We start from the raw sequence: 133,879 nt of genomic DNA on the forward strand, positions 1-133,879 counted from the left end.
TGGTGACTTTTCTTGCATTCGGTATGTAAACACACCAAAAAAATTGAGGGCATGATTCGAGCATGCTAAGGGGTCGTAAAAAAAATACTCCCACTTGTGCTCTTCGGTCAAAAATGACACCGCATGGAAATCTGCAAAAACACAAATTCACAGAAAAAAATCTATATTTCTAACAACAAAAAAAAATAATCTAAAACTTTATAATAAATAGTCTTTGAGATTTTTTAAATATATATTCAAATCCATTAACAAAAAATCATTAAATGTGTTCAAAACAGAACTAGGGATTTCTCCATAGAGACCTCTAGTGATTATACCCATGGTTGCATGATTTCTTAAATAATTCCAAAAGAGAGCGCTAATCTGCCTTCAAAAAAATATATTTTGAAGGCCTAGTCTCTATTTTAACCTGAAATACTGCAATAATTAAAAATGTTTTTAAAAAAAAGTAAAAAAAATAAAATGTATAATTTTCAATGGCAAAAATAGACCATAATTATTGCATAAATATAAAAAAAAATACCATCAAATAATCTCAAAATACAAAATTAAAAAGAAAAAATATTATTGAAGAAAAATAAATTGCATTGGTTTTACTGAGGTGGAGGAAGTTTAATTTTTAGGTGTCCGTTCACTTATGACCGGGAAGACAACCAATGCAACCCCTAAACGAAGAGCACCAGAGGGTTAATGTGCTTTGATACAGCACTTTGAGAACATCCAACTTCTTTTGCAATTACCTGTTTAGTCTTTCCCTCCTTGTGGAGGGTGTCAATGATGGTTTTCTGCACAAATGTCAGGTCAGCAGTCTTCCCCATGATTGTGAATTCTACTGAACCAGACTGAGAGACAAATGAAAGGCTCAGGAACCCTTTGCAGATGTTTTGGATTAATTGGCTGATTAGAGTGTGACACTTTGAGCCTACAATACTGAACCTTTTCTGAGATCTTGATTTTGGGGGTTTCATAAGTTGAAAGCCATAATCATCAAAATTACAACAAATAAAGGCTTGAAATATATCACTTTGCATGCAATGAGTCTATATAATATATTAGTTTCACCTTTTAAGTTGAATTACTGAAATAAATGAACTTTTTCACAACATTCTAATTGATTGAGATGCACCATATCGTCTTACCGCCCAGCCCAAGTAACAGCAGTAGGCTACTGAAGTTGCAAGAACTCCACAAGTTTGTGTAAAACCTGATGATAATGTTCTCCAGGATGATTTGAGATCATTCAAAGAGCATCTTGAGATTCAGCTGAAGCAAGAACCGTCTATGCAAAGGTTTTTACATGATCAGAGTCACAAATTTGCTTAGTGACTTAGAAAAAACTGCAGTCTTACATATTTCTTATTCACTTTATCCCATAATGTTTCTGTTGCATTTTTAAAAAATCATTTATAAAAAATAAATACAATTCTTTATATTTTTAATTCCAGATTTTCAATGTGGTCTTAGACTTTTGAACCCCATTGTATGTTTCAATCGTGTGAACAGGATGCATAAATATATGCATTTATGGAATAACAAGGTTGATAGCAGTTGTATACAAATATTTGTGGCATATTTGCAAAAATTGTAGTGGAATAACAGCATAAGAGCAGAAAAAAAAGGCAATTTGAAAAATGCTTGCTAATGCTCAAAGGAAAACAGAGACGGGTATAAAATAGAAAAATTAAAATAGAAGTCTGAAGATGTACTTGAAAGCGTTGCATTTTTAAGTTGAATGATTTCTGAAGGAAGAGGAAAATAGAGTGACGAAGAGAGGTGAGAACAACACAGGTCATGAGGTGGTTTTAGCGCTGAGTAAATATGTGCGAGGAAGAATATTTGCCTCCACTACAATGACTTATTTACTGTTTAAGATTCATCTGTGATAAGATAAATGAATAGACTTTATCTTCACTGATCTGTTCAAAAAACATGAACATGACTTACCTCCCTCTGTATTAATAATACACACACAAACACACACAGGGACGCACTCACTCACTCACTTATACCCACACCTAGACACATGCGTACACCCAAGCACACACACACGTACACTGGCAGCAGCAGAATTGAATGCGATAGGGAAGTGAAAAATGATTAACCCGGGGTCAGCTCTCAGCCTCAATCTCACCAGCGCTCAAAGAGCAGCGCAGACTGATTTAAACTCGTCATGTTCCGCCGCACACATTTGCATATATTTATTAAATTCAGCTTGCACCCAGGAATAAAATAAAGCAGACCAGGGAGAGAGAGGGAGTTGGGGGGGACAGGCAGAAGGGAGAATATTTAAACGAGCAGTATTACAGACAGATCTGCCTTTTCATTCATTGTGGAGCTCGTCTGAAGGAAATAGAAAGGGGGAAGACATGATTTTGGACTTCTGCAAGTGTTCTTATAGAGAGAGGGGCGGCACAGTGCTGGCTAAATCTGATCCTGATTGAGAGAGGGGTTAAGTGGATTTTTTTGGCCTGTGGCTTTTAACAAATCATTTGTGATCGGTCTGAAATATTATCATGTTTATACAAAAATCATTGCATATAAAAATTGTATGTACAGTAATTTTATGTAAAATTGTACATAGTTAATGCAACATTTTTGTACATGTATATGCAAAAATGTTGTAGTTACATGCAAAAAGTGCACAATTGTACACAGAAATTGTATCTAAAATTGCATGCAGAAAAATTTACAAACAATTGTTCTCAAATATAGTATCTATCAAAATTGTATGCAAAATTGTGAGCAACAACAAAAAAAAGTTATTTTGCGTGCATTTGCTAATAGTATGAAAAAATATGTTGTGGTAATTGTGAACGATCTGATGTTTCTTGGCATGGATGTTGGATATCAACTGATTTTGTGGGCCGTCAGTATTGCTGCAGTAAAGTTGAACAAAATTGCCATCTGCACTCTATGCAGGTTTTGTTTTTAAGAGTGAATAAACTGGAATTATGGCCAGTTTTACACAGTAACGTTTCAGTGGCCTGCAGTGTATGGTCTATATAAGTCTGTCGTATAGGGTTTGCTGGCAGCGTGGGTCGACAGAATGTTTACACTGTTTTAATTTTCATTTTAAAGAGGGATTTTATATGGCATCTGTCCACTGGGATTAAGACGAGGGCTTTAGGTGAACACATTCAGTTCAAACAATTACATCTGTCGAGTTGGCATTTACCCCTTTAGCTCCAAACATTGGGTGTAGTAGTCGACTGTGGTGGTGCGAAATGCCTCAGAGACTCTCTATACCTAGTCTGTGCTTAATGTATATGATATAAACGCATATTATGTTCATATGTTGTAACATATGTTGTCGCCGGAGCTGTTAGGGTGTAAATTTCATCGTGATAGTGTTTTTCAGTACATGCATGTGATCGTGGGTGTGAGAGCATCATAACGCCGCTCTCTCAAGGTGGTCGCGTTACCCCAGAGGCGTGTGACCCCTGTGTGCCTCCGGAATAATCCTTTTCTCCACCTCCACATCCACAGCCTTAAATATACAAGCGTCGGGAGACAGAGGACAAACAAAAACAACAAACAAACAGCAAATCGGAGGGAGAGAGGGAGAGAATGAGAGAAGGAGACCAAGAAAGGAGAGAGAGACAAGTCTAAGCTTATTCAAACGCTGCCAATGCCATACTCCAGTGCTCTCCTGGGCGCCGTGCCAAACTCTGGTCTCTGTGGAAACCGTCGCCGTCAGCGATAGGTGGCAGGATGGATGCCAGTATGGCAGAGATGGTGTTAGGGCTGTTGGCAGCTACCAGACTGGGCGGATCGTATGTGTGTGTGTGTATTTTAGTTAGGCTTGAAGACCCGTTATGTCTGCCAGGGCACGTGGATGGTGCCAGGGCTGGCTGTGGTGCAGCTGTGCCCAGTGTAGGCTTACCAGACCTGGGCATCCCCACTCAGCCTTCCCCTGCCGCTCCACTCACAAGCACTCCAGCCATACTGGGCTACAGCGCCCCCTGTGTCTAACAACTCTGTCTTTCTACATTAACTGTAGAGTCATTCCAGCTATTCCTTCTGTCTCGCTTTCTTTCCATCTTGAGGTTATTGCCTTTTCTCTTCCTCTCTCCACTCTTACGGCCTTTTGAACCCTATGAAGGGAAGTTTATTGTTACACGTCTCTCAAAGTTCAAATCATTTCAACTTTGACCCTATTTGCTGCTGACCTTTTGAAATGTAGCCAAAGATTAGCAAACAATTTGCACAGGTTATTGTGACAACTTTGCACCCACCTTTGTGGTTTTCACAGTTCACACATGATTTTGCCTCATGTTTAGATCAGTGGTTCTCAACAGTGGCCAGATTTAAACATTAAATATGGTCTAAAAAAAAAAAATCAGATTTGCCGTTACAGGAATACATAACATTTTTAAATATATTAAAATATTTCACAATATTACGGTTTTGACTGTATTTTTGATCAAATAAATGCAGCTTTGGTGGGAGCACCACAAGAAACTTCTTTCAAAACATTACAAAATCGTCCCGACCTGAACCCCAAACTTTAGAATTTTAGTGTATCTTTGTTGAAACTTGCAATTGTCCCCATATTTAATGTAGTCTGGATCGTATTGTTATTATCTGCCTAATGTGTCTAGTTCCAGATTAATTTGCATTAATATACACATTTCCGTTGGACACATGGCCTTTGATGTCAGCAACGAGAGATATACAGTTATATGGGTCATAATAATTTGATAAATTCATGACATATATCACTTTATTCTATAAAATCTATTTAGTTTAACTGTATTTTTAGTACATTTAAATAATGCATATTATGTTATGTTTTGTTATCTTAAACCCCCAAAATGTCAGGTGGTGCAACTGTCCGATCAAATAAACAGACTCTTAAAGAAAACTCTTTAAAATGGTGTTTTAATGGTACAAGAAATTAAAAACTATTTTAGGTTTGAAACCTTTCATATAATTTTTTTTATATATATAAATATCAGTAGTAGCTGTTGAGATAATTGAAAAAACTTTTGTCCAGCAATGTGTACATTCTCAAATGTCAGGGTGGTACAACTGCAAACATGGCTCTTTTATTATGAATTGACAAGGTAATAACAGTAAACATGATAATGCATCATCCAGAGAAGCCCAACTGATCCTTGTGGCAGTGAAGAGTTGTGGGAGTGAAAAGGTTTGTTAATCTCTCTCAAATACTGGTAAAACGGCTCATTTCAATTATGGGTAGGTTGGTACACTTTCCATGTCAGGTGGTACAACTACAGTATATACATTGGTTAAAGCTACCGCCTGACATAAAACAAATTATTTATTCCTTTGAAATGTTATTTAACAACTGAAACTTGTTTAAACATTGTTCATGACTCAAATATGCAATGAAAAGATGACTATGTTTTGAAAAGATTTTTAAAAAACAAATTTTTTGATGATTTATTTGTCAATGACCCATATACATTATACATTAGATAAGCATTTTCTCCTCCCTTTCAAAAGTTTATAATAGGGATGCACCAATATGAAAATTTTGGCAAATACCGGTAACCGATAATTTGTTATATTTGAAAGCCGATAACCAATATATTGGACGATAAATCTAAATCCAGATTTTTATATAATTTTTGAGAGCCTGATTACAAAAACAAAAGTCTCACTATTAAACATCATGTCCCAAGCACACAATTATAATGTTAAAGAAGCCATATGACAGACTTGCGCTGCACATGTTGCACTTAACACTTAAAAATTGATTTCAATCATATTTCAAGCAACCATCATGGCAAACAGTGTCTTGAAGTGATTATTTATCGGCTTTAATATATCGGCCACATTTTCTTATCAGGCAGATAACGATAACATTAAAAATTAACATGTATCGGCCGATACCGATATGGTGGCCAATATATCATGCATCCCCAATCGGAACAATTTTGCGAACCCACCAGTTGAGACCACTGATTTAGAATGCAAAGAAACAAGAACTGTATAACAACTGCTCCCTTCTTGTCATCTATGTTCATCAAGACGGTAAAGTCACATTCGACAGCTTGTTTTTGCTTTCTGCAATGTATCAAAGGCATAGGCAGGACTTTCTTTTGCTCTAATCTCAAATGCATGTTTTTTTCCAATTTGCTATGCACCGAGCCTGCTTTCTTGCTATCTACCGACCTCGTAAAATCACCTTGCTGTGACACTATCTGCCCCGCTTTTCATGTGGAGGTCAAAGCGGAGCGTGGCGTTTGCTTTAAGAGGTGCGTTGAAGCTCTGACGTGAGTCATGTGAAAGTGCTCCTCTGGCTCCATGCCTTTCCTCTTCTGCGTCTGTACCTTCTCTCTATATCATGCTCTAGTACAAGAACGGCTCACTCCTCTACCCTACATCATCCTCTCATTTTCTCCCCTCCTTCTCTCCCTCAGCCTCTCTTTCTCCCTCTTTCTCCACCTCCACCCTTTTCACCCATGTCTCTGGTACCCAGCCATATGTGTCAGCTGTGCCAGCACCCCTCCCATCCCATTCTTCCTCCTCCTCTCAGCCTCCGGGCCCCGGACCCCCCGCGTGCGCCACCCCCTCCTCTCCTCCCCCTGCGAGGCGCCGGCTTTGTAGGCTAATTAGCAGTGAAATTGGTGAATTGCAGGCTCGGGCACACATGCACAGACACTTCAGCTGCAGCAAGCGCCACTTTAGGCACTGAAAGGACCCTGGAATACAGAACACAAAGAGAGGGAGAGGGAGAGGGTGGAGGGTGAGGAGAAAGAGAGAGAAAGACAAGAGAGATGTGAGAAGAGTGAGAGAGTTTCTCCGTATGGGTGGACCGGTTTGGACTCTTTCTCTTTTACACTATCCAAAGCTGCTTTAAATTTTATCTCTCACACCACATGCATTTCAGGTTCATTTGTCAAATCCTGTCTGACAACCTGTTGTTAGTTTTTTAGGTCTTTGTGACAATTTTGTCAGTACATTATGTAGCTCTGGGAATGATTGCATACCTTGCAACAGTAGAAATGTGTCGTCCGATAGAGTATCGATATACCATGTAGATATATTTGTTTTTGTGTGCTTATCAGTGGGAAGATCTACTTTTTATTTACATGTCAGAGGAAACATGATGTCGGACGTGTCCCAAACAAGGCAAGGATGAACTTGATATGAAAGGGTGTTTGTTAGGCACTATGTGAGTTTAGTTGTTTACAGTTGGCAAAAAAATAGCATCACAACTGTCCCATTTATAATTTTTATAACTTGTTTTTATAATTATAGGTACATAATGTGAAGCACTCAGAGCAGATTTATCAGTTGTCATAAATAATCTTATCTTTTTGCATCCATCAAATTCCAAATTAAAGGAGATAATAAAATGTTTATAGATAACCATTGCATATCAAGTTTGATTATCCAAAAATAGGAATTCATATGAAATGGTTATTGTTACCGTAATATAAGATTTGGTCATGTTGCTTGCCGGCTGATAACATGTTAGTGTTAAAAAAATCTGGTTTAAGTTGGAGCAGTGGCCTATGAATATTGTTTTATTTTGGTTTGTAAAATTCTGCTCAAATTTGAAATAATTTCAAATAATCTGGCCTTTCGAAGCACAGCCAATAGTTTTATGTATTTTTATTTAATTCATTTTATTTATTTTAAATATATATATATATATTTTATTATTATTTATTTATTTAATGTTTTATTTAATTTTTATTTAATTTATTTAATTTATTTTATTTATTTTATTTATTTTATTTATTTTATTTATTTTATTTATTTTATTTATTTTATTTATTTTATTTATTTTATTTATTTTATTTAATTTATTATTTTATTTTATTTTATTTTTCATTTTATTTATTTTTATTTTATTTTATTTATTATTTTAGGGCAGTTGCACAGGAGACAGGAAGTGATAGGAAGTGGTAGCAGGATTGGGATGACCGAGTCGTATTTAAACTGTCACTTTATAGCATGTCCATGTCTTTAACTCTCCTGACCATTTCTTGTCTTCTTTCTATGCTTCTCTCAGTAAAAGGGGCAAAAGACCAAAATGGCATTTGAGGAAAGATAGAAATGTTTAATTCTGAAAAAAAGCTCTCGATGATCGTTCTCATCTACAGCATGTGAGTGAGTGAGTGAGTGAGTGGAGTAATGATAGACTGATGGACTGACGCCGTCCCTCTCTAATGATGGCAGAGAGAAGACACCCATTCCATCATTCCCCCTCTCATCTCCTCTTCCCCCAATCTCATCTGATCTGATATTAACAGGCAGCATTAAAATCATGCAACACCTTAACAGACTCATTTAAAATTAATAACTGGTAATTATAGAGGAAGCTGGTTCAGAGTAGCTTGGGAGGGGGAAGGGGCTAAAAGATGGAAACAAGGAATGGAGGACAGTGAATCTGGTCATAGCTCTAGTGTCAGTATTCAATCTGACTTCTCAAATCTGACTGAAGGAAAATCCATCCTAATTTATTTGTTTACTTGTTTTGAAGATTTTGGGGGCTTGTATTTGATGATGTTGTGTGTTTGGAAATGCATTCTATCTAAAATAGTACAAGTATGCAATGATATTATGCAGTAATGCATTTTAAATAGTAGTATGCACATGTCAATCCGTCACATGAGCTTACCATGTTGCATGTTTAGTGTAAAAAATGAGCAGAGAAAGTTGTTTAAATCAAGGTTATTAGTATTTCTGGTTCTTTGTTCACACTGAAAATGGAAGGTCAAGTTGAGCACAATGCATTGTGGGATATTCATGTACCAAATATAGTAGGTCATCTATGCATAGAGAATGCACAGTATACATTTTTCAAGTACAAGTCATATGTCAGTATGTCATTCTTAACATAGCTAAAGGGTCTCTGTCTTCTTCAATCCCACAATTCCTCTGGGACTCTGTGTACATAAATGCTCTGTCATTATCACAGAGGTTAATAAACCCTGGCTGGAGAATAACCCTGTGTGATCAATACTCTCTCTCACACACACACACACTTTGCTACTGAGGTATAGTGGCTACTGCTTTCTATAATGGAAAATATTCTGAATCCATTCTAACCAGTTCCATTATCCAGGTATTATCATAAAAGTAAGAGGAAAGTGCTGGTGTTGTCTTTTATAAACAGATCAGATGTTTATTGTGAGGTGACAACGTATGTGCATTTTTATTGATAGAAACAAAATTTACCTCAGATATCACAGTGTTTTCCTCTTCTCCAGAAATGCAGTCAGAAATTACCATCTCTTTTTTGGACTCGGGACTGGATTGAAAAACAGTTCTCTCTCTTTTTCTCCACATTACAGAAGAGAGGGGCTAAGAGAGAAGAAAGAGGGGGGTGAAATGACAGTGTGCTGAGGTCTGAGCATGCCGGTCTATGTAAAAGTCCTGATCAAGTGAAATCGAAGAACTATCGGTATGATGTCATTTCGAGCAAAATCTGGCCAAAACGAAGTTCGTTTTGTGTTCATTTTGGGAGTTTGAAACAGCTTGCCAAAGCAAACTTTCCAGAACAATTAGCTCTGGCTGGCAAACACCTTCAAACTGCCATTGGTCCATGGCAATTACGTAATAGGCGGGTGTGCTTTGAGGCTCTGCCTTCTTTGTCATGTAAATCTTCTCAGTTTCATTTCTTCTGTTCAGTCCATCGATGTCAGACGTCTATGAGTAAAAACATAACTGGAGAGCTGCTTTATAGTAGAAAATTAAGTTGTAATTGAAAGAGACAATAACACTGTTTTTTCCATGTTTAATAATGTAATGCTGCCTGCATTAAAACAATCTATTATCAATTGGTATATAGATAAATAAACGTGACATGACTTTATGTAACAGACTTCCAATGGAGGCAAGTTTAAGTGATGAATCCAAGTGCAGTTTATTTACACGAGGTGCGTGAACAGATACAAAACAGACAATCACTTGAACAGACTTGACTTGTCAACAAACTTGACAGAGAACTCACCAACAGTGGTTACAGGTAACAATACTCGACCAGGACACATGGCAAACATGAGGGTTTAAATACACAAAGACTAATGACTAAACAAGACCCACCTGTGTACAATAAAGATAATGAACCAATGACTGAACTGAACTAAGAACACACGTGACTAAATTAACAAATAACAACGTGACACAAGAGACTAAGGAAGCACATGACATGATCGCATGAGGGCAAGGGAAATCACATGACAATGAACATGACAACCAGGAAGCATGAACATGAACAAAACCAAAAAAAACCCGTGACAGATGCCCCCTCTATGGGCGGCTCCCGACGCCCGTAAAACCAAAACTATCCACAACCGTCCAGGAGGGTGTTGGAGCGGAGGTGGTCTTGGTGGGGGAGGGATGGTGGGCCAATGGGGGACAATGGACCCTCGCAATGCAGAGACGGGCCTGGGAGCGTGGGTGGACCTGGGCCGTGGACGGACCTGGGCCGTGGAGTTCAAGAAGCCATGGCGATGCAGGAGGTTCAAGGGACCATGGTGGTGCAGGATGTTCAACGGACCATGGCGGTGCAGGAAGTTCAAGGGACCATGGTGGTGCAGGAATTTCAGGAGACCATGGCAGTTCAGGGGACCATGGCGGTGCAGGCAGTTCAGGGGACCATGGCGGTACAAGCAGTTCAGGGGACCATGGTGGTGCAGGAAGTTCAGGGGACCATGGCGTTACAGGCAGTTCAGGGGACCATGGTGGTGCAGGAAGTTCAGGGGACCATGGCGATACAGGCAGTTCAGGGGGCCAGAGAGGCACCCCCCCCCCAAACCCCCCAAAAAAGTATTGGGCGGAGCTATGGGGTCATGGCCTGGAGCCTTCTCTGGACACTGGTCAGTGGCTGGAGCCATCTCTGGACGCTGGTCAGTGGCTGGAGCCATCTCTGGACGCTGGTCAGTGGCTAGAGCCATCTCTGGATGCTGGTCAGTGGCTGGAGCCATCTCTGGTTGCTGGTCAGTGGCTGGAGCCATCTCTGGATGCTGGTCAGTTGCTGGAGCCATCTCTGGACGCTGGTCAGTGGCTGGAGCCATTTCTGGACTCTGGTCGCGGGCTGGAGCCCTCTTGTTGACAAGAGATGCCGCAGGACTCTGGACGCGGACCGTTGACGTCGCTTGGCTCTGGACGTGGACAGGAGACGTCGCTTGGCTCTGGACGTGGACAGGAGACATTGCTTGGCTCTGGACGTGGACATGAGATGTCTCTTGGCTCTGGACGTGGACATGAGACGTCTCTTGGCTCTGGACGTGGACAGGAGACGTCGCTTGGCTCTGGACGTGGACAGGAGACGTCGCTTGGCTCTAGATGTGGACAGGAGACGTCGCTTGGCTCTGGACGTGGACAGGAGACGTTGCTTGGCTCTGGACGTGGACAGGAGACGTCGCTTGGCTCTGGACGTGGACAGGAGACGTCGCTTGGCTCTGGACGTGGACAGGTGGCGCCGCTTGGCTCTGGACGTGTACAGGCTCTGGCAGTGCAGGCATGACATGAACGAAATCAGGCATAGCAGGCATGATGTGAACGAAATCAGGCGTGGCAGGCATGACGTGAACAAATCCAGACATGACAGTGGGGGCATGAAGGCACTCTTGGTGTGGTGGGTACTGTGGAATGGCAAGGCTCCTCCACCGTTCCCACAGTAAATGCAGAGCCACTCAGCAATAGTGCATAGTCTATGTATTTAGCCAGAGACCAATGAATTTTCCCCCCTGGCATCCGTGAACGAACGGGTTCCTTTAACCCAAACCAAAACATTTCCTTAAACGCCACATAATTAAAATCCACCATGTTTGAAAGTTCACAAAAGTCCACCACATAATCCTCTATAAGATCCACTTGCCGGAGACAAAGCAAAGAAACTGCTGGATCCATATTGTTCCTGGGTCGAGCATTCTGTAACGGACTTCCACTGGAGGCAAGTTGAAGTGATAAACCCAAGTGCAGTTTATTTACATGAGGTGCGTGAACAAATACAAAACAGACGATGACTTGAACAGACTTGACTTGAAAACAGACTTGACAGAGAACTCATCAACAGTGGTAACTGGTAACAATACTCGACCAGGACACATGGCAAACATGAAGGTTTAAAGGTCCCATGGCATGGCATTTTTCTATTATTTTATAATGTTTCCTGAGGTGTACTTATATTGTTAGTATGATTTTGACATCATAAAATGTCATAATTTAGAAATAAAAGGCATTTTTTTCAATACTGATGTTTGCCCTGTGGCTGAATGCCCTGTTTCAAGAGGCGTGTCTGCTGTGAGACTTCAGTAAAAATGCCCACTGTTGTGATTGGCTGACATCTTTGCATTTGAAATGAACGGAGGGGGCGTGGTTTAACGAGGTCTACCAGGCACGAGCAGGCACGAGCCTGCTGCCAGAGAGACGGATGGACCTGAGTTCACTTCTCATCAGTTCTCAGCACATCTCAGTTCAGTGAACTGTTGTAGTTACTAGTAACATAATACTTCAGGTTATTAGTTTATTTCTAGTCAGAGGGGCTGTCACTCATGTCAGAAAGTTAGTAACTTTAGAAAATCAGCGCTGACTGGAGACGCAAACCGTTTAGAACGATTCAGTCCGTTTTGGTGAACTGATTCGGTTCACTAAAAAGAACCAGTTCAAAAGAATGATTAGTTCGCGAACCGGACATCACTAATGTACCAGAGACGGAGGGATTGCTAACAAAGTTATTTATAGTAACTACTAAGTTATGAGAGAGCTGTCAGCGCAAGTTTATTGTGTTTGTATCTGAGAGTTCTGAATTAACACGAGTCCCAGTCACACCGAGTCCGTCTTCATCCTTATTACCAACTTTGTAACACATGCAATGTACCATTACAGCTGTCAAGATGAACGAGTTACGTGTTGTGTTAAGTGTTGATTATAGCATTATTTTTAGATATGTTCCTATCATATGAAAAGCGTCTGTGACACGCATTGAGTACTCAGCGCAAACAAAGATACAACAGCAGTAATCGAATGTAATCCAGTTTATTGTGGGGCTAGGCTGGCTAGCCCGGATATGCTCACGCTTACCCCCCTTCTGCTTAATCTCGCGCCGCGTTTGGTGCCTCCGCTGTGGGCCAAATGCAGTACTGGGGGTCGGTGATGTTGAAGGCCGACCGGTCAGTGCAGCCCGAGCTTCGGCGTGTGTGAGGTTTATCTCTAAAGATGTTACTCTGCTGATGTTGAGCAGAAACGACTGTATGCACTAGGGATGCGCGGTATACCGGTACTGGAAAAATACCGGTATATATTTTATTTCAAACGGTACGATATCATGATTATGCTCATTTCGGTATATGCTGCTGTTCCGAAGTACACCGCTAGGTGGCAGCGCGCTACCCAAACTGACGTGAAACCGGCAAATGTGGCAACAGAACAAGATGAATACAGCAGTTGAATCTCACGCCCGTTTCACACATACTCCGTCTGCAGTGCGTATGCGGTGCGTGTTGCGGTGCGTATGCGGTGCAGGAGCAGCACGCGCTGTTGTGCTTTCATATATGCTGCGTTTGCAGCGCGCAACTGATCCGCGGTTGTATACCACAAACACAGCATTTATTCATTATTATTTTCATTTCAAATCCAAAAGTTGTTACTGAACATGGCTTGTCAGAATTGCAATTCTCTTTGTTTACACTTTCATAGATGTCAAGTTTTAACGTAGTACATTTAAACAACGTTTTATTCAATTCATTACTTTATATTTATATAGCCTATATAACTTTATATAGCCTATACTTTGGCTCACACAAGTGGCAAAACATTGAAATATAACTTATAGCCTATAAACATTTTAAATTAGAAACTTACAATAGAAACAGTCGACTCTCGTCGTTCTTTCGTTTTTAAACCCTTTTAAAAGAAGGTCATAAAGACCTTTGTTTTTCCACCTCCAGGAACGTACGTGCTCTTCATTATTTCAATTTTTTTAACCTAAATGCCAGGTAAGGTGTCGTTTCCTTGCTTTACCCGAGAAAAAAAAAGCCATGTGTTGACTTTGAAACAGAGTATATTTTAAATTACATACATCTGTGGTAAAATTACTAGATTTTCGTGTCAGTACATGTTTATTTTAAAGCGAACAATGTGCTGTCACTTTAATTCCGCAGTGCAGCACAGCAAAAAATAGACTCGGTACGGAAACGATCGCCGGACTGCTGCAGACGCACCGCACCTGGAACGGACTGACGGACAGCATCCGCGCGCAGTGTGAAAGCTGTAATCCGTTAACATGGGTACGGAAAAAAATAGGCACCGCATACGCACTGCAAACGGAGTATGTGTGAAACGGGCGTCACTCAACACGCACAAAACTCATTAAAAAAAGAGAGGAGTAGACGTGAAACTTGGAATTACTTTGCTTATAAAACTGCTGAAGAACCATCAAACCTTGCCAAGCATCGGTCACTTAATTCCTGACTTGTAAGACATTATGAGATCGACAGGTGAGTGCATAATTCTAACGATCTAATTTAGACATTTTTCTTTTAACACTGATTAACGCACATACATAAGATCGTATCGTTTAAATATAATGAAATCTCCAGCGTTCGTTTCAACCAGTGACCTAATATTTGCACGCATACTATTGCACTATTTACATCCGCGAAAGACATACCCAACTCTGTTTATGTGACTACTCACTAAAGATTGACATTTTTGACATAATTTTGTGTGTATTTGACTGAGGAAAAACAATTTAATTTGGAATGCGCGAGCTCTTTAGGCTTGAGCTCTTTAGGCCTGTGTGTGTGTGTGTGTGTGTATGTGTGTGTGTGTGTTTGTTGTTGGCATGAGCGCAAAGAAAGCTCTCTCTCAAAGAGCTCTCATCCCATATGTATTACGAAATGCTATAAAATCGCTTGCATGTTAAAATTGGCGAGGTTTAAAAAGACGTGGGCAGTGATTTCCGTCAGCTGTCCGGCAACGGAAGCGAACGTGTTGAATCTGAGCGTGCAGACTGCTTTTATAGTCCATGCATGATGTCTTTTGAATCCAGAAGCAATTTGCTCATTTTGAGAGAATGGAGACGCGCAGTAATGCTGAAATTACTTACAAAAAAGTTTCCAAATGAATGATTAATGTGATAATCTTTGTTGATTAATTTAATAATAAACATTTGCGGTAATTTCCCACTTCATAAACCCAAAACTTGCGAGAGTGAGTAAAATTATGCGCAATGCAGCATCAAAATTCAGACCCTGTATGGTATCGATTTAATATCGGTACTTCGGTATTAGATTGTGGTACCGTACCAAAGCCAAAATTGTGGTATCGAGCCATCCCTAGTATGCACATTTTAGAACAGATAGACGCGACGAGGACGTACAAAAACACTGACTCACAAGATAATAAACACCGTTCTGTCGGGAGAGAGAGAAGCCGCTGAGTGTGCACGAATAATAAATAATTAACTACACATCAGAAATCACTGATCACAGATCAGAAGGAACTGAAAAAAGACTTCTGTTTTCATTTGTACATCCAAACACTGAGCAACTGGCATGCCTCGCTCGTTTAAAAGCCATGATCTCTCGAGGACAAACAAATATAGCGCTCGCTTGGGCGTGCCAAATTCTCTGGGCGGAGGAAAGGGAGGTAACCTTTCCTGTTTTGACTTCATAACAGGAGACTTCAAAATTGGCTAGTCTGGCCTGTCATTTTCTCAAGGGCAGAGAAAGACAGCCAGAACTCTGTTTACACCGATCAACATTTCTATCCACTTGGGGACAATATTCAGGCTAGGGGAACTTGTTGAAAAACCTCATAAAATTTAAATTTCATGCCATGGGACCTTTAAATACACAAAGACTAAACAAAATACACAAAACACACTGTGACACTTTACTGGAGTGCCGAATTTCAGAGCTTGTGCAAACATCCACATCGCTATGATCAGATGCTTTCTTTACTGTATTCTCACTGCTGTTATTTTTGTGTTTATTTTATTGAAAGGAAAGTGCGCAGCACATATTTACATATTCATCTAAATGCCGCCCTCAGTAGCATGAGTGGCATCAGGATGTTCGCTAATGCCGTGTTCACACTGCATGATTTTAGCACCGAATTTGACTCGTCTAGCAGGTTTTGCGAAATCGTCGATAAATGCCCGAACTCATTTGCAAATATGTGCTTGTTCAGAGAATTGCAGACCCCTGTGAGATATTTGGCATGCTAAATATCTGTACCTGTCGGTGATTCAAAATCCTGCAGTGTGAAATGTGTAGTCTATATTAAAACTACTGTTTTGATTAATACATTTTAAGATTTATATCAACTAATTTAGAGATGAAATAAGCTGTTCCTGAAAATATGCATTATTGATAAAACAAATAAATGTTTAGTTTGACCGTTTTACAATCCATGCATTGTGTTTTCAAACTTTTAAATAATACAGTGATAAGACAGCAATTATGTGATGAACATGTTTCAAACATTATTAATTTTATACACTTGAAACCTGCATTTCGTTCCTCTGAACAAATGACACGCATTATCAGCTCATCGGTTCTCAGTATCGAACGTATCCGAGAGAAACGGTTCTCGATTCTGTACTGGTGATCCGGAAGTACACACATGCTCGGATCATCGGTTCTCAGTATCGAACGTGTCCAAAAGAAATGGTTTGTTCAGATTCGAGAACTGTTAACTCGAGAACCGCTGTACGTTTGGTAGTACGCACGCATGCTCAGTATCAGCTGCTCGTGAGTTCTCATCAGTTCTCTCAGCACAACATGTCTCAGTTCAGTGAACGGTTGTAGTTACTAGTAACATATACTTCAGGATATTAGTTTATTTCTAGTCGGATGGACTGTCACTCATGTAAGAAAGTTATAACTTGTGAATCAGCGCTGACTCGAGATGCGAACCGCTTAGAACAATTCAGTCTGATTTGGTGATCTGGTTCGACCGGTTCACTAAAAAGAACCGGTTCAAAAGAATGATTCGTTCGCGAACCGGACATCACTACTCTTTATCCTACTTTATCTAGAAGGAATGAAAATTTGTTTTTAGTAGTCTTGACTAAATTAATTTAAGTTCATACAACAAGATTACAACAAATCATTTCAAACCAATTAGGTTTAGTTGGAAAAACGTAATTCAATTTAATGGAAAAGTTTTCCTTAATTTAATTGAGTTTGTTTAACAGCTTGTTTTTTTGAGTGAGATATATTTACAATTATATCAAACAAACCACAAACATTTGCTTGACCAGCCACAACAGCAGCACATTGCAAAATTATTTATTTACCTCCAACTCTCTTTGCAGAACACACAATCCTTACCCTGGGGTCTCCCCAACCATTTCCTCCTCCATAATCTTTTTTTCTTTTTCTACTTTTTGTAAATATAATTGCAATTAAACAACCAGAACCTGGTATAGACAAATGTTAGCCTATGTCATGAGCTCAAATATTATCAACAGAAAATTTTAAGAAAACGGCAGATTTTACATCAACATGAATAGCTGTTCACATCCTGTTAACAGTTCACCAAGGCTGCATTTATTTGATCAAAAATACAGTAATTTTGTGGTATACAAATACAATTTAAAATAACTTTTGGGCACACTTTAGATTAAGGTCCAATTCTTACTATTAACTACGACTTTTGCCTCAATAAACTCCAAAATTACTGCTTATTAATAGTTAGTAAGGTAGTTTTTAAGTTTAGGTATTGGGTAGGATTAAGGGATGTAGAATGGTCATGCAGAATAAGTCATTAATATGAGCTTTATAAATACTAATAAACAGCCAATATCCTAGTAATATGGATGCTAATAAGCAATTAGTTAATAGTGAGAATTGGACCCTAAACTAAAGTGTTACCTAACTTTTTTTTCTTTTTAAATATATATTTAAAATGTAATGTATTCCTGAGATGCAAAAGCTGAATTTTCAGCATCATACTCCTGTTTTCAATGTCTCATGTCTTAATTTAGTGCTAAAAAAATTTCATATTATTGTTAGTGTTGAAAATGGTTCTGCTGCTTAATATTTTTGTTTAAACCATGATACATTGTTCGGGACTCTTTGATTAATAGAAAGGATTTAAGAACAGCATTTATTTGGAAAATAAATCTTATGTAACATTTTAAATGTCACTTCTGATCAATTGAATGCATCCTTGCTGAATAAAAATATTTAGTCATTTGTTTAAAAAAAAGATTTAACCTTTTTAAGTGAATTAGCATATGCAACAACAAAATCTAGGCTGACTTTTCACTTCTATAATTTGACATATCTCTGAGTGAAACAACATAAAATGAGACAAAATGTAGGATGAGACTTGATTTTTATCCTTTGGTATTGGCCAGTGGGAATGTTTAGGAAACCTTTTTTTGTCATCAATCTAGGCAAGGCCTTATTGTCTTTACTGTTTATGTGTAATAAATTCTTTCTCTTTATTAATGAGTTTTCCACGTGTGCGTGTGACTGCGCCTTGTTAGCACATCTCTTAGCAGGTGTTTCAGGTCTAGACATTAAAGTCATTTGACCATCTTTTGAGTAAACAGGTGTAAGAAAACACTGAACCACAAGGTAGAACGCAAATGACTCCTAAGAATGCATCTTTAGATTTCTCCTTCCTTCACACACACACGTGACGGCATACCTCCTGACACATATACCACACTGCGCCACACACAAATTACCAAACAGATACACACATTAAATAAAACATAAAAACAGGTCACAGAACAGATATTCAGCCAGCTCAAACACGCAAGCAGTCAGGCATTAATGAGCACTAACAAGGCCAAGAGCAGAGCAGCAGTCTCTTTAACAGCCAAACAAACCCCTTGCTCTCTTTTATACTCTCTCTCTCTCTCTCTCTCTCTCTCTCTCTCTCTCTCTCTCTCTCGCTCTATCGTGATTTTACATGGTGTTGGTGAGGCCCAGTCTAGCACCTCTGTCTTATCAAAGGCCAGAGAAGGAAGAGGAGAAGAGAAGAGGAAAGTGTGTGTGTGTGTGTGTGTGTGTGTGATGACACCTTTTTCGACGATCCTCCCAGCCCCCTAGCTTTGCCTGTAGGCTTTCTTTAATTAGCTTGGCACTTTTTTCCTCTCTCTTCAATTTTCTCTCTCCATCTCTGAGTTCTACTTCTTTCCCCCTGCTATTTATATGTGGTGTTTCTCTCTGCTATTACCTCAAATACTGTATGTTCATTTTAAAGGGGCGGTGTGTAATTTTTGCACTACCAGTGCTTTCACAATAATGATTGTTTCCAAACATTTTTCCCCAGATCGGACACAGATTCTGCCCCAAACACACACCATTGGTTGTGCCAGAAGTTGGTGTTGGCATTTCAGACTGCTCAAATAGAGCTCTTCAGGTTGTGTTTAGAAAACCTGGAAGGAGCATGTTGACACAGCAATGACTCTCATATAGATTTTTAGAGTTAGCTAGCAAGTTTAGCAATCTAGAAGCAAGTTTCATTCAATTTATGGACACATGATCTATCATGCATGTTTGATAAAAGCGCCAACTGGTTAACAAAATAAGGATGTGAGTTTATGTGCTTGACTAATAACATGCATTTAAAGGGATAGCTCACCCAAAAATGAAAACTACCCCATGACTTACTCACTCTCAAGCCATCCTATATGATTATCTTCTTTAAGACGAATACAATCCTGGCTAATCCAAGCTTTATAATGGCAGTGTGTCACAATCGCTGGTGCAGATCCCACTGTCGGCCACCAGAGGTCGCACTCACCAGAGTACTAACTCTCACCCTGCGTATTTAAACCCTGAACTTTCACACACTCACCACAAAGTCTTGTTTTGCCCCGGCGACATTTCTGGGCGTTTACCCACTGTTATCCTGATCTGCCTGTGTTTACGACCCTCCCTGTTATATCGACTCTGATCCCTTTCTGCCTGTCCTTTTGATCTGTGTTTTCCTGGATTCTGTTCATTCGACTGTTCACTGCCTGCCCTGACCCTTGCCTGTTATGACCACGTTTTATGCCTTGCCTTTGATACTGCTGTTGTTCCTGGATTACCGATCTACGCCTGTTTACACTGTGGGTTTGTCTAATCTTAATAAAATGTGAATGGATCCCAATCCACCTGATTCTGTGTTACAGAAGACTTCGCCAAACACAGATCCAGTAGTTTTCTCTAGCTTCATGCAAGAACTCTCAGCACAAGCCAGCCAGCTGATGCATCACCATCAGCTTACGCGGTTGATCAGCATGACGGAGGAACTGGTTAAAGAGGTTCAGAACCTTCATCCTCCACCGTCATCTGCAGAAGCGTCATCGCCATCACCACGCCAAGAATCACAAGCCACACCTGTCACCACCCTAACGAGCAGCCCGCGCTTGGCGTTCCCCGAAAAGTTAGATGGCACCCCGGCCAAATGCAAGGGATTTCTCATGCAGTGTTCCATCTTCCTGGCTCAACAACAAACCCTGTACGCCACGGACTCATGGTAAAATCTCCCTGATCTGCTCGCTTCTTACTGGTAAAGCACTTGACTGGGCAACAGCAGTCTGGGATGAGCGAGCTCGTGAGAGAACCACATATGCCAATTTTATTCAATGACTACGCACTGTATTTGACCATGCTGTAGGAGGACGAAGTGCCGGTGAACAACTGCTCGCCCTTCGGCAAGGGAAAGCGCTCTCGCGTTCCGTACCCTAGCAGCACAAACGGTGTGGGTGGATGACACATTAAAGACTCTTTTTCACCAAGCTCTCAATGATGAACTACAGTCGGAACTCGCTTGCCGCGATGAAGATAAGAATTTAGATCAATTAATTGAACTGGCAATTCACAGTGACAACCTCATCCGCTCTCATAGAGGACAACGAAGTGGTGGCAACCCTGTTCTCTCTCATCCCTTCGTCAGCAGCGATGAACCCATGCAAATCGGCCGCACACACATTTCCTCAGAGGAACGGGAGCGCCATGTAAGAAACCACCTGTGCCTCTATTGTGGACTCTCTGGACATCTTAGAGCTGAGTGTCCGACCCGACCTTCGCAAACACAGCCACGCAGGGTGAGTTTACTCATTTCCACTGTTTCTCACAACAACTGCCTAGATCTTCCAGTCACGTTAACTTACCAGTCCAAAGTAATCTCAACCCAGGCATTGATAGATTTGGGAGCTGCAGGCAACTTCATTGATGAAGGTCTGGTCCATCAGTATGAAATACCTCTAACCCCACCTGACAAGTACAATTCACCACCACCGAACTTCACCTACAAGTGGGCATCCTACACACAGAATCTATCCGGTTGTACGTCATCCACTCTCCACATAATCCGATCATCCTGGGTTTCCCCTGGCTACAAGACCACAACCCGCAAATTTCCTGGCAGGACAAGCAGATCGTTCAATGGGGCTCTTCATGTCACTCCCACTGCATCCGCTCAGTCAAGCTGCTACCCATTAGATCTACTGTCATGCACAGCACCCAAAACCACACACCAGGGATTCTTCCGGAGTATGCAGATCTCATGGAAGCGATCAGCAAAGCCAAGGCATCACAATTACCTCCCAATCGCAACATTGACGGTGCCATTGAGCTTCTACCAGGTACCACGCCACCTAGGGGTGGCATCTTTCCTCTGTCAGAACCCGAAGATAAAGCGATGAAGACATACATCCAAGAGGAACTGTCCAAGGGGTTCATCCGACCCTCTACATCGCCTGCTGCTGCGGGTTTCTTCTTCGTGGGAAAGAAAGATGCAGGCCTTCGTCCTTGCATTGACTACCGTGGTCTATACGACATTACCATCAAGTTCAGATATCTTCTTCCGCTGGTGCCAGCGGCCCTAGAACAGCTCCAAACTACCAAGATATTTACCAAGCTCGACCTTCGATCTGCCTATAATCTCATCCGAATTCGAGAGGGTGATGAATGGAAGACGGCGTTCTCCACTAACAACGGGCACTATGAATACCTCGTCATGCCCTTCGGCCTGTCTAAGAGTCCATCATTGTTTCAATCGTTCGTCAACGACATCTTCCGAGACCTGCTGAACCAAGGTCTGGTAGTATACATCGATGACATACTCATCTATTCAGACACCATGGAGGAACACATCCAACACGTACGCACGGTCCTGGAACGGCTCATTGACCATCAATTATACGCCAAGGCAGAGAAATGTTCCTTGAGTTCCATCAATCTTCAGTTGCATTTCTTGGATATGTCATTAATCCAGAGGGAGTGGCAATGGATGAGAAGAAGGTCCGGGCAGTCGTGGAGTGGCCTCAACCTTCCACGTTAAAATAACTACAAATATTTCTGGGGTTTGCCAACTTCTACAGGCGGTTTATCAGGAATTTCAGCTCGGTCACTGCACCACTTACCACTATGACAAGGGGAGGAGGCAACGAGCTACAGTGGTCCGCCGAAGCCTTGCAGGCATTCAAGGACCTAAAGAACAGGTTCACTTCGGCACCTATCCTGCATCACCCTGATCCTCAGTTACCCTTCGTGGTAGAAGTGGATGCCTTTAACACCGGGATTGGCGCCATTCTTTCAAAATGGCAAGGTAACCCGCCTAAATTATTCCCCTGTGCCTTTTTCTCCAGAAAACTTTCGACCACGGAATAAAACTACGATGTGGGCAATCGAGAACTTCTGGCAATGAAAGCAGTGTTAGAGGAGTGGCGACATTGGCTCGAGCGAGACATCCATTCCTGGTTCTGACTGACCATCACAACCTCGAGTATTTACGCTCAGCCAAAAGACTGAACCCCAGGCAAGCTAGATGGGCACTGTTTTTTACTCGATTTGATTTCTCTATCACCTGCATTCCAGGCTCTAAGAACACTAAGGCAGATGCATTGTCACGTCAATTTGACAACACACCACCGAATTCCCATCAAGACCCCATTATCTCACCTACTCTCATCGTGGCTCCAGTTCAATGGGACATCATGGCGGAAATTACACAAGCGCACCACCAAAACCCACCTCCTGCAGCATGTCCAGAGGATAGAACATTTGTTCCTCCAGAGTTCAGGGAGAAAGTAATTCCTTGGGTACACTCTGCCACAAGCTCCGGTCACCCGGGGATCACCACCACAACCAGGCTGATAAGGAACCGATTCTGGTGGGACATTTTACAAACTGACGTCACCAACTTCGTGAACTCTTGCCATACATGTGCTGCAGCAAAGACACCTAAACAGCTCCCAACAGGCCTGTTGCAGCCACTACCCATCCCACAACGACCGTGGTCTCACATAGCCATCGATTTCGTCACAGACCTACCGGCATCTCAAGGTAACACCACCATATTAACTGTGATAGATCAATTTTCTAAGGGATGTTGACTAATTCCTCTGCCTAAGCTCCCCACAGTGTTTGAAACCGCTGAACACCTGTTCCAATACGTATTCACTCACCAGAGTACTAACTCTCTCCCGGACATCATTTCCCATGCTCCCACTTGCCGGGACTGATTACTGCACACCTGATCCTTGTCACCCTGCCTATTTAAACCCTGAACTTTCAAACACTCACCGCAAAGTCTTGTTTTGCCCTGGCGACATTTCTGGGCGTTTACCCACTGTTATCCTGTTCTGCCTGTGTTTACGACCCTGCCTGTTATATCGACTCTGATCCCTTTCTGCCTGTCCTTTTGATCTGTGTTTGCCTGGACTCTGTTCATTCGACTGTTCACTGCCTGCCCTGACCCTTGCCTGTTATGACCACGTTTTATGCCTTGCCTTTGATACTGCTGTTGTTCCTGGATTACCGATCTACGCCTGTTTACACTGTGAGTTTGTCTAATCTTAATTAACTGCGAATGGATCCCAATCCACCTGAGTCTGTGTTACACAGTGAATGTCAGCCCAAAAAAGTGCATCCATCCATTATAAAAAAAATCCACACGGCTCCGGGGGTTAATAAAGACCTTCTGAAGTGAAGGGATGCGTTTGAGTAAGAAAAATATCCATATTTAACCCGTTCTAAGTAAAATATCCACCAGACCGCCTTCCATATTCAATTTACGGAAAAAGCATAACTAACGCAATGATGACGTTGGATGTAGCACAAGAATTTTGAACTGCGAGGGCGTTACACTTTCTTTGTAAATTGAATACGGAAGGCGGTATATATATTGAGAATCAATATATATTTGCTAAGTTGCAAAAATATATACACACAAAAATATAAATGCCTGTGAATGTATTCAAGACCCCATAACATGCATCACAACATTCTATAATATATCACTCTCCTCTGATGTATTAAATGACAGTGCATGTTAGAGATAGAGAACAGATAATTTGGCCATTAAGGCACAACACAGGAACCCAGGCTGTCATTCTGTCATGCACAAGTGGCAAGTGTGTACAGTATATGTGTTAGTAGCACATTTGTGCTTTGCGGCTAACTCATTTTGGTCATTGTGCGAGCGTGTGTGTATGAATAGGTCTGTGGGGAGGCAGACAGATTGAGCATTAGCAGCCATCGCTGTCATCTCAAACAGCTGTCCTCTTCCCATCGAGCTATTCACACAGACATGTTTGCATTGTGCCGCACGACCTTTCCCAGAGGACCCACACTGAGTGAGAGAGAACTAGAAACGCCCCCTTGTGTCATTCATTTTTTTCCAATCTCTCCCTCCATCCGTTTTCCCCCTCCTCCCTCCATTTTGCCGTGTTGTTACGTGCTGATGTGTCTTATCATACAGCTCAGAGATATGTCTCAGGCACACACACACATGAAAACAAATACACACACTTATCATAACTCTCAGAGATATGTCCACTTTATCTCCCTTTTCCAGAGGCCAGTGGGAAAGCTTTCATGCATATTAAACGAACACTTTTTTTCCTTCTTTAAAAAAAAAAATTAATACAGGCAAATGAGGAATTTCTGTTAAGCAATCACACGATAAGCACAAATGCAGAAATGCACACATGCTGAGGTCAAAATAAACGGCTGCATAATTTTTCTGGTATAGTGATCTTTTTTTACTTTTAATTTTTATGCAGGTAAAATAATGGGTGTTACATGTAATTTCAACACTTCAAATATTTCTATTTCCAACTGAACATTAACACCCAGCATTTTCCAGTGTCGTCAGTAAAGTTCAACCAGTCAGGTTCACATTCTGATTTTGTCATGTTACTCCACACCCACTGTAATCAAGTTTTTTTTACCTTTCCACATGTCCCCATCTAATTTACATTTCCTTCCATGAGGATGATCTGTTGTGTTGTAAATTATGTCATATGGCATTCTGTTTTACTCAATCAGCTGTCTGGGTTTTGTTTTGTTCTGTTTTTTTTGGTTACATACACTATATTGCCAAAAGTTTTGAGACGCCTTCCTTTACATACACATGAATTTTGATGACATCCCATTCTTAATCCGTAGGGTTTAATATGGAGTTGGCCCACCCTTTGCAGCTATAACAGCTTCAACTCTTCTTGGAAGGCTTGTAAAGTGTGTTTATGGGAATTTTTGAGTGCATTTGCATTTGTGATGTCAGGCACTGATGTTGGACGAGAAGGCCTGGCTCTCAGTCTCCACTCTAATTCATCCCAAAGATGTTCTATCGGGTTGAGGTCAGGACTCTGTGCAGGCCAGCCAAGTTCCTCCACACCAAACTCGCTCATCTGTATTTATGGACCTTGCTTTGTGCACTGGTGCGCAGTCATGTTGGAACAGGAAGGGGCCATCCCAAACTGTTCCCACAAAGTTCGGAGCATGAAATTTTCCAAAATATCTTGGTATGTTGAAGCATTAAGAGTTCCTTTCACTGGAACAAAGGGGCCAAGCCCAACCCCTGAAAAACAACCCCACACCATAATCCCCCTTCCACCAAACTCTACACATGGCACAATGCAGTCTGGCAAGTACCATTTTCCTGGCAACTGCCAAACCCAAAGTCCATCGGATTGCCAGACAGAGAAGCATGATTGGTCACTCCAGAGAACACGTCTCCACTGCTCTAGAGTCCAGTGGAGACATCCGACACTTTGCATTGCACTTGGTGATGTAAGGCTTGGATGCAGCTGCACGGCCATGGAAACCCGTTCCATGAAGCTCTCTACACACTGTTCTTGAGCTAATCTGAAGGCCACACAAAGTTTGGAGGTCTGTAGCTATTGACTCTGCAGAAAGTTGGCGACTTCTGTGCACTGTGCGTCTCTGCATGCGCTTGGAGGTCTGTACATGAAGTTTGGAGAAATTTGCCGACTTCTTGTGCTGATCCCGCTCTGTGATTTTACGTGGCCTACCACTTCATGGCTGAATTGCTGTTGTTCCCAATTGCTTCCACTGTGTTATAATACCACTAACAGTTGACCGTGGAGTATTTTATTAATGAGGAAATTTCACAAATAGACTTATTGCACAGGTGGCAACCTACCATGGTACCACACTTGAATTCACTGAGCTCCTGAGAACGACCCATTCTTCACAAATATTTTTAGAAGCAGTCTGCATAGGTGCTTGATTTTATACATCTGGAGCCATGAAAGTAATTGGAACACCTTAATCCATTGATTTCGAGGGATGTCCCAAGAGAGGGGGAGAGAAATCTAAATAAAACATAGGAATTTAATTAATGCAAGAAATATGCAGAGTTAAATATATGTTCTATAACCTACCATATACCACAGAAAATAATCAACGCGTCTCTGAGTACAAAGATATTTACAGTAACGCTTAGAATGGAAGTCTACAACACTGAATAATGTTTATAATATACAACCATTTGTGAAAGTTTCTATGAACTTGTGTCATGGCCATATAAATCTGGTAAACTTTCTTTATTTGTGCATGAAATCCATGACGCTGTATATAATTTTTACACAGATGAAAACTAGGCTGTGAGACAGTTTTTACAATGGCACGCACTGTATGAAGGTCCAAGTTTTTGTTGTGTTTTCTTATCGGAAAGATCATCAGCTGAACAATCGGTGTTGTTAAACAGCATATTGAACACACACTGTATTATATCTCTCACAGACTCGTTTTCATTCCTGTCAAAAAATTTAATATAGCGCCAACTGGACCAAGGTCTCTAAAGTTTTTACAGATTCATCACAAACTCTGGCCTTTGCTTCTTTGCTTTTCACCCAACTGATATATAAATAAACACAAATCCAAACACATTCAGTGTCCAGCATGTGCCACCAAAGGCAGAGACAGACTGGTGGCCCAATGAGAAGCAGGTGGGCAGGGTATAGACAAATTCCCCCTCCCCCCTTGTCATCGGTCCACTATGGGTCATCCAGACAACGAAGCTTGAGTTCATAGATAAGGCCTCCTCAGAATATTGTCACGATGGCCAGCGATCTACATGTCAGGGGTGACATTTGTGTGTTCGTGCGTGTGTGTGTTGTAGACTGTTGCGCAGCGGCTCTGATAGGCATCTCCAGACCCCCCTTCAGCCCGTGAGTATCAGCCCGGCACAGAGCGCCTCAGCTAGGCAGATAGAAGCTCCTCTGGGTGGTGTGGGGAACCACAGGACCCAGGATTAGGTGGCTTACGCTGCTTCCCGATAACATTATGGGGGTCAGAAGGGTGAGGGGTGCGCAAGTGTGTGGAAATGGGTGTTTAGAAAGGAGGTGCTGGGTGAACAGGATGGGATTTGGGGGTATTTGCAATGCAACTTAGACTAGAGAATATTGTTCAGTAAAAACCTCTAGAGACATTCAGCTTCTTTAGACTTTGTTGATGATATATAAATCCCTACGTGGAGCCCTTTGGGGTTTTAAATCATTTCCTAATGGATCATGGATATTGTAGTGTTTTGAGTGTATTGCCCTGCAAAATACCATTTTCTCAATCAGTATTTTTTATCTCGTTTATCGAAAGAAACAAAATTGCCAAAGATATGAAGACTTGGTTTCAGAGAATATAGTTTGAATTAAGTTATTTTTGTTCCATTTTTGTTTTAAGCATATATTTGACAAAAATATAGTGAGAGTTATTCCTAAAATGAAAAAAAACAACAACAACAAAGTATTTTGTTTAAAAATGTTGCTTTATTCAAGATACATCTATTTAAAGATAATCATGCCGCACCTTAGAAAGACTTGGAAAGTTTCTTTCTATATAAAAAATCTAAAACTTTTTTTCACCTCATGTCTGTTACCTGGAAACTTTTAAAATGTATAACAATCAAAACTTGATGTAACCTTGAGAGTAAAAAGCTTCATGTCACTTAACCGGAGAAAATCACGAGAATAGCATTATACGGATGTTATAATAGATTTCCTAGGCTCTACAGGCATTGATACATAAAAAATAAAAAAAAAATCTTTCATATGAAGAAAAATAGAGATCTGCTCATTACAGGCACATTAGCACTGTTGTTCTCTCTGAGCGCCCCCCACCCACCCAATTCCATCTAGCAATAATAATTCTTCAACCTCTCTCTTTCTCTGGCAGCCGTATTTTTTCACACTCCTTCTCTCTACGCTCGCCCTCCCTTCTTCTCTCCCGTCCGCCGCTTCTCCCTTATCTCCTCTCCGCCGTCCTCAGTAATTATTATTATGTGCTGCAGAGATAATTTGAAAGCTGTGAGGGGAGAGAGAGTGGGGGAAAAAAGACGGATGAAAGAAACAGTGACTGTGGCTTCTTGGACTGTGGCTTCTTATCTGACCTTGGGCAGAACCACCCATTGTTAGGCAAATCTCATGAGCGAGCGAGGGAGAGAGCAGGGAGGAGGGAGTGTTTTATGGGCCGATAGAAGAACGAGAGGAATGGCTGGAGAGAGATGAAGGAGGCGGAACACAGAGCGGAGAGGGGTGAAGCCATTCAGAAGGAGAGAGGGAACGAGAGAATGGAGGGGACTTCATTTTACAGCAGTATATTGGCAGAGGCGCTCGAAGCCTCTCGTCAATAAAAGTCTGCATTCAGAAGGGAAAAGAAATGCCTCCGATTGTGGAATTCATCGGTTTTTGCGCCGTCAAAGCTCAGCCACAATCATTACTCTTGCTAAATGTGTTGTTCGGGACACCTGGCCCCTCTCCACACTGTACAGAGTCTTTGGAAAGTCTCACGTCTCGCACGGGTGCTCAGGTGTTCCGCTTCTGTGAAGACGAACAATTCAGCTTGTGCGTGTGAGATGATGACAGCCGTGAAAAACCTTTCTCAATCCACAAGCCTTCTGTTACCACAAGTTCTCTTTTGCACTGATATAGATGATTGCTTAGCTTGTACAATAGCCAAAAACACCCTGCCCAGGTGGAGTCCAGGTGTAATTCGAGTCATCAGGCTTTCAACACGCTTTACCGGAGACGGTGGCAGGGAGAAGGAAATTAAAAAGCGTATGAATGGGTTTTTTCGCTCTCCTTTACCAATTTATACGTTCTTTTCTTGGTTTATTTTCAGTGAACAGCTAACATGGTCTAAAAACACCATAGGAAGAACAGTAGGGTGTTAATATGCCTTGTCGTTTGCACGTTCCTTCACTGCTTTCCTAAGGCCTTCCTAAATAACCACAGCTCTGTGGAACATGAAAACTGACCTGGTGTCTTTTGGGCAAACAGATGTTGCTAATTAAGGTTTCTTGGTGGACGGCGCAGGATGCTGCTTTCCGGGCTTTCTTTGGGTAATTAGATTAGCCATTATGCGCAACACATCATCTTGAGAATTTAAGGTAAATCTTTTATTACAAGTATGCATGGGGTTGTCTGACTAAACATCTGTTGACAATAAAAAGTTGATGTCCGGTGTTCAAGCTCATGCAACATGATAGGTTTTTTCATTTACTGAATGTTTGGTTTTTCTTGCTATGCTCAAGGTGTAGACATTTCAGTGTTATGTTTTACATATCAATAAATCGTCTTTTAAAGCTAATTCCTATAGTAAAGCTGCTGTGGCTGCAACAAGTTAAAAAATAATCACACACTCAAGTTAATTAGCCAAGTTTCATTGTTTAATGAGCATTTGATTTAGTAGATTACATTTTTACTATGCGAATCAATAAAATGCTGGGTTGTTTTGTCCCAAATGTGGGTCAAATATGGACAATTATATTAAATTAAAATGTTAACCTAACGGTTGGGTTTGTCTAAAGAGTGCATAATGTGTTTACATGGTGAGAATATATTGATTCATATTTATACTGTCATCTACTAAATCAAATGAACTTGTTTCATTAAACAATGAAACTCGGCTAATTAACTTGGCTATCAGTTCAAGTTGGAATATGTCTTGGAATTAAATAAAAATAAAATACATTATTCTTATTTTTATTACATTAAATTTGAACAAATGAATTGAAATTGTTCATGTAAATTTAATTTCAACATTTATTTATTTTTTTATTAAATTAAATTTTTTCCAAACCTGTATGATTTTCTCACAGTTCATAGTGACCACATCTGTTTAGCCGTAGAAAGGACAAAAATACTAAGTGACCCATATAACTCGCTACATTACAAGATTCATTATTCACTGATAAACTTCTCAAATCAAATGCTGCCTGTGGCGTCATATTTTTGGTTACAAGCATCAAGAACCATTGATTATGTTATTAACTTCCAACGTGCTCCATATGAATCATATATTTTTTTGTATCCCAGTCCCAGAGAACATATAACAACATACAGGTTTGGAATGACATGAGATGGAGTAAATGACAGCAATTCGTTTTTTAAGATCAATTAGTAAATATTATAAACTCACTTGCTGCTTTCTGCTATAAACTGTTTTGTGGAGGACCTAAATTGACATGATAGCATCCTGAAGTTGCTGCAGATTTGTCGGGCTGCACATCCATGATGTGAATCTCCCATTCCACCACATCCCAAAGGTGCTCTACTGGATTGAGATCTGCTGACTGTGTAGGCCATTTAAGTGTAGAGAACTCATTGTCATGTTCAAAAAACCAGTTTGAGATGATTTGAGCTTTGTGACATGGCTTTGTCTTCTCGAAGAAGCCATTTAAAGATGGGTACACTGTCGTCATAAAAGGATGAACATGGTCAACAATACTCAGGTAGACTGGCATTTTAATGATAGCTCAATTGGTACTAAGAGGCCCAAAGTGTGCCAAGATTCCCCACACCATTACACCACCATCACCAGCCTGAACCGTTGATACAATGATACAAAGCAGGATAGATGCTTCCATGTTGTTTACACCAAATTCTGACCCTACCATCTGAAAGTCACAGCAGAAATTGAGACTCATCAGGCCAACGTTTTTCCAATCTTCTATTGTCCGATTTCGGTGAGCCTGTGTGAATTGTAGCCTAAGTTTCCTGTTCTTAGCTGACACCCCGTGTGGTCTTCTGCTGCTGTAGCCCATCTGCTTCAAGGTTCGACAACGTGTTGTACGTTCAGAGATGCTCTTCTGCAGACCTTGTGGTTATTTGAGTTTCTGTTGCCTTTCTATCAGGAATCAGTCTGGCCATTTTCCACTGACCTCTGGCTTCAACAAGGCATTTTGGCCCAGAGAACTGCCACTCACTGGATATTTTCTCTTTTTTTAGCCATTTTCTCTAAACCATGTGGTTTTGCAAGAAAATCCCAGTAGATCAGCAGTTTCTGAAACACTCACACCAGCTTGTCTGGCACCAACAACCATGCCACACCATTTAAGTCACTTAAATCACCTTTCTTCCCCATTCTGATGCTCAGTTTGAACTTCAGCAGATCTCCTTGACCATTGGTGTATCCCAATTCGCATACTATCCGTCCTAAATAGTATTCAAAAATAGAATTAGTAGATCGCAAATCGTAGTATGTTAAAAAGTGTATTCCAAAGATACCCGGATGGTCTACTATTTCCGGTTAGAATCCAAAGTGCGGCTGATATTTCCCACAACCCATTACGAGTTGGACGAGGATTCGATTAGAATTATAAACACAAATAAAAAGTGTTAAAAACTACAATCATGACAGACATGCGAATCCGACGGTTAAGTAGATGTTTAGATAAATGGTTTTGAGTTATTAAAAATCAGTATCTAACCTGACGAAAAGATAATTATTCAATGTTATCCATGTTATATTTCATCTAAACACAGCATTGTGAACTTTTATAAAGATGTGTTTGCCCATCCATCTTCTTCCGCTTATCCGGGGCCGGGTCGCGGGGGCAGCAGTCTAAGCAGAGATGCCCAGACTTCCCTCTCCCTAGACACTTCCTCTAGCTCTTCCGGGGGGACACCGAGGCGTTCCAAGGCCAGCCGGGAGACATAGTCCCTCCAGTGTGTCCTTGGTCTTCCCCGGGGCCTCCTCCCGGTTGGACATGCCCGAAACACCTTCCCAGGAAGGCGTTCAGGAGGCATCCGGAACAGATGCCGGAGCCACCTCAGCTGTCCCCTCTCGATGTGGAGGAGCAGCGGCTCTACTCCGAGTTCCTCCCGAGTGACTGAGCTTCTCACCCTATCTCTAAGGGAGCGCCCAGCCACCCTGCGGAGAAAGCTCATTTTGGCCGCCTGTATCCGGGATCTTGTCCTTTCGGTCATGACCCAAAGCTCATGACCATAGGTGAGAGTAGGAACGTAGATTGACCGGTAAATCGAGAGCTTCGCCTTATGGCTTAGCTCTTTCTTCACCACGACAGACCGGTACATCGACCGCATTACTGCAGAAGCTGCACCGATCCGTCTGGCAATCTCCCGTTCCATCCTCCCCTCACTCGTGAACAAGACCCCTAGATACTTGAACTCCTCCACTTGGGGCAGGAACTCTCCACCAACCTGAAGTGGGCAAGTCACCCTTTTCCGACTGAGGACCATGGCCTCGGATTTGGAGGTGCTGATCCCCATCCCAGCCGCTTCACACTCGGCTGCAAACCGTCCCAGTGCATGCTGAAGGTCCTGGTTAGAAGGGGCCAACATGACAACGTCATCCGCAAAGAGCAGAGACGAAACCGTGTGGTCCCCAAACCTGACACCCTCCGGCCCTTGGCTGCGCCTAGAAATTCTGTCCATAAAAATTATGAACAGAACCGGCGACAAAGGGCAGCCCTGCCGGAGTCCAAAATGCACCGGGAACAAGTCTGACTTACTGCCGGCAATGCGGACCAAACTCCTGCTTCGGTCATACAGGGACCGGACAGCCCTCAGCAAAGGACCCCGGACCCCATATTCCCCCAGCACCCTCCACAGGACACCGCGAGGGACACAGTCGAATGCCTTCTCCAAATCCACAAAACAAATGTGGACTGGTTGGGCAAACTCCCATGAACCCTCCAGCACCCTGTAGAGGGTATAGAGCTGGTCCAGTGTTCCACGACCAGGACGAAAACCACACTGTTCCTCCTGAATCCGAGGTTCCACTATCGGCCGAATTCTCCTCTCCAGTACCCTGGCATAGACTTTCCCGGGGAGGCTGAGAAGTGTGATCCCCCTATAGTTGGAACACACCCTCCGGTCCCCCTTCTTAAAAAGAGGGACCACCACCCCGGTTTGCCATCCCAGAGGCACTGTCCCCGACCGCCACGCGATGCTGCAGAGGCGTGTCAGCCAAGACAGCCCCACAACATCCAGAGACTTGAGGTACTCAGGGCGGATCTCATCCACCACCGGTGCCTTGCCACCGAGGAGTTTCTTGACCACCTCGGTGACTTCAGCTTGGGTGATGGACGAGTCCTCCTCTGAGCCCCCAGCCTCTGCTTCCTCAATGGAAGACGTGACAGCGGGATTGAGGAGATCCTCGAAGTATTCCTTCCACCGTCCGACAACATCCCCAGTCGAGGTCAACAGCCGCCCATCGCCACTGTAAACAGCGTTGGTAGGGCACTGCTTCCCCCTCCTGAGGCGCCGGACGGTTTGCCAGAATCTCTTCGAGGCCAGCCGATAGTCCTTTTCCATGGCCTCACCGAACTCCTCCCAGGCCCGAGTTTTTGCCTCCACAACCACCCGGGCTGCAGTCCGTTTAGCCTGCCGGTACCTGTCAGCTGCCTCAAGAGTCCCACAAGCCAGCCAGGCCCGATAGGACTCCTTCTTCAGCTTGACGGCATCCCTTACTTCCGGTGTCCACCACCGGGTTCGGGGATTGCCGCCTCGACAGGCACCGGAGACCTTGCGTCCACAGCTCCGAGCAGCCGCTTTGACAATGGAGGTGGAGAACATGGTCCACTCGGACTCAATATCTCCAGCCTCCCTCGGGATCCGGTCGAAGTTCTGCCGGAGGCAGGAGTTGAAGATCTCTCTGACAGGAGACTCGGCCAAACGTTCCCAGCAGATCCTCACAGTACGTTTGGGTCTACCGAGTCTATCCAGCTTCCTCCCCCGCCATCGGATCCAACTCACCACCAGGTGGTGATCAGTTGACAGCTCCGCCCCTCTCTTCACCCGAGTGTCCAAGACATACGGCCGCAGGTCAGATGAAACGACCACAAAGTGCCATGTGCACTGATGGACACCCTAATGCTTGAACATGGTGTTTGTTATGGACAAACTGTAACTAGCACAGAAGTCCAATAACTGAACACCACTCGGGTTCAGATCAGGGGGGCCGTTCCTCCCAATCACGCCCCTCCAGGTTTCACTGTCATTGCCCACGTGGGCGTTGAAGTCCCCCAGTAGAACGACGGAGTCCCCAGTCGGAGCACTCTCCAGCACCCCTCCCAGGGACACCAAGAAGGCCGGGTACTCTGCACTGCTGTTTGGCCCGTAGGCACACACAACAGTGAGAGACCTATCCCCGAGCCGAAGCCGCAGGGAAACGACCCTCTCGTTCACCGGGGTAAACTCCAACACATGGCGGCAGAGCTGGGGGGCTATAAGCAAACCCACACCAGCCCGCCGCCTCTCACCATGGGCAACTCCAGAGTGGTGAAGAGTCCATCCCCTCTCGAGGAGTGTGGTTCCAGAGCCCAAGCCGTGCGTGGAGGTGATTCCGACTATCTCTAGTCGGAACCTCTCAACCTCACGCACAATCTCAGGCTCTTTCCCCGCCAGCGAGGTGACATTCCATGTCCCAAGAGCCAGTTTCCGTGTCCAGGGATCGGGTCGTCTAGGCCCCCGCCTTCGACCGATTCGCTTTGCACCGGCCCCTTACGGTCCCTCCCGTGAGTGGTGAGCCCACGGGAAGGTGTCCCCACGTCGCTCCTTTGGGCTGAGCCCGGCCGGACCCCGTGGGGGAAGGCCCGGCCACCAGGCGCTCGCATACGAGCCCCAACCCCAGGCCTGGCTCCAGGGTGGGGCCCCGGCTGCGCCGTACCGGGCGACGTCACAGTCCTTGTTTTTGTTTTCTTCATAAGGGGTTTTTGAACTGCTCTTAGTCTGACCCGTCACCTAGGACCTGTTTGCCTTGGGAGACCCTACCAGGGGCATATAGCCCCGGATAACGTAGCTCCTAGGGTCATTCGGGTACTCAAACCCCTCCACCACGTTAAGGTGGCAGTTCATGGATTAACATTTAAATGCATCGTATTATTCAAATTGCAAAAGTATGTACTTTTTCTTCACAAAAAGAGTACATACTTTTAGGGCGTAGTATAAGTAAGCGAATTGGGACGCAGCACATGTCTACATGCCTATGCATTGAGCTGCTGCCATGTGATTGGCTGATTAGATATTTGCGTTAACGAACAGTTGAACAGGTGTATACTAAGGCCCCATACACACGGAGATGCGTTTAGCTGTATACGTAATAATTTTGTATTGTATCGCCAGTTTGTCCAGACTGATACGGCTTTTTTGGAGCCGGAAACCAGGTCCCAGAGTGGATAAATCTGAAAACGACACCCTTGCGTTTTCGTGGGTAGAGCCAATCCGCATATTTTGTGAAACGATGATGTCATCACCCCGCATCTAGTGCATGCTCCAAGTCTTCTTCTCTGTTTTTAGTGTATTTCTGTGGCAGAATTACAGCGCCACATACTGGTCTGGCATGTGTACTACATCGTTTTGAGTCGGTTTTAGTGGCTTTCACGCAGATATTTCTTGAGATGAGGAAAAAAGATTGGCTTCGTGTGGATGTGCAACAATTTTAATTTCTTGTTTCATTGGTGCCCTCTTATTCATAGCTCTGTTTACTAATACTAGGTCAAAATACTTCGTAGGTCAAAATATACATGGATTAGCTACTATTCAACCAAGACTTTAACATAACAGGTGTTTAATAATCAATATTTAAAGTCAGCACAAAATAAACTATGTGAAAAAGAGCATGCACAACTCTATAGGTTAATGGTATTTATCCAGGGTCAACAAATGTTGCGATTCCTCCAAAAAAAGAAAAGACGCAATTAGCCGAAGGAAATCTTGAGGGGAATATGTGACCTTCTGCATTTGCTAAATCTAAAGAGAGAGTGTGGGTGAGTTGTATGTTTTTAAATGCAAGTGTTTGTATCAACATGCACATGTGGGACTGTGTTCAATTCCACACAGATGTATGCGTGTGTGCGAGACCCTGGCTGCTGCCCCAGCACAGTTTCTTGCACTCTCTCCCTCTCTACGAGCTGAAGTAATAAATCCCCATCAGCATTGTCCGCGGGCTGCTCGGCGCTGACGTGTGGCCTTTCCCCTTAATTACGTTCCATTCTGCAGGAACAACACTGCGTCCTTCTGCCAGATTTAAAACTGCCCATTCCAGTAATTAATGGCCCCTTGTGTCCTTCACAAGGTGCAATAAGTACAGTGTGTGTGTGTGTGTGTGTGTGTGTGTGTAGAGTGATAGAGAAAAAAGAAGTGTGTGCACGTGTTTATGTTCATGTGCTGATGTTGGCCTATATATGCTGAAGTGACAAGTGGCATCTGGAAACATAAACTGTGAAATATGCTTTCACATGTGACCAGTAGTCTCTCTGTCTTGCTTACTCTGTCCAAATCTGTAATGTCTTGCAGTGTTAACAAATGAAGGCTGGAAGAAAGGCCCTGACAGAGGTTCATTCACGAGAGGCAGGGCTAGTGTTCTTGATGAAGCTCCGGGTGAAGAGGTATTGAGCGCCGCCTGCATTGTAAAACGGAGACAAAGCGGAGGTGAACATGCAGTCAGTGGTAACTGACATTCATAGACTCAGGATGGCCTTTCCTTTGTTTTTTGTTTTTTTTTCATTCAGACCACCTTTATTCCCTGACACCTCCACACTTGCACATCATTCCTTCCTACACGCACCCAGGGCCATCATGCACCTGTTTGTACCACTGGTTCACTTGGGAAGATAGAAAAGCGTGTAAAAAAAATATATACATTTTAGTACGATTGAAAACATTTTTTTTTTAAAGTGCCCCTATTATGCTTTTTTCGAATATTACCTTTCATGCATAGCGTAATATAACTGTTTGTGAATGTAAAAGGTCTGCATCTCTCCTCCGGTCATTTTGACCCGAAATTAATTTTCTTTTAATTTGATACAAATTGAGTGTTGTTTGGAGTGGTCCAAGAGTTTGGAAGATTTGTTGCACGTGAACTTGGAATACACCGAAAAATTCGACTGGATTTTAGGAGTTTATGTGGTTGTAGTAAAAATAGCCATTTTGACCCCAATAGGAATGAATGGGAAATAGGGGGACATGGGGGATTTTACTTTCAATTTCAATTTTCAATCTGGCACAATCCAGAACAAACACCACACCAAAAAATGAAGGCATGAGACTATAGAACATCCCCAATGCAGAACACACTCACATGCACACACACACACACACACGTACACAGACACACATAGTTTGACAGTTGAACTGAAACTGCAAACAGAATTAAGCATTTTTCAAAGAAACCTAAAACATGGTTTAAGCAAAAGCAGGTTTGTGAACATTGATGGTTGAACACAGTCTAAGCTTCTTGTTATTATTATTTTTTTAAAAGTCTAACCAGGGACTGGGGCTGCTAGAAGCCTGTATTTAGAGCATCGGCGTCTTGGAATTGTGCCAATGTTATTCTGCATTGTCCTCATAAAAATAATAAGAATAATAATTATAAAAAAGACAAATCAAGGCTATAGACTATTGAACATCCCCAATGCATAACACACTCACATGCACACACATACACACACACCTAGGAATTCCTATTAAAATGAATGGGGGGTCATATAATGGGGGCAATGTTTTTGTTGTTGTTGTTTTTTTTTTTTTTTTTTCAAAAAGCAGTCAGTCACAATGCATACTGTACACAGATATGAAGTGGTTAGACTTGAACACATTTAGAATGCAAAACAACCCCACACACACAAATGCAAAATAAATGGTGAAATTATAACAGCATTTTCTTTTATTCTGAATTTGAAATCAGCATTTTCAAATACATATTCTTCAAGGCTTTACTTGTTTTTTGTTTTTTTTCTGTCCACCTTACTAACTTGAATTATTACAAAATCTGACACGTCAGTATAGATACAAACCTAAAAAATCATTATATATATATATATATATATATATATATATATATATATATATATATATATATATATATATATATATATATATATATATATATATATATATATATATATATATATTTTTTTTTTTTTTTTATACCTCAACCCCTTGGTGTCTTTGCTCCTTTTCAAAAAGCTTGTCCCCTTTCAGCCTGCCGTCCAGGGCTCAAACAAACATCGAAGCCCCGGGCACAACAAGAAGACAGCCATCCTGAAAGAAGGGCATTGAAAGGGGGATGCCCTCTCATTGAGGCATTATTGAGATGTACGGATGAAGTGGGGCTGATCTGATGAGAAGAGTTTGTTCTCCTCTTTTCATTTAACCCAAAGGTGATGAACCTCTGACCACAGACACCAGGCCAGGTGCAAATATCTTCTTTTGTCCACCGTGTTGTTCTCTTTATACTGATGTCAGCATTGTCAGAGTTGGATGATGTGCTTTCCCACACTTTGAGCTCATTCGCACTGATCTTCTCCCTTCTATATCTCTGGTCTTGATCCTGTCTTGTGTATTGTAGTGAACCAATAGCCTGGTACTGAAACCTTTTGTTTGGGTTCACTGTGAATAGCGCTCTTTTGTGTCCAAAAAGTTTATAGATTTTAAGGATTTAGACTGGTTTGCACAAAGTAGTTTAGAATGATTTAATGGCATTCCTTGTGCATGTAAAATATATTGCTGTTATTTCACTTTTATATGTAGGCTATAAAATGTATATATTGCACAAAATATATATATATATATATATATGAAAAAATTAAGATACCATTTCACATTGATTTCTCAATGTTGAGCTGTATTCAGGTGGATTGGGACACTTTTTTCAAGTCATCTCAACGGCAAAAAGTGTCCCAATCACCCTGAATTCCCCCTATACATCTCCTGGTTGTCTGCCAATGCCACTCTCCCGGGCCTCAGTCTCACTCACACTGCACAAATACAAACATGCGCCCTGGCACACCTACACCTACAACCCATAACCTATATTATCTTTAATTTTTCTAATTGTACAGAATAGGGACTTTATTGCAGCTGCCAGCGTGCTTGTGTGACTGCAGTAAATGACGCGCCCAAACAGCTCTTGGTAGTAATTACCTAAATGGGCTCATTCAAAAGCTCTTCATTGTAGAATCAGTTAATTAATTAGCTGTTTCACTGACAGGATAATGGTGAAAGCATGCTAAATAGATTAGTCTGGAACTTGATTTATTGTTGAAAGCCACCCCCCCCTTTTTTCTGTTTATCTCTCTCGTTCAATCTCTCACTTTCTCTCGCTGACTCCCTCGTCTCGAACACCCACACTGGCTAAAAAAGGCTCCAAATGTGAATGTCCACTGCGTTTGATATTTGAACATTTACAGTGCGCTTCAGTTTCCCATTGCTTGGTCTGTCCACTTGGACACTGATGACTTCAGAACCGCACGAAACGGCTTCAGCACATTCATATTGGCGATGTGAGTTTGAATCCAGCTTGCAACATTTTCAAATCCTGTTGCCTTTTTTCTCAACTGTCCTCTGTATATATATATATATATATATATATATATATATATATATATATATATATATATATATATATATATATATATATATATATATATATATATATATATATATATATATATATATATATATATATATATATATATATATATATATATATATATAAAACGCCACTAAAAACAAAGGTTACACTTTTTATTTTAAGGTGACACATTTTACTTACTCAAATAAATACTTAACTACATGTACTATAGAGTTATGGTTAGGGTTTGGTTTAGGGTTATTACTACTTGTAATTATGCATAATTTACTGTTATTACCATAGTAAGTACATGTAGTAATGTATTACTATGTCACCTTAAAATAAAGTGTTACCAAAACAAATAGTTTTGATGCTTTTCGTTAGTATTATCCTTGCCACTGAACAGTCTGTAAAGTAACCCTGGAGATCATGCTGAGATGTTTAATACACTCGGCAAGTCTTGCACACAGCTGACATAGTTTTATAACATTTTAATCGTTGTTTCTTCTCCGATTTTGCTTGTTGTTTTATTATTTTTTGGATCATTTAAGACCGCTTCTGGCGCAACATAATATATTTTTTTGTGAACAAATAATGGTTATAATTATTTGCACACATATGATGCACTCAGTAATGAAAAACATGTTGGTATCTGTCACAATGCAAGTAATTAGGTTTTAATGCAGCATGATATTCTGACTGATATGCAGTAGGGTCCAAAAGTCTTAAACAAATAGTGAAAATGCTTCTGTTTTGCATTTCAAGTTATATTTTCAACTTAAAAATGAACATGAATTTCAGATTGTATTTGGTTTGTCCTCCCTTTGTGTAAAACCTGATGATCATGATGTTCTCCAGCATGATTTGAGAATGATCATCTTGTGGATCATCTCAATAAAAGGGAGAGTTTAGTGTATATACTTGATTAGTGATGTAGAAATATTACTGTAGTTCATTGTGTAGTTAATTTTTCAAAATCCTTACATTTCAATGAATCATGAAACACAGATCTTCAATGTGGTCTTGGATGTTTTAACCCAACTCAATCTTAATTTCAGATTAGCTTGTACTCTTTTGACATGAATAAATATGGACATTTATACACTCTAATAATTGCCACATATGGAGACATTCCAATGTTATTTGAGCAGTTGCAGAATATAGAATGCTCCGTAATGCATGCATAAAGAAACACTGATGGGCATATAACTTCCCTCAAACATGATGTCATAGAACTCCAATACCTTCAAAGCTATTGGAGGCTAAGAGAGAGAGAGAGAGAGAGAGAGAGAGAGAGAGAGTGGATGGGCAGGGGGGAGCTCGAGAGAAATAGAGTTTGAGAGAGAGAAAGAGAGTTGGAAAATCTCTTGATTAATCAACAAAGAGAGAGGGAGCTCTCCTACCGAAGCCAATCAAAGTGAGAGCGGCTCAGGGTTTAGCGTGCCGTGCCAAATCCTCTTGTTGCTCCTGCGGGGTCCGGAGAGCAGGGAGGGGTGTCTCCTTTTGTCTGCACAAAGCCAACCTAACGTGCTTTCACAGCAACAAGGGATGGGAGGGCTGTTTTGGGGGGCCTCGAAAACAGCCAACAAGAGGTGTGAATGAGATGCCATTCTCCTCCGCAGGCTTTTACACTAATTCCCGTCCGTCGGTCCACTCTTTCCTTTCTTCCCCACGTCTGCGCCGCAACAAAACAACAAACAGAGAGAAGCAGTGAAAACAAGGGATCCTGAGGGCTTAGTGAGCTTGTAATCCTTTAGCACTTCTGACCTGGTGTCAACGTGTAAGTCCCTGACCTCCCCATTCAGGGCCTATGATGTATGTCTATAGTCTATCACCCGCCCTCCCTAAAACTCGCCCTCTTCAACACCGTGCTCCTTTAAGAAGCGCTGGCCAGGAATCCAGGCTTTGAAACACCTCACGGGCACTGAAAGGGGTTTGTAAGCAGCCTAAGTAGGAGAGGTTTGATCGTGTTTCTTTTCTCCCACCATTTAATTCATGTTTAGAGGCCATCTCGTTAACACGATCTTCCCTCGCTTTTTTTTTTTTATTATTTGGTGGGAGACCCTCCCTCTTGCTCCCCTCCATCGTGGTCGACTTCAAAGACCTCCGCCGTATGAAGGAGAAAGTCATTCCTTTCACTCGTCCCTCCGTCTTCTCCTTTTTTGCGGGTGGCTTTCTTTCCTTCCCTGCGTTCTTTGGCCTCCTAAGCAGCTGAGGAGAAATCATCTCACTTTCTCCGAGTGCTTTGCATTTGAAAAAACGAATAATTAGCCGAATGGGGGGCTGGGTACACGTTGGTTGGGAGGGTGATTAGTTGAATGGAGAGATTGGACCCCCATGCTAGCTACGCTCTTGCCACCAGTTAAAGCTACCTGCTCTTGGATGTGGATTCCAGGAATATTTGATCAGAGATGATTGTTTCATCTGTAGAGCCCTGAGTGGAATACGTCCTTCCGCTGGTATGCGTTTGTCGTGGTTGAAGGAGTTCGCCCCCAAAAATAACATTATGTCCTGCCGTTCAAAACCTGTAAGCTGTTAAATCAGTATTCACTGAAAATCTTCCCCTCTACAGCAGCTCTCAAATCAAATATGGCATCTTTAGACGTGTCAAGTCAGATTAGACGTCAGTGACAGAATACAGTGATGCTTCTTGAGAGTTTTAATATGATTTCCTTTGTATAAAAGCTTGAAGGTCTACCCCTAAACCTAACCGTGTAAGCAGATCGTATGAAAACGTACAAATGCAATCATACGAATTCATATGAAAACGCCACCAATTCTCCAAAACATAAAATAGTTATGAATTGCCATGAGAATTCATTGATTTAATCAATGAAATTATAAAACTGCGGCAGAAGGATTTTTTTGGGGGTGGAATTTTTTTTTAAGTGTTTTAAACTATTAATAATTAAATAATAATTAAAATTATATGTATTCCCAGCTAGCAGGGAACATTCTCAGAAACCTTGGCTAATGTTCTGGCAAGGATCTTTTATATGAGCAAATATTCTTTCAGTGTTAATAGAACGTTCATTTCTGAGTTATCTGGTCTAATGTTCTCAAAATGTTAACACAAAAACATAATTTATACATTATTCATGGAACGTTGTTCTTTATGACACATTTTAGTTGGACGTTCATCTAACATTGTTTTAAATGTTGTTCCGAATGTTCAGAGAACATTCAAAAGGAACGTTCCCATAATGTCTGCAAAATGATAAAGTGGAATGTTCCCTTAACGTTTAACCAAACATTTAAATAAAATTGGACATTTTGCACGTTCACAGAACTTGCAGAAAAAAAAATCCCATAACTAAATGGGAACGTTAGTAAAACGTTCTTTGAACGTTAGCTGAGTATGACTAGATCATTGCCGGTATCAATCTTCCCCTCTGCAGCTGCTCGCAAATCAAATATGGCATCTTTAGATGTGTCATGTCACAATACGCTGATGCTTCTTAAGAGTTTTTTGTGTGTGTGTGGGTGTGTGGCGTTTTCCTTTTAATAAAAAATGTAAGCTTGAATGTCCACCCCTAAAACTAACCATGTGAGCAGATCGTACGAAAACATACAAATGCAATCATACGAAGTCATATGAAGACGCCACCAATTAGCCAAAACATAAAATAGTTATGAATTGCCATGAGAGTGAATTGATTTAAACAATGAAATTATAAAACTACAGCAGAAATAACGTCAACTTAAAAGGTTAGTTCACCCAAAAATGAAAATGCTGTCATTAATTACTTACCCTCATGTTGTTCAACACCCGTAAGACCTTTGTTCATCTTCGGAACACAAATTAAGATATTTTTGTTGAAATCCGATGGCTCAGAAAGGCCTCCATTGGCAGCAATGTATTTTGCACTCACAAGACCCATAAAAGGGACTAAAGACGTCATTACAAAGTCCATCTCACTACAGTGGTTCTACAAAAATTATATGAAGCAGCGAGAATAGTTTTTGTGCGCACACAAAAAATCTAAATAGCGACTTTATTCAACTTTATTCTGGGCCTCAGACGTGAACTCACGAAGCACCATGACGCATGTGCGAGAATATGACGTCGAGCACAGTTCGGGCATCCATGAAATGCACACTTTAGCACCATTTTGAGCACTACGCCAAGAGCTAAAGCCCAATCAATGTAGAATTCAACAGCTTAGATACGGCGCGTCTTCCTCTGCTTGTAAACAAAGCTCCTCGCTTCCGGGTCATGTGTCAGAACGCCGGCTCTACTCTCGCGCATGTGTCGTGGTGCTTCGTGAGTTATGAGTCTTGTGAGTGCAAAATAAATTGCTGCCAATGGAGGCCTTTCTAAGCCATCGGATTTCAACAAAAATATCTAAAAGGATTAGTTCACCCAAAAATGAAAATTCTGTCATTAATTACTTACCCTCATGTCGTTCGACACCTGTAAGACCTCCGTTCATCTTCAGAACAGAAATGAAGATATTTTAGTTGAAATCTGATGGCTCTGAAAGGCCTCCATTGGCACAATGGCACGGTACACTCTCAAGACCCTTAAAAGGTACTAAAGACGTCGTTACAAAGTCCATCTCAATACAGTGGTTCTAAAATAACTTTATGAATCGGCGAGAATAGTTTTTGTGCGCAAAAAAACCCTAAATAACGACTTATATAGTGATGACGATTTCAAAACAAGGCATCATGAAGCTTCGAAGCGTTATGAATCAGCGAGTCGAATCATGATTTGGATCGCGTGTCAAACCGCCAAACTGCTGAAATTTGGCGATCCAAACTGCTGATTCAACTCACTGATTCATAACGCTTCGAAGCTTCATGATGCCTTGTTTGCCAATGGAGGCCTTTCAGAGCCATCAGATTTCAACTAAAATATCTTCATTTCTGTTCCGAAGATGAACGGAGGTCTTACGGGTGTCGAACGACATGAGGGTAAGTAATTAATGACAGAATTTTCATTTTTGGGTGAAATAACCCTTTAATTTGTGTTCCAAAGATGAACAAAGGCCTTGAGGGTAAGTAATTAATGACATAATTTTCAATTTTGGGTGGACTAACCCTTTAATAGCAAGGACAGGAAAATCAACTCTATTTTCACCATTTCATTTTTTTGTGTTTGAAATATAGTGCAGAAGCTGTATGGACCACTTATATATAATACTTGACAGCTGTGTTCACTTTTATCATTGTAGGGAAAAGAGAAAAAGAAATCATTTGGGTTTTGGAAATGACTGAATTTGTATTGTTGGGTGAACTATTCCTTTAACACGGAGAGGTACGCTGGCATAAATGTTGCGCCTGGTCAAAGGGGCCAGTCAATACATTCATTTTGTCTTCCTTTCTCAGAGAATGACTAATAAATGTTAGTAAAGGCCGGTTTGATAATGTTCGGTGTGGTGATTGAAGCAGGTGTTTTCTAAGAGAAGCACAATACTGAAACTGACAGACAGCGAATGAGTGTCAGAGGTGTTATGGTGAACAGCGGTTGTCTTGGCCCCCCTGGTCCCCACGCACCGAGAGAGGGCTGTGTAAGCTAGAGATATGCAGAGCAGTGTGTGTGTGTGTGTGTGTGTGTGTGTGTGTGTGTGTGTGTGTGTGTGTGTGTGTGTGTGTGTGTGTGTGTGTGTGCCTCCCTCCGCTGAGTCCTCAGGCAGAGATGGACTTGATAACAGGCTTCAGCATTATCACAGCAGAGCAGGCGATTAAACACACTCACTCTCTGCACACACACATGCTCACAAAGCTCACCTTGCCTTGTTCGTGTTCACATACTCACACTTACATGCACACGACACACACACACATATGCATATACAAAAACACATCTGTGTACCTGTCACATTTTAGATGTACAAAGAGATTTAAAATATGCACTCCATCATGTGCAGGCATGCTTATTTTAATTATATTTGTTATTCACCTTTAAAGTATCATTCGACAAGTAAAGTGGAAGTCTTACCAAACTACAGTATGATTTTTTTTTTTTTTCACATAAAGCAATCCGGTTTCTGTTGTGTTATTGACCTTTGGTCACGTCATAACATGACATGTACAGATAAGATACATATCATTATGGTATTTGACAAGTAAATGCTGTAATATGGAAATGAATCAAACATGTGCATATTTGGCATGACACCTTTTAAACAGCAGATGGCACGCTGGACTATTGCACTGACCAGTATTAGGTCAGCGGTTTGTTCTCATGGTTTTTCTTCAGAAACCAGATTTTACATTGGACAGCTGTTGGTGACCCGACACAGTAACAAAATTGGGTTGCACTTAATTTCAAGGTGTCCTTGTTACAGTGTAATTATACATTTCAGTACTGAGTAATATTAATTATTAATAATTTACTGTTATTACTATAGCAAGTACATATAACATGTAACAAGGACACTGTAAAATTAAGTGTTACCCAAAATTGATTATAGTACAATTTTCTGAAAGAATTTTAAACTATCAATAATTAAATAATAATTATTATTATTTATCTATATATATCACCTGTTAGCTGGGGAAAAAAATGATAATAATAATTTTTAAATAAATATATATATATATATATATATATAATAATTTTTTTCTCAGAACTTTGGCTAATGTTTTGGCAAGGATCTTTTAAATATATGAGCAAATATTCTTCCAGTAGTGTTAATAGAATGTTCATTCAGAGTTATCTGGTCTAATGTTCTCAAAGTGTTAACACAAAAACATTCATGGAACGTTTTTCTTTGGCACATTTTAGTTGGACGTTCATCTAACGTTTTTTAAAATGTTGTTCCGAACGTTCAGAGAACATTCAAAAGGAACCTTCCCTTAATGTTTACAAAATGATAAAATTGTATGTTCCCTTAACGTTTGCATAACCAAACGTTTAAAGTTTCCCAGAACATTCTGGGAAAAAATTCCCATAACTAAATGGGAACGTTAACAAACGTTTGAACATCAGCTGAGTATGACAAGATCATTTCACACTGTAAAATCAAAACATTTCTGTCTTTCTTTTGTGGGTGCAAAGCTTTTCTCTTTTTTTACCTATGCTCATCAAATCATATAATGAAGTAAAACATGAGCTAAGATCTTCCGCTGTTCTGTTGATTCAGTCGCTTTCAAATCGCAGTGCCATTTTGACTCAGTATCTCCATATTTGTGGATTTACACAACTTGTTGATATAGTCTGTGTGATCTTGGACTGTGTTGATTTTGTCTAATTTGGCCTTGATTAGCGCTTGGAGCGGAGTGTTTTTGACAGCTCACTAATGTTGATTCAGTCTGAGGCCCATTAGCATGTGCTGTTGATTTGATTTCTCTGCTGTTGGTTTTTCAGTGCTGAGCTGCTGTCAGCCATCTCCGCCGGTCTGTTAGCCGTTCACATCAGGATCTGTTCCACCGAGGGACTGCTGTTTGTACACTTCCAAAGATATTGATCCTCTGCAGAAGGGAAAACATTAGCACTAGCATGGGCTAGCACCGGGGCGCACTAGGTAAATAGCTTTGTCAGGTCTGAGGAATCCAGTCCCGTCAAGGAAATGAATTGCTGCTGTATTTGCCGAGCATTCGCTGGAGGTGATCTCCAGCTAGGCAGCTTCACGGCAGGCTGATCGACGGGGTGTCAGAGTGGCTTCACGCTGCGCTCGGGTGTGCTCACCGCATAGACACAGTGCTGTGATTATAGTGCATTGTAGTGTTTTGTGTGTGAATGTCTTTAACTGTGGGCACATGGGCCCTGTGAACTTCTACAAATAAAATAAATAAATCTTAACCCTCTATGGGACTAATTATGAATTATATTTTACATATATTTAAAACTAAAATCATTTTCCAATTTTTTTTTAATTTTTTATCTGACCTTTGACCTTTTTTAGGGTTTCGTCATTTATAGCTAACTTCACGCACATTCAAATGCATTTTTGCTATCTGAAAAGTAGTGAAAATTACATTTATTAATGTTCCATTCCATCTTGTGCTACTATATATTTTATATGCAGCTCACATGGGAAAATTACACATTCAGATTCACACTCTTTTCATACTCACTGTAGTTTTATTCATCCACTATTAATGTCCAATAGTGGAACTACAAGCATCACAGGTTTTGTGTGTGTGTTTATGTTCTTCTATCCCGGTTGAATGCACACTGACTCATGGGAACTTGTGTCATCGTGGGGATCTAAATTGAGGACCCCATGAGGAATTTTTTTGTTTGTTGAAAATGTAAAGATGCAAAACATTTTGTTTTAGGGGTAGGGTTAGTGTAAGGGGATAGAATATACAGTTTGTACTGTATAAAAACCATTACGTCTATGGAGAGTCCCCACAAAGATAGCAAACCAGACGTGTGTGTGGCTCAGGTAATCCCTAAATTATGGTGACAAAATATCACAAGGACTGTAATATTCAAAATCCTTGACCTCATGGGGACCTTTTTTGGACCCTTATGAGAAAAACATCTTATAAATCATACTAAGTGAGGTTTTTTAAAAATGTAAAATGCAGAAAGTTAGGTTAGGGGATAGAATATACAGTTTGCATAGTATAAAAAGCATTATGCCTATGGAAAGTCCCTGTAAAACATGAAAACAACATTCTGTGGTAGAAATGTCTTTTTTGAATAAAACTGCAGACTCCTAATTTCATAGCTAGTGTTCATTGTAAGACCCTCGGTGGAACAATTTTTGACAAAATTTCAGGTGGATTACAAATTGCACATAATAATAATATTTTTTCCACACATCACATAGTAATCAAGTTCACTAACTTGATACAATTTTGATTAAAAAATGTCATTGGCAAAATTGTTGGTTGTGATGGAAATTACACCACAATTAAGGAAACACTCTTAATTTGTTTGAAAATGTATATAAATAATTGAATCACATGATGCACTTTGAAACATTACTTCTACTCTTTCTAAAACACAATTCATATTTTCATGATTTTACTATTGAAGGTCTGGATTTGAGAATATCAAATAAAATCAAAAACAGTAACATAAAAGCTTATTCAAAACAGTAGCAAAAATATAAATTGCTTCCATGAAATGTTTACGTACATAAAAGTACCCGTAAATGAAGAAACAGCCATTTATGAATAAGTGCATCTTTCCTGAATGCCCTCATGCTTTTTCAGCCAAATGCATTCTCTCTTTTTTGGCTAGTTGTGTGCAGAACACCTTGTCTTTAGTATCAAAACCAGAGAACCTGACAAACAAATCTTGCTTCTTGTTTTGATTCACCCAAGAAGTAACAAACTATGCTGTCTATTTCTAGATTAGAAGATTAAGCCTTCTTCATTCACAGAGGATGATTTTTGGTGTGATATTAGGCCTAAAAAAGGATCAATAGATTAATTGAAGTTGTCAGATCAGCTCCCTCTTTATGTCATGAATTTGCCATTTAAAGGGAAGTGCCAGTGGGGGGTTGGCATTAACCAGACACCTAAAGGGCACGTCATTAATCACCATCCTATATAGGTGGGCACATGGACCAACCACTGAATCCGTGAGTAACATAGCGGAGAACCTTTGCACAAATAGCATATCAAGCGATGATCAAAATTGGTGACTCTTGACGCTACCCTGCACTTGTTTTTGTCACTGTTGAAAATGGGTAATTCTGAGATAATGTCTTAATGCAGACCTAGAGTTACCCCAGAACGGATGCCTGGCGCACCAGTTCTTGGTTGAAAAACAAACAATCCCTGTTTATTCAACTGAAATATTTCCCTTTTTAAAGACTGAGAATGGTCCAGTCTCACAGGTGACATCCAGCTGCACATCCATTCATTATGAATAATGTGCTTATATGAAAAAGATATTTCACCTTTCATCACATTTTACAGCACTTTCGTGCCAAGAATTTGTATTTATTTATTTATTTTCAACACCCAAGGCCAGATTTTTGTCTGTGACCGTGTCAAAGGTGAATTAAAAAGTTTATTTATGTATAAATTATTTTTACAAATGGAGAATGGATGACGTTACTGTCCTTGTGAACTGACCTGAGGTCAAATGGTGCCTTGTTTAGGACTGCATAATACCAACGGCTAGAAAATGGCTGAACTTGAGCTCGCATTTCCCTCATCTTCCATATGCCCAGAATTTTCAAGGATTCGTATTAACAAAAGCGCAGACATTTTCACACATTTGCACTGGCACTCTCAAACAACACAAACGCGCACTAAGAGACACACACACATACACAAACAAACACACCTACTGAGATATATACGCACATTTCTGCATGGATTGAGAAGGACACGCACAGACTCACGCACAGACAGCCTTGCGGGCAGCATATGAATATTTAACAGTAGCTTCTCTCTGAGCGTAGAGCCTGCCAGTCATTGTCAAATAGGACTTAATCTTTTCAATTTCTGGGTGCAAATATTCACACTGGCTGCTGTTTGTCTGCCCCATTAATGAGCCTCTCCCCCATAATCCTCGGCTGCTAATTCAAGTGGTTGCTGGGGCGGCCAGCCAGGGGAGAACAGGGCACAACCGCACATACAGAGCTCAGATTATTCCTCCCCTCACAAGCTCTTTCTTCCTCCCCCTCTGTATCTGACTCACTGTCGTCCTTTACATTTCTTTTTCACTTTCTTTCTCGCTCTTGTTTTCTTGCTCATTTCCAACCTTCGTTCCATCCATCAATCCACAGTCATTCCCTGTGCCCTTCGTTTTGTCCTCTTATCTATCCTCGTTCTGTCTTTCCTTCTTTGTAAGCTTTGGCTGCTTTTCATAATTTATGATTTATGTATCTATTTTCAGATGTTTTTGCAACAACCCTCAACTGTAAATAATGTTTCTTAGATTAAGGGAATGACATGAGAGAGTAGCCAAAGTTTCACTTGATTGTAGGTTTTTTTTTATTGAGAAGTTCTGACTACTTGCAACTTTTAGGAATGCATGTAATGCAGCTTTTTGATTATACTCAAGTGTGTAAATACAGTATACACTGCCGGGCCAAAAAAAGAAAAGGTTGCTGTTTGGATTTGAATTGGAAAATGCTTAAGAGTCAGTGATTGGATCATTATCGCAGTGATTTTTATGTTTCTAGCCTGTTATATGTTTGGCAATAATTTTCCCAACCCTAATTGATGGATTGTGTAGCTTCATTTCTTAAACAACCATGTAGGAAGACACATTACGGCCATTTCCCAGGATGACAATGTCAAGATTCATCAGGCTCAAACTGTGAAAGAATGGTCGAGAGGGAGCATGAAGAATCATTTTCACACATGGATTGGCACCTCTGAGTCCAGACCTTAAATTCATTGAAAGTCTTTGGGATGTGCTGGAGGAGACTTTACAGAGTGCTGGACTCTTGCATTGTCAATACAAGATCTGGACCAAAAATGTGCGCACCTCTTGATGGAAATAACATCACTGCATTTATTTTCATCAAGAGGTTGAAAGGTGAACACTGATTATCTCTCCATCACGGCACCTGTTAGTGGGTGGGATATATTAGGCAGCAAGTGAACATTTTGTCCTCAAAGTTGATGTGTTAGAAGCAGGAAAAATGGGCAAGCGTAAGGATTTGAGCAAGTTTGACAAGGGCCAAATCGTGATGACTAGACGACTGGGTCAGAGCATCTCCTAAACTGCAGCTCTTGTGGGGTGTTCCCGGTCTGCAGTGTTCAGTATCTATCAAAAGTAGTTCAAGGAAGGAACAGTGGCGAAACAGCGACAGGGTCATGTGCGACCAAGGCTCATTGATGCACGTGGGGAGCGAAGGCTGGCCCGTGTGGTCCGATCAAACAGACGAGCTACTCGCTCAAGAAGTCAAAGCTGGTTCTGATAGAAAGGTGTCAGAATACACAGTGCATCACAGTTTATGGGGCTGCATAGCTGCAGACCAGTCAGGGAGCGACAACAATTGGCACGTGAGCATCAGAACTGTACAATCACATGAATCGCGTTTTCTTTTTACATCACGTGGATGGCCGGGTGCGTGTGCGTGACTTACCTGGGGAACACATGGCACCAGGATACACTATGGGAAGAAGTCAAACCGGCGGAGGCAGTGTGATGCTTTAGCCAATATTCTGCTGGGAAACCTTGGGTCCTGCCAACCATGTGGATGTTACTTTGACACGTACCATCTACCTAAGCAGTGTTGCAGACCACAACCACCCTTTCATGGAAACGGTATTCCCTGGTGGCTGTGGACTCTTTCAGCAGGATAATGCGCCCTGCAACAAAGCAAAAATGGTTCAGGAATGGTTTGACGAGCACAACAACTTGTATGAGGTGTTGACTTGGCCTCCAAATTCCCCAGATCTCAATCCAATCGAGCATCTGCGGGATGTGCTGAACAAACAAGTCCGATCCATGGAGGCGCCACCTCGCAACTTACAGGACTTAAAGGATATGCTGCTAACATCTTGGTGCCAGATACCACAGCACACCTTCAGGGGTCTAGTGCAGTCCATGCCTCGACGGGTCAGGGCTGTTTTGGCAGAAAAAGGGGGACCAACACAATATTAGGATTGGTGGTCATAATGTTATATATGCTACATAATGCTATACATACACATACGCACACACATACACACACACACACTCACTCACAGGTTTATAATACCTTGAGAAACATATTTATCAGCACATGAATGTTGTGTTGGTATTTTGTCAGAATACACTGAAATTGCCATCAATGGAGAAATTGCCATCAATCTTTACAGCTAGATGGTGCAATCATTGTTCATAAGATCAGTATCCATGCGCTGTTGTCAAAAGTTCAAACACCAGGTGCTTTTCTATCTATATGACATGTAGATTCTCATTAAAAAACATCATATTAAGCACATAATATTGAAGCTTTTAAAATAGCAATCTGTGGGCAGTAAAACTGCAGGGGGTCCGTCAATTGTTTGATTTCCAATACATTTTGTGCAAAAAATTTTTATAAATGTTGTAAAAATACAATATTAAACTAACTTCAACCAAGCCTAAGAAGCTAAAGTTCAGCTTAATGTTTCATCGTTCCTCCCACATTAAAATGTAATTTTAATTACATGTTATTTTATCTAATTTCTTTTAGGTGCATGTCTTATTACAGAGCAGATCTTAGCAGGTGTCACTTTCTTCTTGATTTGCAGTTGTTGTTGTTTTTCCTGTCATCTTGCTACTCTTATGCCTCTCATCTTTGCTCTCTGTATGTCCAACCTGTCTCTCACCCTACTCCTCTCCATCATGCTAAGCAGTCAGAGCCATTTAACTAAATGCACCTTCAGTCAGTCCATTAGTGTGTTATGGGGGTGGGTTGGTGCTCTGGCCGTGGTGTCTGACCCCCCCATACCCCCAAACACCCCCCCCCCCCCCCCAACCCTCTCTGATTAATGGAGTATATGAGGGCAGAGGCAGAGTGCCCCCCCCCCCCCCCTCCACTCATTACCTCATTAAGATGGACCAAAGGCTGCAGGTAATCTCTCATCATGCCTCAGTGAAAGGGTCTGTACCCTACACACACACACACACACACACACACACACACACACACACACACACACACATACTGCCAGTTAAAAATAAAATAAATTAATACTTTTATTTAGCAAGGATGCTGAATAAGTCAAAAGTGACCCTAAACACTTTTCTACTCTTACAAAAGATTTCTATTTCAAATAAATACTGTTCTTTTGAACTTTCTATTAATCAAAGAATCATGTTTCATGGTTTCCACAAAAATATTAAGCAGCACAAGTGTTTATACTCATAATAAAAAAATATATATATTGAGCAGCAAATCAGCATATTACAATGATTTCACGTGACATGATGCTGGAAATTCAGCTTTGCCATCACAGGTATAAATTATATTTTAAAATAGAATATAAAAAAAGTGATTTAATCTGTAATAATATTTCAAAGTATAATAACAATATAATTATGTTTTACTGTTTTTGATCGAATAAATGCTGCCTTGGTGAGCATAAGAGACTCACCAAGAGTCAAAAACATCTTACCGACCCCAAACGTTTGACCGGTAGTGTATAATTATTAAAATTTAGTCATTTTTACTTATCCTCGATAATCCAAACCTGTTTAAGTGTGAACTTCTGGGACATTCTGCTACACTTCTTAAAAAGAAATGAATGTGGTTTTTGTATGACATGAAAGTGACTATGATAAAAGAATTCTCATATTGTAAACTATTTCTGTTAAATAGGGGTCTTTCACACCAAGTGATTGTTGCATTGTAATTCTGGCATATAATAACTATAATAACGTTTTTAACTCTTTTAAAATAATTAATTGGTTTGAGTAGAGCCTTAAATTAAACAAATTAGTTCAATCAATTAACTTTCATGAGTATTTAAACTTTTTTCTTTTTAGTTTACAAAATTTTAACATGACACATTTTAAGTGAGCTGAATATGTTCATTGTTTTGAGTTGTATGAATTTGTTTGTTTCTTTTAATTTTAACTTAAATTTAACTGAAACTGGGCGGGGATTTCTATTTCCCAGCATGTTTTGCCATGGGAGAATAAATGATAGAATTAAGTGTAATTTTTGTGCAAAAATAATGTTTAGCTATGCTAATTTAGAACGTTTATATTATGTGGGGGTTTTTTTGTAGGGTTATTTTCATGGTGGTGAATGGAGCATAAGCTTGGTTTGAGAACAGATAGCCGCGTTTCCACCACAGGAACTTTCCCCAGGAACTAGGAACCGCAGATTCTCTGCTATGCTGATGCTATTACTAATAATATCAAATAGCATTGTTACCAATTAGCAGTTTAGCATGCATTGTCTTAGCTATAAAGCTAGCCAAGTTTCCACTACTAACTATTTAAGTTGATTATATGATCATTTTAAGTTAAACGTATGAATTCGCCTATTTCAAGTTAAGAGCAATTAAAATGTATGTGTACAAAATAAAAATCTGCAAGTTCTGCTTAATTAATCTTTGATTTTTGAAACTTTAAATGAATATTTAACCAATTACTTCACTTTTTTTTGGTGTGTGTCAACTTATTAGGGTTTACTGTGTACATTACATGTTAAAATTAAGGTGGGAAACATATACTGTAGGTGAACTCTGAAATTTAGCTCAGAGATTTTAGTTAAAATAACTCTATATTAATGCATATTTTAATCGAACAATAGGTGGACCCCCTGCATTAAGTCATTTGAGTTCATATTTAAAACTTCCTGATTTTCTCATTTGAATCTGTCAACCGTGGCCATAGCGGTAACTGACAGTTCAGTGGTGCTTCTGACCAGATGGTTTCCACCGAACTCTAACTGTTTGGTGGCTGTTAATAAGTTTCTTGGTGTTTTAGTGGGTGTGAGAGAGTGTTGAAAGTGTGAATGTCTGTGTGTATTTATACTCATCAGGGTAGGGGTCTCGCATTGGTGTTCTGAGGGTAGTTTGGGTGTTAATGGAGAGAGCTTTGATTAGAACAGATAAGTGAGATGGACAGGGCTGTCGATAAAAGGCCCTGTGAGAATGTGTGTGTGTGCGCACTTACTCCACTCAAAGAGATCAGCTCTTCAGAGAAATCTTGCTCCGTAGATAGATACAGAGTCCTTCTTTTTCTCATCTGCATTCACATGTTTTTCTATGTGAGAATTAACACGCATGTGCATGCCTGTAAGTAGCACCCCCCCTTCGCCACCCCACCCTGTGGTGTCCGGCTGTGTGACGGCTCCCCTGACAGGCAGCAGTAATGCCCTCTCTGATCTCTGTGAAATTGCCGGGCTGCTTTCAGCAGCTGAGGACTCGCTAGAGACAAACTGCCTTTTAATTCCCAGCGCCAGAGGTGAGAGAGAGGGAGGCCCCTGGGACAGCTACCAATCAACCATCCATCACACTGACCGACCCCCACAACCGCATCCCGGCTCGCAGCCCCCTCCAGGCCTACCCCGGCCTGCTGCCTCAGCCCTGGGGAGTCATGTACCCCTTTGGTGGATGGATACGGTAGGCGGAGGGATGGGAGGGGGGCGCAAATCGGAATGCTTGAGATGCCTGTTCACCTCTTCTCCCTTCTCCTACCTTTCAAGACTAATGGCACTTTGGGGTGAGAGTGTGTCTGTCTGTCTGTCTGTCTGCCTGCCTGCCTGTGTGTGCGGTGGACTTGGTGGATTGTAGTACGGGGTAGAAAACATGCTGAGATGGCTTGGCCCCTCCAGGCTAGCTCTGGCAGTGAGAATGAAGGTCTGTGCAGGGGAAGTGGAGGTGTGCCACTCACTGCAATGTCTCCAGGGAGACATGTTTTGAGTGGAGCTCATTTCAAAGTGTGTTCGTGTCTCTCATGCTCTTCTGACTATTTACAATGCCCCTTTTAAGTCTGTGCATCCTTTGCTTTGCGTAAGTTAAATATTTGTATTATTTTAGTACTTTATATTTAATTATATAGGCTATATATCATTTATTTTCATTTATAGAGGCATTTTTTATTTATTTATAGAGGCGAGAACATTTGGTATATGAACATTATGTATATTTTCGGAATTCATTTGTAGAATATATGCTAAAAATAAAGGTTCCAAAAGGGGGTTTTCGTACCAGTGCAATAGAAGAACCATTTTGAGTTCCACAAAGAACCTTTCTGTGAACAGAACCATTTGTCCCACTTTTTGTTAAGTGTCTTTAACTACTAACATTTATACTAATCATTTGACACAGGTATTGTTTACATGCGTGTTTTTACATTGTGCTTATTATAAAACATTGTACATTGTACTTAAAAAATAAAAGCATGTAGTTATACAGCTGTAATTAATTTCCCTAATTTTGCTATAATTACACCGTTGACCTTAACCCACCCTTAAACCTATACCCATACCACCAAACCTATCCCTAACCTAACCCGTATCCCACCTCATTAGCAGCAAAAGTGTTTCGCAATACAACATGAACACATTTTTTATGTAAGTACATAGTATTTAAAGACACCTAATATAAAGTATGACCGAACCATGTTTTTCTTAGTGTGAAAAATATTTTACTAATCTAAAGAACTTTTCTCCAGTGAACTTTTTGTAGAATGTAAATGTCCCATGGATGTGCAATGCCGATAAAGAACCTTTATTTTTAAGAGCGAGTGTACCTAGTATATATAAAATATCACTCTGAGAAATATGTGTTTGTTTATGCGGATGTTTTCTCCCTCTATTTCTCTTTCTGTGTGTTTGTGTGTTGTTTTCATCCATGCTAAGAGTTTGTGTGTATATTTGGAAATGTCCACTAAATAAAGCGTGAACAAATTAGGCCCTCGAAAAACACTTCTGTCTGTAAATTACACAAAGAACACTGAGCCGTTTTATCTGCCATGCATGTATTCATGTCTTGTTTATGCAAAACTCGAGAGATCACACTTGTGTGATATCTTTGATAGACACCCAAAAGCCTTTGAGACCAATAATAAGGACATTTGCCTTTAAATGAATCTCATACAACAATGCTCTGTTTTCATCTGAGTTTTGAAAAGGTAACTAAGTGTAATGCATGACCCATTTCACTTTTTCTTGTCAATAATAATCATTCTTATAATTATGATTATGTTGACACTGTCGTGATGTAAAGAAATATAATGAAATTGTTGGGAGTTTTCTGGCTTGATGAATATAAAGTTGAACATGATTAAGAAAGAGAGTGAGAAGTATATATAGAATCACTATCCAATCAGTCCAATCCATAAGAACTGTTTTTCCTTAATTCATCAATTAAACGGCTGGTGTAATTAAGGTATAATTATAGGTATTAAAGAGGACATTCTGGGGTTGTTTATAGCCGAGTGGGTAATATGTTATTAAGGAATAGTATTTGATAATTATAGTCTACTTATGTTCATCAAATGCCATAATAATTATCTAATATAAATCAAATTCTACAAACAATATGCGTCAACCAGAAGAAATAAACAAAAGGTGGGGTAAGTCAGAGCAAATAAAAATATCGATAAAAAATAGAATTTTGTTTTAGCTAACTGCGAAAATGACATTTACTTTTAATAAATTAAGTAGACGTCAAAAAATCCTTTTAAAATGTCTAAATTCTTTTATAATATCCTGCCCTCCTGAAAGTCATTGTATAATTCACACACTGTCTGGGTGCATTAGTCCCTCCGAGCACAAATCCCTCCCGCTGTTTTCAGCACCCTGGACAGTTCCTTAGTCTGCACAGGTGGCTCGACTACCGTGTGTTTGTATAGCAGACTTCAGTCCCTTTCTCTAGTGCTTCACTGGGGCCCATTGATTAGACGTAGAAGAGTGGACTCTCAATAACCCGTTTCCAGTCCCAAATGTTAGCTTTCCCATGCGCGTTGGATGCAGTGGCTGTATGGGAGTGGGACGGTTCCGAGTCGCTTAAAATCCTATTTGAACGAGGTGCTGCGTTTCTATACTTCCGCATTCACAAAGTTGTGGCTGCATTATGTGTGTTCGCACAAGCTGTGGGCTGATTCGCTATTTAACCAAAAAGACTCGACAAGGTTAGGCCAGCCTGTTAATGGCTCTTCTGTCAGGGCGATTGTAAACAGATGGCACCTTTAATTTTAGCATTTAGCTATTTAAAAATATGCAAATGACTGGAAGTAGCCCAGGCGTGCATTTCACTCATATTTGCTTATTCGCGGAGGGTAACGTCAGGGGGAAAACTGAGGATTTCTTAAATGGGGAGTCAACAAAACAATACTTAGTGAGAAAATAAATAGCGTGCATCGCGATGGGATTAGAAATGTAAACGAAGCCAAACTCGCTGCCGTTGTTGCCTGCCAAGAACAGCGGGGGTCCCGAAACTCGCCCTTGGCTCTCCTTTTCTCCAGCATGCAGCCCACCGGCATCCCCTGACTCCAAATATTACCAAACGCTATGTAGTCACTGCTTAAGCCCAGCATGTTGTAAAGGGATTATTAATTTTAGGGGATGATCAGATAGATAGAGATAGATAGATAGATAGATAGATAGATAGATAGATAGATAGATAGATAGATAGATAGATAGATAGATAGATAGATAGATAGATAGATAGATAGATAGATAGATAGATAGATAGATAGATAGATAGATAGATAGATAGATAGATAGATAGATAGATAGATAGATAGATAGATAGATAGATAGATAGATAGATAGATAGATAGATAGATAGATTTTGTGCGAAACCCATATTCTAAAAAGTTTACAATAATAATGAATTTAAAAATTATTTTTTTTGTTTTAAATAGTGCAGGCTTAAATTCTATTTAACAATGGGCAGAGCTTTGGTAACGGTGTTTGCGTTCGCATTCTAATCCGATACACTAACACAACTGTAAACTATGTGCTATTGTTTACATGGAGAGAGGGAAGCAGGTAGACAGACCGCGGGTGGCCTGATCCGGATTTATTCCAGTGATCAGACATGCCTGTGGCTTTCAGAAAGCGTGAAAACACAGCACTCTGACAAAATGCCGCACACAATGTGTAATAATGCTAATGCATAGTGGCTACAAATTCCATTGGCTAACAATAACAATTTAAAAGATAAATCATTTTTTTCCTTTTAATAGATGAATTCAAAAATATATATCAAATCTTAGGAAATTCATGGGAGCATGCGCACCAGAATATCTGACCTGTAAAAACTCAAAAAATAAAATGTTTAAATTTTAACAATAGCAGCTAAATGTTGAAAAGCTGCTAAAAGATTGCAAACGCAGTCTCTAATTCACTCGAATAAACTAGAGTGTAATGTTTGCATTTCCACAGCTAACAAAATGATTACCTGGGTAAATATTTAAAATCCCTTCGATTTGTGGCTACTTTGTCAAACCGCTGGGCGATCCGGTACTCTCTATTGATGCGAGCCAGTATCTTAATCCAGTGCATTTCCCTGTAAATAGCTTTATGCATGATAAAAGAACGGGATCCCCCACCGCGCGCACAGATCACTCCTTCAGAATTAAGACGCACTGATGACTGTTTGGATTTTCTACATTTAGGCGTCATGCAAAAGACGTGCAAACTTAAATAGTGTAATACTATAAATGCCTACACATTTATCGACGTTTCAACCCATTTCTGTATTACCTTCTGGTAGCCACTGCCACTAGATTTTAACTCTCAAATCCCGCATTAATTACACAAACACACACAAAATATAGCAATTATATCGTCTTGATAAAAAAAATATATATATATCTCAAAGAATGAAATCGAACAGCGATTTCCAGTCCACATGTGCTCGTCCAGGATCCAGGTCTAGTGAGGCCAAAACGCACGGCTTCTAACTAAATACACGTGCACTTTTTTTCTCTCTCCTGATTTAGGTGGTCCAGTCCAAGTTGCAACTTCGGTGGAAAAAGAAAGAAAAAAAAAGCACGTCGATGAAATAATTAGCTTTACTACCATCAGCCTTTATAGACGTTTTACCAAACACAAGGTAGACCTTCGGAAGCAATCTGAGAGTGCCAATATTTAAACCCGTTGCCATGGCAACTTGTCCGTGATTGGCCACTACGGCGTAAGTGCAAGGAAAGCGTCATCGAATCTGAATACGGATGCGAGAGGCTCCCGCGAACTGGAACAGAGTGATGTAAAAAGTGTCGGTGAGGTGAGTGGACACAAGCAGGTGGATCAACAGCACAAAAACAAAAACAAGAGGAAACCTTGGACAGGCGTTTTTGCTGACAAACTCTCTGCAACGAATATATTACTTTATGTTTTGATTCCGTGGATTTCTGGATGCCGACAGGTATAATGCATAGCAATCACGTCCGGAGTGTTTACCTCTAGGCGTGGTGGAGACTCATTCTCAAGACGGAACATTTGCTCTTTGTTGCCTCCCTCTCCAAGAAGCCAAGACGTTGCTCCGCACCGATTCGTGTGGCCCCAATCCGAGGCGCGGTGCCCGTTTGGGAAGGTCGGCTCTCGGTCCCCTCCAGGGCGGAATGATGGTGCACTGCGCGGGCTGCGAGAGGCCCATTCTGGATCGGTTCCTCTTAAATGTTCTCGACCGTGCATGGCACGCCAAGTGTGTCCAGTGCTGCGAGTGTAACTGCAATCTGACCGAGAAATGTTTCTCAAGGGATGGAAAGCTCTATTGCAAAATTGACTTTTTCAGGTAAGATCTGAAGCTGCTTGCATTTGGGCTGCCTCACCCTCGTCAAACTTCTGGACTAATCCTCATTTGAAGAATGTGTCATGTAGGATTTACCTACTCTTGTTTTCCCTCGTGTGGATGAGTCTCAATTTGTGGATTAACCTGCCTAAAATGTGTAATGTACTGCTAAACCTTTGATCCTCGGTCGTTCATTAATAGCTTTTGATTGATGAGCCATTCGTTGCTTATTGTAGATTCACACGCTTTCGGCGTGAGAATTCCTCTTGAAGACCCTTGTGCACATGATATCTGTTCGTCAAATAATTGTTTATTGTACACGTCATTATTTTGCTCATTATTATTTCTGTGCAATTTAATACGTTTGTTTAACATTTATCCAGAAATATAAAATAAAAAAAAATCGAAATGTATACGTTTTAAATATATAGGCCTAGGACATGCAGTCATTTAAATTCAAATACCATCCAAATTGTATTAAAAAAATTGCCAAGATCATTTAATAATCAAGAAACGTTCTACTATTAACGTATTGAGTTGTAGCCTCGTTTGAAATATTATAGTGAATTGCATGTACGTGTAGTTTAAATCGTATAATACAAATATTTACTAAATTCCTAAAAGACTAAAGCCCCCCAAAAACATACCTGTAATTATATTGTCGTATTCTCAAAATAGGCCGCTTGTTTATTTTTATTAGTCATTAATGTCGCTAAATGAGTTCTGTCAGGGTTTTCTAGTTTACATTTCCCTGAGCTATTTAATGTCATCCAGTGTTTAAGCTTTCATATGTGCCATTGTTATCCCAAACGGCCTTGACCATCACGTTCTATGGGGCCCATCCAGCTCGGCGCTTGAATGTGGAGCCATTAGCGGGGCGAAACAGTAATCACCCGTAATGCGTCCATTTGTTGTGTAAGTAGTGTTATGGCCTTTCACTGGGAGAGATGCATTTGAAAAGCGCGAGAGCGACTCGATACCATAACAAATGGGAGAAGATTTAGTGCATTAGTGTTAAAATAAACCCGAGGGGAGAAACAGAAGGGAGTAGTGCGCTTGGCATGCCTCACAACAAGCACGACCGGCCTGTATACCTGGTCTTTCCCGTCTCGTTGTCATTGAAATATGAATTGAACAAACCGCACGTTCCCTAGGCTATATTATTTCTGCCTCTCTTTCTAAGAAAACAGTGTAGGCGCAGATTAACAAATCAGAAAAGAACCAGCGACATGTAATAGGCGGATTATCTCTCATTTCATAGGCTGGATGAATACATACAAGGAAATCAGGTTATACATTAATAGATGTGTAAATTAACAAACCAGTCGTCCCGTTTTCATTTTAAAGACAACTCACACTTATGCTAAGGAAATAATAGCATTATGTATGTGAGCTGACTTGTGCTTTTGTGTTTTAACACCTACAATTTGGCTTTGTTGCCTTGCCTAATCCCACAATATCACTTCAGCATGTCGATTTTATCTTGAGCCTCTGCCAAATTCCTTTGGAAATATTGTTGATGGCATGGCTAATTAAAATGCTAAATGGAAAATATAGATAACTGCTGTTGAAGTATACAGAATAGTAATATTTTATAATATATTTTTTCTATTAATATGTCATATAGCTGACGCAATGAGTGAAATGGTGCGTTGTCCGTGTTGCAGTATTTTTAATCACATATGACAGTTCAAGATATACAGAATTCACACACACAACACATATGCGCAATATAGACAATATTACACACGATTATACACATAGCCTACATATTATACAATTACTTGGATCAAATAAATTGCAGTCAGGTCATTAAATAGTTCCCGGCGGAGTATCTGTAAAATAAACAATTATTGGCACAGTATGTAGTAGCTACTGGAGTGCAGTATCATCAATGTCCATTACATAACCTTTTGTGTTGATCATTAGGTTTGTTTAACATGCTAATTATTTTCTTATAAAATATCGTGTTGTTGTTTTTTTCCCCCTCTGTATGTCCCCTTACAGACGTTTTGGTACGAAATGTGCGGGCTGCTCGCAGGGAATTTCGCCCAGCGACCTAGTGCGAAGAGCGCGCAGCAAGGTGTTCCATCTGAACTGTTTCACGTGCATGGTGTGCAACAAACAGCTGTCCACAGGAGAGGAGCTCTACGTCATCGACGAAAACAAATTTGTGTGTAAAGAGGACTACCTGAGCGCGAGCGCTATCAAAGAAGTCAATTTAAACTCAGGTGAGAGAGACGGATAGATGCTGTACGTGTAAAGACAGGCTAGGCTCTGTGTGTGTGTGTGTGTGGGGGGGGGGGGGGGGGGGGGGCATAGAAAGAGAGGGAGAACATTTCCATCTCTCTCTAAAAGAGTTTGACTCAGTTGTTGGAATTATGGGTCAATGACGTGACGCTCTTCTCTTTTTTTTTTACCCTGATCTAGGCCTATTGAGTTCTTCAAAATTACATTAAAATGGCGATTAATATAAAATGACTTGGTTAATATTAACAGTTTCAAATCATTTAGATATTTTTGTTGGACTTAAAGTAAAAATGCCTAGTTGTTGTAAGAGAAAGTATCTGAAAGAAAAGTTTGGTTTAAGTAATTTGTCATTTCTTCTTTTTATTATTATTATTATTAATTTCCTTTTTTCTTAAATCAGTGAAGCAGTTTCTTAAAAAAAAAAAAAAACATTATTAATAGTGGGATAATGCAGGAAGCCATTTTGTTGTCATGTGGTATGAAATATATAAAATTGAGAGGACACTTTGATCCTAATAAGGTCATCACAAATATTATGAATTTCAAGTTAAGATTTTCATTCAAAAGTTACAAATTTATGTGAAATAAATGACCTATTGGTAGGCATATAATAGCGAAAAAGAGCGAATAGGCTACATGATCAAGAACGACATTTAGAAATATTTACTTGGTTACACCACATGATAGCTAATTATTCATAAAATCAAATATTTTTGTGCAATTTTTTTTTAAACCAACACCAATAAAAAAAGAGTACATTTTTAAGAACTTGTCACATGCTTTAAACTCGATTTTAAGATTTCATAAGGCGAGGCTGTTGAAGCGAATTAAATTAAGCAATACAAATTCGAATTTGTATTAACGTTTTCATTTGTCGTCTGGTTGGTAAATGTTTTCTAACGTGCTCTACGTATCTTTCCATTGTTTCTAAGATGTAAATGCACATTAACAGAGCCCGTGCGCTGCATTCAAATGTAAAACCCATTGAAAGAAAACAAGCAGCCTAATTCAGAGGTGTGTCGGCTGCACTATTTACGCGCGTCCCCGTGACTGTGATGCTCGCGAGTGTTCAGAATCACGGACAGGCTGTTTGTTTCCCCAACACACAGATGACATTATTATCGCCTCCACTTGTGGGTCAGTGCTAGTCCAATTAATTTAACAGCGACTGAGTGCTTCGTCCAGTCGATTAAAAAAAGGACGTACAACGCTCAGATTCATTAATGCAGCAATTCATTCTTTTGAAATTGGCGGTGGCGTGCTACTTTTACACTATTATTGAATGAGTTCATTTTCAATGACTTCATGCATTTTTGTAAGAAAAAAATGAATCCATTCAAGGCCATTATAATGATAGGCCTAAATCTTACCGGTTAAGTTGCAAATACAGTTACATTTGGGCAAATTATGTTCGCGTTTATTTTATTTTTTTTATGTTACAACCCTAACCCTAACTTATTTTAGATTTTTAAAATAAAAATGTAGGCCAAATAATCGAACAGGCCCTGTTGAAATGATTCCACGTTAGTCCATGTCCGTGAATATGATTCAGTCAATCCATTTTTTTATTGAAAGCTGAGGACTCTTTTGGTTTGGTGTTGTCCACCTATGGAGAAGTGTCCATAACTCATTCTCCTCAGTCCGTGCGTTCTTGTCAGATAAACGTCTGTAGTCGTATATCCCCGCTCCTCAAACAATGACAAGCTGTTATCAAGCACAGCAGCCTGTCCCAAGAGACAACCAGACTTAATTCCTCCGATATTTTGCAGAAGTGATTTACGTGTGTAGACCTCTGCTTGTTTTCTCCTTTGTTATAGCCTAATATATATTTATATATATCAAAAATGTATAGCCTAAATTTGTGATGGTCTTGCGTGAAGCTCTCATTCGTTTTTAACGTAACATTAACATTTAATCAAAAGGCTGAGCCTATAGCTATATATAATACACACATTTATACATTATACTATAACTTTATAGCTACATACAGTCAAATTAAGGCCGTTTTGTGTAATCTTTGTGTGTCCAGAAAAAGTATAGGCCTACAACCTTGCATGCCTTTGTAGTGGTTTTTGTTGTTTTTTTTGGAGTTGAAACGTGTTAAATTGATGTTCTATATCAAATAAAACAAATGAACATGCTGACTCAGATTATGCAATTATATTAGGCTATATTTAACATCCATTTATATGCTAATTTACGGATGAACTATGTAAAATCTTACAACTTCTACTGTTATCTCAAGAGAATGGTGATTGCATATTATAGTGATGATTGGGGGGGAATGCAATGAGTCTAATATGTCCCCCATTGGTTCTTTAACTTAAGTGTCATCGTGTACGGACCGGAGTTTATCGCCTGATCTTCCGGATCCGATCCAGGACGACACGAAGGAGACGGACAATTCCACATCCTCAGATAAGGACACTAACAACAACGAGAACGAGGAGCAAAACTCGTGCACGAAGCGACGGGGCCCGCGCACAACCATCAAGGCCAAACAGCTCGAGACTCTGAAAGCCGCGTTCGTGGCCACGCCGAAGCCCACGCGACACATCCGCGAGCAGCTCGCGCAAGAGACAGGCCTTAACATGCGAGTCATACAGGTAAGAGAGCATTTATTCATTTATTATCATCATTTATTTAGGCCATTCCAGAATATGAGTAGGCGTATCCATTCTCAAAAGTAATTTTATAAGTAGGGTCTACTTTTTTTCACAATGTGTTCACCTCGAGCTAAATTAATTGTTCTCAATCTCGTTCCTCACACCCCTCTGATATATATATATAGCCTATATATAATTTTTTTTTAAAGTTTTATTATTTATTTAGCCATTACTGACCTAATAGAGCTCAAGGTCATGACAATACAGGGATATCAAATATCAGCATTAAACTGTATGCATGGTTTGACAAGGTTGACATTTTAGTCATATCCCACTGACAAACCATACAAAAGTGAAACGAGGACACTTTTCACTTCTCTTGGAAGTGCAGAAGGATGATAGCATTTTTTTATTTATAGAATTGTACACCTATTAAAGGGATAGTTCACCCAAAAATGAAAATTCTGTAATTTACTCACCCTCAAGTTGTTCCAAACCTGTATGAATATGTGTTACTTCTGCTGTACACAAAGGAATATATTTGGAAGAATGTTTGTAACCAAGCAGATCTCGGCAGCCATTGACTACCATAGTATTTTTATTTTATTTTATCCCACTATATGGTAGTCAATGGCTGCCGAGATCTGCTTCAATTTTAATTTTTTGGGTGAACTATCCCTTTAATAGTATAACAGTTCATTTATATTGCACACCTATTAATAGTATAAAAGTTAAACAGTTGTGTATAAATGAATATACAATTAACATTCTCCTAAAATATTATGCTTCTATATGCAAATACTTTGGCATATTGTAGTCGGATTCTGGCATATATAAAAATACTAATATAGGCTGAAATTTTCAGTTGTAAAGCAGTTAATTAAAGTCATTAATGGATTTAAATCAGGTGGTAGGCACTGATCAAAAAAAGCAAGATAACATCAGCCACATTATAGGCTTGTCAGTTCCCGCTGAGAAAATATGACTGAAAGACAAGCTGTTCTGACAGCAATCAGCCAACTGTTCTTACTAAATGTAAGAACTTTGTTTATAAATTTCTGAGTTTAATTGGAGAGGTGTTTGTTGTCAAACAAACACAGCCATGCTGTAAAGTCCAGGTAAAGATCAACACCATTAGTGAGATGAGAGTTTTCCATCATTTTCCAGTAAAACTCTGTCCTTAGATGTGGAAAGGATGACATGATGATTATACATTTAAAGAAAGAATAAAAAACATGGATTTACTAACAAAGATGATGAGTTCCATATAAAAATACCTAAACCTTTGTTTGATTACGAGTTTAGTAAAAAACAAAACAGATCTGCAATAGCAAAGGGAACTTGATTCTTGATTTCTGATTACTAAAGTTGTCCAATCAAGCACACGGCTCATCTTCATGTGTCACTGTCATCCTCAAGAAATGGCAACCCACTCTGAATCCCAGCAAGGCTCAGTTCTTTTGTTTCTGAGCCAAAATGGAGACGGCCTTTGCCACACGTCCCTGTTCATTTGTTATGTGTTAAATGTGGATTGCACTCTGCGCAGGGAGCCCTCCAGAGCCATGCCGGTTCAGCAGCATGTGTGTGTAATCCCTAAGCAACGCTCACTCAGGAGGAGGCAAAACATTTCCATAAAAATGTACCAAACAGTTAGCCGATTGTTCTCAATAAGCAGGTGTTGCCTTTGCTGAGCATGGAGAGGAATGCTTAAGTGGTTTTAGGTAGAGAACATGTTTTTGTCTCTCTAACACACTCTCAATATAGTCCCTCTCTTTCGTACATGGCAGGATTGTGCCTCCTAACTGTTGTTAGCATATATTATGCAGCGGCAATGCAGATTCAGGCATGAATGTGTTACATTCAACAATCATGCATAACAATGTCACCTTATGTCAGACATTTTCATATCATTCTCTACTCTTTGTTCCTGCGCAAGCAGTTTATGTGACAACAGTGTGAAAAACGACCCTTGTGGTGTTTGTTGAAGCATATGGTTGTTGGTTTTTTTTGACTATAAGGTTGTATTTGAGTTCCTCCGGCACCATTGTACGTCCGATTGCATTGGTTTTACTAAAAGAGTGAAACAACGTTCAACAGTGATGAGTCTGATATTGCATCTGTCACACACTGTTATATCAGGTCTATTTGTAATGAGCTGGCGGTGCCGCGATCAAACGATACTTGTCAGCACCACAGTGTCTCAGAAATGATGTGCGTGCTTGCACAACGATGAGGGACTGGTGAAATCATCACAGCATATTAATTTTCACAGTAATATAAATCTCGAGAATCTATTGCATTGCAGTAGCTTTTTCGGTCTGACGAGACTTAAACAGGTTGGGCTCGATCAATTATGTGTTGGTTCTTTAATTATTAGATTAAGCTGTAGGATAAACATGAAAACGAGAGAATATTTGTCTAGATGTGCAATATAGACTCTTCTGCTGATATCTTTAGAACAGTTTTAAGTTTTTTAATGAAAAATGACACCAGCGCAGTGAGGCTAACCTCTTGGTATTCAGTTCATTTGGTCACATTATTATTTGTAGAATGTCATTTCAAAGCTAAGAAAACACTGAAAATGTTTCGTGTTAATTTCCCTCATTACGTTGTTTGTGTGTTTCTTCAAACATATGTGTTGCTAATAACATTAAATCAACAGGAGTGTTGACAGAACATAACTAATGCTAGACTGTTTTCTTTTCGTCTCTGTAATGTGTAATAAGCAATATAACAAACTAATTTTACTCCTGCAATGGCTTAAAAAACCCTCAGTATGATATTCTTTGTTCTGCAGATGAGTCTTTACAAATGTTTGGACCCCATTGACTTTCATTGTATTGACTTATATGTTCAGCAGAAGAAAGAAAGTCCTTTTAACCAACATAAGACGAGTCATGATGAAAATAAACATCTAGTTTAGTTGTTGTACACGGCATAATTACTCACAATACTCACATAAACCAAGTCCCCAGGACTTTTCGTTTTTAAATGGATAATCAGAGAAATATGTGAGGAAGATGATGCGAGGTAATTACACATTTGTAATTGTGGCTTTGCCTCGTAGGTGTGGTTTCAAAATCGGCGGTCTAAAGAACGCAGGATGAAGCAACTCAGCGCTCTCGGTGCTCGACGACACGCTTTCTTCAGGGGACCTCGCAGAATGAGACCACTTGGAGGAAGACTAGAGGACCCTGACATAATGGGCCCTGGAGGATACACTTATTATGGAGGTACATAGACACACTTTTTTCTTCTGTCAAAACACATTAACACACAACAACATGTTCTGTTCCTCACACACGTTCGCTGTAGCTTTTCTCTTACCTTGAAAGCACAAAGACTCTTACATGCATTTTCTCTAGCGGTACTAAAATGCTTCAGCATCGCCCGTCGTTCCTCAGAGCTTTAACGCAAAATCCAACTGCCATGTTTATGTTGTCTCTTAAACGTGAGAGAAAAATATTAAAAAAATGAGTGATAACACGGGTGTTCTTTGGTAAATTGTGCATTGGGTCCCAGTCACAAGGATCCTGAAAACCGTAAACTGTGCGCGTTACCTGTTGCGCAACATTCCAGCTTGGTGTTGTTGATCAGATTTGCACATGCACTCACACACACCTGGTATCTGACAAACGAACAGGTATTTGGCAAAGATGCAAGCTCTTCCTTTCTGTAATGAATAAACATAGCAATACAATCAGAATAAGGTCACCAACCGTTCTAGAAATGAATTGAAAAACGAAAATTGCACATTTCAAATCCCTCCAAAAAAAAAAAAGCATACATTTCCAGAGCATGGGAAAAGATAGACATACTGATCTCCGGAGGTCTGGCATTGACGATTCGACGATCTATCACTCAGAGAGCAAGTGGCGTTTCTTTGTGGTAAAATGTCTTTTGATGATTGATTAGCACATTAAAGTATCACAACTGCAGGAAAAAAATAATGGAATTGGGGAGGAATGTTAATGACTTTCTGTAGCACTAATTATATAGGCCAATCGCAAAGGTATGACGGAGCGAGAGGATGGATATGCGAGGAAAAAATGAAGAAACATGCCTCTGAGCCCTCCAACCATTCCCACATTTATTTACATCCTCTTTCCTCACCTTTCATTGGAGTATTTTCATTCATTAAAACATTGTCTTTGTTACATGCTCGTAATGAATCTTTTTGGCATAGCCTGGCTATTCTGACACATTCTCTCATAAAATGAGAAAAACGGATGAAATTGGGCATCAAATAAAAGTATTACTTCTTGTGAGTTCATTAAACGCCAAGTCATACTTGTCAACTCAGAAACAGCAACTGAATGGACTCTTTTTCTCCACAGAATACCAAGGTGATTACTACGGCCCAGTGGTCAACTACGATTTCTTCCCTCACGGACCCCCTTCCTCACAGGCACAGTCTCCAGCAGAGTCCCCTTACCTCCTAGGCTCGGGTTCGGGAGCCCTCGAGGGCGGCCCGGTCTCTGCTCACCACCCCTCAGACGACCAAAGGTTCACGGACATGATATCCCACGCAGACACCCCCAGTCCCGAGCCAGGCATGACCGGACCTCTCCATCCCAATCCACAGGGGGAGGGTGGCTTTGCGGGGAGTCCACCCTTCCCCCTGGCCAACAACACCAGTTACAGCGGCCCCATGTCCCATCCTGGTCAAGAGATGGGGGAGAACACCGTTTGGTAGAACAGAGAGGTGGTCTGGGATAAGACTCTGAACTATGGACATAGAGGGGATTCCACTCTAACCGGTCTACCCAGAATGATCACCTTAGTGCTATAGGTTTCTGAGGGAGGCTTACTGGCTGATCACCAGGACCAGAGCAAACCAATATTTGGAGCGTAAACCTGAGAGGAGGAAAGACATCCAAGTGCAAATGAGCAGCCTCTCGCAGTTTAGTTTCTACTGTCAAAGGATGTGTATTGTCAGTGGTCATCTTGACCAATCGCATTGGTTTGATTGCGTTGTTATGGTTTCCTGAGTTCTATATTATGATTGCATCATAATCAACAATAGTTCATATGTTCGTCCAAGGGGTTTTCTACTGCTTTAACTTCCTGATTAGCAACATTTTTCAATCTGCATTTGATGGTCAGAAGTGAGCTAGTACTTAAAGGTAAATCCATTTTCATCCTTTCATTGGCTTAAGTTTCTTCCTTTTCCGAGATACTGAGGCTCAGTTTGTTCAAATGTTTTCTTTTCTGTCTTAAAACTGGTCCATTTGTAACATATTTGGTTCATTCATTAACCGAGGAATTGGTTCATTAAACATTTTGATGAACATTCAGTATACCTGTGTTCTGATGACTCTACGGCTGTCAAAACACGCTTTGCACTAATCACATCTGATATTGATACGTAATTGGACTTTCAGGTTCACTGAATCTAATATTACAACACGTGCTAATTTTATTAGTTGTAATACAGAACTACAGTACATTACAGACTTGAATAACCAACAAGTCACAAATGTTAAGTCACTGTAAATCTATGTTAAAGTCTAAACGGTTAAAATGACCCTCACACAGCAAAGAAGGGTCAACTAAACATTAGATTGATTATGAAATTATAATGATTTAGACAATAAAATAGGTCAGCAGAGAACCTGAGAACCTCTTGAAGCTGGATCTACATATGCACTTGATTGTTTCAGCAAAGTAGTTGTGACATTTCAATTCAAATTTAGAAATTAACTAACGTTCCATGACATCACCATTCGTTTTTTGTGACAGGAAGTCAAAAAGGGGGACATAATCAGTAACAACTATGGATATTTTGTCTTCTCTCTAATTTTAAGTCATATGCACCTGCAACACATGGAGACATCTGCCTTACCCAAATCGCTCCCCATCCCCCCGCCTCTATTGGAGCCTGCTGCATGTAGTCTTCTGGATAGAGGCCTTTGCCCACACAGTGATCTGTCATTGAGAAGCTCTCAGAAATGCCTGACGAGCCTGTGCGTTGTTCAACTTCATTTAACCTTCGCTTTAGTACCTTCCTTTGAAAAAAAAAAAAAATGTTTTAATGGAAATGATTTTCAAAAGAACATTGAAGCCATAATGAAGAATCTCCTTTAACAGCTGAGGTCTCTCTTCTCAATGGGGGGAAAACAAAAGAACGGGACAAGCAACATCTGTGACTTACCACTGCACCCTGAACAGCCTCTAGACTGAAAGCAGGCGCCATCTGATGGGCTAGTGAAGAAAAACAATTGTCTAGACAATTGTCACCTGGAAATAGGGGGCATAATAATTTTGCACAAATTCAATTAACTAGTTTTGACACTAGAGAGAAATGTAGAAACGGGCACTACAGTATTTAGGCTTAAATGAGTCAAGATACTCAAGGGGAATAAATAAAATGGGGTTACATTTAATTTCTTAAGAAAATATTTCCCATTGCTTGTATAAAACAATATAGTTTTCATACAAGTAGTAATATGCAAATTAATTATTTCACCATTATTTATGCACCGAAGTAGTGCTTAAGGGGTAATTGAAGCTGAGGTTTTTTACTTTTAATACAATTAATTTTTATATTTAGAAGTCACTAAACAAAACAAAATCACCAAACAAACCAAAAACACTACAACACTAAACCACCAAAATATCTAATCAAAATAAACCAGCAAACAAAAACACTAAACCACCAAAGCAAAACAAACCACCAAACAAAAACACTAAACCAGCAAAACAAACCACCAAAAACACTACAACACTAAACAACCCATAGACTACAACAATCTTACACCCAACCAAACACAAATAACCAGTCACTAAACAAAACAAACCACCAAACACTAAACAAACAATCAAATAGTAATAAACTAAACAAATAAACATCAAACAAAACAAAAACACTACAACACTAAACAAACCATAAAAGTAAAAAAAAAACATCAAACAAAACAAAAACACTACAACACTAAACCATAAAAGTGAACAAAACAAACATCAAACAAAAACACTAGACCACCAAAAAGTTATAAATCATTACAATCCACAAAACAAAACAACAGACTAAAACAATCTTACAGCCAACCAAACAAAATTCACCAAAGTCACTAAACTAAACAAACCACCAAACACTAAACTAATTATCAAAAAAGGAATAAACTACACAAACAAACATCAAACAAACAAAAACACTACAACACCAAACAAACCATATAAGTCAACAAAACAAACATCAAACAAAACAAAAACACTAAACCACCAAAAAGTAATACATCGTTAGCAATCCACAAAACAAAACAACAGACTAAAACAATCTTACAGCCAACCAAACAATTCACCAAAGTCACTAAACAAACCATCAAAAGAGTAATAAACTAAACAAACAAGCATCAAACAAAACAAAAACACTACAACACTAAACAAACCATAAGAGTCAACAAAACAAACATCAATCAAAACAAAAACACTACAACACTAAACAAACCATAAAAGTCAACAAAACAAACATCAATCAAAACAAAAACACTACAACACTAAACAAACCATAAAAGTCAACAAAACAAAACAAAAACACTACAACACTAAACAAACCATAAAACAAAACAAAAACACTACAACACTAAACCATTAAAAAGCCAACAAAACAAACATCAAACAAAACAAAAACACTAAACCACCAAAAAGTAATAAATCATTACAAACCACCAAACAAAACAAAACAGCAGACTAAAACAATCTTACAGCCAACCAAACAAAATGATGAGGGTCTCACACCAAGGTCCTTTGTACTAAAGTCTACTCATCATGCTTATTGTTACAACGCGAGGACATAACATCTGATTTCTAATATAAATAAATTACATTTATAGTTTGAATGGATTTATAGAAATGACAAAGTTCTCTAACTTTCTTACGTAGGAGTCGACAGCCATCAGATTCTAACGTGCTTTTCACATGTATTTGCTTTCATGCCCAACATGTTTTCAAGGTTATGACTCGTATTACTCATGCATTTAGAGACTTGCAGGTCCCCCCTCCTCTCCCATTCCTTGTCTCAGTGGGCTCAGGTGGGCCTGCGGAGGACCACGCAGGCCCCAATTTTCCCCCTGACTGGTTTTAACATAAGGGGTAATGTGAGAGGAGCAGGCACGGGCTCTTCCAACCCGTCTCCTCCCCCAGAGGGAGACTCTGAGCCGGGCTACATCCCGCATGCAGCCCCTCCTGCCGTGGAGAACGTGGTTTTCAGTGCCACCATACCATTACTGCCTGCCATATCCCTCTATTATTTACTTCTCCTCCTCCTCTGTTTGCTCCCTGGAGTCTGCCAGCACCGTCCCTCGTTCTGCGAGGTAGAATAGAGGTCTTTATCTCAGGGAGCTGAGGAAGAGAATGCGAGGAGCTCTGGGACTGAAAATGTGTCTGTATACACATACACTTACGGACCGGAGCCGTGCTTTGACCAAGAGCTTCACGGGCACCCTTGTATATCTCAAAAAAATCTTTAGAGTTTTATTACCCAAATATATCTGTTGTCTTGCTCCTGCACACGCGCACACACAGAGCAAAGTCCATTATCACACAAGCCTTTTTGTAATGGATTTCCTTGTTTTGCTTCAGTGAGAGGGGAGAGGAGGTGGTGGAGGGGAGAGAAGCCTTCTGTTGTTGTTATAAATCACCTGCTCGTTCTCTCACACCTCTCTCCCTCCCGTTCAACGTCCCATGCTATCCCACAATGCCCCCCTCCACCCGGCACACAATCATGCCCACAGCACAGGAACCCCCTAGAAAGTCTCTTTCACTGCACAGCCTCTCAGCATCCCTCCTTACTTTGGTTTGCTTACTCTATCTCTCTTCAGCTTTCCTCCACCGATGTTTCGTTATCTTTAAAGATTAGTTATACGTGCACATTTTCACTCTTCGAAGGTCAAACGGTCAAGCATAATCATACAGTTTTATATGCGAAAGCTTGAATATACCAGAAGAAACGGAACAATTAAAAAGTGTCAATCAACTATTGTATTTTTAGTTCAGTTCCCATTTGCACATTATCAACCTGTTTGGTACCATTACTATTTTAATGAGATTCTGTGCATATAGTACAGGCAGTAATGATTTAAAATGGTGTTTTAAATGGATAGTTACATTTGAATTATTTTAGCTGTATATAACACTAATGAGGACTGAAAATTAACAATAAAAGTAATCTTAATCAAATTTAAAATAGATTTAATAAATTATATTTCTCATTTTCAAAATATATGTAATTTATATTTTTAATACATTAAAATAATATAAAAAATTATTTAGTAATTTTTTTTTTAAATGTTAATGCATATAGTGCATGCAATAGCAATATTAAATGGTTTAAAGTGTTTTAAATGGCTAGTAATGTTTGATCTATTTCATCTGTGTATAGCTTTAATGATGACGGAAACTAAAATAAATTGTAATACAATTAAAAATATTTTCAACTATATTTCTATTCTTTCATATTAAATCAATTATTTAATACCCTTTCCTAGAAAATAACTCAAAACTACAAGATTTTGTAATTTTGACGCATATGGTAGCCTACATATTTTTCAGTTTAATGTGGCTAAACATTAAATGTATGGTTAGTTACATTTTATCTATTCTAACTGTATATCTTCAATCATGACAAAATAAACTACAACAAATTATATTTTTTTAGTGCTGTCAAATCGATTAATCACGATTAATTGCATCCAAAATAAAAGTTTGTGTTTACATAATGCATGTGTGTACTGTGTATAATTAATTGTGTGTGTGTGTATATATATATGCAAATATTTCTTAAATATATACATATATATTTACATACTATATATATACACATACACATACACATACACACACAATAATTAATTATACACAGTACACACACACACACACACACACACACACACATATATTAGTTTACACATAAGTTTGTAAACACAAACCTTTGGATGCAATTAAAAAAAAATTGCAATTAACATTTTTTATTAAATAATATTTTCAATAATATCAAAATGAATTTAAAAAATCCTCAAAATTTCCAAACAACAAGATTTTTTTAACATTTACCCGTTTCTTTCACCACAGGTTTTACACTTTTAACACATTCTAATATTCCCACAGCAGCCCAAATTCTCTTCTCAAGCACAGCCCGACCATCCAGAATCCTCTGTAACCTCTCACCTCCACCTGCTCAAACCTCCTGCGTTGTCACCTCTCCTATCACCTCTCGCAATCTGCCTCCCCTCTCCTCTCGTGCACACTTCCTCATGCGCCCAGCCTCTCCTCGCTGTAGCCTGGGGCTGGGAAATCCTATTAGCCTTTACCATGGGAGAGAGCAGGAGACACATCATTAATTACACACACAAACCCACTCCTGACAGTGCCAAGCTTAATCAGCCAGGACCATAAAACACTCACACACAGAAGCTAGTGCGCCCACACCACAAACGTACATGCAGGTATACACACACACACACACTTACAGAAAGATATAAACCGTATAAAATACAAAAGGTGTGAATGTGCACATCTTCGTGTTTGGTTTCCATCCATTTGACAATATCCCTTAACCAATTCTCTTTTAAGATTAGCAATGTTACACGCATATAGTCAACGAAAAACCAAAATTCAAAAGACGTGGAAATTGCCTAAAATTTGCTAAAATGGATAAAAGCAGGAAGAACAAGGTATGGTAAAGCAGAGGAAGCCAGCTGGGCGGCTTTTGTTAAAAAACACAAAAGAGGCGGAACATGCACTCTGACACACCTTGCTTAGCAAATGATTGGCACTGAAATATCATTCAACCCACCCTACAGCTGTACAAAATCACTCCGCCTCATCCATATGTGTATGTTCACACGGATCAGAACGCAGAGTATTAATATTTATGCACTTGTGCGAAAGAAACTGGGTTGAAAAAACTGAATAGGACAAGGAATATACAAGAAAGGTATTTATTTACTACAGGAAAAATCACAGTTTGAGAAAACTACTTCAGAAAAATATTGCTCAAACACCTAAAACAAGTAAATAAACTTTAAAGCACTAAAGATTCTAATCAAAATGTTTTACTTTTGATTCGTTTTCCTCTCAACAAAAATGACCTTTGACTCCTTTAAGTTAAGAGGAAATGGTGACAAAATGGTGATTTCTAGAGTTCTTTCCCATATTTTCACCTGACAAAATGCAAGCAACTGTCCTATTAATAGTGAGATAATGGTGAAGACAAACAAAAGAGTGTGAACAGACTCCCGCAATGGCTTTTTTAGCATACAAGTGCGCCCTCGTGTGGTCGCCAATATTAACCACAGTGTTAACTCAAAAACTGCAATTGTGTGCGCTTCTTTCACAGCTTAAACTAAATGAATGACAGATGTTTGATTTAATAACACGCGGGTATAGATTTTTAGGAGGGGGAAAGAAGACAGAAAAAAATGTTAACTGAATTAATTACAAGTAAAATTCGAACGGCGTCAATATTGATATTACTTAAAGGGATAGTTCACCCCCCAAAAAATCATTTCCTCACCCTCAAGTTGTTCCAAACCTGTACAAAAGAAGATATTTTACAGATTATTTGTAATCAAACAGTCACTAAATACTATGGAAATACTGTGGAAGTCAATGGCTAACTGTCAACTGTCTAGTTCCCAACATTCTTTAAAATATCTTCTTTTGTGTTTACCAGAAGACATTTTTGGGTGAACTATCCCTTTAAAGCTACAATTATAAAGATGCATTATTTCTCAGTGTAAAGTATAATCTAGTGTTGACAATAAGACATAAGACAAACGTTTTGGTTGCTAATGTCCGTCCTCTTCAGTCACTACGCCATAATTCCATATATGTAACCACACAGTAAACATATTAGCCTACATGTAAACTTTATAGAAACCTCCACTTGCCTCAGGTATAAACATACTTGCATATTTAGGTGTTGATATATATATTATATATAATATTTGTAATGTAGTGCATGTATGGACATGCACATCGACGTGCTAATTCACATTTTGTGAAAACACTTAAAAACCTGTCAATATCACGTGAAATTGCGGAAGGGTTTCCTTGTGACCTTATTGTTTGAGGTGGAACTTAAAATTGAAATGGTTTTTAAATGTTTAACACTTGTGAGAACTTGAAATGTCAAAATCAGAAACAATATAAGTGAAACTCAATTCACTGCACATCTAATATAAGATCTTCACATTGTAACTGGGAAATGATGGTTAATTCACAAGCTTAGCTGCTTTTAAGCAGTAAATAAGTAAATTATAAAGTTAAATCAAAAGGAAAGAGTGATTAAAATTATAATTGTTAGCAGTCAGCACTGTAAATTAAGGGCTGTGCTTACAATATACTAACATAAACTACTGCCGTTTTTTGTTTTAATTTTCTGTCTTTTAATATTAAACCAAAACCTAGATGTTACCGGTTACAAACCCTAATCCAAGTATAAAAGACGACCAATACGCTCTAGTAAAGTAGTGCTACTAACATACATACTGTGTTTTTTTTTTAATGTAGTGGAGTGTCATGAAGAATGAATGTACTCAGTTTTTACTGCGTCTTTTTGCTTTTGTGGGTGTGGACTGGATCACTCTGGAATTCCTCCGCAACACTCTCCTGTCAATCACTGGAGGCTCCTCCTCTTCTTCAGAATTGTGTTCGGCAGCTTCGTCTTCCTCTGTGCTCCCCTTCTCCTCTTCTGTGCTTGTGAGCTTTTCCTCCTCCTCTTCTTCTTCATCAAACTCCACACCGAGCTCCTGTACGACCACTGCTTTGCTTAGTCTACTGGATGTGCGCTTGGGTGTTGGCGGGACGGGTTTGCTCCTGCCTCTGAGAACTCGAACCCCAGGAGAAGAATCGTGAGTTTCATCTGACCTTTTCCCCTCATCATATTCTTCAGTGGTGACGGTGTCTTCCTCTTCTTTCAGTTCATCTTTTTCATCAGTCTCAGGCAGTTTCACTTCCTCTTTTTCAGAGTCCTCTGTGGCAGGCTGGCTTTCCTCGGTCTCAAGTGGCTCATCGGAGACAGTCTCATCTTCTTGGTTCATAGTTGACCCCTCGGTCTCTATAATGATCTCTTCCTCCCCAGTAGCACTAGGAGAAGTGGCCATCTCCTCTGGAGCTTCTTGCTCAGGAACGGCTGGTTCCTCTGAAGCCTCACTGTCCTGCAAAGAGGAAACACACTCAATCAGGTCCATCTGATGGACAGGAGCCTCAGGAACAGCTGGTGAATGAGTGTCCTCAGTTTCCTCAACTGCAGGAGGTGCTTCCTCTTCAACTTCAGGAGCTGCTTCCTCTTCAACGGCAGGAGCTGCTTCCTCTTCAACGGCAGGAGCTGCTTCCTCTTCAACGGCAGGAGCTGCTTCCTCTTCAACTGCAGGAGCTGCTTCCTCTTCAACTGCAGGAACTGCTTCCTCTTCAACTGCAGGAACTGCTTCCTCTTCAACTGCAGGAACTGCTTCCTCTTCAACTGCAGGAACTGCTTCCTCTTCAACTGCAGGAACTGCTTCCTCTTCAACTGCAGGAACTGCTTCCTCTTCAACTGGAGGAACTGCTTCCTCTTCAACTGGAGGAACTGCTTCCTCTTCAACTGCTGGAGCTTCTTCCTCTTCAACTTCAGGAGCTGCTTCCACTTCAACTGCAGGAACTGCTTCCTCTTCAACTGCAGGAACTGCTTCCTCTTCAACTGCAGGAACTGCTTCCTCTTCCTCCTCAACAGGAGGAGCAACTCCTGCCTCTGCTTTCTTCTCCTCAGTAACAAGTTTTTGGCCGATCTGCTCCACCACTTCAGATGGTTCCTCAGACTCCGCAGGGGTGTCGATGACGTCATCCTTCATAATACAAATGGGATAATAGTGAATCTGTTGAGTTCTAGTCTAATTTGAAGGTGTGACATTAATGCTCTTAATCATCAAAAAAAAGTTTGGGAAATGTCTTGAGCAGGACTTAAACATTAGCGCCACAGCTCACTGTAAAGATCTAAAACGACTGTGATAATATTAAAGGGATAGTTCACCCAAAAATGAAAATTAGCCCTTGATTTACTCACCCTCAAGTCATCCTAGGTGTATATGACATTCTTCTTTCAGACGAACACAATCAGAGTTATATAAAAAAAATCCTGGCTAATCCAAGCTTTATAATGGCAGTGAATGGCTGTTTCTGTTTTGAAGTCCATAAAAGTGCATCTATCCCTTAAATAACTAGCTTCCAAAACAGACAGCAAAAGAATAACTACTGAACTGACGCATGCGCAGAGATTTTGCTCTATCCTCTGCGCATGCATCAGTTCAGTTGTTATTCTTTCTTTCTTTGTTTATTCTTTCTTTTTACCATTTCACTGCCATAAAGCTTGGAAGCGCCAGGACATTTTTTAATATAACTCTGATTGTATCCGTCTGTAAGAAGAATGTCATATACACCTAGCAGGGTTTTTCCTACTTTGAAAATTTTTTGGCGGCCGCCAAAAAAATATTTTGTCCCGCCAAAGCCTTATTTGATCAGTTATTATGAATTATGAGTGATGTAGAATAGATGACTGCTGCGCTTGCGTTAACTGAGTGACAGAGAGAACGATCAGAGATCTCCTCCCCCGCTCGCACGCTCTCTGTCTTCAAAATAAGCATTCTTAGCTTTCTAATAGTTCACATATTACGTAAATCAAAATCAAAAGGTCGGAAGACCAAATCCATGTTGCACGTGGCGCTATCAGACGATGTTTTCCTTTAAAGGTCCCATGGCATGAAATTTTCATTTTATGAGGTTTTTCAACATTAATATGAGTTCCCCTAGCCTGAATATTGTCCCCAAGTGGATAGAAATGTTGATCGGTGTAAACCCGAGTTCTGGCTGTCTCTCTCTGCCTTTGAGAAAATGACAGGCCAGACGAGCCAATCCTGAAGTCTCCTGGTTTGACGTCCAAGCAGGAACGGTTACCTCCCTTTCCTCCGCCCAGAGAATCTGGCACGCCCATGCAAACGCATTGCTTGTGAACGAGTGAATGCTGGCAGTTTCTCAGTGTTTGGATGTACAAATGAAAACAGAAGTCTTTTTTCAGTTCCTTCTGATCTGTGATCAGTGATTTCTTATGTGTAGCTAATTATTTATTATTCGTGCACACGCTGCGGCTTCTCTCTCTCCCGACAGAACGGTGTTTTCGTGTTTTCTATCTTGTGAGTCAGTGTTTTTGTACGTCCTCGTCGCGTCTATCTGTTCTACAATGTGCATACAGTCGTTTCTGCTCAACATCAGCAGAGCCACATCTTTAGAGATAAACCTTACACACGCCGAGGCTCGGGCTGCACTGACTCGGCCTTCAACATCACCGACCCCCAGTACTGCATCTGGCCCACAGCGGAGGCACCAAACGCGGTGCGAGATTAAGCAGAAGGGGGGTAAGCGTGAGGGTATCCGGCTAGGCTAGCCAGCTATTCCCACAATAAACTGGATTACATTCGATTACTGCTGTTGTGTCTTTGTTTGCGCTGTGTACTCAATGCGCGTCACTGACGCTTTCCATATGATAAGAACATATCTAAAAATAATGGTATTATCAACACTTACTCATAACTCGTTCATCTCGCTGTAATGGTACTTTGCATGTGTTACAAAGTTGGTAATAATGATGAAGACGGACTTGGCGTGACTGGGACTCGTGTTTATTCAGAACTCTCAGATACAAACACAATAAACTCGCGCTGACTGACAGCGCTCTCATAACTCAGTAGTTACTATAAATAACTGTGTTAGCAATCGCTGAGCTCAGTCTCTGGTACATTAGTGATGTCCGGTTCGCGAACGATCTTTCTTTTGAACCGGTTCTTTTTAGTGAACCGAATCAGTTCACCAAATCGGACTGAATCGTTCTAAACGGTTCGCGTCTCCAGTCAGCGCTGATCCATAATTTACTAAAGTTACTAACTTTCTGACATGAGTGACAGCCCCTCCGACTAGAAATAGACTAATAACCTGAAGTATATGCTGTAACTAAAACAGTTCACTGAACTGAGACTGACAGAACCGATGTGAAGTGAACTCCGGTCCATCCATCTCTCTGGCAGCAGCTCGTGCCTGCTCGTGCCTCGTAGACCTCGTTAAACCACGCCCCCTCCGCTCATATCAAATGCAAAGATGTCAGCCAATCACAACAGTCTCACAGCAGACACGCCTCTTGTAACAGGGCCTTCAGCCACAGGGCAAACAGCAGTATAGAAAAAATGCCTTTTATTTCTAAATTATGACATTTTATGATGTAAAAATCATACTAACAATATAAGTACACCTCAGGAAACATTATAAAATAATAAAAAAATGCCATGCCATGGGAAATTTAAATACCGCTGGGTGTGAATTGCGCTCAAAAAATGTTGACTCTTCTCTGACCAGCTGACATAAACCATACTTTCAATAAACTGGAACAAATCCTATCCGGTTATTACGTTTTTCTGTGTGTTGGCAAATATTTCGAACAAACGGGATTCGCATACAACGCGTCTGCTAAATGTCCGATTCGCGACCTAATGACTCCTTTAAACCGAATCATTTTTAACGACTGGTTAGAACAACTGATCTGTCCAACACTGAACTCACGAATCAGTTTAATCATTTACTCTGAACACATCTGAAATGAGAACACAAGTGTGCTTACACAATTTAGCAGGAGTGGGTGTAAGAGTTAGTTTTAATTATCCACAGTCTTTCAGCTTATTTATGTTCACAATGTGTAGTAAAATAAATAGCCTATAAATCATTTAGTTTAGACTGGAGTGAGGTGAACCCAGAACAAAGTTGTTATTAGCTAGCGGATCATTTTATGAAATTGTATATGGCAGAAAATTAGGCTATTTTTTAATATTGATATGATTATATACCAAAAAAATTCTGTAAATAGTGTAAAAAATAAGGTCTCAAAATAAGATAAGCAAAAATTACAAACTTTCTTTGAATTTATTCAAAATTTATTCTCAGTATTGCGCTTGCAGATCACGTGGGTAGGATACTTTTTTACTGTGCGTGTGTGTGTGTATGGATGACCATGTCTGTCAGCCACCACCGAAGACCCTTTTTGACCCAGGAAAAACCCTGCCTAGGATGGCTTGAGGGTGAGTAAATCATGGGCAAATTTTCATTTTTGGGTGAACTATCCCTTTAACAGTGTTCTTTGTTCATTATTTAAAATTAGCCAGTTTTTAAATTGTTTATTAGCACCGTCAATAACCAATATATGTTGTTGGGTGAATGGTTGAAGAACATTTAGATATAGTATACACTACTGCTCAAAAGTCCAAGGTCAGTAAGGTTTGTTTAGAAGAAAATGCCCAAAAAAATCTCTCAACAAGGATGCATTAAATTGATTAAAAGCGACAGTAAAGACTTTTACAATATTACAAAAGATTTCTATTTTTAAAAAATGCTCAAAGAACCCTGAAAAAAAAATGTATCACGGTTTCTGCAAAAATATTGAGCAGGGGGTATTCCAGAGAGCAGGTTATGTGGCATACCCAGGTATGTTTAAGAGTAAGTAAGAGGATAACCTCAACTTTCGGTTCCAAAAATGGAGGAAACTTTCAGGTTATGCAAGTAGCCATAGCAACACACTCTCTGAACATAACCTGCTCCGGAGTAGTCTGAACTTACTCACGGACGCGTTTTTGGAACCAGCATACCTCGAGTAAGCAAGGTTTGGGTAAATCAACCGAGAGTTCAAGGTATATAAGGCGGTAGGTTAACCTTGCTTTCTGGAATACCCAGCACGACTGTTTTCTTTTAAGATTTATAATAAGATTAAATGTTACTTGAGCAGCAAATCAACATATTAGACTGCTTTATGAAGGAGTAATGATACTGAACATTCAGCTTTGCCATCACAGGAATAAATTACATTTGACATATTAAACCGTAAAAAAAAAAAAAGAGACATCTTACCAAGCCCAAACTTTGGAACGGTACTCATACGGATTGCTCAAACCATGCAACAGTACAACCTTGACCTCAAACTGAACTAAATAGTTTACCTGTGCTTCTCTCTCTACCTCCATCTCCTCAGCAGAGCCATTTTGGATGACAGCTTCTGGCTCTAGTGGGCGCACTTGGTCGGCCTGTGCATCCTCTGGTGTGCTTGCTGACCTCATATTATCCGCTTCCAGGCTGTCACTTATTTCTCCATTGACTTCTGCCACCTTTGCAGAGAGACAGAGAATTGAATACCTGAGGTTTGGGTGTGCACATATGTCAACTTGTTTGTCCTTACATATTACACTAAACTGTGTTTACCAGAGGACAAAGATAGCCCCCATCCCTCACCAGAATTTCTGTGTCAGTTGCAGGGGCCTCTGTGGCCACAGTCTCCTCCACCTGGACCGAGGTTTCTAGTTGTTCTCCTCCATTTTCTCCATCCATGTGTTCTTTAGTCTCGGGTACGACAGCATCAGGTTCCGTCTCTGCTTCTGGTTCATCCAATCTTAAGACGAATTGCAGATTTTAAATGACAGAAAAGACACTAAAAATAATCAAATCCTACTTGATTTGTACTTTTTTTTTTTTTTGGTACAAAACCATTAAGCAGCACAACTGTTTTCAACATTAAAGCCACAATGTAATTTTTCGCAGCTAGAGGTTGCTCATTCAAAACAGAGGTATAGCTTGATGACGCCTTGATTTCGCGGAGCTTTTATTATGCCACAGACATCATCTTCCGCTCATGCGTATTTGGGGTAACACGCCACTGTTTTATTATATTAGATACATAATTTGAGTGTGTTGAAAGTTATGTTATAATTAGGGCTGTCAAAAGATTAATCGTGAATAATCGCATCCAAAATAAAAGTTTGTGTTTACATAATATATGTGTGTGTACTCTGTTAATTATTATTTATATATAAATGCACACACAAGCATGTATATATTTAAGAAAAAAATATAATTTTTATATATAAAACATTTATATTTATATATATTATAGATTATATAAATGTATATACAGTATATACATGCAAAATTTCTTTAATAAATACATGAATGTGTGTGTATTTATATATAAATAATAATTAACAGAGTACACACACATATATTATGTAAACACAAACTTTTATTTTGGATGCGATTAATCGCGATTCATCTTTTGACAGCCCTAATTATAATGCTTCTCTGTACTTTCGCTCGGCGGCTACTATGAGACACTTGTTGAACATTGCCTTAAGCTAGATCGATATTAGGCATCGTAAAACATGGTACTTGGATATTTTAATCCAAAAATCTTATATATTGTGCCTTATATATTAAATATTGAGCAGAAAATCAGCATATTAGAACAATTTCTGAAGGATCATGTGACACTGAAGACTAGTAATGCTATAAACTCAGCTTTGCCATTATAGAAATAAATTACATTGCAAAATAAACAACTTTTTAAAATTTGTATAATACTACACAGTATTACTGTTTTTACTCTATGTTTGATTAAATAAAATGCAGCCTTGGTGAGCATGAGTGACTGTAAAAAACATCTTACAGACCCCAGAAGTTTGAATGGTAGTATATCATGAACTATGAACTATTTATTATAATTGATAAATCTATGTTTAATATTAAATTATACTATACGTTAACTTTTCAAATTGTATAATACAGTAGTAGTTAGTATATTATGAACAAACATGAGTTTCTAATTAATAATTATATATATATATATATATTTACTATTTATAAATTAACATTGCCCTAGCTTAATAAATGCTGTAAAAATTGTTAATGGTTAGTTCATGAAACCTAATGTATTAATTCACGTTAACAAATTGAACCTTAAAAGGTTAGTTCACCCAAAAATGAAAATTCTGTCATTAATTACTCACCCTCATGTCGTTCGACACCCGTAAGACCTCCGTTCATCTTCGGAACACAAATAAAGATATTTTTGTTGAAAGCTGATGGCTGAGAAAGGCTTCAGATAGGCCTCCATTGGCATTCAGTACATTTACACTCCAAAGACCCATAAAAGGCACTAAAAACGTCGTTACGAAGTCCATCTCACCACAGTGGCTCTACAATAATTTTACGATGCGATGACAAGTTTTTGTGCGCAAAAAAAATAAATCAAAATAACGCCTTTATCCAACTTGTTCTTGTCTTCCGTGTGTGCCTCCACGACGCATGCGCGAGAATATGACGCAGATCTGGCGTTCGGACACATGACCCAGAAGCGATTTGTTTACAAGCAGAGGAAGACGCGAGTATCTAAGCTGTTGGATTCTACATTGATCGTGCTTTAGGTCTCGGCGTAGTTCTCAAAATGGGGCTTAAGTGTGTATTTCATGGATTCCCGAACACCGGCGCTACGTCATATTCTCGCGCATGCGTCGTGGAGGCACACACGGAAGACAAGAAGAGGTTGAATAAAGTCGTTATTTTGATTGTTTTTTTGCGCACAAAAACTATTGTCGTCGCTTCGTAAAATTATTGTAGAGCCACTGTGGTGAGATGGACTTTGTAACGACGTTTTTAGTGCCTTTTATGCGTCTTGGGAGTGTAAATGTACTGAATGCCAATGGAGGCCTATCTGAAGCCTTTCTCAGCCATCAGCTTTCAACAAAAATATCTTCATTTGTGTTCCGAAGATGAACGGAGGTCTTACGGGTGTCGAACGACATGAGGGTGAGTAATTAATGACAGAATTTTCATTTTTGGGTGAACTAACCCTTTAATGTAAAGTGTTTATGTGGTTTGGGTCACTCCATAGCATGTCTAGAGGAATTTTTTTCACATTAAATACGCTTTACTTATACCATATTTTATCCTTTCTTATTTAATATCAACAATTTACTATTATACTCATGTAAGAGGGTCATTTTAAAAGCCCATTTGTTGCATTGTAATATTATGCATTTTATCTGACTGGCACACGAGTAAATCCCCATTACTGCAATCTTAAGCATAACCTCTAAAAGCAATCGGTCAATGAGGTGTTGTATGTGAGTGGTTTTAGAGACCTGTTCATTTTTTCAGGTTGGTTCTGCATGGCATCATCTTCTGGTTCTTCCCTTGGCCTTTTCTTTTGTCTGTGTTCACTGCTCCGCGTACGTGTGGAAATGGGCAAGTCAGTCTTTTCTACAGCGAGAGGATGAAAGAAAAAAGGGTTTTAACACCCACTTAAACTGCCTGAATTTGGCAGGGTGTTTTTAGAACAAAAAAATTTAACAATTCAAACCTTCTGCTACTTTAAGATGTTTGTTGACAACCACCACATCCTCCTGTAAAAACAAAATAAAATTATCAGTTAAGGGTTAACAACAACCCCAAAGTTGGGACTTTTTGTCAAATATAATAAAATAATTTGTGATTTGTTAATTCTCTTTAACCTTTATTTAACTGACAAAAGTACAAAGATTTCCAATGTTTTCACTGACCAAATTAATTGCATTTTGTAAATATAAACAAATATAGACTATAGAATATCAAAATTAAACTGTTGTTGAAACAGTCCACAATAAGAAGGTGCATTAGTAATAGGTGAGGGTATCGTGTTTGAGTATATAAGGAGCATCCACCAAAGACTCGGCCATTGCAAGCAAAGATAGATCATGGCCAAATTTCATAAGAGATTTGTCAAACAAATTCAAAAATCAAATTTCTCAATGCAAGACAGCAAAGTCTTTCACCATCTACCATACATACTATTGTGAAAATATCCAGGGAAATCCAGTCCATGTAGGGCAAGACAGGAGACCTCCGTTGAATATGCGTGACCTTTGAGCCCTCAGCTGGCATTGCATGAGAAACCATCATGCTACTGTGTTAAATATAGCCACATGGGCTCGGGAGTACTTTGGAAAACCATTGTCATTTAACACAGTCTGCCTCTGCATCAAGAAATGCAACTAGAATCTCTGTTACGCGGGGATAAAGCTACACATCTGTTCAATGTAGAGATGGCGCAGAGTTCTCTGGGTCCAAGCCATTGACTGTAAAAAAATATGGATGTAGTGTCCGTGACGTCACCCATAGTATTCTGATGAGCAGTTTTGAAGCGCAAAGTATGGACGAGATGGCCGTTGCCATCTTGGCAGTGAATCACTCCCGGATAACAGAAATTGGGCAAAAAGGCGGGACGTGGGCGGAGCTGAAGTGTCGCGATGACTAACAGACAGCAGAAAAATGGCTATCCATCTGTCACTCAAAGTGGCCACGCATATAATTAGGCATTTATATAATGTAAACGAATGAGTTATAAAAACATTCACCCCCCCTCACAGTTGTCATGAAGGGCAAAATTAGCCGTATAGACCAAAAAAAAACACAATTTGTACCAGGCTGTAAACATGTTTTAATCTGCTGTAAAGTTGGGCATTTTAACATGGGGCTCAATGAGATTCTGCTCCCTTCTGGAGCCTGTCCCTAGCAGCCAGTCAATGAATTGCAGTATATGTCACTTCCGTATTGGCTCCAAGAGAAACTGCGAGAGGTTGCCGCTTGGTCCAAGCTCATCTCAGATTGTCCAAAACACAGTGGAAATCTGTGCTGTGGTCAGATGAATCCACGTTTCAGCTTGTTTTGGGGAAAAACGGACCAAGTTCTCATTCCCAAAGACGAAAGAGGCCATCCAGACTTTCATTAGTGACAGGTGCAAAAGCAAACATCTGTCATAGTATGGGGGTGCATCAGTGCAAACGGCATACATATACTGCCATCAAGATGACATCTTTCCTGGGAAGCAAGACAATGCCAGGCCTCATTCTGCACATGCTAAAAAAAGAGTGGTTTCTAGACTCTAGACACCTCTACACTCTAGAAGGATGTGCTTGACTGACTGCAGTCCAGATCTGTCTCTTCTTGATAATGTATGGCCCATCATGAAAAGGAGACTCAACGATGACGACAGACTGTTGAGCAGCTGTCTTGTATCAGACGATATTGGGCAGAAATTCCACTTGCAAAACTTCAACATTTAATATCCTCAGTTCCCAAACATTTAAAGAGTGTAATTTAAAGGAAAAGTGCTGTGCCACTGTCCCAACTTTTTTGGAGCGTGTTGCAGCCATTAAAATGTGTTTATATTTACAAAATACACTATAGTTGGTCAGTGAAAATGTGTTCATTCACACATTATATATATATATATATATATTATATATATATATATATATATATATATATATATATATATATATATTAGTGCTGTCAGTTAAACGCGTTATTAACGACGTTAACGCAAACCTATTTTAAAGGCGTCAATTTTTTTATCGCGAGATTAACGTTCTTTTTGGTCTAACAAACTTTGTAGTTTTTTCACATGCTGTTGCAACAACTAGTAACGTTAGAAAAACTACAACACCACTCCGGATGTAGCTAGACCGGAAACAAAACATCAGGCACGCTGCGGCTGCCCGCACTCGTTTGGGCCATTAAAAGATTAGACGTGGATGGCAAGCGTGAGACGCCGAAATGAGAAACGTATTTAGGCCATGGTTTAACTCAGGGGTCTTCAACTAAAAGTGCTTGTCTTGAGCGCTGCTTTCTGCTCTGATGGTGCGTTCACACCAGACGCGAATGAAGCGTTTTGCGCGAGTGATTTAAGTCAATGCAAAGACGCAAATAGACATTCTGCGGCGCGGATTAAGCGGCGTGCATGTCGCGTCATTCGCGTCCGGTGTGAACCCACCATCAGTCTCTTCTTCACTGCATGCTTGACCGCGCGTCTGGGTCTGAACGTAGTAACTGAGCATTGCAACGTTAACTGTTTCATTACGTCAAAAGGCTTCGCGGTCCGGATTCGGACCGGAGTCCGCTAGTTGGCGACCCCTGGTTTAACTGCACTATAGGCGGAGTCCTAGTTTACCTTGCATGTGCACTTTGTAATTTTATTTTGTATCACCCTGTTTTGATCCCTTAGAAAGGGCTGTTGAAGGGGCTGTTTGTGCAACAAAGTATTTGTTTCACCCTTTTATTGATGGGCAGTGTTACATTGTGTGAGCGATTATTTGCTCCAAGTGAGAATGTTGGTGTGAAATCGAACACTAAAGTATGCCAATGTTGTTTTCAATAAAACAAACATTTGAACAAAGCAAGCCGATCCACTTTTCTATGTTGATAAGAGCATTAAAATAAGAAAAAATAATGGGACAAAAAGAAATCAAGGGACATTTAGAATAAATAAAAATGTGCGATTAATTGTGATTAATTGTGAGTTAACTATGACATTAATGCGATTAATCGTGATTAAATATTTTAATCGTTTGACAGCACTAATATATATATATATATATATATATATATATATATATATATATATATATATATATAAATAAAGGGATAAATTTAGAGATAGAAATTCTCTGAGAGGTACAGTAAGTGTCAGCATGCTAAAACCTTCTCCGAGAAGTTGTCTTTAGCCTTGTTACTAAAATAATAAAGCTAAAAAAACAAGAAAAACCTATAGATTATAAAGACAAAATTTACTGTGATATCCAGGCAGCTCTCCTCGGTCATCTCCACCTCATTAACTGAAACCTCTCCGTTTTTGCCTTCCTCTGCTGCCCATGAGCTATTGTTGCCTGTATGGAGACAGACACAAACAATAAACCTAATATCTATAAATCCACCATTGCTGTTGAAATTGAGCTGATAGTGTGATGTAATTTGCTATGAGAAATGAGATATACTTATAAAGGCTGCCATTTTTAGAAAAAAAACTTGAACTACACATTCTAGCATGTTAGAAGGAGTTTCGAAGGTAATATGAGCGGATCAGTGACAGATACGACACAGGCAGAGCAGTGCAAAAGCTTACATTGTAGTGTCATGGAGGCCAGTTTGTTTGTCACTTTCACTTTCTGGTAGGGTCCTCCAACTCCTTCCACCTCCCACAGCAGGTCCACATCGGCTGGGTACTTGCTCAGGTACTGTCTGCATACTGGAGCACATCATATTTTTTTACTTACTCTTTTTATACACTTAGTAAATATATTATAGACTTTTTACTTTTTTATTTTTACTATAATTATATAGTATAAGTAAATAATGAAATATACACATTTAAAACACAATACATAGGGTCTATAAGATTTTTAAAAAGTTTTTGAAAGGAGTTTCTTATGCGCACCAAGGCTGCAAAAATACAGTAAAAACAGTAATATTGTAAAATATTATAATTAAAAATATTAATAATTATTACTTCAGTCTTCAGTGTCACATAATCCTTCAGAAATCATTCTAATATGCTGATTTTCTTATTATTACCAATGAAAACATTTGTTCTGCTTAGTATTTTTGTGGAAAATACAATCAACATAGCTTTGAGCAAGTATCAAAATAGGTGCTCAAAACAATAACACCGTGGAGACATTTGGTTAATAAAGTTCAACACTGTGAACCTCATTCAAATCTTTTTTTCCCTTTCTTGTAAAGCATAAGGCTACAAATTAGTAAAGAGGCATATAAAACTACAAACAAGTGAAGCAGATATCTTACCCTTTTGCATTACCAAAGTTAAAGGGTATTTCAAGCCTAGTTCATCATCTTTAAAAGAGTCCACAAAGTCCTCCAACATCTGCAAGCCATGACTTTGACCACGGTGATCCTTCCGCACAAATATAGAGTCCATGACTGGAAGTAGGTAGCACTGGCTCACAAAGCTATTACACAAGCTACCTGTAGGTGAGAATGAACACAGCAGATGGAAGAAATGTCTGGAGCAAAACCACTGCATGTTACAATGGTTTCCATCTACACATAAGAGAAAAAAAATCTTGCTTTGGTAAGTCACAATTAGGACAAAAAAAGTTTTAAAAAAATACAGATTTATGACGTAAAAATCATAATTATCAGATGAAAATTAAAAGGCATAACTTATGGCAAACATAACGGACATATCTAAATTATGACAGTCACAACTGGGGCAGGACTGGGACAAAATTTCAGGTCCGGAAATGTCACACCCATCCAGGACATCAAGGCCACCAAAACAAATTTTGGAACCATGGACAACCATATTTTTGTATGGTCATCACATTAAAAAAAGGTTTAAATCAAATTAATTAAAGGTTCTCTATTGAACTGCTCCTTCACTTCCCTTTTCATTTATCTTTATTTTCCCTGATATGTCTCTGTCTCGACTCTCTACCTTGTGTGTGTTTACTTTTTTGCTTCTCTTCTTGAACCTGTCATTTCTCCTTCAGCAGGTCTACAGTTATGAACAGAACTGTCTCAACGTTGTTGCAAAAAAAATTACAAAAAAAAAAAACATTCTAATTTGTTTGCACAGAATCTAAATTTATTTTAGGTAAATTCAAAAGTATCACATTAGGACAATGTACTGGTGTTTTATCTTAAAATGTCTAAAATATCCAATTCATGCAAATATATTAAAATGTCAAAATTAGAACAATTAGAACAATAATAAATACATCATGACAGTATATTTATAGAAAAATCATAAAACTGAACATGTTATTGCATTATTACTAATATTTTTTTGTGTTGTTGTCTACCCCAGCTCCCTCCAAACGTATAAATCGATGTGAATATCTGTCTGCTTTATTACTACTGTAACTTCACAATAGATAATAATGATGTAATTTAGCATACCGTTTTTTGAATGACGATAGTAATGAAGTGCTACTGCTAACATTTGTTTGCAGTTTAATACTTAGCTACGTTAAAGAAGACAAAACCACAGTAGCCTTTTACAGGTGAAACGGACCTGCATTTGAAGCCCTGAAGAGGTCAGTAATGTTGCTTTATTTCGACCATTCTTATTTGAGAGCTTTCCCTCAATGCTCCACCTGGAGTCTGTCGCATTGATTATTACTCTGTTCGAAACAGTTTGGCAGACGCACGGAGCTCACGCGAGCTGAATCGTAGCGTTGCCAGTCAAGAACTTTATTTTATTTGTACCATTTTGTTTTATTGACGTATTTTTATTTATCTGTTTAGAATTTTCTATTATTATTAATGAGAGCGCTAATTGTAGTCTTTGAAAAAAAATCTCAAGGTCCTTGAAAGTTCTCTACACAAACAATGACAAAGGTGTTATCATTTAACACTTCTTTTGTTGTTGTTCCAAACTTGTATGACTTTGTTAGACCTTAAAGTTGATGTTTCTGACCTTATTCACCATTCACTTTCTTTGGTTCAAAAAAGTGAATGGTGAATAAGGAACATTATGCTTATCTCCTGACTAAGGTTAACATTAACACCTCCCTTTGTTCAACAGAGGAAAGAAAGTCATACAGGTTTAGATTGGAATAACGCAAGGATGAGTAAATGACAGATTTTTCTTTTTTGTGAACGACCTCTTTCATATTTCTTTTTATTTTGTGTGAATAAATAGTGACTAAATTTATGTGTAGTATAAATTATTAGTACTACATATGTTAATGTAGTTTTATAAAATGGGCAACAACCAGAGGTTAGCCCTAAAGGTAAGGTGAAATGTAAAAAGTGTTAGTAATGAGCTGAATATTCAGATTTACAGAAATATTGTAACCTGTGACTAGCCTATGACAAATTATAAAGAGATCTATAAATACCACTTAATCTATTTCTCTTACTGTAGTTATAATATTGTTTTATATTAAAGTAATTTTTCCATGATAACAGTAAAAAAAAAACATTTTGATGACAGCATGTGTGAAGTGAAGAACAGTTTGGACGTTGTAAGTACGTTTCTGCAACGTTGAAAGGAGACGTAGGCCTAGTAACGTGATAAATACGTTACTGCAACGTTGCAAGGAGACGTGATTAAAAACGTTATAGATATGTTTCTGCAACGTTGAGAAAAAAAACGTATTTATAACTAGTGATCGACCGATATATCGATTTACCGATATTTCCCCGATATTTAAGCATTTTACCATAATCGGATATCGGTTTTGTAATATCGGATTTACCGATAAATAGCGGCATCTTGTGGGCGTTTTGAGAATTGCGCACAGGATCACCAAGACAGCGCATCTGAGGCGAGGCGAGACGAGACAACGTTGTGCACGTTGTCTCGTAATTAGTCAACTATATTTAACATAAGTCATTAATATACAAATTAGATGTTACATAAATGCCTGAAATCTAGCTAGTTTATTCAGGATTTGACAGATTATTTAATTCATGCAAAGTTGCATCTGTATTTGGACAGGACTTGACAGATGATTTTACGTGGCTCGGTGAGCTTGTCTCTAAGAGAGACGAGCTCACAGAGGCATGTAAAATAATCTGTCAAATCCTGAATAAGCTAGCTAGATTTCAGGCATTTATGTAACATCTAATTCTAGTTCTAGTTCTAAAAAAAAATCAATATCGGTCGATCACTATTTATAACATGAAAAAACCCAGATATCTGACGTATTAAATACGTAGGATAAAAACGTTATCACAACCTTTTCACAACGTGAAAAAAAAACGTTTTTACAACGTTGATGTGTTTGCCTTCTCATAATTCACTTTTTGTCTCATACATTTTGACTATGTCATAATTATGATTTATCAAAGCAAGATTTTTTTTTATCTTGTGTGGCAGAAATTGGCTTGGAATAGGTTTCTCAGAATAATAATAATAATAGTAATTATAATATGTGGATTTTTTTTGCAGTCTTTGAATCTACATTCTTTCTGTACAAGCCCAAATCTTTACTAGGCAACACTACAGAAGCTTACAAGCTTGCCTTCTTACAAGCTAGGCAAAACCTGGTTTTATACCGGACTCATCCTTTAATGAAGACACTGTAGATTACTTATTATGTAAACTTACACAGAGAGCAGAATGGGCAATGCGTCTACCGCACTGCCAGACTCTTCTGGGAGAAGGACCGACCTTTAGATTTGACAGAGTAGAAGCCCACCGCCTCTCCATTCTTCCAGAGGATTTTGGCAAAGACGTCTTCCCCGTGGCACAGGAATGGCACCTCGTTAGAACTCATTTCCACCGTCCGGTAAATGATGCGGTTCAGCACATATAAGACTATCCTCTCGCCCACAGACCTTACCTGTCCCAATACAATTATGCACAACAGAACATTAGGTTTGCTCGTGGCTTTTCGGGCCTTAAAGTCACAATGTAACAGAAGCAGTGACAGATCTTTTCTTCTGTATTGTGAGGTGTACATCTGTGTGAAACATTATCGAAAAACAAAATGTAAGAAAGGGGTTTAAAGGGATAGTTCTCCCAAAGATGAAAATTATCCCACAATTTACTCACCCTCAAGCCATCCTAGGTGTATATGACATTCATCTTTCAGACAAATACAATCAGAGTTATATTTAAAAAGGCTAATCCAAGCTTTATAATGGCAGCGAATGGCAAATTTGAAGGCCAAAAAAGTGCATCCATCCATTAAAAAAAGTGCATCCATCCATTATAAAAGTAATACACACAGCTCTGGGGGGTTAATAAAGTCCTTCTGAAGTGAATCGATGGGTTTGTGGAAGAAAAATATCCATATTTAAAACTTTATAAAGTAAAATTTCTAGTTTCCGCCAGACAAAAAAACTAGTCTAACACCTTTCGCAGTTCAAACTGTTTACCAATGTCAACGTGGCGCGAATTGCGCTTTTTTTTTAGTAAGTTGAATACGGAAGGCAGTCTAGTCTAGCAGAAGGCCAGAAGAAAGACATTGTACTTTATAATGTGTTAAATATGGGTACTTTTACTTACACAAACGCATCGCTTTGCTTCAAAAGGCCTTTATTAACCCCCCGAAACCGTGTGGAGTATGTTTATGATGGATTCACTTTTTTGGGCTTCAAATTTTGGGCTGCCATTCACTGCCATTATAAAACTTGGATTAGCCAGGAAATGTTTTAATATAACTGATTGTATTCGTCTGAAAGAAGAATGTCATATACACCTAGGATGACTTGAGGGTGAGTAAATCATGGGGTAATTTTCATTTTTGGGTGAACTAAGCCTTTAAGGGGACTAAAGATTGGAGAAGTCTGTCGTTTTAATGATAGATTATGACATTTTGATTACAAATGACAAGTCAAAACTAAAATGAAACATTTGCACGGGTGAATTGTTCAAAATAGCCGACTTTAAACAACAGGTATTCAACGTCAAGTTATTAGAAGGCATTCCTGCAGAGGATCCGGTCTGTCTCACAGGATATTACAACACATGGAATGTGTTATGCTGCATGGCACAGTGGAATGAACAAATACAAGCCCAAAGAAGATGAGTGCATTTTGTATTTTTGAGCGAGCGAGAGAAAGTGCCAATGTGTATATTTACATAACTATTTTAGGACCTTGTTTTAAGGAATTATGAAAGCAAGCCCATGTATGCAAAGCATAGAGTCTGAGACAAAAGCTCACTGTTCAGCCACAAACTACTGCGTGTTTGCAATTATTTGTTTGGCCAAACCGCTACATTTCACTCCTCAAACACTCCCAATTGTTTCCTTTTCTCTCACTCTATAATTAAACATTCACACACATACCAAAATACATTTTATATACATAAAAAAACCCACAAGATCATCAGGAGTGCTTGAAAACATTTGTAAGTCCTTAACAAGGCCTCAAAGAAAATGCCATGGCAAAGAAGCAACATTCTAAATAGACACTGTTCAAAGTATGTCTGAATAATTTCATTAAAAACCCAAACCATTAAAAAAAAAAAGAAAGATTACCTTCACAAGGCCTTCTCTTGCAGGATTTGTCGTTCTGAGAATATCTTCCACTGTGTACCACTGATCAGCCAAGTACAATGCCATAGCTAAGATAAAAATAAGATAAGGGAAGAGAAGAGAAGAGGAATAAAGAAAAATAAGAGTCTATGATGCCTATCATAATCATAGGTAAAAGGGGCAAGAAAGTGGGCTACCTGTGAACTGGTCCTCAGGAGCAAACAGAGCCAGGACTTTGTGTTTGAGGTTGGTTCCATAAAGAGGAACAAACCCGACGTTGGCTGGACTGATTCGGATCTAAAAGACCCAGAAGCAGAGGATTCTTGAAGCAAATTCCCCATTTAGTGATTTAAAAAAAAACACTTACATTAATTAGGGCTGCCAATGCATTGTATTTTAATTGTGATGATAACAATATCTGCTGTTATCATATTTTTCATTTTTGTCGCGAAAACGTTTCGAAAATTTGACATTTCCGTTATCTTGCATTGGTAACGAGCCTCCACTTTTTTTCCTGCTTGGGATTGCCAGATGTCAAGAGCATAAATCCCTCAAACTGAGCTTTTCTCTTAAAAGGATACTTTTTTTTTCTCCAGTGTTTATTATCTTTTTAACCTGGCAACCATGCACACACGCTCTCTCTGGGCTGCAAAAAAATGCTGATGATCTGACAACGGCGACAAACCATAAAAAAACTAAAGTTTAGCCATGTCTATTGAGAAATTCTGCTCGAATGAATGTGTCATACAGCCAGTCTGTGTTCCTTCACGAGGCCGCGTCTGCGATTTTCTACTGCTAGATCTGCGAGCGAACCTTCTCTGTGACAAACTGTAATGAATTCAAACACAAATCCTAACCATATTTCTTACGATGGTTGTTGATTAAATGCACTTATGCAATCTCTCTGCTACAATAGAAAATAAAAATGTAAGATTTGTAATTATTGGAAAAATTATTAGGCACAACCATTTTTGTATAGATTTTCCGTTTAATGAAGGGTTAAATAAAGTCCATGCGCCACCTACTGGCTTATTAGGTGAAGCGAAACATGAAATGGCCTTAATTACTTTGTCCCTTTTGATAATTATATAATAAATAAATGTGTGTGGGTGTGTGTGTGTGTTAACTGTCTCTTGAATATCTGAACATTAATCATATTGATAATTGTGATTATCCATTTAACCATTATTGTGCAGCCCTAACATTAAAGGGATATTTCACTCAATAAAAATTCTGCCATCATTTACTCACCCTCATATCATTCCAAACCCGTAAGGTGCGCCAAGCAGGTTCGGCTCTTCAGAAAATGTGGACTAAACCACTCAATAGTCAATACATTTGGATTAGTTTTACCAGCTCTTTATGAACTTTTTGAAGCGTCAAAATGGTGGTTGCGTAGACTGAAATATCTCAGATTTCATTAAAAATATCTTCATTTGTGTTCCAAAGATGAACAAAAGTCTTACGGGTTTGGAACAACTTGAGGGTGAGTAAATGACAGAATTTTAATTTTTGGGTCAACTATCCCTTTAATTCTTCAGTACAAAACCTGTGTATTATTTGAGCTGTAAAGTTGCTCTCATTATGGTCGCTTTAGGGTTTTAGGTGTTATATTGCCAAGGCAACAAACTTGTAAAATTGGATATAGCTTTGTGCAAAAAAAGGTTAATATTTAGTGTTATTTGTGGTGTGCGTTACCTTTCTGTTGTTGGGCAGGGTAAGGTATTGTGTGTTATCTGGGTTGCTGTAAAGCAGTTTGTTCATGTAGCTCTGGGCCGAACTTTCCAAGTCCTCATGTCTCCCAGACACCAACACATCTACAGGGAACTCCATCCCTGCAGGGGTCAGAGGTCATGAAAATGACAACTTCAGCACTCTGTCATTCAACAGTTTTATTCATTACTATATATTAAATTTGATCAGAATTCATTAAATACTAATTTCTGTCAAATGCTTTCTACCTACATGCAAAGGAACATACTGATGGGCAAAAACACAAATATATATATATATATACTGCACAGAAATATTAGGGCTTTTTGCAAATAGCCATAGAGGAGTTGCCATTAGATATGAATAGAAAGGGGTTTGTATGAGACAATGTAGGATTGATTCAAATGGAAGCCAGACAGGTTGATGGGGAACTGCATATTGCAATCACTATTCTGTCGGTCAGAAATTCTGCGGTCAACACTGAGCTTTGTTAAGTGTAAGTAAGCATGACAATGGACTAAACATAAAATGTTAATCTCACATAATCAGATTGAGTACAGAATAAATCACTTGTCATAAGGGATGTTTGTATGTGTGGTCTACACTCTACATCTCTACTATTTGGATACTAAAGTCAAGGTTTCGCTTCCTTTAAACTTGACTCTTCCACACTAACTCAAAATTCCCTGTATATACTATTTCAACTATACAGCCGATCAGCCATAACATTATGATCCTAATATTGTGTTGGTCCCCCTTTTGCTGCCAAAACAGCCCTGACCCGAGGCATGGACTCCACTAGACCCCTGAAGGCGTGCTGTGGTATCTGGCACCAAGATGTAAGCGGCAGATCCTTTAAGTCCTGTAAGTTGCGAGGTGGGGCCTCCATGGATCAGACTTGTTTGTTCAGCACATCCCACAGAAGCTCGATTGGATTGAGATCTGGGGAATTTGGAGGACAAGTCAACACCTCAAACTCATTTTTGTGCTCCTCAAACCATTCCTGAACCATTTTTTCTTTGTGGCTTGTCCTGCTGAAAGAGGCCACCATTGCTCCATGGTCCAGTTATGATGCTCACGTGTCCACTGTTGGTGCTTTTGGTGGTGGACGGGTCAGCATGGGCACCCTGACTGGTCTGTGGCTATGCGGCTCCATACACAACAAACTGCGATGCACGGTGTGTATTTTGACACTTTTCTATCAGAACCAGCATTAACTTCTTGAGCAATTTGAGCTACAGTAGCTCGTCGGTTTGGCCCACATGGGCCAGCCTTCGCTCTCCACGTGCATCAATGAGCCTTGGCCGCCCATGACCCTGTCACCGGTCCTTCCTTGGACAACGTTTGATAGATACTGACCACTGCAGACCGGGAACACCCCACAAGAGCTGCAGTTTTGGGGATGCTCTGACCCAGTCGTCTAGCCATCACAATTTGGCCCTTGTCAAACTCGCTCAAATCCTTACACTTGCCCTGCTTACAACACATCAACTTTAAGGACAAAATGTTCACTTGCTGCCTAATATATCCCACCCACTAACAGGTGCTGTGATGAAGAGATAAGTGTCAGTGGTCATAATGTTAGGCTTGATCTATGTTTAAAAAATCAAAACAAAACACAAAAACATACACAAACACATTTTATCCAAACAAAGCGGAGACAAAACACATTTATAAACAAAGTCTCTGTTCCAACAGTGCAGAGACTATCCTGAACAACACAGTTGGCTGCAGTCCATCCTCAGCTGGCCTGAATGAATCCCCTATCAACAACTATCTGTGTCACACTGACAATCAGACCGAACAGAAGCGCACACACACACACACACACACACACACACAGTGCCTGCTCATACACACACATACCGAGGCAAGCTTCAGTTATGCTTACAAAAAAAGAAAAAAAAAATTTTTTACTCACCCCTATTCCATCCAACATTTTCATGTCTTTCTTTCTTCAGTGGAAAAGAAATTAAGGTTTTTTTTGTTGAGGAAAACATTTCAGGAGTTTTCTTTACAAAATGGACTTCAATGTCAACATTTTGGTTGCCATTGAAGTCCATTATGTAAAGAAAAATCCTGAAATGTTTTCCTCAAAAACTTAATTTCTTTTCGACTGAAGAAAGAAAAACACGAACATCTTGGATGAGATGGGGGCGAGAAAAAAATAAGGAAATGTTCATTTTAAAGTGAATTAATCCTTTAATGGTTACTTGCCATAGAAATTATGACAATATTTTTCTCGTTACAATGTTCGAGATTCTACAGCTGTGACTTTCAAGGGCACAGCACACACAAGAAATCAATATTACATCTATCCTTACAAGCACTCGCACACGGTCGTACGCAACAGCCTTGAGCCACAAAAACCCAACCAGGCACCAAAGCACCCCCATCACATCCGGCATTCTTCCAGTGGAATGCATGATCTCTTTACATGTGCCAGAGGGGCGCAACGCAGGACCTGAGGCTCAGGACAGCCTGCAAACTATCAGGGAAACCAACTTATATTTATGCAAATAAATCAAGGATCATAGCAAGAGAGAATGCACAAAAATTGGTAAATTCGGCATGAAACGGAAGTTGGTAGTCATTTCTTCCTATTGTTCAGCTTTTTTTAAAGTCAACATTTACATGATGAAAGTCAAGTCGACGTCGACTAGTCTTTGATTACATCATTAATGAACAAATAAGCCTGAACCTCGAATGCGGGTTGCCTTGTGCACAGCTATGGCACGACACAGCGCTGCCTGCTCCATACATAACATCTTATGTTTATCAGTTTATCTTTTGTCTTTGGGTAGTTATATTTCTCACAGATTTCTACTTGTTCTAAATCAGATACAGATAGCACAGTAAGGATTACATTTATATGAATTAGTGAAAGTGTGATTGCATGTGAATTAATTCCACCTGGCAGCATCTCTCTACTAATAGTGAAGCTGTGGGTTTTAGTTACTACGAAATATATGCTAGAGCTTTTCGGTTTCTAAGCTATTTTATTGATAAATCACAGAACAGTGTTGATAATACATTTCTGCGCTATTGAACGTTTGTGTGTGCACGCTGTCTGTATGTGTGTGCATGTTACAATGCAGCAGCGCAGAAGGGCGATTAGCTTACATGTACAATAAGCTGTTTATTTCGTGCATTCACCTGATCAATTTTGAAAATTCAGATAGTAAATGCAAACATATCTTTTTTTAATGTAATTTTAACTGTTTGGAAATGGAGCATTATTCACACCAAACGCGAATAGAGCATCAAAGATGTCTACCGCGTCTAGTTGGACGCTTGAACATTTTGAATCCATTTGCACATGCGTCCACAGCGGATTGGACGCGCGTATAAATCGAGCGTTTGAAGCAAAAAAGACACGCGTTCAAGGCGCTCCAGGAGAAATATGTCATAAAACACCACTCTGTATCTTTTAATTTTCATTCAAAATATATATTACAGGGCTCCAGAGTGCGACTAAATGGTCGCATTTTGCGACTAAAATTTGAGAGTGTGCGACTGAATTTTACATCCAGTCGCACATGTGCGACTAGTAAATTTGCCTGCTGTCGGTACTGGAGAAATTAAGAAAATACACTTACTAATTATAATTGATAGACGTTATGTCTGGCAAATTCTATCTTTGCCAGCCGTTTCTATATGAGATAATATTAAACCATTTGTCCGTGATGCATTTTTGCCATTCGCAGTCCAGAAGAGAGAGAAAGCGAGCTCTCGCTCTCTCACGTGAGCTACAGCGAACAACACCACAAGTCAGCTTTAATGAGTGACGATGGCCAAGAGAACTACACAAAAGTTTAGTCTGCTTAAACTTTAGGGATGTGCTGTGATATTAATCTAATTTTATTTTCGATTTTGGCTTCCAAGAATTATAAAAAGATGGTATGAGGTAAAACTATTCCTATAGCCGTGTTCGTCGAGCTCATCCTTCCCTTCACAGCTGCGCCGTCATTTCTCCCTAAACCTAAAGTAAACGTCAGATTCAGTGATAGTTGTAAACTGCAGTCTCTACTGTTGCTAAACTGCTGGATGTGTTTGATAATAAAGAGCTATTAAATGCACAATAATCCGCGCAAGAGACGCTGTTTCCAACTTCAAGGCGGTTTATGTGTGTGTGCTGCGAAATGGACCGACTTGCACTTTATATTTTAGGCTTCGTGTGCGCGTCTAAACCATCAAATAAACAACAAATAGCCGGTGTCAAAATGACCGGATTGGAGAGTAGTTACTTAAACAGTTTATATCTTAAATGGGCGTAAATAGTTTGGAGAAATAGGAGAATATGATATTATTAATTCTACATTCGATCGGTCTTAAAGGGGCAGCGTCTAATAAACCTGCTGACGATTGAGCCATTCATTCGAATCGAACAAAAGGCAAATAGAAAATATTCACATCTCTTGAATTAATAACTTTAGCTTTTATAAGCATTAATCTATCAATTTATACAGTGAAAACTATGCAGTGTTATTTTACATTTCATTACTTTATTAGATTTCTTTGTAGGTTTGTTCTTTACTGTAATATTAATGTTCGCAGACCTTCCGAATGCCTGCACACTGGTCCATTTACACATAGATGTTTTATATTTTTGTTCAAACTTTGCGGTTTCTTTTGCTATAGATATTTTACTTTTCAGATTATAAAGCCATGTTAATTATGTTCTTAATTATGTTTTTTTTTTTCATAAAAATAAAATAAATAAAGTATAATAAAAAGAACCGGTAAGAATACTGTTAAAGTACCGGATCGATAAGCAGTATCGGTAAGAGTAGTAATACCATTAAAACCTTAACGATACCGATCCCTATCAGTAATACAGTGGAAATTAGTAGATTTGGTTAGCATGTTGATTTGCGGTGTGCGCCCCTAAAATTTCTGGTTGTGCCCCTAAAATCTTCAGTTGGGGGCCACTGTGCTCCTAGTGAAAAAATTTAGTCTGGAGCCCTGTATTAAACATTAATAGCCACACAAATGTGGTCCAGGCAACTCCTACATTATCTTCACTGCATGTATATTTAAATATCCTTAAAAAATAAAGTTTTGAAACTTCTCTTTGCCCTCAGTCAAAACGATTTGGCAGACAACAAATTATAGATTCATGACACCAAAGATCGCCCGTTATATCCACACAAGACGAACCGCTACAGACACAGAGCCAGCGGCAAACGTCAGAAGGACTAGCCGAGGAAAGGCTGCTCTTGCCGGGGTTAATGAGCACTGAGCGACCGGTGATCGCCTGGATCTCACAACTCCAAAAACGCAAGATTATATCTTTTAAATAGGCGCTCTCTTTATAAATAAACCACAGATTTGAGCTTTAAACAACTACATTCTCAACTACAATCTACATTCTTGTGACGTATATCTGAGTGAAATGGCTTTTCTAAACAAGAAAAAAATTGGAGGGAGAGATTTAATTTTGTTCTTTTGGAATTGATTGGATCGTTTTGCTTGTCTGCTTGTCCGGGACAAGTGGATTTTTTGAAGGGGCAAGTCAAAGAGAAGCTGATTAAAAAAATCAATAACCAAAATAACTAGGGAATCACCAAAATGCAAGAATGATTCTGCATTAATTTAGTGTAAGTGGGGATTGATAGTGGATAATACTATATAATGTAGCTAATGAACTGACGATAACAATTTTGCACTGTTGCCTCTCAAGGAGAAATCAAAACAAATGAGCGCCAGGGTTGCCAGATGCCAGCAGGGTTTTCCAGCCCAAAACTTCGCCAAAAACCGCCCAATTTTTTTGGGCTTGTTTCTCGTTTAAATACAAATCATTAACAAGCTTTAAAATTACCAATTTATCGACTAGCCTATATAAACCCTAGAAATTAAATTGAGCTTATTTACACATCAATTTTTTTTTTTTAAGTTATAAATCATTTATATTATTTTTAATAAAAATAATAAGGTATTAGGAAAATTACCTTCTATCTGCTAATTCTTTTAATCAGTGTTAAAATAAAAAAAGAAGAAACCGCGTTTCCATATTTCATTTCTGGTTTAAAAAAGGAAAATGGAATGGACGCAAAAGCGTCCTCAGTCTGACCATTATACTATTAAACTATAAGCTTATGTTACGGAAAATAATGCGATCAACTTAGGCGATCAATGAGTGTTTATTGTCAATAAAAGTCGCTTGGAACAAAAGCAGCCAAACATTTAAAAATAGAGTGGATATGGACATAGAAAATAACCCACTTTAACATTTCAATTATTTAAAATAGCCACATGAAACATGCATATTCATGAATAACATTACATGAAAATCGCATTGAACATATTTATAGAACGTGTCAGTGCGCTCTTTGCAGAAGCAGAACGTTGGCGCATGGCGGGCCATCTCTACACAAAAAAATATTTTCATACGCTAAATATAATAGCAAACTTGAGTTTAACACCTGTGATTTTGAACAATTAGGCCTAATATCATAAAGCTATAGCCTATATTCCACAAACCGATATGAGCTGAAGGTAGTGGGAGGGAGCGTCTGTTGTGAGTTTACGTCAGGGCACGTCAGCCAGCCCAGAGCTGTAGTGTGTGTGTGTGTGTGTGTGTGTGTGTGTGTGTGTGTGTGTGTGTGTGTGTGTGTGTGTGTGTGTGTGTGTGTGTGTGTGTGTGTGTGTGTGTGTGTGTGTGTGAGAGAGTGAGTGAGTGAGAGAGTGAGTGAGTGAGTGAGTGAGTGAGTGAGTGAGTGAGTGAGTGAGTGAGTGAGTGAGTGAGTGAGTGAGTGAGTGAGTGAGTGTGTGAGTGTGTGAGACCTGCTGAACAGAGGGTCGCAGGAAGAAGGATCTGAAGTGCCGGTGTCTCAGCTACAAAAAACACGCCGAACTGATCCAAAACCAGCCCAATTTTTATCCACCCGCCCAAACCCATTTTTGCCCGCGAAATAGATTGCGAAACCACCCAATTGGGCTCAAAAAATGAGCGCCTCACACAAAGAAATTCAGTTAAAAAAAACAGTACAAATTGTGGAGTTTTTAAATTTATAACATATGATACAGTTAAACAACAATCACACGAGTAAGAGTGGTGTTTTCCTGAATACCACCACGATTGAAAATGTTACACTGATTTCATATGACAGTTCCATAAACAATTCATTAACATGAAGTCATTTACATTTTAGATGCAATATTGACCGTCTTTGTTCTATTTCAGCAGCGAAAATAGTTCCAAACAAAGATCACAGCAGAACCACAACGCACTTCACAGCCACAGCGTGTTACTGAATCATTCAGCGTTTTGAGTGAATCGGTTGAATCAAAGATTCAATGACCCGTTCATAAAAGACCATAGACAGTAAAAGAAATGGACACAGCGACCCCATAGACATCCACAGAGAAAAGTGAGGTCAATTAGAAGCACTCACTTCCTGATGGCTGATCGTACTGCGCAGCCTCAGACTGAGATTGACAGTTGTAAGTCTTCTAATAGTTGTGCAAAGTGAAATCTGAATTACCGAATCTTGCAGAGACGGAGAGAGCGTCAGCAGGAGCAACTTTTGGTAATTATTCTGATTCATTATTTTGCAACTTTTGGTAATTATTCTGATTCATTATTTTGCATAGTATTTATTTATTTTAATGAATTGCCTCATAGACGGTAAAAGATTGCCTGCGAGCTTATCCTTGGGTGTATACGGTAATTTCTCTGCTGTGCGACAGAGTCGCGTGGTAATGACGCAAACGTTAGCCTATTTTTACAAAAACGGCTTCTGCAGGGCGATAGTGTAAGATACAAGGTAATGGAGCCTTTCATACATTATCATGTTTCTTTAGAAATAAACAATGGACATATGGAGTCTTTTAACGCCTCAGATGTAAAGTTATTCGCTGTCAAAGTGATGTAAAAATGAATGGGAGTCAATGGAATGCTAACAGCAGGTGATGGCTTGGTTAGCAATGGCTGCCCCTATGGAAGGTACGCTTTCCGGGTGCTGGATTACGACCTTGTAAACGACTGCCTCATTCTTGAATGAATCAGCCATTTGAATGAATCGTTTCAATGAATCGACTCAATGACTCACTCATTAAGACCGTCACATGCTGCCACCTACTGGTGGTTTAGTTTCATCTTTAAACATTATTTCCATTATTTCTTATTTGTATATTGAAATATATTTAAAACAATCTCAATTTTTCAGTGTAAATTATTTAATTCGATTTGCCCTATAGTGTCTTATTCTAAATTAGTTTATAGATCAAATTTAAGAAAATAAAATGAAAGCTGAAGCATAACCGATATCTAATAAGATTAAGGAAATAAAAGGTAAAAATATGCAGATTTAAATATGTCAAAGCTGCTGATTGAACACTGGTGGGAATATTGCTTCAGAATAAATTATATTTACCAAAAAATAATAATAATAATCCGGACAAGCAAATTGTTTGCTTGGACAAGTGAATGGCAGATTTGGCCTGTTCAAGCACGTGAACAGGCTTAATGTCGAGCCTTGCTATTGCTGTGATCTCATGTGACTGACAGGTTGTCCCGCCCTCACGTCAGTAAAGAAGAGATGTAGTTGCATGTGGCAGGGGAAGTTAATTTGATAAAAGATCATGAGGGCATGACAATACTGCAATATTCCATTAAAAAACAAAAACAAGAATTGTCCGTTTTGACTTCATAGTGATTTTAATGATTTTTGCAATCCTAATTCACATTAAAAGGTGCATACATTACACACAGCAGCTTTAAAGAAAACTAGCTGAAAACAGTGTTTTAGCCTAAATCCTTTGCTTCTGAATCTGCATGTTTTGTTTATATACTTGCATTTGCATTATCCAACTAATATCATATAAAAATATGCATCTTTTTTAATACTCTCTCACTTTTGATTTGCTGCTAAATGCAGGTTTAGCATCAGTCATAATAAGTGTGCAAAAGCTAAAACCAATAAATAGCATGTTGTCCAGCGCCACATGTTGCGTAACAGCTGTCTACAGGAAAGGCAGGAAATAAATGGCTGGGGCCCCTAGCACACTCTCTGCTCTCAATGTAGAATGTATAACATGCATAGAATGCACTATTGACCATATGCTCTGATATGCAGACAGACAGAGAACGCTTTGTCAGCTACAACTTAATGCATGCACGCAAGATGTACACAGGACTTTTAACTGAAGTATTTCTAAGAATAATAATTCAGGATGCACTAGTATTCAAAAGTTTGGGGTCAGTAAGATTTTTTAATGTTTTTGAAAGAAGGTGCGGTCACATATAGCATAATATCACGGGCAAAAAGGGCCCATTGTCTATTGTCAATAGTGTAGCAATGTATAAACGCACAGCTGACACAGAAGTCACTTTTGAACTAAGCAGCCTTCTGTTGGTCAACTTGACAAATCCACATGAATTGCGAAATCTGTGCGGGGAAATCTTTCGCACTCACACTATTGAGATGACTGGATTTCACCCGCGAAAATTAAATGAACAACAATAAATGTGACCACCCCTATGCTTGCTCACCAAGGTTGCTTTTATCAAAAAATACATTAATATTGTGAAATATTATTATCCTGTAGAAACTTCTTCCATTTATATTCAATTACACGCTGTCATCCCTTTACAGTTCCTACTCTCAAAAAATACTTGAATTACATGTTGACTTTTAAAACTAAATTTAGCGCCTAAAGCTATTTCTGATACTTAGTTTTCTACTTTATAATATGCATTCCTGTGATGGTAACTGAATTTTCAGCAGCCATTACACCAGTCTTCAGTCACATTAAACTGATTTCTGAAAGATCATACACTGATTTGGTGCTCAAGAAACATTATTATTCAACATTGTAAACATTGTGCTGCTTAATATTTTTGTGGAATACTTTTTTAGTATTCTTTAATACTAGAAAAGAAGAAAGATTTAAAAGAAATAGATATATTTTGTGTCTGTCTTTAGGGTCATTTATGATCATGTAAATATGGAAGCTTGTTTCGGCCACAGAATAAAAAATTAAAAAGGTAATTGCTTTTTTCCTCAGAATTGCGATATATAAGTCGAAATTGCAATTGTGACTTTATAACATACAATTGCAAGATATAAAGTCAGAATTGTGAGACATAAACTAGCAATTTTAAGAAAAAAGTCAGCCTTTTTCTGCTCCGTTTATTTCTCAATTCTGAGAAAAAGTCAGAATTGCGAGTTATAAATCTTATAAAGACTTTTTATCATGCAATTCTGACTTTCTGACTATAACGCAGTAGTAAGATAAAGTTGCAATTATTTTCTAAATTGTTTTATTCTGTGGGAGAAACAAGCTTTTATAAGTTAACGCATCCTTGCTGAATAAAAGTATTCTTTTTTTTTTAAGTATTCTTTTTTTTGAAGTCCCCAAACTTCTGAATGGTAGTGTGTGTGTGGAAAAAACAGTACAAACAGAAAAAGTTATAGAACATAGAAGGTTTAAACTCTAAAAGCAGAGAAAATGTCTCTCCTTAAAACACACTCTCTGTTTGCAACTAAGCATATGGAGTGTAGCATTCCAAACTACCAGGGGTCACGTTTTGGACTAAATGAAAGCAACCCCCACTCTTGAGTGAAGCCAGCGATCTGAAACCCCTTACAATCCTGGTTCACTGAGGGCTATTCTTGCCCCTGTTGTAGTATCACGCAAGCAGGGGAGATAAAGCCAATTAACTTAATCAATCCTAAGCTAAAATCAGCAGGAGGGGTTATTAGTGCATTACAGCCACTGCACCTGGAAGGGAAGTCATGTAGATCTAAGGCTCAGATAAATATTAAAAAAAACCTTAGAGTTGCTAAACAACTTGCATTTATGTGACAACTAGCCCCAGTCTCTTTATATTAAAAAAGTAAAGGCATAGTCATCTGATCTGAACAGAGAATGGCTGGCGGTAACACACAAGCAGACAGTTAGAACTGTGTGTGAATGTGTGTGTGATTACCACAGCTATCCTTACATAACAAATGAGCCAATTCACTCATTCTCTCCGTGTCAGATAGAATTAGCAGACAAGCACAAAAAGAAAATTCTGAAGGCAGTGTCTCATGGTTAATCAACACTAATGTTGACTCAGCATAAAGTTCCTAACTGCAACTTGCCACTATTCTTATTATAGCACGTGTGATTTTCTCAAAGTCTTCAAAATGTATTTAAAAACTGACAGTGAAAGTTGCCAACTCAAACTAGAGTGAAAGATAACAATTCAAAGAGACATGACAGACGGTGGAGAGATCCTGTTGTCACAAAAACAAGGAGGGTGTGTTAGAGAAATGTGATGTTTCTGAGGGACCGGGGTGGTGTTGTTTGAATTCTAGCGCTGGATTGAACTGGTTTAGTCAGAAGGGACATGACCAGAAAGCAAACTACACAATAACTTGGAGATGAAAGTTAAAGGGATAGTTCACCCAAAAATGAAAATTAGCCCATGATTTACCCTCAAGACATCGTATATGACATTCTTTTTTCAGACGAATACAATCGGAGTTAAATAAAAAAATGTCCTGGCTCTTACAAGCTTTACAATGGCAGTGAATGGCCGTTTCTGTTTTGAAGTCCATAATAAAGTGCATCTATCCATCATAAAAGTGCTCCACACGGCTCAGGGGGGTTAATAAAGGCCTTCTGAGGCGGAGCAATGCGTAAGAAAAATATCCATATTTAACACTTGACACCTCTTGCAGTTCAAACAAATATCAAAATCCTCCAGCATTTCTCTCAAAATTCTCATTTTAGACTTCTAATTCATGACCAGTGTTCTGTTTTACTCTATCCTTTGCACTTACGCGTTCGTCAAATCGTATTGCGTCAAGTCAAGAGTTACTCTTTCTCTGTAAATCAATGCGCACGGCTGTCTGCCAGAAGCTAGTTATTTTAGTTTATAAAGTTTAAAATATGGATATTTTTCTTACCCTTCGCTTCAGAATGCCTTTATTAACCCCCCGGAGCCGTGTGGAGCACTTTTATGATGACAGAAACGGCCATTATAAAGCTTGGAGGAGCCAGGACATTTTTTTATATAACTCTGATTGTATTCGTCTGAAAGAAACACCTAGGATGACTTGAGGGTGTGTAAATCATGTGGTAATTTTAATTTTAGGGTGAACTACCCCCTTAAGACACTTGTTTAAAAGGCAAATATATACCTTTTTTTATAGAGACAATTCAAATAATTTGTTGATCACAGGTAGTAGGCCTACATAATCAATCAATCTCTTTACCCTGGTGGTAGACTAAATAAAAAATAGAACAGTTGATGGGTCATTCCACGAAATCGGTGCCTTTTGTGTCCCTAAGAAATAATCAGACATAGAATTATTATAACAACACAAATTTGTGATTTAAAAACATAATAATACTATGTATTGTTTCCTCAATATTACATTAAATTAAAGTCAATTAAATATTATTTTAAGTAATTAAAATTGCTTCTAAGATGATAAGGGTAAGGTTTTTGCCATGTCCCTCGATATGATTGTTCTTTTTCAGCAGGACTTTTAATTTGCAAACTGAAGGCAAAATTATTCTAAAATCACATTTGCATATAGCTATAAGTATATTCTCATTGTTAAGCAGTGTTTGGGCATAAGTATTTTTTTTTTTTTTAACATACAAATCATTTTATCGTTGTCCCTTGATTCCATGTCATTCCTGTTACCCTCACCAAAAAACCCTTTAAAATAATTGTGCATTCCAGTGACATCACTTCCAGGAAGTTACATCATCTCTCATCATTATTCCAACAGTCAAAACAAGTAATTTTCTCTCTCTCTTTTATAATGTTCTATTTTTGATGATTTATGAGGGTTGACTGAGGTGGGGACATCATGCAATGTCAAAACTGTTGCCATTTTTAAAAGTATAAATTAAAATTATTATTTATTTAACATAATGAAATCAATATCTACAAGTAATATCGCTTCAAAGTTTACACCATGTGCTTTTGTGGTATTGACAGTTAGCTAGCAGTTAGCAAATTAGCTTGAATTTGTCAAACCTGTTACCGTCAGCCCTGTTACTTTTCTATAGTAACAGGTTGTGACATGTGGGTAACAGGGATTACATGACATGTGTCACCTAAGCCACACTGTTTTTAAAGTTTATCTGTGTAAAATGCAAAAATTTTTAAATGTCATCCTGCGTGTATTATTGAGCTAATGCCTATATTATTCAGAGTGGGTGGTATATGAGGATCAGTTACATTTTTAGTTAGAATTGTTGGTATTAGTATTATTGGTAATTAAAGTATTAACTGTTTAAATAGTTTTAACATTTGTGTGATGATTTAAATGTTATTTTATATTTGCACTTTAATGCACTTTTTCAGATGATAGTAGTATGCCATTAAGTGCAGCAGAAAAACAAATGATATTGGAAGAATGTTTGTAACCAAGCAGATCTCGCCCTCCATTGACTAACATAGTATTTTTTTCCTACTATGGTAGTCAATGGTAGTCAACATTTTAGATATCTTTGAAATGTAATGTGCTTCACTAATACAACCATGCCAAGTAAGTGCAAACAATATAATGCAATTTAAAAAGTTTACAATATTATGTAAACAAATTTGTGCAGTGTATGCTGAAGAATGTGTGTCCTGTCATCCCTGTTACTCTGGTCAGTCCTGTTACCATGATGTCAGTCCTGTTACCGTCATTAATTTCATAAAATATATTAAAATTATATTTGAAATGGCCTTCCCAGTTTTTCCTTTGTAAACCTATCAACATTGTATTTTGAACAAAGCCCTTCTTTTAATATCTCTCTTGTAAAAATATATATTTTTCTTAATTGGCATGTGATCATCCTCTAAAATTAGTAAATTCTTGGTCATCTGAATGACAAATATAAGATTGAAAAAAATTATCCAAAATTTGAAACAATCCAACTGAAAAGAGGGACTAAAAAACTGCTCAAATACGTTAAAACTATAACATATTTCTAATTAAAACTATTGTATATAGTAGGCTAACGCTTGTGTCTGTAACAGGGATGACAAAAATATCAAAACATGAGGTAGATAAATAGTCATAAAATAAAAAATGTCGTAGCCTGAGATGGCACAATAGAATTTATTGTCATTTTAAGCTGTCTTCATTTCATGGATATTTTTAAAACATAAATTAAACTTATTTTATATTTTAACTTTTCTAAGTTGAAAAGGCACTGATTTCGTGGAATGACCCTGATGTTCATGTCAATTCATGTTTAACAGAACTGCTCTCTCTTTCTCTTCTCGTTCAAAAAGAACACAGTGTTCTCTTTTCATGGAAGAAGGATATGCTATATGACACGACTACCCCCTCACAACAAGCTCCAGTTATGGCAAATCCGAATTATTTTCGAGAGTCGATTCTTTCAAACAGTTCTTTTCAAAGAACCGGTTCAAAAAATTAATCATTTTTTATGATGGGCGTTTATTGTAATTTATTTTGTGCAAGGTTGAGTTTGTTGCAGCCATGATTCATGATTCAGTCATACAATGAAGTTATAAAAAGATTACGTTAACATCTGCTATTCGTAGTCAAGTCATTTAATTTTCACTAATTATCGGTTCTCATGTTTGATACGGATCGGTTCAGATCGATTGTAACCGGTTCAATCGAATCATACAAATTACGATTCGTTCATGAATTAGACATCGCTAGCTCCGCAATGTATGAGCTCCACTGACTTTAATGGACTATTCAAAACAAGCGACAACTTCTCTTAAAAAATCATTACAATTATGAATGAACCGTTTTACACAAAGTGCAGGGAACGATTCAGACTGAGGGGGTGTGTCAGAAAATGTGTCTACATTAGCTCTATGACCAACAAAAACACCGTCATCATGACTAGATTAATAAAACCACGGCTTTAAGATATTTTATATAACATGGAAGCGCAAACAATGAGGCGAAGAATGAATAACCAAACAAAATAAAAAGTAAAGAAGTCTTATAGTAGCCTAAGTGAATTATAAAGTTCATACCCATAATTCATGTAATTCCACCATATATTATAAATGCACGCAGATCAAGAACTCATAGCTCAAACATGAGTTTCGTAAAGCGCATGAGTGCGCAAGCTCATATTTTACCCATTTTTTGTGCGCCTCACCTGAAGTCGCATGCACATTTCATTTTTGATTGTAACAAAGTGTCCCCAAATGAAATGCAATGTTTCAACACAATGTGTCAGATACGGCCACTCCTGAGAGATTATGAGAGATACAAGCTTACACGTTGCTTATTTCTAAGTATATTTAATATGAGACATAGAAATCAATTGCATCCCTCAATACTGGGCCGTGCCAGTTCAGTTTGCTTTCACAACACTCGAGAAACTATCTGCCATGCACGCGGCTGGAGGAAAACTGTCGACTCACCTTAATCCTGCTGACGATGTGGTTTTTTATGCGTTTTAATTTTTCCTTTGAGCGAGTTTTTTTATCCAATAGCCGGTTTAAGCACGGAACCTCCGCTTGTTGTTAATAGCGTAAGCTCGGGGACGCGGTCAGCCCTGCGCGCGCACCCGTAGAGCTGCTTTCTACGGGGTGTGCGAGGTCTCAAATATCTCCACAAAAAGTAAAGGATTTGAGGAGTTTACTATATTTGTCTTATGTTTAAGTGTCATGAGAGGCAAACTATACTCCCATCTATCAAAATTCCAAGAAGCGACGGTGAACAGAAAGATAAAATTGTCACAAAAGATTGTGGTGCATTAGGTAAGCAAAAGTCAGCTTTCACAGGTTGTCGCGTCTGTGTAGAATGTGACGTATAAGAGCAAGAGGATAAGTTTGTCAGTGGAGATGTAAAAATAGACTAAAGTCTTGCATTGGCTATCTGGTTAAAGCAGGTGTCAGACAGTCCATGTTTCTGGTGAATTTGTACAAAAATAGCTGAGCTACAGTAGATGGGAGTCTGAGATTGAGAAATAGGCTAGTTTTTTCCCCCAAGGAATGCACAGTAGGCTACATAACAAATTGAGACAACACAGAGATTCTGTGCTAAAGTGCCAGACAGTTAAATAATCATCAAGAAATATAATTGCTGAAAATAAATAGCCTGCTAAATAAAAAAATATTAAACAAGTAAAAAAGTTTTCTATTATAATTTGGGGTTATGTCCATTTTGTAATTATAGATTTAGGTTTAATGTATGTATGTATGCTTAAATTAATTAATTAAAAAGATACAAATAAAAACTACATTGAAAACATGCTTAACACCCCCAAGTGTTTGTAAATCATTGTTGCTATTGTTAAACTAAAATCTTTTTTACTAAAGGCACAATGTGTAGTTTTTCGCCACTAGAGGTCAGCTATTCAAAACAAAGGCGTAGCTTGATGATGCCAAGTTTGAGAGCGGATTCATAGGAGAGATCGTCTTCACCTCACAGCCGGTGGAAAAGAATCGGGACGGGACTCGGGCAGAAATCTTGCATGGATGAGATTATTAACATTACTGTAGGATGAAGCAGAGCAGGACCGAGTGTTGTTGGAGCTGAACGAGGTCCCTGGAGCAATTGCTAATGAGAGATGAGTGTGACACATGACGATGGCGGCGCTGGCGTCACTGTTTTATCATATTAGATACATTTGAGTGTATTGAAAGTTATGTTATAATGCTTCTCTGTGCGTTCGCTCAACGGCTACTATGAGACACTTGTAAATCAAGAAAATGAGATTCAAACAATAAGAATAAACGTGTTGAGCTATATAACAATGATTGTTTTATGTCTATTAATGTATCCAAACAGTTGTTCCCTTGTCTGATAAAACACGTAATATATTAAAGCATATCTGGTGCTTTCTTGGTTTCTACAAAATACGTAAAATATATGGAAATGCGTGTATGATGTCACTGATAGGCGACATATGGTCCATGTATAATCACATTAGATTATGTTAATTAGATGTCTTATTCTCCCTCATAATAAGATTATGTGCATTAGTTTCAGTTTCAAGGTACTTTATTGGTATATTCAAATATTCATTATTCATATTGTTGAAAGCAGAGATGCATGATGATCAAACAATGCACATAATGTTGATGGTCAAGCTGATGGCTACATAACACGCATTATCACACTTTCTTTTTCAGTTGTGTTAACTTTATTGCCTGAACTTAAAGCAATGATAATTTATTTATTATTCATTTTTGCTAGGCAAGATATTTTAAAAGAAAGAGTATCCCAAACTGTTCCGTTGTAAAGTTCATAATTTATTAAATTAGTTCAAAAATTAAAACAGCAAAAATCGATCATTTCAGTTCTCATACAGAAGCTTCAGTACAGTCAGATCAATAATATTATTGAATATTTAAGTGTCCCCAACTATAAGCAAGCCAGAGGCGATGGTGAGAAAGAACCCAAACCCCATCAGGTGACAGAATGGAGAGAAAAAACCTTGGGAGAAACCAGGCTCAGTCTGACCAATAGCCTCTTTTTTTTATGAATAATAAATAAATATTCAAATACATAAAAAATAAAATAAAAAATACCTGTTTTTCATATACCTTTATATCCACGAAGGCACAAACACATAAATAGCCTATACATATTGTAAATACATATTTTATTTTAAAATGTCCTAAAACATTTTTTAGACCCAACTCTTCATGTTTCCCGCTTTATTTCAAACTTTTGAAATATATATATATATTTTTTTTAATAAATAGAAAATGCCTCTCTTCTTCTTAAATTTTTATCAATATCACTGGAAATCGTATGTGTTCAGTGCTAATAATAAAAAAAAAAGAGGACGTGATTACATTTTTAAAAATGTTTCGGAACTGGATTTGTTTGATCAGTTCTTTTAAAGGCACACATGTTCAGTTATACAATCTTTTAGGTGGCAATGGTTTCCTCGTTATTTTCACAAGGGCATTCCTCCATAAGTGCTGCTGGTTTATTAATTATTTTTGTATTTTCCAGGCACAAAAGCCCCATAGGACTTCTGAACAGTGGTTCAAAAAGCCAACTCATGCTTTATTGCTTTGTACACAGCAGGGGGCGACAGAGAATAACTTATACAGCCAGGCAGTCAGTATTACAGTGTCCTCCACGGCAGGAATCAATTATTTATACTTTACTCTGCACATTCAGACGTTTTTCTGCAAGCATGTCTTCTAAACATTCCATAAGGACAGGATCCACTTTTGGATCTACTTTATTAGCAAACCAGTGGCCGTAGTTTAGGAGCCATCTGAGCTCAGCAGCACCATAAATACACACAGCTCGTACACTGACTCCAGTGCATGGTGGGTAAAGTTGCCTTTCTAAATACGACCACTTTACCAGGCGTGTTTTACTCATCAGTTCTGAGATCTCAGGATCAGATCTCGGCACTTCACCTGGTACTCCAGGCACACGAACCAGAGTCGCCCAGAAATGTTCATCAGGTGAGTATGTATCCTCAGACCAAGCCAAGAAATCCCTGGCTAGAAAACTCCAGTGAACAAAAACCACAAATTCCCTTGAGAGAGTAAAGTATGCGCTGCCCACAAACATATCTATTTTGTGAGGTGGTGGAGATTTCTCCTCAGACGTAGCGACAGGTGTGTCGTAATACTCCGATTTGTTATTTTTCTGGTTATAATGAACACTCCAGCGCCATTGCTTTCCTTCAGGCCACTTGCTCTCCACCATGTTCCTGCCTTTCAGCTTTTTTAGATCCGACACCAGCTCAGCGTTTGTGCGCAGTGGAAAGTCCTGGCCGCACAGGTTGATGACATACTTCCACTTAACCTCAGAATCTAAGAGGTCAGACAGGCAATTAAGATCCGCTTTGAGTCGTGAGATGCCTGCATACTGCACCCTCTCCAGTTTAGAGGCTATGAAGACGTTGGGGATGCAGCGGGCCAGACCTTTCATTGCTGAAATAAAGTCAGCTGAGGACTTCAGATCATAATTTATGCAATATATGTTATGTGGCATATAAACGGCCCTGAGCAACCTCTCCACAAGATCTGCATCTTGATGAACAACCAAAGAGTAAGCAAGGGGAAATTCACGCTCAAATTCAGTGCCTTGAATCGCATCATAGCCCTGTGAGACAAACCGATCACAATCAGAGGTGGCATTCGCGATCGTCTGGTCAGTTGCCTCTACGTAGGTTTTTTGCTTGCGGATGGCTAAAGTTTTTCCCACTTCCACAGGTTCCATTTCATATATTGCTGTGCAATTAATGCCATGTTTAACTGTCAGCCGTGGCCTCTCAGAGACTCTAATTTCCTGTCCTCTTCCTTTATTTACTCTTGAAAAAGATATAAGAAGTGCCAGTGTTAAAACGATAAATAAGGCATTTCTCAGTTTGAGGTGGATCCACAATCTGCCCATTCTGTAGGGATAAATAAAGTCACATTACAAATTATGCTTACTGTATGAAATTTAAACATGGAAAACTATATGTATCACACAAGAATAAGCGTTTGATGTTGCTTCTATTAAATAAATGAATGATAAATGAACAAGAAAGTTAAACAACTTACATTTTACAGGCATCATGTATTGACCGATTCTGTCTATTTTTGCTCTGCAAAGAAAAAATAGTTTCAGTGAAAACAACAGGTTACTGTCGTAACCCGGTTCTCTGAAACATTGAGTGAAGAGATCCACCTATGGGAAGGGCATCCATACCTGACCTCTGCAGAAGCATCCAATTGCACCAAAGTCTGGCAAGACAGACAGAAGCGTGCAGCCAATGTCCGTTAAGGCCCCACTCTTTACCTGTGGGCATAAAAGACCTGCACGCACTACTGTACATCAGTAAGTATATTCGCTTCTCGTGTGGTAAGCAGGGCAAAGCTGGTGGATCTCTCCACTCTATGTTTCAGAGAACCAGGGTTACGACAGTAACCTATTGTTCTCTTTCATCATCTCGTGTTCGAGATCCACCTATGGGAGAGACATGGACAGCTCCCCGATTTCCCAATACACTCACAGTGAGGTTCTGTTAGCCAGAGAAAGACGGTCACCCCAAGGGGTGGTGCTTGACACGTCTCATAATCATGAACCTGCCACACCAACGCACACACATAACTGCGGTGTAAAATCAGGATATGAAATGTGTGTGGCACACACAAGAGAAGGTAGGGTTAAGACGATCCCACCCCCAAAACCGAATGTGCTACCGAGGTTCTGGTGACATCCAGCCTGTAGTAACGCACAAACGTATGGTGAGAAGCCCAGCTGACAGCAGAGCAAATGTCCTGCCCTGAACAGAGCCCAAGAGGCGGCTAAGCCCCTCGTGGAATGAGCTCTGAGAGTTGCACTCCCTTCGATTCATATGCCAAAATTATAGCGTCCACAAGCCAATGTGAGAGGCGTTGTTAGATAGGGGATTCCCCTTGTGGCGAGGTGCCCATGGAACAAAGAGCTGGTCACTCTTCTGGAAAGGACTGGTCATAGCCAAATGCATCTGTAACGCACGGACTGGACACAGGGCATTCAGCCTTTGATCCTCCATGGAGGAAAAAGGCAGAGGGTAAAAAGCGGACAGCTTCAACACCACCGATGTGAACGCAGGGAAACATTTCGTCATGAAGGCCAGATTAGGCTTAAGGAAAACCTTATCTCCACCCGGAGAGAATTTAGTGCATGGACCGAAAGTGCATGCAACTCACTTACACGTTTGGCTGACGCCAAGGCCGGAAATATTTCCCAGAGGCTCAAAAGGGAATTTAGACAGACCCTCCAGCACCATGGAGAGGTTCCAATCAGGGACCGTTCTCCTAATGAATGGCAAAGAGCGATGGGCACCCTTCATAAATCTCTCCTATTAGAGGATGCTGCCCAACCGTTGAGAAACGGCCCTTGCATTCTGTATAGTAGCAACCACACGCGGGGAAAGCCCTAGTGCGCTTAGGGTTGCCTGTGATAAATCTCCCTAGCCTGGATGCCAGCCGAACTTAGACCCGCCCACAACATTTGAGGTCGGGAAGTTCGGTCTGGACTTGATTCATTGTGGAGCAACTGTGCTCGAACCAGAGCAGAAATAGAGAGCGACATACCGAAAAACTCAGAGAAATCCGTGGCAGGCAGCCGTGGGAACAGGTGAGAAGATGCGAGAGCAGACACAGAACTTGCCAGACTTGGTGCAATTGGATGCTTCTGTAGAGGTCAGCGGATGCCCTTCCCATAGGTGGATCTCGAACACAAGATGATGAAAGAGAACCATAGGTTCTAGTGTTTTGTTCCTAAATCTTTTGAATGTTTCAATGAGTTAAATTCTCTGACGTTAAGGTGTGGCATTAGCATCTCAAACAATAATAGAGAGTATTATTGTATGAGACGCTAATGCCACACCTGAACATCAGAGAATTTATTTATATTTTTTTAGATTAGTACCACAAATAAAAATGAAAGAAAGGAGAAAGATTATAAAAGTAGAATTGGTAACACTTTACAACAAGGTCTCATTTGTTAACATTAATGAATTAACTACATTTGATACAGTATTTATTAATCTTTGTTCATGTTAAATAAGTTGAAGGGGGGAGTATTAAAGTATCCTGTCTAATGCTATTTAAAGAAGTTCATACAGATTTTGAACGACATGAGGGTGAGTAGATGATGACAGAATTTTCCTATTTGGAGTGAACTATCCCTTTAACTAAAGTTGTTAACTAATGGAAAAATATTGTAAAGTGTTACCGCTAAAATATTGTATTAGTAATAGGCTAGGTACTACATGTATATAGTGTTATTTAGTTTGCTTCCTCATATTTAAACATACTACATTATAATTAATTTTCTAACAAAGAAAAACAGATGCTTACCTTACAAGACTTCATCCTCCTATTCATGGAAATTCACACATATCATATAGGCATCCAAACCTTAAGGACCCTAAAATTGTATACAACTGAACAGTATAGACTCTGATAGTTTAGTCCAAAAGGCAGTCAGTGCTCTCATCACAGTGACAAAGACAACATGCCAGCAACAACGTTCCGGGACAGTTATCAGACACACAGTTGTTGTTAATACACAACCTGTTGTACAGGAATCCATCTGCCCTTCTTTTTTTTCTTTCACCCCACTTCTTTCCAGAGCTACTATAAAGACCAAATGTGTCGAAAGGGAGGGGTTTATGTGAAGGATAAAGTACAGTTCAATAAAAATAATAAATTACGTCATACATTTTGATCATAAATCAAACAAATGGACTACACTCTTAAAACTAATATCAAATATTATAGTGAAAAAAGGATCTTTAGATTATTAAACACTAAGAAAATAAATGTTAATGGAAAGGTCTCTAGGGAACCAAAATGCTTTATAAAGCTAAGCAACAAACAACCTTTTGGAATATTTCTTTTTAAGAGTATACTATACTTGCATTCATTTCTGTGCTTTTTCATTTATAGAAAATGAACTTGCTTTTTTAAATCAGGTCCTTCCTTATCTTTTCTTTACACTCATGGAATGTGGTTATTTATTAATTGTTCTCATAACATGGAAAATACTTTATGAAAAGATCATGTTTAACCTGTTAACTGTTCTGATATGAATATAATTTTCAAATTTAATTGTTGTAAAAGCTTTGGAGTAGCCAACATCATCTTTTTAATGAAGACACGTGGCACATTATTATAAAAGTGAAATTGAAAAAAGTCAGTATCTTCCAAATGTTTGTACTTTTATATAAAATATAATTTACAAAATAAATGTGTGCTATAAAATCAAAGTTCTCGTAAGATTTAGAAATTTTCCATTAAATTACCATTACCGTCAAGCTCCATTAGTGAAGTGAAGGCTAAGTATGATAACCCATACTCTGTATTAATCCAAGTTCACACATTAGGTACTGTAAGAAATAAACACATACACTACAAACCATACTTTACACAAAATATTCCTCTTTACAAAAAGGCGTTTGTGTTCCTTTGTGCCATCTCCTCATTGTTAAAGGGATAGTTAAGCCAAAAAGGAAAATTACCCCATGACACACCCTCAAGTAATCCTGGGTGTATATGACTTTCTTCTTTCAGATGAATACAATCGGAGATAAATTAAATAATATCCTGGCTCTTCCAAGCTTTATAATGGCAGTGAATAGAGGATGATATTTTGAAGTCCATAAAAGTGCATCCATCCATCATAAAAGTACTCCAAACGGCTCCGGGGGGCTAATAAAGGACTTCTGAAGCAAAGCGAAGTGTTTGTGTAAGAAAAATATCCATAATTAAAACTTTAAAAACTAACTTTTTTCACACTTTTTCGTTTGAAATCAAATGTGATACTACAGGCATAACAGTGTGTGAGTATATAAAGACTTCAGGTATACCAGACAGAGCAGCATGATAACATAAGGGTTTTTTTGTTGTTAATTTTTGCTAGTGTGTATGACTTTTCTGGTAAACCAATATGACAGAAAAAATGAAGAATTTTATGAACTGCAGAAAGGTTAACCAATACCACTTTATTTCTATGATTGAAGGGGTGTAGGGGTGTTGTCTCTAAATTCACTCTGTCATAAAGGCTGATTTTAAGGCAAGGCAAGGCAAGTCAAGGCAAGTTTATTTGTATAGCACATTTCATCCACAGTGGCAATTCAAAGTGCTTTACGCAGAAATGGAATTAAAATATTCGTATGTGAATAATATATATATATATATATATATATATATATATATATATATATATATATATATATATATATATATATATATATATATATATATATATATACACTCTAAAAAAAAAAAGGTTCTATATTGCACCAAAAATGGTTCTTGGCTCGTAATCATAGGGGAACCTTTTTTAGTGCTATATGGCACCAATTTTGGTGCTTCAGTGGTTCTTCAGCGGTTCTTCAGAGGTTCTTCAGCGGTTCTTCAGAAGTTCTTCACCGGTTCTTTGACTAAGGTGCTATATAGCACCTCTGAAGAACCGCTGAAGAACCACTGAAGCACCAAAATTGGTGCTATATAGCACTAAAAAAGGTTCCCCTATGATTACGAGCCTTTTTTTTTAGAGTGTATATATATATATATATATATATATATATATATATATATATATATATATATATATATATATATATATATATATATATATATATATATATATATATATATATATATATATATATATATATATATATATATATATATATATATATATATATATAGGGAGTGGAAGAAAATGGAGAGTCAGGTTTACTTTAAAAATATTTGTCAGGTAACTGTGCGTTTAAACAGTACCCTTGCAGACAAATCTTCTTGGCTTAACTGGAGGGCTATCACAAAATGTTTTACCAGTCAGAGCAGATCTAAACGGGTCTTCCTCGCACTGAAGGGAGTAGCCTACTCAAAAAATATTTGTCAGGTAACTGTGCATTTAAACATTACCCTTACAGACAAATCTTCCTGGACTGGACCACCAGGGCTATCTCTATCTTCTATGGGATCAATCAATCAATCCTACCTCCACAGGAAATCATACAACTTACCTGTGATGGAGGATGACTTCTCAGTCCCGTGTTTCTTGGGAATATCCCGGACGAGCCCCTAGCTGTTAGAATTTAACATCACAGGGGTCTCTTTATCAATTTTGGTCAATATGAATTGTCAAAACAGAATATTCCCATCAACTTTTGTTGTTGTTTGACCGTCATCGTTTTATAATTTTATAATTAAAACAGTTATAATAAGAATAAAATAAAAATAAAAAACGATACAGGTAAAGAATGAAAAGAGTAAAACGATGAAAACATATTAAATTGAAACATAAAAGGGACCATTAAGGGATTTAAATACCAGTGATAATACTTTAAAATCTATTCTAAATGTGGTGTGATATGGTCATATTTTCTAGTTCTGCTCAGAATCCTGGCAGCAGCGTTCTGTATGAGCTGCAGCTGTCTAATGGTCTTTTTGGGAAGGCCGGTGAGAAGACCATTACAATAGTCCACCCTACTGGTGATAAAAGCATGAACGATAGATGTTTCTCTAGGTCTTGTCTGGAAACATAGCATCTAATTCTCGATATATTTTTGAGATGATAGTAAGCTGATTTAGTTATTGCTTTGACATGACTACTGAAACTCAGGTCTGACTCCAAAATCTCACCAAGATTCCTGACTTGATCTTTAGTTGTTTGACCCCTAGCTTCAAGGTATGCATTGACCTTGAGAATTTCATCTTTGTTTCCAAATGCAATGACTTCAGTTTTCTCTTTGTTTAACTGAAGAAAGTTTTGGCACATCCAGTTGTTACCTTCATCAATGCATTTGTACAGGGAGTCAACGGGGCTGTAGCCATTAGGTGATAGTGCTAAGTAGATCTGGGTGTCGTCAGTATAGCTGTGGTAAGCAATTTTGTTCTTTTTCATTATTTGGCTCAGTGGGAGCATGTGGTTGAATAGGAGTGGTGCAAGAATTGACCCTTGTGGGACTTTGCATGTCATGGATGTCCACTCAGACTTATGGTCACCTATGCTCACATAATAACCTCTCCCTTCTAAGTATGACCTGAACCATTTAAGGACCATCCCAGAAAGCCCGACACAGTTTTCCAGCCTGTCAAGAAGTATGTTGTGATCGACAGTGTCGAATGCAGCACTGAGGTTGAGTAGCACCAGCACTGATAATTTACCTGTATCAATATTTAGGCGAATATCATTTATTATCTTTATGAGCTCAATAAACCCGTCTCCGGCGTGTCGTCTCCGATCTTTCGAATATTCCGATCTAATATGACCTCTGACCTGTAAAGTCGCCAGAATAATAATCATACGCTGTTTGTTAATTGGCCAGAGGAGAACTGGTGCTGTGATGCGGTCGGAAATCAGGCTAGAGATACATTTTTAATATGTTGCTAGAGATAAATAATTGAGTAATAATCTTAAACAGTCATTCTTAAAACCCCCCAAAACTGAAAAATATATGATTTTCTTGTTTAAACAACAACAACAACAACAACAACAACAACAACAACAACAACAGTCGGGTTCTGGAAGTAAAAACTCATAGGGAGAATTATTTTTAACGATAACTTATAAACCTTTAAAGACTGACGTATACGGTGAGCTACGAGTTTGTTAATTCATGGTGTTTGCTTCTGCTGAAGCTGTCCACCCACATTATTTCAGCTTATTATTTAAACCATCTGATGACTTGTCAATACAGGTCATATGGGATACTGATTAAATGTAAATTCATATTGTTAACATGTGTTTCCATTTGAAAGAGATTCCTGTCTTGGTCTGACTCTGAGCATATAAGGAGGTGTGACCAAATGGTTCGGGGCACGAACTTTACATCATTCCGCCCATAATACTGGATGTCTCCTACAGATACTCAGCGTTATGTAATTTTCAGGAAGTCAGGTATGCATCTTTCACTCTTTAGGCTACTTCAGATGTTATGTATGGATTATCTTTGAATTAATTATGTAATTGGCATACATTTACCTGACTGTTAATAAATTGTTACATTTTGATCTATTCTGACTTACTCTGGAATTATTCATTATCTCTAGTAGATTATGAAACGGGTATAATTTCAACAAAGGGTTAAACAGAATAATTAAATGTGTGACTAACTATTAAATATAAATGACCAAACAACCAATTGGCATTCTAACCTAAATTTGAAATTATGATGAATGGAGTCAGATAAAAGATTAATTGGAATTAAATCCCTTTTGCCCAGCTGAAGACAGAACGCGCAGCAACCTTCACCCGCGGTCGTTACCTCCACTGGAAAGATTTCAGTGGCCTTACAGCACAACGGTGACAAAATCAGCCTTTGAAGGACGCAGCCTCTGAATTGGGAGGCAGCTATTGTGTTCTGTTCCTGTTTTTCCACCTGTTTACACAACACCATTTTACTAAAAATGGAAAACTTTTCATGCGTTTTGGTATGGAAGCTTGTTTCCATCACAGAATAAAAAGAAATTAATAAGGTAATTGCGACTTTTTATCTCACAACTTTTTTTTCAGAATTTTGTGATATAAAGTAAAGTCAGAATTGTGTGATATAAGGTCGCGATTGCAAAATTATAAAGTCAGAATTGTTTAATATAAAGTCGCAATTGCGAGTTATAAAGTCAGAATAGCGTTATATAAAGTGTCAATTGCGAGTTATAAAGTCAGAAAAGTGTGATATGAAGTCGCGATTGCAAAATTATAAAGTCAGAATTGTGTGATATAAAGTCGCAATTGCGAGTTATAAAGTCAGAATAGCGTGATATAAAGTCGCAATTGCGAGTTATAAAGTCAGAATAGTGTGATATGAAGTCGCAAATGCAAAATTATAAAGTCAGAATTGTGTGATATAAAGTCGCAATTGCAAGTTATAAAGTCAGAATAGTGTGATATAAAGTCGCGATTGCGAGTTATAAAGACAGACTAGCGTGATATAAAGTCGCAATTGCAAAATTATAAGGTCAGAATTGTGTGATATAAAGTCGCAATTGCGAGTTATTAAGTCAGAATAGCGTGATATAAAGACACAAGGGTTTTTTGTTTCATATCACGTGTATCTGTTCACATTCTAAATAAACTGCACTTGGATTCATCTGAAAGCTTTGTGATAAGGTGGATTTTTAATGATAAGGCACTAAAGGACATTTTCCACTTTGGACTTAATGAGCATCTAGCTTATTTAATGCACGAGAGCACTGTGCTCTGGACTCTGACCCAGTATATTGACTATGCCCTTCCCCTTATCACCATTCACTGTGGATTTTGTGGGCACGGAGCCAGCCTGCAGACCGGGGCGTATACTGATTGGTTCATCGTCTTTCATAGGCATCCATGATAGAAAATCATATTTGTAGTTGGTGTATGAAGGCGTGTCATTTGAAAAACTTAAACGCTGTGCAGTTTCACAGAAGGAAAAAAAAAACATTACCTGTAACTAGCAAAGCTAAAATTATTTTGCTTTTTAAGCTGGTCTATAGGCTAACGCGTAGCCTACGACCCCACAACATTAAAAAGAAATGCTTGATTATCCACAGCAGGTGGGTCAGGTCTTCAAGTAGAGGAAATAATTATGAATTAAATGATTTATGACATTTTGATTATTTCATAATTCATATCACGTAGTATGAGAAGGGAAACTAAAAGGATGTATCACTATCTATATCAGTGTCAAGACACACAGAAGGTGTTATTGATCATGTGTGTGTGTGTGTGTGTGTGTGTGTGTGTGTGTGTGTGTGTGTGTGTGTGTGTGTGTGTGTGTGTGTGTGTGTGTGTGTGTGTGTGTGTGTGTGTGTGTGTGTGTGTGTGTGTGTGTGTGTGTGTGTGTGTGTGTGTGTGTGTGTGTGTGTGTGTGTGTGTGTGTGTGTGTGTGTGTGTGTGTGTGTGTGTGTGTGTGTGTGTGTGAGTGCAGCTTTTTTTTTTCTTCACTACATTGCAAAGCATAATATAAACTGTTAGAATGCGTTGAATGTCATAGGTTCCCTATAAGAATCATACATTGCCCCGATTGTTTGCGTTACTGTAAATCGAGCTATTGCTTCGAAATGCATTAAAAAAAAAACGCCTCCCGGTCAGGAATACCCCTCCTGTGCTATTATAAAATACTGTAAACTATGCGACAGACATTACGACGTTAAAGCGGTTGGTAAGAAAACAAAACACATATGCGCCCCGGACAAATGCGTCCATTGTCGTCCATTGTCGTCCAACGTCTGGTGGACGAGGGATTGCACCAATGCTTCATACGACCCCTGGAGCCTAAGGAAATATGTGAGAAATACATTTTCAGTATATGTAGAAAAAGTATACAAATCACAGAGTATATGTAAACATTACAAAATCATAGAGTATATGTAGAAAAGTATAAAAATCATAGAGTATATGTAAAAGTGCACACGAATAATAGAGTATGTAGAAAAGTATAAAAATCAATACATGATAGGTAAAGAAAAAACAACCATAAACGTTTAATGGAATACATCTATATTAAATTTACTCCGCTGTTCCATCTATGATGTTGAGAATAAGATGATGAAACATGAGTACCAATTCACGATGGTATTCGGTGTTTGACCTGCGTTTGTGCTTGTCCAAGAACTCTGTTCCCAAGCGATGCGTTGAGGCATATTCCAGCTAGTCTCGTCTTCGGGGCTACTACCCGACCCTACTGTGTGTAGAAATATATCACAAAATCTTAATGGTATGACTCAATTTGAGTTTAAATAAAAATAATGTAGATAGTCTTACCATAAAGAAATCGCAGGACTGTTCGGTGGCGTCGGACAAAGAGTTTTCCTATCAGGACTGATCGCAGGGGTAAAACAAATAGTTTTTCTCTCAGGACCGGTCAGTGAGGTGGAACGATCCGTTTTTCTAGCCTTCTTTCTCAAAGGCTCCCCGCATGGTCCGGGGTTCTGGTCTACAATAACTTCATTTTTATCATTTATAAAAGAATAGAAAAAAGATCACACGCATCGATGACATCGAAAGCGTCGCTTTCAGTATTCGAACCTGGGAGCAAAAAATCCTGTTATGAATGGAAATGATTGTGAGTCGTTTTACATGCTTGTTTGATGACACGCCTACAGACAGACAGACGAAAAAAAAAAAAAAGACCAATCCTAAAATAAATCATTGTTTTCAGAATTGTATATCACCCCCTTGCGCTAGGGGGCACAATTTCGCCATAACAGGATGTAGTTTTAACTCCGGGACACCAGGTGGCTCCGGAGAGCTGGTTGGTTCCCGTATCAGTAGTAGGGGTTCACCGATCCGACTTTTTCAGTCCCGATACCGATACCGATACCAATGCCTGGGCTTTGTGTATCTGTCGATACCTGATACCGATCCGATACTATTGTTGAATTAATAATAAACTGTATATCTTCCACCTTATACCTTCCTTGTAGAGACTAAATGCACCAGGGGCCTATACCATGAAGCCGGTTTAGCTGGCTAGCCAGATATGTTTAAGCTTAGTTTGTGCCAATCCTGGGTTTAAGGTACCATTAAAGTGGTTTGGCTTTTAGCTGTGTTCATCTCCATAGTAACTTACCCTCCACAGCCAACCTGCTCCAGGGCAGGTTATGTTCTGGATAAGAGATCTCAAACTGAAATTGGACCAATCAGCTGTGAGCAAAGTGACACACATCTGATGCAATAAAGTCACTCCCCCTTTTTCTTCTCCAAATTAAAGGTCACTGCATAGCAAATGGCTATTAAAGACTTAAGCCTCTGGCTTTTAACAACTACTTACTTCAAAATGGCCAAAGTGTGCAAAAGTACTGGATCGTGCATTACGGCCATATTTTCAAGTACGCCATGAACTTTCGCTCCAGGATGGTTGTGTGGTGCGTGGGACCAGCCGCCTCATAGTTCCAGAATGTCTCCAGCCTAAGTTTATTGCGCTTGCACACGACACACATCAGGGCATCGTGAGGACGAAAAGGAGGCTGAGAGAACTCTACTGGTGGCCTGGCATGGACGCTCAAGTGGAAACAACAGTCAAATCTTGTGTCACGTGTCAGTTACATGACAAATCGGCTGTTACATACATAACACCACTCCAACCTGTGCCATATCCTACTGACGCCTGGGAAAAAGTGGCCATAGACATTATGGGTCCTTTTGATGCAGCACCCGTGGACTGTCGCTTTGTAGTCACTCTGGTGGACTATTACAGTAAGTGGCCGGAAATGGCGTTTGTCTCACATCCTACCACCCAGTCCGTGATTCAGTTCCTGTCTACAGTGTTTAGTAGAGAGGGGAATCCAAAAGAGCTGATTTCTGACCATGGAGTACAATTCACTTCATACGACTTCAAGCGGTTCTTGCAAAACAGAGGAATCACACACAGGACATCATCTGTGTACTACCCAAGAGCAAACGGAGAAGTCGAACGTTTCAATCGCAGATTAAAGGATAGCTTACAGACTGCATCACTGGAAGGAAGAGGGTGGAAGGAGTTTACTAAAGACTTTCTGCAGGCATACCGTTCAACGCCGCATGCCACTACACACTGCACGCCAGCTGAGCTCTTGTATGGTAGACCCATGTTAACCAAACTTAATGTTTCGGGTCTTCACTTACCACCTGCAGGTAAACCGCTCTCATCTCAACAGCTTGCTTCACATGTGAGAGAGAAGCAGTCAAAAAGCAAACAGTACAGTGACAGAAAACGCAGTGCAAAGCATGTCTCATTTCAGTGTGGATCCTATGTCCGTGTAAAGAGGCCAGGAATTGTGCCAAAGACTCAGTCTAAATTTGTAAAACCCCTACAGGTTGTGGGTAAGAGAGGACTGTACACATACAAGCTGTCAGATGGGCGATGCTGGAATGCATCTCACCTGGCACCTGCACTCGCTCCAAGCAGAACAGAGGAGTCCAGTGATTTGCCGTTGTTTGACGCGGGGAACACTGAACCGATAGGTGGTGAACAACCAACTGTAGTTGCACGGCCTGTTCGGAGTAGGTGTGCGCCTGCATGGACCCGGCACTATGTGATGTAAAATGTGATTTAACGCATTAATAATACATAAATTGTGTCTCTGAAGTTTAAGGAAAAATAACAACTGTTCTGTGAATATTTTGTGAGGGTCATAGTGAAGGTTTTGATTCCAAGTCTTACTGTTGGGAGTACTATTATAAAAAGGCTAAAAAGGAAATGTTAAAATGTTATCTTTACTGTTACTAGTAACAAGACAAAGTTGCTATGGTATGTTTATTCTTAAGAGAGAGGGATATGTGGTGTTCTGGAGTAAGCCACTAGAGGGAGCTCTGGTAAGAGAGCATAAAGAATAAAAAGATAAGTGAAGTAGTTGTAGAAGGAAAGAATACACTGAGTTCAGTCACGGAGTTTGTTACAGTTTATTTTCAAGGCACTCAACAATTACTTAAGTGAGATTCCAATCCAAAGGGAGCGAACATGTTCAGTCCAAAGGGTACTGCGAACGGCGCAGGGAAGAAGGGAACATCGATACATCACTTCACAGGAAGTAGAGAGTGAAAATCACCCAAATGTCTTTGCGCGTCGCATGCATCACCTGTCTGAACTAATGCAGAGCAGAGCCGTTGGTTGGAAGAGTTTTAAACAGCTCTGCGATTAAGGAGTTTACATATGCGTTTGAATATTCATAGTTATTATACAAACTAGAGTATTTATGAATGGTTATGGCAATAACTGTTACATTTGTATATTAGATTTTATGAATATGTAAACAAATTAAAAGTGTTGAGAAGCACCTGAGGGCTGTCATGTTTTATATTTTACTTTATTTACCTCAGGAATGTTTACTGTGCAGCTGCACTTGGGAAAGAAAGCGCACGAGATGAGACCGCTACAAAGACCATTAAGAATAGCCTACATACATAGTTAACCAAATCAAAGTATTTTCATATTGAATGACAGGTGCAGCTTCAAATCTGTTCATAGTCATTACAGGTTATAAGTAAACTAATAAAACTAATGGACAATGTTTTGATTATGTTTTGTAAATGTATATGCTTATTATATGGTTTTCAATTTGAAAGTAAAGTAAATTACAATATTAATTTATGTTAGGCTATATCATAATCTGCACCTGTCGTTGCCTTTCTTTGATGATGTTGCAGGGCGTTCCAAATGAGCGATTATTGTCAGCGAAGTCTACTTCAACTGATACCGTGCTCAGGGAGTAGGGAGCAGTGAACAGTGCGTAGGGACCCTGTCGAATGGAATGCACCCCAGGCCTTATATGCCTCCGTGCTCCCTAATGAGAGGACTTGAGACCGGTGTGTGCCTCGCAGGCGACGCTCATTCTCAATCACGCACACCGATCTCGCTCGCTCCTCCCATGTCTCTCGCTCGTCAACTTCGCCACAAAGAGAAATTGTTATCTTTTTAAATTTTTCCGACCTGCTAATGAACAAATGCAATTCCCACCACATCTCAATATAGGCCTATACAGCTATAATTTAAAAATGTAATAACTTATGCCACTCATTAATTGTCTAAGATCATTTCTGTAGGCTAACTAGTTTTACCAGTTTGTCCACAATACAATAATTATGCATTTCTCAATGAGATAAATTAATTGCCCTAAGGACCAAATGCTGAACTGTAGCCTACTGTCACACTCGGAAAGTTAATATTGGTTTGGGTAAGAGCTTATTAGAAAATAAACAACTTGATTTTTTATATTAAGTAGAGCATGATCTCATAAATTGTGGATACATTTTTAATGTGTGATGAGAACTTTTTAAGTTGTTTTTTTTTTTTTGTTTATGTGTGTGTGGTGATGGAAATGACGGTGTTGTGGAAATGACAATGAAATTAACGTGAATGTAGAGAAACAGTAGATACATATAAAAAGTATAGTAGCCTAATATATTAGGCTATAATATAAAAGTTATTACACAAATCTACTCTGGCAGTCCATATCAATTGTAGCTACTTTGTAATCATAAATGTAATTTCCACCACATGGTGTAGGCCTAATTTTAACCACAGAGGGCAGTGTGGTGGAAATGACTGTGGTGGAAATTCAATTTCTGTAGTTTTTTTGTGAAAAAAATGGAAGATAGCTTCACTGATTAGATTTGGATTTATACTTTGCATTTCATGTATGCAAACTAATCTTATTTAACTTTTTAGCTTTTTAAAAACACCCTTGAAGGTACAGCATGTTTGGAAATGACGTAGAATAAATGTTCATGTTCAAGCAATATTTAGCTTGATTTTTCTTCATTTGTTGTAGATGAAAATTTAAATTCCCTCCATGTCCAACATGTTCTCTGATGTCACTGAACATTTCCATAGAAACCACCAAAACAATCTGTGACCCTGTCTGTGAAAACCCAGCTAAGTCATTTTTTTGTCATTCGCAGTTTTATACATAAAATCATCCTACATAATGTAAAGAACATTCTGTGAAAATATAACCTTGATATCTTTAATATTGACTGAGTAAGATCATGTCAAAAGTTAGCTGAATTTCGACCTCAGAAAATCATGATTTTGAGAAATTCCAATTTTAAAATCAAGCTTATTTTTGAAATTGTAAAACATTTTAACCATTATTATTCTGATAATGTGCCATATACCACATTAAAGCTAAGATTCTCCCATTTTCAGTGATATAGGACACATTTATGGGAAAATTCTAAGTTTTGTAAAACAAGTCTATTTATTATGATGTGCATGTCCAAAAAGCGAGAAACATTGAAACGAATGGGGGCACCACAAGAGCTTGATTTACCAAGTCAGTTCACTCTAATGATATGTAGCTATAACTTTATTAGCCTAGTAAAATGAAATCTCAGTAGAAAATGTCATTAATAGGCCTATATATATCCATTTATATATAAAACATCCATAGAAAATCTCACTGTGTAACATTTGGAGTAAATCCAGGACTAGGAACTTGCCCTAACAAGTTAACAGGTCAGTCTCAAACTTTGTGCAGATAGTTAGTCATAACTGTGAATCTTCACTTGTCTCACAATTCGATTAGATTATGATTCATTAGGATTTTTTCATGGCTCATTGTGCTTAATAACTCTTTTAGCCTACATAAAGCACGTCCTGCACTTTATGTTCACATTCATGTTCTATTCGTATAGGTTTACAAACCGAAACCAAAACATCAGACGCAAGAGCTTTGCTTCCGAAGGACACACGCAACTTTTTTATATTAATATATAATACGGGTTCTTTATTTAGCCTACAAAAAAACAGTAGGCCTATATTAATCATTATTAATTAAACTATCAGCTGTTCTGTTCCTTGCACTTCACTTGCCGCGGCCGCCCTGTCAGAGAGCGAATTCATAAACTCAGCGCCTCAGCATCAAAAAAACCAAACTATTTAGACACTTAGCAGCCATTAAATGTCTTTAAAATAAGATGGATGTATAGGCAGAAGGTGGAGTTAGGAAACAAATAAACTGTTCCTGAAATGTCGGTGATGGCACAAAGAAATCCACACAGAAATCGGAACCCGGCTTAAGTCGCCGTTTTCTTGCCTTTCCCGACACTGATCTGATCCTTGGTCGTGCGGATTGATATTATGGTCTGTTTGCACTTTGTAATTGTAAAAAATACGTTTCTGAACCGAATGATATAAGAATCAGCAGTTGTTTCTGCGTCGAAATTAAACATTAAATCAATATTTAAGAAGCCCACGTCCGGTATTTTTTGGTGCAAAATAATAAAACGTAGCGTCAATAAAATCATTAATTTCCGTATTTATAATATTATAAATGAAAAATTGAGTTATGCATCTCAAAGCCCTTGGTATAATCTATCATTTACAGCAATAAACACAAATTGCCTGTTTTGATCATTTTTATGGCTATGACTAATTTGACGCTCAATAGGCCTATATCTCCTAATTAGATTATGCGACTTTAGCCGGGGTTTCACAGAAGGGGTCACATCTTTCACACAAACCTTTTAAAGGGACATTGTGTTGTAGTGGAAATGACACCAATACTGTGTGACGGCTATATTTTGTTAAAATGTAATATTGATTGTGGTCTCACATTAAATATTACAATGTATTTTAATTATTTTACTAGTGCTTAATTCGGGTGCATCAATAGTTACCATAAAAGTAATATTTTTAGACTGTATTTCCATTGTTGAAGTTAAAAAGTCTGGGTGACAAGGAGAAAACAGTGATTTGGACACCTATAAAAATCATAATAAAAAGGTAGTATTTTTTTAAAAAGTGGTTTTATTGTTAGCTTGACAAAGAATGAGGAATATGTCCAAAATGATATGCATTTTTAAAAATTTGACTAAAGAACATAAAAGTGCCCATAGTCTAAGAATCACCCTTAACAGCATTTAGTTAGCCTAAATGTTTATTTATCATTCAACGGAACATGCATTTTAGACAATTAAATTATGTTTTTGCTAATAAATGCACGTCCTTGAATGAGCAATGTTTTAAGCCTAGGCCTGCTACTTCTGTTTCCGTTTCAGAT

The 133,879-nt window shown here is 39.0% G+C and overlaps 3 protein-coding genes across 3 annotated transcripts; 1 reads left to right on the plus strand and 2 right to left on the minus strand.

Annotated features, from left to right (window-relative positions):
• Positions 1 to 60,660: 60,660 nt before the first annotated feature.
• On the plus strand, positions 60,661 to 70,382 carry lhx5 (LIM homeobox 5; the record flags this gene model as incomplete). The annotated part of the gene is made up of 5 exons (XM_079835873.1): positions 60,661 to 60,833; positions 62,838 to 63,061; positions 65,409 to 65,686; positions 68,754 to 68,919; positions 70,024 to 70,382. The coding sequence occupies 5 exons, from the start codon at positions 60,661 to 60,663 to the stop codon at positions 70,380 to 70,382; spliced, it is 1,200 nt and encodes a 399-aa protein (XP_079691999.1).
• A 6,235-nt stretch (positions 70,383 to 76,617) lies between these two features.
• Positions 76,618 to 113,758, minus strand: fam169ab (family with sequence similarity 169 member Ab). The gene is made up of 13 exons (XM_079834435.1): positions 113,366 to 113,758; positions 97,990 to 98,126; positions 96,489 to 96,588; positions 96,295 to 96,380; positions 94,479 to 94,650; positions 91,142 to 91,321; positions 90,462 to 90,584; positions 90,131 to 90,225; positions 86,883 to 86,925; positions 86,665 to 86,782; positions 83,984 to 84,140; positions 83,695 to 83,859; positions 76,618 to 79,512 (listed from the first exon to the last, which is right to left on the minus strand). Exons 2-13 carry the CDS (start codon positions 98,122 to 98,124, stop codon positions 78,226 to 78,228), a joined length of 2,661 nt encoding a protein of 886 aa, XP_079690561.1. The 5' UTR covers positions 98,125 to 98,126; positions 113,366 to 113,758; the 3' UTR covers positions 76,618 to 78,225.
• Positions 113,759 to 116,060: 2,302 nt separating this feature from the next.
• On the minus strand, positions 116,061 to 118,513 carry LOC307137105 (beta-1,3-galactosyl-O-glycosyl-glycoprotein beta-1,6-N-acetylglucosaminyltransferase 4-like; the record flags this gene model as incomplete). The annotated part of the gene is made up of 3 exons (XM_079834584.1): positions 116,061 to 117,234; positions 118,112 to 118,255; positions 118,365 to 118,513. The coding sequence occupies 3 exons, from the start codon at positions 118,511 to 118,513 to the stop codon at positions 116,061 to 116,063; spliced, it is 1,467 nt and encodes a 488-aa protein (XP_079690710.1).
• Between the last annotated feature and the right edge of the window lie 15,366 nt (positions 118,514 to 133,879).

The sequence above is a fragment of the Gobio gobio genome (genome assembly GCF_949357685.1).
Source record: "Gobio gobio genome assembly, chromosome: 14".
NCBI lineage: Eukaryota > Metazoa > Chordata > Actinopteri > Cypriniformes > Gobionidae > Gobio > Gobio gobio.

What these genes read in the sequence shown, in the direction of transcription:
- fam169ab (XM_079834435.1), bottom strand. Translation starts at nt 98,124, where the DNA reads ATGGAGTTCCCTGTAGATGTGTTGGTGTCTGGGAGACATGAGGACTTG. An exon ending in TCCTGAGGACCAGTTCACAG is followed by an intron (nt 96,381 to 96,488) that starts GTAGCCCACTTT and finishes TTTTTATCTTAG; the next exon opens with CTATGGCATTGTACTTGGCT. An exon ending in GGCCTCCATGACACTACAAT is followed by an intron (nt 90,226 to 90,461) that starts GTAAGCTTTTGC and finishes GTCTCCATACAG; the next exon opens with GCAACAATAGCTCATGGGCA.